Source organism: Quercus suber, unplaced genomic scaffold (assembly GCF_002906115.3).
Source record: "Quercus suber isolate HL8 unplaced genomic scaffold, Cork oak 2.0 scaffold_435, whole genome shotgun sequence".
Taxonomy (NCBI): domain Eukaryota; kingdom Viridiplantae; phylum Streptophyta; class Magnoliopsida; order Fagales; family Fagaceae; genus Quercus; species Quercus suber.
Genome location: NW_027069886.1, coordinates 358239 through 482034, shown reverse-complemented (window position 1 = coordinate 482034; position 123796 = coordinate 358239). Strand labels below are relative to the sequence as shown.

At 33.4% G+C, this 123796-nt stretch overlaps 8 protein-coding genes and 3 long non-coding RNA genes across 13 annotated transcripts; 6 read left to right on the top strand and 5 right to left on the bottom strand.

Annotated features, from left to right (window-relative positions):
• The first annotated feature begins 2978 nt into the window (after positions 1 to 2978).
• On the top strand, positions 2979 to 19092 carry LOC111993994 (cellulose synthase-like protein E6). Of its 3 annotated transcripts, none has more exons than XM_024025848.2 (8): positions 2979 to 3339; positions 5952 to 6270; positions 6762 to 6902; positions 6986 to 7117; positions 7379 to 7591; positions 7694 to 7918; positions 8022 to 8369; positions 8628 to 9380. In XM_024025848.2, the coding sequence occupies exons 1-8, from the start codon at positions 3050 to 3052 to the stop codon at positions 9171 to 9173; spliced, it is 2214 nt and encodes a 737-aa protein (XP_023881616.2). In that variant the 5' UTR covers positions 2979 to 3049; the 3' UTR covers positions 9174 to 9380. The 3 variants fall into 3 exon arrangements, with proteins under 3 accessions (XP_023881616.2, XP_023881624.2, XP_065618023.1); XM_065761951.1 differs by lacking the exons at positions 7379 to 7591; positions 7694 to 7918; positions 8022 to 8369; positions 8628 to 9380 and adding exons at positions 16946 to 17158; positions 17256 to 17480; positions 17585 to 17932; positions 18295 to 19092 and having other exon boundaries at positions 2985 to 3339; XM_024025856.2 differs by lacking the exon at positions 7379 to 7591.
• A 1147-nt stretch (positions 19093 to 20239) lies between these two features.
• LOC111988968 (5'-3' exoribonuclease 4) lies at positions 20240 to 27433 on the top strand. The gene is made up of 12 exons (XM_065761943.1): positions 20240 to 20872; positions 21535 to 21630; positions 21762 to 21832; positions 22405 to 22533; positions 22702 to 22778; positions 22860 to 22900; positions 22996 to 23070; positions 24800 to 24951; positions 25063 to 25167; positions 25241 to 25316; positions 25769 to 25851; positions 26185 to 27433. Exons 1-12 carry the CDS (start codon positions 20537 to 20539, stop codon positions 26873 to 26875), a joined length of 1932 nt encoding a protein of 643 aa, XP_065618015.1. The 5' UTR covers positions 20240 to 20536; the 3' UTR covers positions 26876 to 27433.
• Positions 27434 to 40448: 13015 nt separating this feature from the next.
• On the bottom strand, positions 40449 to 41177 carry LOC136062634 (uncharacterized mitochondrial protein AtMg00810-like). Its single transcript, XM_065761935.1, has 2 exons — positions 40898 to 41177; positions 40449 to 40675 (listed from the first exon to the last, which is right to left on the bottom strand). The coding sequence occupies exons 1-2, from the start codon at positions 41175 to 41177 to the stop codon at positions 40449 to 40451; spliced, it is 507 nt and encodes a 168-aa protein (XP_065618007.1).
• A 1657-nt stretch (positions 41178 to 42834) lies between these two features.
• Positions 42835 to 44293, top strand: LOC111988972 (probable disease resistance protein At5g43740). The gene is given in 6 exon segments (XM_065761934.1): positions 42835 to 43368; positions 43370 to 43438; positions 43440 to 43524; positions 43527 to 43774; positions 43777 to 44049; positions 44051 to 44293. Coding segments are annotated over 6 exon segments (1452 nt in total).
• Positions 44294 to 44810: 517 nt separating this feature from the next.
• Positions 44811 to 46472, bottom strand: LOC136062645 (uncharacterized). The gene is made up of 2 exons (XR_010624375.1): positions 45204 to 46472; positions 44811 to 45076 (listed from the first exon to the last, which is right to left on the bottom strand). It is a non-coding gene; the product is annotated as an uncharacterized LOC136062645 (long non-coding RNA).
• A 16654-nt stretch (positions 46473 to 63126) lies between these two features.
• On the top strand, positions 63127 to 65161 carry LOC112026717 (probable disease resistance protein At1g52660). Its single transcript, XM_065761933.1, is given in 8 exon segments — positions 63127 to 63199; positions 63367 to 63453; positions 63671 to 64227; positions 64229 to 64306; positions 64308 to 64395; positions 64398 to 64642; positions 64645 to 64902; positions 64904 to 65161. Coding segments are annotated over 8 exon segments (1644 nt in total).
• Positions 65162 to 65478: 317 nt separating this feature from the next.
• LOC136062642 (uncharacterized) lies at positions 65479 to 66246 on the bottom strand. The gene is made up of 2 exons (XR_010624371.1): positions 65872 to 66246; positions 65479 to 65744 (listed from the first exon to the last, which is right to left on the bottom strand). It is a non-coding gene; the product is annotated as an uncharacterized LOC136062642 (long non-coding RNA).
• Positions 66247 to 70197: 3951 nt separating this feature from the next.
• Positions 70198 to 72248, bottom strand: LOC136062639 (uncharacterized). The gene is made up of 3 exons (XR_010624366.1): positions 72105 to 72248; positions 71897 to 71979; positions 70198 to 70405 (listed from the first exon to the last, which is right to left on the bottom strand). It is a non-coding gene; the product is annotated as an uncharacterized LOC136062639 (long non-coding RNA).
• Positions 72249 to 83076: 10828 nt separating this feature from the next.
• Positions 83077 to 84142, bottom strand: LOC112026713 (uncharacterized). The gene is given in 2 exon segments (XM_024059396.2): positions 83077 to 83825; positions 83828 to 84142. Coding segments are annotated over 2 exon segments (591 nt in total). The 5' UTR covers positions 83916 to 84142; the 3' UTR covers positions 83077 to 83322.
• A 7085-nt stretch (positions 84143 to 91227) lies between these two features.
• On the top strand, positions 91228 to 92938 carry LOC112026727 (probable transcription factor At3g04930). The gene is given in 5 exon segments (XM_024059408.2): positions 91228 to 91503; positions 91506 to 92261; positions 92264 to 92290; positions 92293 to 92592; positions 92595 to 92938. Coding segments are annotated over 5 exon segments (1266 nt in total). The 5' UTR covers positions 91228 to 91463; the 3' UTR covers positions 92738 to 92938.
• An 11307-nt stretch (positions 92939 to 104245) lies between these two features.
• Positions 104246 to 105545, top strand: LOC112026711 (probable transcription factor At5g28040). Its single transcript, XM_024059395.2, has one exon. The coding sequence runs from the start codon at positions 104264 to 104266 to the stop codon at positions 105407 to 105409; it is 1146 nt and encodes a 381-aa protein (XP_023915163.2). The 5' UTR covers positions 104246 to 104263; the 3' UTR covers positions 105410 to 105545.
• The last annotated feature ends 18251 nt before the right edge of the window (positions 105546 to 123796 follow it).

Here is a 123796-nt window from a genome sequence, read left to right as displayed (position 1 = left end):
TATACTTCTTTTGGTCATTTTTTCTTTTCTTTTTTCTTTTTTTTACATAAATCTAGAGACAAATTGCCATTCAATTATGTGGGCTAATTGAATATTGAGGGAATCTTGGAAAAAAGGTTTTGTTTCCAACAAAGTGTACCTTGTTAGAAATAATTAATGCTGCAAACGAATCGTTCTGATAATTACTAGAAGACCTAGAACCTCAAACCACATTCCACTCCATGACAAAGAAAATCAGATCTGTCAAGCACCAAGCACAAATGGTTCTTTCTCTTAAAAAAAAATAAATAAATAAAAAGGGTCTACATCAAAACTCCTCTATAAAAGGACTGGACCAAGCTTTGGAACATTAAAATCCATGAAAAACTAAAGCTAATGCTATAGAAGTTAGCCTAAGACATACTGCCGCCGGCCAACAAGGGGAATGCTATACATAGATTCCAGGTGCAAGAAGAGTCATACTTGCTATGTCAAGAGAATTTTGGAAACATCTGTGCATGTTTTATTGTTTTTGCTCAATGCCCTGTTACATAATTTTTTTTGTCAAACTCAGATGGTCTTTATAAATAAATATGCTAAATATCAGTTCTATCTTACGGTGGGTTCTAGTGATACTTAATCCATTTAAGTTACGTGTTCATTTGGAACAATTTATTTAACATTTTACTAAAATTTTTTGTTGAAAGTATGCTAAAGTATAACTGTACTTTGAAAAAAATTAAAAATATGAAAAAATGTGGAAAAAAGTAAGGTTTTAAAAATTGTAGATAAAAGTTTTTAAAAAGCTAAAAGTTGTGAGCTTATAAGCCAATGCTTTGAGTATTAGAGAGGTGCGAGATTTTTTTTTTTTTTTTTTTTGTTTGCGGTAGTTTGTGATCAACTTTGGAAGCTTAGGACTCTTAAAAATAAATAAATAAAGAAATAATTGGTAGCGTAGAAACAAGGTGCTTCATGACAACATGTGTGTTAACCCATCTATATATCTATATATATAATAATAGGTGAAGCAGAGAGAAAATTCAATTAGATTTTAATTGGATTCTCAATTTTGCGCCACTTGTCCTAACCAAAACTCAAAAAAAAAATCTAATTAGATTATAAATTTGACTCAATTTTGTGTCATGTATTTTATCTAAATTTTTTAATTTTTGTGCCCAAATAAATGATACATTAACATTTAACACGGAAGCCAAGAAAATCACAATAATAATGCTCATTAACCTAAGCAAGAACATCTTACCTGCACACTTTTATGGAGATTATAAATTGGACTTCAATTTTGTGTCATGTATCTTATCTAAATTTCTAATTTTTGTGCCCAAATAAATGATGCATTAACATTTAATACGGAAGCCAAGAAAACCACAATGATAATACTCATTGGCCTAAGCAAGAACAACTCACCTGCACACTTTTATGGGTAATCTCAATAGAGTCTAGAGCTCTTCTAATTCCACAACCAGAACCAAGGAGTCCAACGAGAAAGACTATAAAAGTAAAACATCATCTCCTCCTAATTCCATATCGCCATCCCATGTCTCCTCCTCTCTCAACCTCTACCAACTAGATCCACACACTACCCTTTCCTCCTCCTTACAGATTTCTCAGAGTAAGGCCGAGTTTAAACACAATTTCAATCCCACTCTTCCTTACTTCACACTCTCATACATTAGCGCTTCATTGGTGTCTCCAAGAAGATTCCAAGCTCAATGATAAGTTTTTATTTTTTAATGTCCTTTATATATTTTAAATAATAAAATGCAATATTCTCTTTTTTTCTTCACTGTAGCATCACTTAAATAATAAAATGCAGTGTTCTATTTTTTTTATTCATTGTTTTATCTAATGCTATCCTATGTATGATAAACCAAAAAAAAAAAAAAAGACCAATAGCATTACTTAAATAATAAAATGCAATATATATTTTTCATTATTTGATTTATTCTATATCCGTGTGATAACAAAAAAATTGGCCAATAGCATCATTACAATTAACCAGTCCCGTGCGGTAGCACAGGGTCGCATACTAGTTGTTTTAGTGAGGGAAACTATAAAGTTGCTGTAAAGCTTGAAAGAGTAGGCTAGCTATTGACTTGAAAAACCGTGCATGTTGCAAAAGAGAGGATGGCTATGACTCTCACGCTTGGACATAGGTCACAGAGGAAGGTAATTCGTTTTGCGCAAAAGGGAAAAGCTTTTGCTGTGGCTGTAGTTATTAAGATGGGCTTCCCTTGAGTTATCTAGGGAGACGTTAAAATATTGGTCTTATCGTCGTTGGTGCCTTTGTGGATCCTAATAGCAAGTCTACTTGGCAAGTGTCCTTAATCTTAGATGATATTCCTCCATGCGAAATAATTAATTTTGTTGATTAGAAATTTTCTGTTGTAAGAAGAAATTTGAACTCTTTGGCTTATTGTGATTGCATGTGGGAGTGTCCAGGCCGTAAACAAACCAAGCTTTGTTAAGTATTGAATATTTAAACTCAGCTCAACAACAAATATGAAACATTCAAGCTTCGCTTGAGCTTGAACCAAGTCTACAAACAACATTTGAGCTTAAGATCATTAGAAACCTATCCTTTCTTTGTTCCTGTTTTAATAGAATTTCTCCGGTTCCAAAAAAAAAAATCATAACACTGATGATTAAACATGAGGTAAATTTGAAAGTTAATTCTATTATTTATAGATTTTACTAACCCTAACGGCATATAATAATAAACCAATTTTAGAAAAAGTTTATCGGGAATTAAAAAAATTTTGACAATTTTTTCAATTCACAATAAAACTTTGTCAAAATATATTTAATTGAACCAACTACAGAAATAGTTTGTCTGTCCCATCAAGAACATGGTCACATGGGAAAGGAAGGTAATGGAGAAGATTATGATTTAAATTTGAAAGTTAATTCTAATATTACTCCATGACAAAAATCTCTTTTGTCTTTCTAGAAGAAATATCATTTCAACTACAAAAATTAGTGGTTTCCTTCTAACTTAATTTCTCGATCGTGAGACAACAAACACATACTCAGAACCACACACACACACACTATGGGAAAAGGAGGCGGCGGAGAAGACGAAGTTATGCTTCCATTGTTTGAGACAAAAGAAGCAAGATTTAGAGGTGCATATAAGGTGTTTGCTTTCACAGTCTTTGTTGGTATATGTTTGATATGGGTTTACAGATTGACTCATATCCCAAGAGCTGGAGAGCAAGGACGGTGGGCTTGGATTGGTATGTTCATGGCTGAGCTATGCTTCGGTTTGTACTGGATACTTACTCAGCCTTGTCGTTTTAAGGTTGTTTACAATCACCCTTTCAAGGAAAGACTCTCAAACAGGTTAGAGCTCTCTCTCTCTCTCTCTCTCTCTCTCTCTCCCATACACTTAGGTGAGAACTGTAGCCATGAATACAGGGAAAGCTTCATCTTGATGCAACTTCCTACTTTATTTATTTATTTATTTTCCTGTTTTTTCTAAGCCTTTTTTTCATAATTTTCTTTAAGTTGGCAACCCATCATCATGGTGACCAACTGATACAATAAGTTTGTGTATATATATCTCTCTGAAACATGATTTTAATCTTAATACAGTCTTGAGTTTTTTCTTTCTCTTTTTTTTTTTTTTAATTGGTTGAAATCCTAGAAAATATATGGAAAAAAAATAGTAATTATTTAGTTATCATGAAATATTTCAGCTTGGGATCTCAAGGAGGAACGAGCCCCATGTTAGGTGATTTTTGAAATGACTAAAATTTCTTCTACTTTTTTTTTTTTTTTTTTTGTGTGTGTGTGGTGTGTGTGTGTGTGTGTGTGTGTGTGTGTGTGTGTGTGTGTGTGTGTGTAAAATGACTAATATTTTCTATAAATAAAATATTGGCTGGAAATTATCTTCTTATGATGCATTTGTGTTTTCAAATGGACTTTTGAAAAGCATTATGTCTACAATATTTTTATAAGATTTCCACAACTAATCATAAGTAATTATTTTTACTAGCTATTACTTATTGGAAAAAAAAAAGTAATTTAAATAATGAATTCAAATTATATGCAGTAAAAAATGTCTCTTAAGATTTGTTGTGAATGTATTATTAAAATATGTGGACATATCCTTACTGAAAAGGTTTACATGAAAAGAAAAAAAAAAAACACACAAAAACACAAAATAGTAAAAATTAGGGAAAATAAATAGTTGATTTTTTTTTTTTTTTTGAAATGGTTAGAAATTAGTCAATTACTACACTAGGGTGGGGGCTTGGATACACATTGCGTTTAATGCATTTTGGTCTTCCTGCTTTTCCCTCTTCTTTTTTTTTTTTTTTTTTCTCCTCTGCTGCAGCACACATTTCAAGGGGACAAACGGCTACTGTTCATGTGCACTATTCATGTGCACATGAACAGTAGCCGTATATTTCTGACTTTTTAGCACTTTTTATGTGCACTATTTATGGGTACTGTGCACTGTTCATGAGACCTACAAAATTCACTTTTCAGTAACTTTTTCATTAAAAATAGATTTTACGGCACTATTCACACATTTAAAAATTATTTTGCTACAGTGTTTTCCATTTTCAATTTTGACAAAATAAGTTCTATCCAAACAGACCTTAGATATACAGCTTATACGTACTGCTCAACATCCCAAACCCAATGCATCTGGTACATGGGGAGGTACCACTTTGGAGGTGCCACTTGGACTTATTGGTTATTACAAGTCCAGTTGAAAAAGAAAAAATTAAAGCTATTAATTCTAGCAATTAATGAATAGCTATGCAATATTCAACTATAACCAATAGAATTTCATTTCAAAGAACTATCACTTGTATTATCGAGGAAAGTATACCATATTTCGGTAATATCAATTTAGCATCTGTTTTGATATTTTTTATCCAATAAATGAGTGACACTTGTTTCAAAAAACCACATCAAATTACTCTAATAAATTAATCACAATCTTCAATACTATCGGGAAGATAAATTAATCATTTATTGGAGTAGTCTGATGTGGTTTTTTGAAACAGGTGTCACTCATTTATTGGATACAAAATACTTAAACAGATGCTGAGTTGGTATTACCAAAATATAGTATACTTTCTCGTATTATCAATAGACCATATTATAGCATGAATGCTACTTAGTTTGTCTCATAAATACTCATTAACTCCAATAGCCCAAATGGAGTAGGATCGAGAGAATCCTATACAAATTTTTTTCTATACATGAAATTCATGAATGGAATTAATATGTGAATTTGAAATGTTCATGTATCCAAGATGTTATTTCAAATTCATTACGCAAGTATTATTTTTGTAGAAGTACAACCCTCAAATCTTATATTTTTTTGTAAAAATTTATATCAAGTAATTATATAATAATTATTTATTAAATCTATTAATTTTAAATCCTTAAATCTAAATAGAATTTGAGGAGGAAAAAGTTTACCTTCAAATTGGTTTAGAGGAAAATTCCTCTAACCTATTACGTGGTGATTGATAAAAATTTTAACATGTATTTTAGTCATAAGACCTATTTAATTAGTAATATCATTTGTTTAAATAACATATACATATAAATTTATAAGCCGTTATATAATGAATTGGAGAAGATTTCTCCAAAAAAAAAAAAAAAAGTCCTTTTAATAAGTTTTGGACGCCATGGTATGACCACTACCCGCAGGGCACTATATATGGAATCATTTGTTATTAGTATTATTTAGGAATCACATATGGTCAAATTAATGATTTTTATCCCAATGGAGTAGGAATCGCATATTGGATTCTTATTAATGCGGAGGGAAGGAAAAAAAAGGACCATTGTTAATGGTGGACTAATAATCTAATATGTTAGATCAAATTCCTCCATCAATTTCCTATAACAATTTTTTTTGGGGGGTAAAATAAAAAAATTTAGTCTCATTTTTTCCCCTCGATTTATACTCTCTTTGCATTTTACAGATACAAAGACAAGTTACCAAGTGTTGACATTTTCGTGTGCACAGCAGATCCTAAGATGGAGCCACCAAATATGGTGATCAACACTGTCCTATCAGTCATGACATACAATTATCCACCTGAGAAGTTGAGTGTTTATCTCTCTGATGATGGCGGGTCAGATTTGACATTCTATGCTCTCATCGAGGCCTCTAATTTCTCTAAGCATTGGATACCCTTTTGTAAAAAATTTAATGTCGAACCAAGATCCCCAGGTGCCTACTTCTCCCAACAAATTGACGTTCATGACATAAAATATGCCCAAGAATGGTTGGCTATCAAGGTAACTTCATGGCAGGTTTAGTTAGGCTAGGTTGATCGAACTAAAAGGTAAAAAGAATGTCATTACCCTAATAGTTCCCTTATGTTGAATCATGAATGGCACATGTCATCTACAAATTATAGTCAGTTTCACGGTTGATCAATTTTTCCTCAAATAATTTCAAAGAACAAAAATTTCAAACCCACTATACATGATTCAAATAACCATCTAAATAGTCGCGCGTAGCTTGTTTGGATGACTTAATATTTAATCTTATGTTAAAAAAATGAATACCGATGGATGTTTGATTTGAATTATTATATAATAAGTTGGAGGAGATTTCAAAATCTGTTGCAATTTACTAGCATGAGCCATGATATGTACACTGTGCCTAGGCGTAAACCATTGCAAGAGGCATGAACTGAACTAACTTATTGCATGATCCTTAACCTAGAATAATTGACTTTTCTTGATGACAAATTGGTTGATCACTTTTTTTATGTTTCTTAAAGAAACTATACAAACAAATGGAAAATCGGATTGATTCGGCTATTGAAATGGGAGAGATTCCAAAAGAAATAAGGGTCCAACACAAAGGATTTTCAGAATGGAACTCCAAAGTAACAAAGCAAGATCACCAATCAGTTGTGAAGGTAACTCTTGCATTCTCCCCAAAAAATTTCATGAAATACCCTTTTAAAAAATCTCTTTATTTATTATCATTTTTTTTTTTAAGATTATGATTGATGGAAGGGACGAAAATGCGGTTGATATATATGGAGGGCGATTGCCAACGCTAGTGTACATGGCACGAGAAAAAAGACCCCAGTGGTCTCACAACTTCAAAGCTGGAGCTATGAATGCACTGGTAAACTTTCAATATTTTTAACATGGTTTGTACATTCTCTCATAAGAACTTTACATTCAAATTATGTTCTTTAATTTCCCTGCAACATATAAATGTTGCTATTTGAAATGAAAAAAAGCATACAAATAAAAGTTTGTTTAGTTTGAAACATTTTCTATTATGATCACCTAAGCATTTGTGACCATGTCCACGTGATAACATAAATGGTTTCCTTTTTCTTTTTCCCTAGTATTTTGATAACATTTTCTTTTAAATGTGTAGATAAGAGTGTCGTCTAAGATAAGCAATGCCCCCTTTATCCTCAACTTGGACTGTGACATGTATGCAAATGATGCAGACATAATACGAGAGACACTATGTTTTTTCATGGATGAAAAGAATGGCCATGAGATCTCTTTTGTGCAATTTCCACAAAATTATGACAATATTACCAAGAATGATATTTATGCGTGTTCTATTTCGGTAGCTAATAACGTGAGTAATCTATGACTACACCCCCGTTTTCAAGAAGAGAAACCGACTTTGTTCCAATTAGTGAACTAATATACTAATTAATATTCATGGTTAAATATGAAGGTTGAGCTTGCTGGTATAGGTGGATATGGTGCAGCCCTGTATTGTGGCACTGGATGTCTCCATAGAAGAGAAAGCCTTTATGGTAAAGTATATTCTAAGGATTATGGAGGAGAATTGAATGTAGAAGCTAAAAAAAGTGCAGATAAAACTGTTAATGAATTAGAAGAAGTTTCAAAATTTCTTGCTAACTGTAGCTATGAGAAAGACACTCAGTGGGGGAAAAAGGTCTCTCTCTCTCTCTCTCTCTCTCTCTCTCCTTGTGTGTGTATGCATGCGCACATGTGCATTTGGAACTTTTATCTTGAAAATTGTAATTATGAATTTGCAGATGGGAGTGATTTATGGGTGCCCGGTCGAAGATGTTGTGACTGGCTTGGCTATCCAATGCAGGGGCTGGAAATCACTTTATTATAATCCGAATAGAAAGGCCTTCTTGGGTGTTGCTCCAACTACCCTAGATGTGGTTCTTATTCAACAAAGGAGGTGGTCTGAAGGCATGTTTCAAATATTTTTCTCCAAATATTGCCCTTTCACATATGGGCATGGCAAGATAAAATTGGGTGCCCAAATGGGATATTGTATGTATCTTTTATGGGCTCCAATTTCCTTCCCAACACTCTATTATGTGATTGTTTCTCCTCTTTGCCTGTTTCATGGAATTTCCTTATTCCCCCAGGTTTATTTCTTTTACCTTTTTCTTTTCTAATAGTATAAATTAATGCATAGTCGACATCATAAAAACAAGATATATGCGTTGTGCACCTTCAATAGCCCTCTGATTATGGATTAAACACAAAAATTTTCATTTTATTAAGTTGGGTGTGCAAACAATTTATGCAACAAGTCAAGCAGAGCGAAGAGTGCATTCTTATGATGTTCCATGTTTCACAATATAAAGCTTATATACACTGATTTCATGGTCTCATCTTTCCAGGTTGAAAGCATATGGTTCTGGCCCTTTGCCTATGTTTTTGTAGCCAGGAATGCTTGTAGCATAACTGAGGCCCTCAGTTGTGGGAATACACTCAAAACTTGGTGGAACGGGCAGCGAATCTGGTTGATCCGAAGAACTACTTCATACTTTTTTGGGTTCATTGACACCATTAGCAGGCAATTAGGCCTATCAGAAACAACATTTGCTATCACAACTAAGGTAGTTATAGAGGATGTGTTGAAGAGGTATGAGGAAGAAGTCATAGAGTTTGGAAGCTCAACCATCATGGTTACGATTATAGCAGTGTTGGCATTACTGCACATCTTCAGCTTAATTGGGGGAATCAAAAAGATTTTTCTTGATTTGGTGTTCATAAAATTAGACCAATTGATCTTGCAAGTTATTCTTAGCTTGCTACTTGTCATGATCAATATACCAGTGTACCAAGCACTCTTCATCCGCAATGATGAGGGTCGTATACCATCCTCAGTTTTGTTCAAATCTGTTGTTTTAGTTTCACTAGCTTGTTTGATACCTATAGTTTAGTAGCCATGCATTTGATGTACGATTATAGCAACATAGACTTTACTACACCTCTTCAACTTAATTGGGGGAATCAATAAGGTTTTTCTTGATTTGGAGTTCATAATATTGGACTAATTGATCTTGCATATTATTCTTAGATTGCTACTTGTAATAATCAATATACCAGTGTACCATTCTCAATTTTTTTCAAATTTGTTATTTTAGTTTCATTAGCTTGTTTGATGCCTATAATTTAGTAGCCATGTGATATATAGGTCTTCCTTTTAAGATAAAGTCTTTGATTTAGCTAGTACTGTTGAAGGCTAGAGGAGATGGTCTAATTTATGCTTGGATCATGTTGGCTCTATCATACACCACCCTTCTATTATATATATATATATATATATTGGTTAAAATAAGTTTAGGTAAGGGGAGGCTACCCGATATCAAGGCCAGGACAAGTCCAAGCCTCAGAGATGACTTACATTGGACTTATAAATAACCTATCAATGAGGATGGCTGTCAGCGAGACTCGAATCTAAACCTTTTATTTTGTAGAATATGGTAATTTCACCTTTTTTTTTTTTGTTAATATTAGCCTAAAAAATAATTATTTAGTATATCCAATTAACTTTATAATAAACACATTTTGGTCAAGAAAATTTACAACATTGAGGTGGTTTTTTGATAATACGAACACTATTTTTAATTAGGAATAACAACACAAACACTTGAATGTGCTTTAGGGATGGGGTGATATTGACATTGTAGGTGACATATATGATTTGGTTCTTTTTTTAGGATAAAATATTGTGATTAGTTCTTAATATCAAAGAAAATAAAAATGGCAAGACGGTAACCATATAATTTCTATCAATCATTGCACCGAAACCCCATCCCAATAATGATACATCCCACCTCTCCACCCATGACTTTTGGTCAATGAGGCCATCTATTTGACTTTTCAATAAGCCCATTATATATATTAGATAGAAAAGGTTGTTTTATATCATATTATTTTAAAGAATTAAAAATTATATATATTTTACACTATGATAATAAATGATGGGATTGGAATGGAAGAGGAGGTAAAAGATAACGATGAGAGTGTATAGAGTTTTTTTTTTTTTTTTTTAATAGCTAAAGAGGGCTGGCGTAGAAAATTGTGATGTGATGGAAAGAAAGAAAAGGAAGAATGATTAAGAGAGAGAGAGAGAGAGGGAGAGAGAATGGTGATGTGATGGAAAAAAAAATAATGATTAAGAGAGAGAGTGAGAGAGAGACTCAAGACAGAAATAAAAAAATAGTTAGAGACAAGAGATTGGCAGTATGTTATTAGTGCAATAGAGCTTGTATCTCATTTGTCGAACGTATGAGGTTAGCATCTCACAAGTAGGTAGGCCCCATATAAGAGAGATATTTAAGACAAAAAAAAATAATATGAGATGAGAGTGATTGGTGGTATGTTATTGGTGCAATAGAGGTGGTATTTCATAGGCCTTGCGCATGAGAGATTTAATCGGTGTAATAATGTTGATAATGATGATTCTAATTAATTCAATTGTTAAAGTCTCTGATGATTAAATAAGAGATTTGAAGTTTAATTTTCGTCTATAATACTGAAAATTTATTGGTATCTTAGTCTGATAATAAAAAATACAATAATCAAAAAAGTAAACGCCATAAATTAAAATTTTATTAAAAAAAATGTTAGAAATGATACCACACATTTTCTCATTTTGAATGCATATCTTTATGGAATTAGAATCAATAACATTTATCAAATTCATTATCCTCAAATAAGTGGTATGGCTTCAAATATATCATATCTAAAAATTAATAATTAGGATAATTATTAGCTTATATTGTATTGTCAATTTAAGATTTATATTTATAAGAAATTTACAATATTGTACACATTTACTTAATTTACAATACAAATATTCTTATATTAATAATACAATACAAATCTTATTAACATTAATAGTAAAATATAAAGCAATAACTTTCCTAAAAATTAAAGTTATGAAATTGAAAATAGAAACAGTAAATGTGAATGGTAGTTAATTCTAATTATAATATTACTACCGGACATCTCAGCAAAAAAATATTACTACCAGACAAAAAGCATTTATGTCTATTAAGCCTGTGTTTGGATTCCATGGTAAGTTGCGGCACGTTTTCCATTTCACGTTTTTTTTTTTTTTTTTTTTTTTTTTTTGAGAGATACATATACGTACACAGATTTACTGTATCAGTTGGTCACCTTGATGGGTTGCCGAAGGAAAATTATGAAAAAAAAAAGGCCTAGAAAATAAATAATTAAATAAAGTAGGAAGTTGCATCAAGATGAAGCTTTCCTGTATTTAACTCAGATTATTGGCTACAGTTCTCACCTAAGTGTATGGGAGAGAGAGAGAGATCAGAGAGAGAGAGAGCTCTAACCTGTATGAGAGTCTTTCCTTAAAAGGGTAATTGTAACAATCTTAAAACGACAAGACTGAGTAAGTATCCAGTACAAACCGAACCATAGCTCAGCCATGACATACCNAAATCTGTGTACGTATATGTATCTCTCTGAAACACGATTTTAATCTTAGTACAGTCATGAGTTTTTTTTTTTTTTTTTTTTTTTAATTATTGGTAGGAATCCTAGAAAATATATGGAAATAAAAAAAGCGAAATTATACTTTTATTCCCTATATATTAGGCCTAATTTCAATTTAGTTCTTAAATTGATTTTGCTTCTACCTCAATTAAGTTAACTAATTGATACTGTAAATTTGATGAGATTGGAGAATTTAAAGGAATAATTAAAAAAAAAAATCTGAAGAATGATTTTAATATTAGCAAAACCTCTTTTTTTGCAATAAAAATCGAGATCATGTTATGAAATATTGATAAAAAAAATATTAATCCAATAAATAAAATAATATTTTTATCAAATAAAAGACTAGAAGGAAAAAAAAGTGTGGAAAATCTAGCTTCAGAACATTTTTTACAATATTTTCACAACAAATCTTAAACTGTAAATTGTTACTAACTATTATCGGTAGTTAAAATAGTAATTTAAGTGGTGAGTTCAAATTAAAACAAGTAACAACTTAATACCTAGAATTTGTTGTAAAAATATTATAAATATAATATTTCTCAAAAAAAAAATACACAAAAAATTTTACAACAATTAAGTTGGCAAACTTTTAGTTTTACTAGTTTTCATCTAAGTTTACCACTAACATTACTTTTTTACTTACCATTATCAATCTGTTTTGACAAATGTTTTGTGTCTATAGAACTTCTCACAAATAAATAAAAATTTATGTGGGTCAAGTTAATTAGTAATCTTGCAACTATAATAAGAAAATAAAATATTTAAAAAAATTAAAATCATATCTAAATATATAAAATGCCTCAATTCAATTTTTGCCTTAAGTCCCTAAATGCATCAAGCCGATCCTAAATGGTAGTCTAGTCACAATTGTGGTTTCTTATAGTTGTTTTTAAAGTTCATATCCTACCAGTATGTGCTCTCTATGAAACTCAATATATATCCACACAACACAAACTCAACTAGTTCAATATCAATTTGAGATGTAACAAAAATATATGTAAAATCTATCCAAAATCTCAAAAATATCAACCTAACATAATTATATAAATGAAAATAAGGAAAGAAAATATTGAAATAATTTGGGTAAGATCATAGTTTTATTGAGATAAATCCTAGAAAATATCTTGATATAAAATAGTAAATATCAATTACTATGAAATATTCTGTATGAAATCTCAATGAGACCAAAGTTAGGAAATTTTAAAATAACTGAGGACAAAATTTAGTTACAAAATTTGTTGTAGCAATCAAATCCTTAAAGTTTGATTCAATTGAGTGCTTAAAATTTGTTCCATTTTACAATTAAATCTTTCAACTTTTAAAAGTTAATAAAATGATTACTCCTTTTTTTTAAATACATCTTTGTATATGCAAAACATTTTCTTATCAACCAAACATTAAATAGAGAATTATTCAGCAAATTCAAATTCAAAGAGTGAAAAATCTTTTTCTAAAAAACAAGCTCAAAAAGAAAATTTTTATTTTATTATTTATTTCACTTCAATTCGATATGGTAATTGTGAACCATCATAGTGGTTATATGACATTCTTGGAATAAAATCTAAAAATATTGTGCCATTTTTTCCCCTCAATTTATACTTTCTTTGCATGTTACAGATACAAAGACAAATTACCAAGTATTGACATTTTCGTGTGCACGGCAGACCCCAAGAAGGAGCCACCAACTATGGTGATCAACACAATCTTATCAGTCATGTCCTACAATTATCCACCTGAAAATTTGAGTATTTATCTTTCAAATGATGGTGGGTCGGAGTTGACATTTTATGCTCTCCTAGAGGCCTCTAGTTTTTCTAAGCATTGGATACCCTTTTGCAAAAAATTCAATATCCAACCAAGGTCCCCGAGTGCCTACTTTGCTCAACAAATTGACATACAAGACATCACATATGCCCAAGAATTGTTGGCTATCAAGGTAAGTTCATGACATGTTTAGTTAGACTAGTTTATCCACTTAAATAATGGGAAAAATTACACTTCACCATCCTGAATTGTACCTCTAATTACATTTTGGACTATAAATTTTTCAAATGGATGTTTTGCATTCTAACCTATGACCCTTGTTATACTCTATACCCGACGTAAAGTTTACTGTTAACTTGGATCGAAATCTAAAGTTTAGGATGCAAAGTGTAATTGAGAGTACAATTTAGTGTAGTGAAATGTAAGTTCTCTTTTATTTTTAAGGGATTGAGAAGATAGACAATTAAGTCTTTTCACGTAATGTCGTATTTTTTCATACAAGGTAACGACATAATGCCAAGTATAACAAGAGTCATAGTTTAGGGAGCAAAATATGCATTCGAAAAGTTTATGGTAAAAAGTGTAATCATGTGTATATTTTACCCTAGAGTGGTAATTAAAGTGTAATTTACCCTAAATGATACAAATTTCATTACTCTAATAGTACCCTTAATTTGAATGGTAGTGAGTTTACGTTGGATTAAATTCTCCTTCAAAAAAATTTAGAGAAAAATTCTTCAAAACAAATGATTCAATTAACAATCTAAATACTCATGAGACTTTTTTGGATGGCTTAATGAATTATATGGTTAGTTCACAAGCAGGGGCGTAGCCAGGAATAAATACTTGGGGGGGCCGGGTTGTAACAGATATATACTAAATATAATTCTTAATTTTATTGAATACAAAATTATCAACTTTCATATATCATCATATACTTGAACATGTTGGGAATTCAACCGAAATTCCAAACCTGTGAGAAACAAAAAAATAGAGAAAACAAAATGCTAAAAGAAAAGCAATCACACGCACATTACAGTATTTACATGGTTTGGTAATATGCCTACGTCCCTGGAGTTGCAGAAATTTCACTATCATCAAAGAAAATTACAATGTGCAGCTACAATATGACTCAAAAATTAACCTGAAAAGAATTTTAAAAAATAAAATTCTAATTAGAAATTTTTTCCTTAATTATATGGATATTATTCATACTCAAGAAAAAATAAAATTTTCACTATAATTTAAACAATCAAACCCATCAATCATCATCATTCCTATTATTAAAATTTTCCTGTATTTTAATTTTTTTTAATACAACTTTAATTAATAATAACCCCTTAAAGGCTTAAACAAAAACAAAAATTAAACAAGCATGGTCCCCACATCTCCTTATTCTTTTCTTTCTGTCTCTGTGATACACTTCCCAGTATTGTCTACCAGCCCTAAAACTCAGCAGCATCAGTCCTCCAGTCCAAAAAAAAAAAAAAATTCTGACCAATTTTTTCTTTCTTCTTGCTTTCTAAAACAAATCACTCAGTATATTTCATTGTCAAATTTTAGGATTTGGAACTTGGTAACTGCCTGGTGAAGTGGTGAGTTTTCTTCTCTTATTTAAGCACTAGACCTACATCTATTTTCAGTGTCTTTTTTTTTTTTTTTCTCAACTATCTACACCTAAATATTCACATGCTTTTTATATTTTCATAAATTTTTAGAGAAATATATGATTGAAGGAATTGGGATGGAGATAATTGATCTCTGAAGCTCCATGTTTTTTGACGACTAGAAACGAAAACGAGAAATGGGTTTTATTGATCAGTTGGTTTAGAACACAGAAGAAAGATTGTGCCTTTCTACGAGCATGAAAATGTTTTTTTTTCCTGCTTTCTGAAAATAAAAATAAAAATAATGTTAGAGAAAGAGAGAGAGAGAAAGAGGGTGTTTTTGTTTCGTTATTGCTATTTTTTTTATTACCAAAATGAAATAGAAAAGGGTGCTTCCATTGCAGTTACGTGTTGCTGTTTTTGTTGGATTCTGTGAGCACTTTGTTTCAAGTAAAGAACTTGGAAAGGCAAGAAAGAAATGTCTATCTATCAAGCCTTGGATGGTCACTAACCAATGATAAGGAGATTGTTTCAATTTGTTTGTGATGACTGATGAGTCTTGAAGGGAAGAATATCTACAGTTGTAGGCAAATAAGCATTGCCACACGGCCCACCCATTTTTGCACTTTGTGATTCTGTGAAGACAGGTAAAATTATTTTGATATATTACATATTTTTGATTAGTTAGATATCATGTGGCGGTAGAAGTTGTTAAATTGTTTGGTTTATGTTGTGTACAAATCNTTTTTTTTTTCCTGGATGCGCGTCTGGCACTGTTCATTGTCCATGAACAGTGATTTTAGGCTTATGAACATGCCAAATGCGTGAACAATAACTTTTTATATTTTTGTTTTTTTTTTTTTGTTTTTAGTTTTAGAAAATAAGTTGTATCCAAACAGACCATAAATGTATGTACATAAGCTGAAAGATTACCAGTGCATTCATAGCTCCAGCTTTGAAGTTGTGAGGCCATTGGGGTCGTTTTTCTCGTGCCATGTACACTAGCATTGGCAATCGCCCTCCATATATATCAAGCACATTTTTGTCCCTTCCATCAATCATAATCTTAAAAAAAAATGATAATAAATAATTTTTTTTTAAAAAAAAGGTGTATTATGAAATTTTTGGGGAGAATATAAGAGTTACCTTCACAATTGACCGGTGATCCTGCTTTGATACTTTGGAGTTCCATTCTGAAATCCTTTGTGTTGGTCCCTTATTTCTTTTGTAATCTCTCCCATTTCAACAGTTGAGTTAATCCGATTTTCCATTTCTTTGTATAGTTTCTTTAAGAAACATTAAAAAAAAAAAAAAAATGATTAGCAGTTTATCATCATGAAAATTCAATCATTTTAGCTCAAGGGTCATGCAAATAGTTAGTTGATGCCCCATGGCATGGATTAAGACTAAGTATTTGCTAGGATTAAGACTAAGTATTTGCTAATTCAAATGACTATGCTTGTGAACATGGGCGGAGCCACGTTCCCCTGGGGGGCCGTGGCCCCTGCAAAAAAAGAAAAATTTCCTAGAGAGTAGGTATAAAATTTTTTTGGGCCCCCCACTCTTGGACATCCAAATGAGCGTCCCCAAAAAAAAAAAAAAACGCAATGCAAGAAACGTAATACCCAAACGCCACCTTACTTTACATTCTCCCAGTAGAACTGTACTTGCAACACATGTTCTCTAAATTTTTTTCAATGTCTTGTAAGCATATGTGTAGTAATGATGTAAGTATTTGTGACCCTGTCCACTAGGTAATGTTATTGATTGCTAGTTTCCTACTATTTTGATATTGTATTTCAAATGTGCAGATAAGAGTGTCATCAGAAATAAGCAATGCCCCTTTCATTCTCAACTTGGACTGTGACATGTATGCAAATGATGCAGATACAATACAAGAAGTACTATGTTTTTTCTTGGATGAAAAGAGAGGCCATGAGATCTCCTTCATGCAATTTCCACAAAATTATGACAATATCACCAAAAATGATTTATATGCATGTACTCTTTCAGTAATTAATAATGTGGGTAATCCAGGATCAATAGCTTTGTTTTCAGAAATATCAAACTATATGGATTATTTGGTGGAGTAACATACTATATTCTTGGTTAAATATGAAGGTTGAGCTTGCTGGAATAGATGGATATGGTGCAACTCCGTATTGTGGTACTGCATGTTTCCATAGAAGAGAAAGTCTTTGTGGAAAAGTGTATTCCAAGGATTATAGAAAAGAATGGAACATAGAAGACAAAAATAATACAAATAAAACTGTTAATGAATTAGAGGCAGCATCAAAAATCCTTGCTAGTTATAGCTTTGAGAAGGAGACTCAGTGGGGGGGAAAGGTCTCTCTCTCTCTCTCTCTCTCTCTCTCTCTCTCTCTCTCTTTGGGTGTGTGTGTATATGTATGAAACTTTTAATCTTGAACACGGTAATTATAAATTTGCAGATGGGGCTAATTTATGGGTGCTCGTCTGAAGACGTTATAACTGGCTTGGCTATCCAATGTAGGGGCTGGAAATCACATTATTATAACCCAAATAGAAAGGCCTTCTTGGGTTTTGCTCCAATTACCTTAAATGATGTTCTTATTCAACAAAAGAGGTGGTCTGAAGGCCTGTTTCAAATATTTATCTCCAAGTATTGCCCTTTCATATATGGTCATGGCAAGATAAAATTGGGTGCCCAAATGGGATATTGTATTTATCTTTTATGGGCTCCATTTTCCCTCCCAACACTTTATTATGTGATTGTCCCTCCCCTCTGCTTGCTCCATGGCATTTCCATATTCCCTCAGGTTTGTCTCTTTACTATTCTTTTCTTATAATATATCAAGGTTTAATTCTAGTCAAGGTCCAAGTTTGTAATATAATTCTAATACATATTCATTATATCTGATCTTATTTAAAGTGTAAGCAAAGTAATCATAATCTTACTTAGAGTGTAAGATAATTAATTATAATCCTACTTGTACTTACTTGTAATGCAAGTATTGTAACCCACAGAACTTTATAGTAAATATGTAGCCATCAAAGATTTTTTCTATGGATGTAGGTCGTTAAGGCCGAATCACATTCCTCATATTAATGTATTAGAATTCTTATTGAATCAATTACAGTAATACGTTTACTTATTGATTTCTTGGCCTCTTCTTTCTAGGTTAAAAGCCTATGGTTCCTACCCTTTGCATATGTGATTGTAGCCAGAAATGCTTGTAGCATAGCTGAGGCTCTAAGCTGTGGGGATACACTTAAAGCTTGGTGGAATTGGCAACGAATGTGGGTGATCCGAAGGACTACTGCACACTTTTTCGCATTCATTAACACCATTGTTAGGCAATTAGGCCTCTCTGAAACAACATTTGCTATCACAGAAAAGGTGATCACAGAGGATGTGTCAAAGAGGTATGAGCAAGAAATCATAGAGTTTGGAAGCTCAACTATCACGTTTACTATTATAGCAACATTGGCAATGCTAAACTTCTTCAGTTCAATTGTGGCAATCAAAAAGATTGTTTTGGATTTGGAGTTCAAGGTATTGGACCAGTTGATCCTGCACCTTAGTCTTAACTTGCTACTTGTCATGCTCAACATACCAGTCTATCAAGCACTCTTCATCCGCAATGATAAAGGTTGTATACCCTCTTCGATTTTGTTCAAGTCTATGGTTTTAGCTTCATTGGCTTGTTTGATGCCAATAATTTGACATATTTTTAATGTAACGTATATCAAATCTTACTAGCCATGTGGTATGTTGCTCTTCCTTTAAATAAGGCCTTGAATTGAAATTCTACTGGTGAAGGTTAGGGGGTGATGGTCTTTTCCATTAAGAAAATTTAAAAAGAAAATTTTTTTTTCTTTATATATGGGAGACTTCATCCCAAATTTGTTTCGAACCCAAGTTCATATGGACTATGAAGTGCTAAGATCTATATGATGTATCTATTTTTCTGCCTAAGTTATGTGTGATTAAGGATCCCTACTAAATTAATACTGATCTTTCTTCTTTTCCTCAACAAAGCAAAGGTGTCTCCTATCGTGAATTATTTAGGTAATGTTATGTTGGCATTTCCAAAATACTTCATTTATTTTGGGGAAAAAAAAAAACTTTTTTCTATCTCTTTAAAAGCACAAAGGATGCTTCCCAAATGCGAACAATACTATTTCTTTATAACAGCTACAACCACAGCCTAGGCATTCAAACAAGATCTGCTAGGGGTAGAGAACGAGTCCTGGATGACAATCATTCAAAATAATTTGGGATGTATTCCATGAAGCTAACTTCACATAAAGTCCCAGCAAAGGACATATATTGCACTTCCATTGCCGTGTGAGTACAGGCAAGTCTCCGAACTTGATCTACACTGCCATTGCTTCACATAGATATGTCATATGTGAGCATAGGTGTTCGATTTGATGGTGTGTATGTGTGTGGAACAGGAGAATTGTATATACTTGAGGGAATAATCAAATACTTGAAAAGGTTTGTACTTTTTTTTTTTTTAAGTGCCAGAAATTTGAATCTATACATACATTATAAAGCATCTCTAGCAGCCTTTTCAAATTTTTATACTGTTTGAAGAATGAACAATTCATTTTACTTTTTGCCTACCTACTTTTCAAATACACTTTTCAACAAATTCTTTATCATTTCTCTATCATTTTTAAATATTCTTTCTTTAATATATATTTTTTTCAATCTTCCTTCATTCATCATAATTTTCAAATTCTCAACAAATATATTTTTTAAATCTCCCAACAGTAATATTTTTAAATTTTCCAATAATGATTTTTTTTTTTTTAACAAATCTAGAGGCGCTAAAAAAAGGAGGGGGGGGGGGGGAATGAAATGGGCATCTAATATTGAGAAATGAAAACGGCTATTGTTTTATTGGCTTATGTGATCATGTTGAGAGTGTCAACATTTCCGACGATCTCTAGAAAATCCCTCTTTTGAGTTCCCTTTGATGTTGTCAATGGTGACCTACTTGGAATTTTGTGGGGTAAATGAATGACTGTAAAACTACCAGTATTATTTTCCTCTCTGGCTGTGTTTGTTTCGTGTAAAACGTTTTCCGGAAAATATGTATTTTCCGGAAATGCTATTTTCCGGAAAAGGAAAATATTTTTAAGTGTTTGGTTGAATTATGAAAATTGTTGTGGAAAATATTTTTATGCGTTTGGTTGTATTAGGAAAATGCTATTTTCCGGCATCAAATTCCGGCAACAACACAACCAAACTCCGGCGACAACAACAACAACAACAACAACAACAATAATCAGTTCATTAAAACAAAAAAACAACAACAACAATCAAATTAAAAAAACAACAACAACAACAATCAAATTAAAAAAAAAAAATAAAAAATCTGAGAGATCGAGGAAGAGAGAGCGTGGAGGCGATGGGTGTGATGGTGCGATCGCGATGGGCTCTGGGCTTGGAGGCGATGGCGCGATCGAGGAGACGACGCGATCGAGGAGACGACGACGTGCGACGGCGCGATCGAGGAGGCGATGGCGCGATCGACTGGTCGACGATGTGCGATGGCGCGATCGAGGAGGGCGATGGCGCGATCGACTGGTCGACGATGTGCGATGGCGCGACTCGTGGACTCGTGGGTCTCGCCGACGCGGTGCGACTGGTGGGTTCGTGGTTCGAAGGTCGCCGGCGATGGGCTCTAGGCTTGGAGCGCCGGTTCGTGCTCTCTCTGGGTCGGTGCTCCTTTCTCTCTTTTCCGGTTCGTGCTCCTTTCTCTCTTTTCTTTCTCTCTTTTCCGGAAAATTTGGTTTGAAGTGAAAATAAGGCCGGAAATCAATTTCACCCGTTTTTGGCCTTATTTTCGGTCAAAGGGAAATCAATTTCCGTTGACCCAATTTTCCCAAGCACCCAAACACAGCAATTTTCCGGAAATTGATTTCCGGAAGTGGTTTGAAGTTGAAACAAACACAGCCTCTATAACCCCTTCCAAGCATATAACCCACCTCTGGGCTGATGTGTGCTTTTGTTTCCTCTCTCTACCATTATCAATTGCATGGAATTTTTTTTTCTTCTCATTTTGGATGATCTGGATAATTTAAATGCTTTAAATCTTTGCCCACTGAGATTCTAAGTTAGCCTGAATGATGGAAGATGCAGGTTTCCTTCATTGAATAGCAATCTTATTCCAATCATTTGACCCTTTTTTCTATACATCGTAAGTGTTTGTTTTGTTCCATTGGTCTGAAATGCATCTGGTGGATTGCTGTTTCACAATAACCTTTGTCTTAATTGGATTCTGCTTGATTGTGGGCTTGCAAGATGGAGGAGAAAATAGCCAAGCACAAACACAAATTAGTGATTAAGAATGGTGTTGTTTAGAGAATTGTAAAATATTTTAATTGTTATTTGCTCTTTCCTCAGGTTAAGCTAGGGGAGCCTGGATACAAGGAAAGGTATTATGCTGAGAAATTTAATGTATCAGAGCCGGAGGAGATTGACGAAGTTAGAAAAGATGTGGTGAGTTTTATCTGCTCACAATTTGCCTTATATTTGTGATCTTTGGCGTAATCATCTTTGTTTTTCACTGCAGCCCACTTAAAGGTTGCATAATCATCTTTGTTTGTCATTGCTGACCACTTTCTTTGCAGGTTTTGAAGTATGTGGAAGGTTTATGTTGGGTCTGCCGTTATTACTACCAAGGTGTTTGCTCCTGGCAATGGTCAGTGCAGGGTTATTTCCCCCTTAAACTGATAATTTGTACATGCCCTTAATTGGTTTTGAACCCACAACCTCATCTTCCATCCTGTTCCTATGAGGGAGTAGGTGCTGTTTGAGCTAATTCTCATTGGCTGTTTAGTTTATATTGATAGTAGAAATTTTGTGCTTTGTTTGGCCTATATTATATCATCCCATTAGAGTAAACTTTATTAGACTGTACATATGTATACACGTACATATTCTTGAATGTATGGTCCTGAGTTTTTTGCGTGAAAGATATATTGAGTCATTCCTGGAAGAAGATGAATATATCTAGAAAGTCATTGCTATTTGTTCTTTTTTAGAATTGAAGAATTATGAGAAAATGTTTGCAATTTATGGATCCTATTGTTATTATGGTTTTGGCCTAGAGCTTGTAGATATTACTTACAGCTATGTTAACTGCAACAGCTAAATAGTCTCTCTCTGTAATACATAAGATATTTTCTTAATTTATTTATTCTAAAAGGTGTATGATATCTTCTTCATCATAGTTTATTGGTTAAAACCTGCATCTATGTACTGTTGTTTCAGGTTTTATCCATACCATTATGCTCCTTTTGCTTCTGATCTCAAAGATCTTGTTGATTTGGAAATAACTTTTTTCTTGGGAGAGCCGTTTAAACCCTTTGATCAGCTCATGGGAACCCTACCTGCAGCAAGGTTTTTGCTTTTGTTTTAATAAATTAATTGTTATTCTGCTATTTGTTTTTGCTTTTGTCTTCTTCTTCTTTTTTTTTTTTTTTTTTTTCCTAGAGAGAGAATTTCTATCTGGTAATTTTTCTTTCTTCTGCCTTTTGTGGTGGTAAGCTTATTTCTTTCTTGTTACAGTTCAAGTGCCCTGCCAGAGAAATACAGAAAGTTGATGACTGACCTGTCATCACCCATCCTTGAATTCTATCCTTCTGGTAAAGATTGATCATTATGCATTTTAACTTGTGAAAAATGTTCCTCTCCTTTGAATATTAAGCAGGTTTCTTTTTGGACAGAATTTGACGTTGACATGAATGGCAAGCGCTTTGCATGGCAGGTAGTGTCTGTAGTTTTACATCTTTTTCTGTTTATTTGATTAAGTGATTGTAAGTTATATTGGGAGTATTTTTTTTTTGTTTGTTGAGAAAACAGGGTGTTGTCAAGTTGCCATTCATTGATGAGAAGAAGTTGGTTGCTGCAACAAAGAAGGTTGAAGGCACTTTAACGGTATGGAAGAGGGGATTACTTATATATAGAAAAAAACATAAAATTATGATTTTTTTTTTAATTTTTTAATTTTTTATCATTTTATGATCCATGCATTTCTGCTGGGTGTTAATAATTAGATTATTGTGCAATTTGGTTTTTTATCTGGTTGCAAGGATAATGGAAAATAAAATTGTTTTCTTGCTTTACTTTATTTTGTTAGGAAATATTCATACTAAATTGTAAAGTTTTGGGGGTTTAACAAATTAAACCTGATAAATTAAACCCCAACCCATTTAAGTGTAGAGGCATTGTGTTTGGGATTTAATATAGGCTGAGTATTTAATTTGTTACCTTGTGAATCTCAGTGTTTGATTTGTTACTTTTGAAACTATAAGTTTTATTTTATTACTTTTGAAATTACTGGTTTAATTTGTTACACTCCATATATTATTATAGGGTTCAAAATGTAATTTTCCTATTTCATTCTTCATGCATTTGATTAGCAAGAAAAGTTAAGATTCTTGTACTTCTAGAAAAGAGTAATGCACCACATGAAAGTTAGACTTTTCACGAACTTCTCTTGTAAACCAAAGGGACAAGGCTTAAATAACTTTCTTTTCCTTTCACTTTTAATAAATTTTCGTGACATTAACTTTCCTGTGAAACTTTCTTGACTGCCTAAAGAAGTGCAACATTTTGTAAACGGGGAAATTTATCATTTCATTTGAGGGAATGAATTAAGAAGTTTGATATGTATGCATGGTACTTATCCAAAAAAAGAAGAAGATATGTTTGTATGTATGTATGCTGACTGACAAGCTCACAGACTAAACTCTTAAAGGACAGAGAAGCAATCCATGAATTTTAAGTCCTTTAGGTCTCTATAATAATTAGACTCTTGACTGAATTGTTAGGAGACACATTATTTAGTTTGGATCTGATGTGTTTGGGGATGAGGAAATTTGTCTCATCAAAGACCTTTTGTAAAATTTATTTGACTTTTTGTACTATTTTTGGACATATGAGTTCTTTCATTTATCTGCTGGTTGTTGAACCTACTTATTTGTTTTTGCTATTCTCAAAATTTATTTTATTCATGCCATACCATTTCTGAAAATATGGAGTACTTTCCTATTTTATTTTTGAACTTCTGATGAACTTCTTGAAATGATTTTGTGCTGTAGTTTTGCTCAAGATTGATCAATGTGATTCTTGAGTTGTCTTAGCAACTTACCTTAAGCCATTTTATGGGGAAAAAATGTTTTTCCATCCTCTTCACTTTGTTAATTTGATTCTTGATATTTGTCCTGGTGATAAACTGAGTATTTTTTACATTTATTTTGATGCTGCTAATTTTCTTAACTGGAATTTGACCATATTGAAACTCAATTTAATTTCTTATGATCCACCCGAAACCCCTTTATATGCTGTGGCTCTGGTTGTGGCAGCATTGTCAGTATAGATTCTTTAGAACCTTACTCTGTACCAACTGTAGTTTCAAGCAAGGAGGATAGCTATAATCTATGGATCATTAGTGCCATCATTAGCAGCCCAAACCTAGATGCTGTCAGATATCATTATTATTATCTTTTTGATAAGCAATGAGAAAATTTTATTAGAATATCAAAAAAGTGTCACCCAAGTATACAGGAAGTATAAACTAGGGACAAGAACAATCATGCTGTCAAATATCATTTATTATGTTTTGAATGTTGAACTGAGCTCATCTTCAATCTGTTATATGCAGGATGAAGAAAAGTTTCGGAATAGCGTGATGCTTGATTTGCTTTATGTCCACCGTGCCCATCCTTTGGCTTCACATATAATTCACTATTACGGAATATATTCTCAGTTGCCTCCACGTGAAAGATATGTTTGGGTAATTGATGCAAATGCTAGGTTGGTTGATCTCATTATAAATCAGTTATTTTGGTTTGAAGAATTATGATCATTTTCCATCATTCACATGCACTGGTTTAAGTACCTTTGTCCTTTGTTGACCTTTTGCAGTGGTGGAATGAATGGATACCTTTGGTTATGTGAGAGAAATGGTGTCAGCTATATTGTCCCTTCCCCTGTCAGTGGATTGGCAGACATTGATAATAACCAAGTCTTGTAAGTATCCCTCATATGTCTGAGAAATTAAAGCTTTGTTACTTTTCTCACATTGGGCATTTTTGCATTGCAGAAATGTAACATATCTTAATCCTCAAGCCCATAAACACATTCCAGAACCTCCAAAGGGTGTGCTCATGCCTGGAAAGGTTTGTAGAATCTTGCAGAAAAATTGCTTGTTAAATTATATTTTAATAGAAAAGTAAAAGGACCAGTAAGTTTCATTTAGCGATCCTTTGGAGGGAGACCCTCCAATGCAAGAAAGAAAATGGAGCATACTGTTGTTGGGTATAAAAAATTTGAATCTTTCTCATCTGTATATCATAGGGATTTAACCCTGACCATTTGCTTAAAAGATATTATTGGAACACTTAGCTTATCTTTTCTTACTGGTCAATAGCATGATGGAAAAAAATTTGAATTAGTTTTTCTTCTTAAAAACTGCTTTGTTTGATTGATGTTATGGGAGACCAATCTCCCTGCTTATATGCTCTTAGCATGTTGCAGGGGTGGTCATTTGATGTTTCAGGTGCTGGATCATCATTTAATGTTTTTGAAAATATTTGCTTCTTATAATTTTTTATATTTGTTATATCTGCAGATTTTAACACCTATAGATCTTAAACCGTTCCCTGTCTTGTGGCATGAAGACAATGGTTTCCGGCGGCACCAAGGGAGGGAAAGGTGAGCAAGTATTTGCTTAAGCAAGCCATGGCAACATTTACATGGTCTTAGTGCAAGTGTTACTGTGTCATTTATCTCATCCTTTGTGGGCTAGGTTAGGATAAGTGAAAATAGAAGAGAGAATATCAGCTTTATATTCATTTTTCTATTTTAATTTCTTTTATTGGGAATCCAAGTGATGCATCTGGATGACCTCTTTGCTTTCATGCATTGCTTCCACTATTTTCCTATTTAATTGCCATTATTAATGCTTTATAGTATAATTATTGCAGCGTTATTGCAAACTACCTTTAAAGAGCTTTGGTTTTTGAATGTAATGCATCTGTTTTACAGGCCACAAGTCCCTGGAGCAATTGCTGGTCCATTACTGGGAGAAGCAGCACATCGTCTTGTGAAGAACACACTTAACATCAAAAATAACAATTCATCCTCTGGATATTTGGAGCAAGGAGCATGGCAAAATTTCCCAGGCAACTATATGGTCAACAGACCGAGGCCAGCTGGACCCTCTGGGTACCAAAGAGGCTTTACTGAAGACCCAAATTATTATCATGGGCATCACAATAATTTCCCAGGCATGATGGCTAGGCCTAGGTTTAACGTTGCATCAAATGGCCTGCAAGGTGAAAGACAGAATTTGAGGACACAAGATAGATTACAATACCCAGATCAGATCCGCAACCTGAGGACTGGGGTGTCTGCTTTGGCAATAGAAGAAAGTGTGAGAACCAGACCACCAGCAGTGACGTCAACTAGGCCAACTGCAATGATGTCATCGAGGATGCCAAATTTAGGAAACTCAACAAACTTACTCAACCAGTTTGTGGAGAACATGGGGGCGCCTCCAACACCACCTCCTAAGTGGATCAATAAAGCACCAGCTGCAAATGGTGGCATGCATATTAGACAACAAGAAACTGCATCTTGGGGAACCAGTGAGAAGCAGGTGAAGAAGGTTTATCAAGTTAAGACACGCAGTCCCCAGGATATGCCAGATTCTGGAGACAATTCCGATAATATGTGAGGTTTTGGAAATCAGCAGTGATCGTTTGGTTTGGGTTAATCTTGCCTATCTTGTTTCTGAGGGCCCCTAACTTGGTACTGCGTTCTCCTTTTATTGTACCATTAGAGAATGTTTCAGCCAGCAGTTTGGGGGCATTACTGAAAGAAGTTTTAGCTTGGAATATGAAGGCACACAGCAGCATGTGCTAATCGATGTACATTTTTCTCTTGCTGCATTAATGATCTGTCCACTAATTCACTGTTGAAATCACAAAAATAACTGAAGATGAAACTCCAGTACAAGCCACAGACTTTGGCACAGAGTGGGTGGCATAGTTTTCTGGATACTGGCTTTACCAATTGGAGATGGACTTGCTGGAGTTATATTTGAGATTTAAGAGGACTGTAAAATAGACATGTTAGTTGCAGTTGATATAGGGCCATAGGAGAGTCATTAGCCTTTCTATTTTGCTGTTCTTAGTTATCGCTTCTGTATGGTGGGAGCAGTCAGCGAAAGAGTGCTGAGTTGTGTTGTTTTGTATGGGAAATGCATCGTATATGAAGCTGTTCATTCTGTGTAGAGCCTTTTTTGATTTTTTGAATTTTTTTTTTTTAAAGTTTTATTTTGACACCCTTAATTTTGTTTACTTTTTATAATTGATTATTACTTAATTTCAAGCCCCGACATAAATTTTAAAACGTAGACCATATCGCAAAAGGGGTTACCCAATGGTGTATTATCTAATATCTCTCGGAAATTTGATTTTCTAATTTATTTTTATGGTTTTAAATTTTGGAGAATGAACTCGGTGCTATTATTTTATTAAAGATAAAATGGTCGAAATGAAATGAACTAACAAAATTCAAGCCAGCAACGTTTATAATTAGAGCGTCTTGTTGGAATTTACAGACTGGAGACCAACAACACTATGGCATTCACATTAAAAATTCAAAATCAAGGATTGTTATTAGATCAAGACCTATGCTTTAAAAAAAAAAAAAAAAAAAGTAAAAATACCGTAGATTTAAATCATTTGATGGAATAATGCATGAATAAAATCTGAGACTTAAGGGTTGTTTGGATTTAGTGTTTTTCATCACCAATCACTTTGTTTTTCTCACTCATAACTCAAAACTGATGGATCTTACGGCTATTTGGTTTATTTGGATTTGTTTTCAGTTTTTGTTTTCATTATTTAATTTTCTGATTTTTGAGTGATAAGTTATGGAAACTAAAAACAACTTTTAGGTGTTTTTGAGTTATAAAAACAGAGTTATGATGACATTTTGATAAATACACACATATTTGAGGGACCTACAGTCAAAGAGTAGTCAAATCCCATTTGTTTGTTTGTTTGTTTGTTTTTTTTTTTTTTTTTTTCTTCACGCTGGGTCTGACCATTCTACTTCTTCTTTTCTTTCCTTTTCACATTGGGTTTCTAGGTTTGGGTTATTTATTTATTTATTAATTTTATTATTTTATTTATTATTTTAATTTTTTTTCCACGTTGGGTTTGGGCTTGGTTCCTTCTTCTTTTTTTTTTTTTTTTTTTATTATTTTATTTATTATTTTAATTTTTTTTCCACGTTGGGTTTGGGCTTGGTTCCTTCTTCTTTTTTTTTTTTTTTTTTCCTCATTGGGTTCAGTGCGTTTGGGTGTTGGGGGTTGAAAAAAAAGGAAAAAAGAAGAAGAAGTAAAAGCTGCACCAAGTCAATCCATGGATCTCACAAAAAGTAAAATTTTTTGAGTTATCAAAATTGGAAACAAGTGCCAAACATGCCACCTTAGGAAGTTGTGGTAATTTCAGTGATAAGTGATGAGTTTAGAGTGATGAGTAATGAGTGACGAGTGAGCATTTTTTGAAATCCAAACAGTCCCTTAGATTTTCAATTTCTTGGAGGCTCAACGGAACTTATTAGTGCACCACTTATATATATAAATATAAATGCAGCTACCTCATTAAACACAAGACAAAAATATTATCAATACTTTGCCATAAAATAAAGAGTATTGCTACGTTTACAACATTTCATAACAAATTTTAAGTGATAAGTTATTATTGATTTTAAATGAACCCACCACTAATATTACTTTTTAACCATCAATAACAACTTGTCACCAGAGATAAATTGTTATGAAAATGTTGTATACATAACATTTCTCTAAAAGAAAAAAAAACTATTATTTTTTGCTTAATAGTCAATTATCAAATGATTACAAATTTTTCTGAAGTGGAATGGATGGCTAAATTAAGATTATTCTATTTACTTGTCAAGAAATGTGCCACATGGCTAAATTAATATAATACAAATTTTTTTCTCCCTTTTATTTTTTGTCTAAATATAAAAGTTGATAATTATCTTAGTTAATAAGTTTATTTATTATGATTCATTATACTATTTAAAGAAAATACAATGTATTCGATTCTAACAGGCTATCAAAAAAGATATATATTTTAATGCAGAACATAAATTCAATTATAAATATATACAAAATAATGATGTGTAAAATTACAAACCCTCAAAAGCTTGTATATATTATGAGGTCAACTAAAAGTCAAATGACTTCAGTTTATACATAATCACATATAGATTAAGGAATATAATGCATTGCACCTAAAGCACTAAAACTAAGTATTGCCCAAACTAAGTATGGTCACTCCACACAAGTGTAAGTGCTTGTGGGGTGTGAGAGGGAGAAGGTGGAGGAGTGGCAAGGACCGGAGTTCAAGTTTTCAGAATAGAATTTTTCACATATACACACTAAGATTAGGCTAGATTAGAATTCTATCTGAGAGCCAAAAAAAAAAAAAAAAAAGTATTGCCCGGAACTATAATATCACTAAAGGTTCAAACAATTATTTCTGTGTACTACCAATTTATAAATAAATGTTTTTTTTTAAAGGTGAAAATGTGCATCCCAATTGATAATTAAATATTTGATATTTTTTAGCGTGCAACTTTAAAGACACCAGTTAACAATTTGTAGAAAAGTTCAATTTTTAAATAGTTATAATAAGTAGAAAATTTTAGTTTTTAAATAGTTATAATAAGGGAAATTAGATTCAAAAAAATTCTACTGATCTTAGAGCATTCACATTAGTTTCACAAATTTAATATTTCAACAAAAATTTATCTAAATTCAACTGAAATAAGCGTGCAATGCACCAGTCTCACTAAATTAACTGAAGTTTTTAAATATGATAGTCTAATCGCTACATGTAGTGAGCCTCTATCCTTACTACATTAAATTTCAATATTAATAAAGTATTGAGGTTAATGTATATATATGAAGATAATAGATAGCTAAACTAGTAAAAGTAGAATTTTTTGGATTAATTTAACTAAATATCTTGAGTATACTGATGTGCATGCTCTTACAAGTTAAAAATTAATTACATTCAAATAGAAATGAGTCGAAAAAAATAACGAAACACCACTTAGAAGTTAGAATTCCGAATTTCATAAGTGGAAGATTTGGAATTTTGAACCTTCAAACATTCATTGACAAAAAATACAAGATAGATCATAGATGAATGAACCCCACCTAATTGGATCAAAGACGTTCTTTAAGTTGTATTTGATGAATGGGTTGCTAAGGAGACTTAATAGGTCTCATACTGTATATTTAAATTTATTTTGTTTAACAATAGTAAGAGCAATAGATAAATACTAATATTTTAGTGAAAATTACCTAACAACGTCTTTTGGTGAATAAACACTTTGAAGTAATTCTCAATTAAACTCCTCGATAGAATGGGTGTTTAGTTAAGGGACTCTGAGTTTAACCTTTAAATAGCTTGTTCTCTCAGTTCGTGGGTCTCAAACATCATCCTATACTCCAGAATTGTTTCTGGGATTGTGCCTCAACAATTAACATTTGGGAGCATTAAGAAGCATTTCACTACAAAGCATATGTATACAGCTACAAAATGATATGGAAATATTTTGTATTCTTTGATGGAATTTATTTGAATAGTACTATTTTTTGCTCCGCTGAGCAAGTTATTTATTTATTTATTTTCTATTTTGATGAGTGGCTCTTCTTGCATATAATGGTAGTAACGTTATGCAAATTGTTGAAACAAAAATAAATATGGAACTATATGTTGCCGAAAGATAAATAAATATGGAACTAGTCATTGTGTGCCAAAAGGGAAAACTTCCTTCAGCTATATATTTTCCATGTTGTAATTGTCAAAAGTTGTAGTAACACATTTAAGTCAATTATATCACATGGTAGATAGTATTAGTAAGCACATAAATGATGAATAAAGAGTTCAATTGCATCACTGTGACATTAACATGTAATTACCCAAAAATAAGTATCATGATCACTGATCAGCATCTTTGATTTGAGTCACGACTGCATCTTACAATTCTTCATGGCTAATATAACTACACAACAAAAACATAAATGAAATGAGAAAATTAATTTCAAAGTAAAAAATAAATTTTAAACTCACAAAAAGAGAAAGAAATCTTATAAAAAAGAAAATGCATTGGTTAGGGAGTCTGTTTACATCCAGGAAATAAATTGTTGGAAACCTATTTCTACCACCATTGTATGCCAAAAGAGAAAACTTCCTTCAGCTATATATTTTCCATGTTGTAATTGTCAAAAGTTGTAGTAACACATTTAAGTCAATTATATCACATGGTAGATAGTATTAGTAAGCTCGCGCGCGGGCACACACACACACACATATATATATATATATATATATTTGAGAACCATATTAGTAAGCACATAAAGGATGAATAAAGGGTTCAATTACATCATTGTGACATTAACATGTAATTACCCAAAAATAAGTATCATGATCATTGATCAACATCTTTGATTTGAGTCACGACTGCATCTTACAATTCTTCACGACTAATATAACTACACAAAAAAAACATAAACAAAATGAGAAAATTAATTCCAAAGTAAAAAATAAATTTTAAACTCACAAAAAGAGAAAGAAATCTCATAAAAAAAAATGCACTGGTTAGGGGTTGTGTTTACATCAGGGAAATAAATTTTTGGAAACCTATTTCTACCACCATAATTGTCAAATCATCCTTTGCAACCTATAGGAATTCCAATGGCGTTGAAGCACTTGTGAACCTCTAATAGTTGAGGAGTACCTTGTCTAAAGTTACACCTCAGCTGCACATTTTGTTAAGATACGGTACTGAATTTACGATTTAATTTATCTCTTGGGTGTCTATTGCGTCTAGCGCGTCCAGTGCGTCCAGTGCGATCTCCTGTATAGGAGGAAACCAAAATTGCCATTAGTAATTTAGGAAAACCTAACTACAACAAATCCAAAACCCAAACATTTAAAAGATAAAACCAAAAAGAAAGAACTTTCAGTTGTAGAGAAAATAAAATCTAAACCAAAGAGAAAGAACTTTCAGCCATAGAGAAAATAAAATCAAACAAAACAAGGAGAGAATTAAAAATGAAAATTACAAATGAAATCAACATCCAAACCAAGGACACATGTCATGTTTTCATGGTGCTACCTAAATAAATAAATAAAAATCATTCTCTTTGCCATACATGATACAACCGATCAACAACCAAATAAAAGGCAAAGCAATAACATGAACATTCAACAACCAAACAAAAGCAACAACAAGAACATCCAACCATGAATAGTAGCTAACTTTTTTAAATAAAAATAAATTCATACTTAATGCTGACTGAGTTGCATCTTTTAGAGGTTGTTGGACTTGAGAAGCTAAATCCAGGGTAAATCGAAAATAATCCTCAACACTTTTTCCACTGCAACTGTCGTGCTTTTCCCATTGAGCAGTCCAAAACTCCATGTCTTTTGCCTGGTAGAAACCAGGCCATTCGAACCTAGGTCATCCTTTATAACATTGACCTACAAAAAATAACATTATAATCAATGAACACACAAAATTTAGTTAATTAAAGTACTTAGTAACTATAAATATAGTTTACTATTTGTTAATACTTTTGTTGTATGGCAATATTCTAGCATTTGTCCAGTTGCATTGAATGGCCAAAGGCCATGGATTGTGAATGAACTTTGAAGATCACGGTTGAACTTCTTGGAGCACAATTGCCTGGCATTGCATAGAGGGATTGGCTAATGTATGGCAAGAAAGAAATAGTTGGGGGAAACTTTGTCATCATCCTTACCCTCTTTGTTACTTGAAACTGAGAATGAGAGTGAGAGGAAGAAGACAGCGACCAAAGGTATTTCATTTTCAACTTACAATGAATTTTGGCTGAGTATTTTCTCTGTGATGTTTAAGTATTGCAATAAAATTTGAGGTAATAGGTTTGTGTTACAAAATATTTCATTGCAATCAAATTTAAATATTTTAATGACAATTTTGATGTAATAATATATTTGTTGTTGCAATAAACAATTTATTATTTCACAAATTTTATTGCAATAGATTGCAAATAATTGACAAAAATAATTTAGATCAAGTTATTGCAATGGTATTTTTATTGTACTAGATAATTGTTTCATATTTTTCATTACAATAGATTGTAAAATAATTGGTATTAGATAATTTTAATAATATATTTGTTGCAGTTTCATGTCTGTCATTTCAATAGATTGTAAAATAATTGATATTTAGTCATTGTAGTAATATTATTGTTGCAATAAGCTGTCACTTTGAAATTTCCATTGTAATAAATTGCAAAATAATTGGTATCAAGTTATTACTATAATTTCTTCAATTTAAGTTATTGCATAAAAATTTCTTATTGCAATTTAGTATTAATTCCTCTATTGCAACTAAAAATTATAAGTTATTGCAGCTAATTATTATTAATGTAATAATTTATTGCTTTTAAGTTATTATTGCAACAATTTTTAATTTGTAGATATGATATTATATTTAATACTACTATATTAATTTTACTGTATTAACACTTGATGTAATAGACTTATTTTGGTGTAGTGACACTCCAGCGTTTTTTCTAATCGTGCTACTAACATAATTTTTTAGTAAAATTTCAAAATAATTGTTGACATCACTATTTTTTATAAGTTGTGTATGTGTGTTACATTTTTTTTTTTTTTGAATGCAAATACTTTGTTACAAATAATTACAAATGCCATTATGAGGAAGTCAAATATTTTAGATGAAAATTTGAAAATTATGTATTAATAATAACTATTCATTTATTTATTGTTGCAAGCCATTACTATCTATTTTGATGCATTTCATAAATTTCCACCCCCAAACCCCCAAAAAAAAAAAAAAAAATTAGCCCTATTACCAAAGTGGTAGGTAAATTAATGAAAAAACAAAAGCAATATATATATATATATATAAAAGAGAAGTTGTACGAAGACATCTCCGGTGTTTCTCCTATTCTGCAGACCAGAAAGTTAAGTATGGCCATTGGCCAGTATGTCCTCAGATTGTCAAGTATGTCCTTCACCTACAAATCGTAGACGTTTCACAAAAGATACCAAAAAATATAACTANATTTTATTCTCACTTCCTATTAAAATATTATTTATTTGTTTTTTTTTTCTTTTGTTTTCCTTTTCTTTATAGTTCAGAACTCTCAACTCTCACCTCTCTCTCTCAACTCTCTTAGCTCTCTCTCAACTTCCTCTCACTATTGCCAGCCCACTCCTACGCTGTTGACCCACGCCGCCAACCCATCTCACCCTTACTTGGTTGCTTTATTTTTATTTTAAAATTTTTTTTCCTGTTGTGAGCTGTGGTGTGGTGATGGTTGTGGTTGTGTGGGTAGATCGACGTCTGTAGGTGGTTGGGTTCGTTAGCATTAGTGGGCTGTGGGCTATGGTGTGGTTGAATAGTCAGCATTGGTTGGGTTCATCGGCATCGGTGGGTTGTGGTGTGGTTGGTGTGTTGTGGTGGGTCAGTGTGGTTCATGAGTGGGTTGTTGGGTTTAATACGGCGTCTGTGTGGGTGGGTTTGTGGGTAGATTGATGTGTTCGTGGTGGTGGCTTGGGTGGGTTTCGTGGTGGTGGCTTGGGTGGGTTTCGTGGTGGTGGGTGTGGGTGTTGCCTGGTGGGTTTGATGGGTGTGGGCTTGGTTGATTTTTTTTTTCTTTGTTGTGGGCTGTGGTGGTGGTGGTGGTGGTTGTGGTTGTGGCTGTGTGTGTGGCTGTGTGTGTGGCTGTGATGGTTGTGTGTAGTGGTCGTGTGTAATAGATATATTATTTTATTGTAATAGATATATTATTTTATTGTGATTTTTATATTATTTTATTGTGTTGAAAGCTAAAATAGATCTATTGTTGTAGCATGTGTGTAGGTAAAATAGATAAAGTAACTTTTTATAGTGTCAAATAGCTAAATTTTTAGCTCCACTACTGTGGATGCTCTAATAACCTTGGAGCAACTTGGCCGAACATTGCAAATGGAAATGGGCCACTGAACTGCTGGAGTGCAAGCTTGTAATAAGCAAACACTTCTTTGAGTGTTGGTTGAGAATGAGGAGCAGCGGAGAAGAAACATGAAAAGAAGGAAATTGGGAAACAAGTATTTTTGGCCTAAAAAGTTTACTACTCAGAGGAGAGACATAGCCAAACACTCACTTTTTAAGCCTCACTGTATGAGAGAAATGTAGGGGGGCTTTGCCTTTTACAAGAACACCAGCTTTGGGTGTTCTAAAAGAATACTATAAAAAAAAATATTAAAATTTTATTTTTACATACAAGACATTAAAATAATATAAAAAAATCTATCTTTCTTCTCTCTTTATCTTTGCCCTCTCTCTCATTTTTGTCTCTCTGTTTCTCTTTCTCAACCACCCACCAACAACCCAAACCCAAAACAACCACCACCAAAACCAATCAGCACCGCCACCAAACCAACCCAAACTCAGAACAACCACTCACCACCAAACCCAATCAATACCCACAACAAAAAACACATACAACACGGCAAAAACCTGAACCCACGGCAAACCCACGTACAATCCATGGTAAACCCACCATACAACCCATGGCAAACCCATATACAATCCACGGCAAACCCACCACCAATCCACGCCAATCTTTGCCGCGATTGGATTGCATTTGTAATTATTGTGATTTCATTAGATTTAACTAAAAAAGTAATAGATTTGAGGTATTTGCGTATTTTCCAAACATAAAATGAGAAATTTGTTAGTTTCAAAAATAGGGGGAAAATTTGTAAACTACACCAAACATAGAGGGAGGAAAGTAATTTTACCCCTATAATCTCTTTACTAGATTAACACTAAAATCATAAGAAATTAAAATAACATAAGAAAATATATACGCTCTATTTTTTTTTTTTTTTTTTTGTGGCTAATTATGTGCATGAAAGAATATATTAAACATCGTCTACTTCATTATAAAAAGGGGGAAAAAAAATCAACTTCTTCATTCACTTAACAGCTAAAATGTGACGAAAAATATGTGTTAAATTTATTAAACTCTAAATTAGTCGATTTTTTTTTTTTTTGAAACCAAATTTGTCAAATTTTTTTTTAGCATCATATAAAATTATATTACATAATATAAGTATACTACTAAATTAAAATATATAATAAAACAGCTTAACATATATTACTGTTCTTTTAATCTCAAAATTTTGCAAGCCCGTTGGGAGGAGTTTAAAACCTTAACCCGGACCCGCGAAACCGGATTAGTCATGGGTTCGGATACCGGTGGGAAACCAAAAAAAAAAAAAAAAAAAAAAAAAAAAAATGTTCTTTTAATCTCAAAATTTTTTCTTCCAATTCGTAACATACGCGTAGATACATCTATTTTCGGCTTTATTTCCATTTCCCTTTTTTATGCCTATTTTACAAAGATTGATTAAATTTTGATCAAAATGAAACAAAACGTATTTCATTCCATACATATTTCGTCCCATACATTACTAACTATGGATCTATCTTGACCCATCCAAAATTTTTATTTCACTTCCTCCATTTCAAGTGGGACAGGTTTGGGTTTATTTTTTATAATTTTATTTATTTATTTTGATCCTAATATTTTCTAAAAATTACTAACTATATCCTAGCTATCATCTACCTAACACAGGTTTGGGTTAATTTTTTAATTTTGTTTTTCATTTTTATCCTTAATGTGGGGGGTGGAAGCCCAAACTTATGTATTGGGCCTAAGACCCTATTTGAAGGTTACTGTATGTCCGAAGAGGTGAAAGCTATTGATAAGAAGTCCGTATGAAAGAAAGATATCTGGAAATGAAGGGGAACAGTCCGAAGAGAACACCAGTGGTCCGAAGAGGTCGTTCTCCTAGGATGCAAAGATTCTTGGTTAAGCAAATATCTGGAGGGTTCGAGTGATCTTCCTAATGATTTCAGTGATAAGGATAAGCTTTGGGCATGCCTGGAGATGAGAAGAATAGAGAAATATCTAAAAGAAAAAGCTGCCATCACCACATTAAATGTACTGCATCTGCTTTTCTGGCCGCATTAATGTGAAGAAGACCCTTGAACAGTGTCATCTTAGCTACTACCACTCACAAAGAGCTAAAGAGGAGATCTGACGTGATATATACTCAAGTGGACACTTAGATGAAGAACAAGTGGACGATGAAGATGATGAGGAATGATGCTATATAAAGGAAAAAAGCCTCTGATAAAGAGGGGGGGAGAAAAAGGAAGAAGAAAATGGAAGTTGACGGTAGCTCTAAGAATTGTACTCATCTTTCATTCAATAATATATCTCCTCGGACATCAATTTGAAAAGCTTGGAAGTGTGTTTTTATGTCAGTTCATTCTTTAATACCATAGTTAACTATTGTTTAGTTTACAATTAGCCTAGTTCTTTCGCCAGCTCTCTACAAATTCATTGTTCTGGGTTCATTGGGCTCATAATCCAAATCTTTTGGGTTTGGGCTACAAAAACAGACCCTACACTTAATATTTTCTAAAAATTACTAACTATATACTATCATCTACCTAACACGACATGGTTTTTTCATTTTTCCTTTTTTACGCCTTTTTTTTTTTTTTACAAAGATTGTTTAAATTTTGATCGGAATGGAGCACAAACGTATTTCATACTATATATTACTAACTATATATGTATCTATCTTACCCCTCCAAAGCTTTTGTGTCACTTCCTCGATTTCAAGTGGGACAGGTTTGGGTTTTTATTATTATTATTATTATTATTATTATTATTATTATTATTTATATTAATTTTAATTCTAATTTTTCATTTTATCCTTAATATTTTTCTAAAAATTACCATCCATCTAACACGATAAAGGGTCCCCTTATTTATTTTTTTAAAATTATCATGTATTTTTAAATATTAGACACCCCAAATTAAGAGTGAATCCCCAAAAATGTAAGAGTTAACTCCTAAAAAAGAAAGACTAGCTAACTCGGTAGCCTCTGAAAAAAATGAAACTTTGAAAAAGTTTAGTTTTTAGAACCCAAAAAAGAAAAACACCGCTAGAATAATGTTTTTCCTTTTAGTTATTTCTTCTTTTATTTGGTGTTTATTGAGTTTAAGTAGTGATTTTTAATAAAAGCAGTCATTTTATTTTTCTACAAAAAGAATACCAAATAAGAGAAGGCGTCAATTTTCCAAAAGTTTCTTTAATATTTTCAGTATTTCCCATAATGTTTCAAATTCAAACAAATAAAATAATTTTCAATTAAAATGTATGTGAAATCCAACTGTTAGATTATACATTTTTATTATTTTAACACCCATGTTTAATTGGATTTAGATCCTCTATATTTTTTAGGGTATTCTACCAAATAGATTTTCTTAAATCTTAACCATTCTTTAATGATTTAATGGTTTGAATTTTGCTATGTCGTCATTCTTCTAACAATAATCTGAATTGTTTTATTTGCAACATTATTTTATTATTTTAAGAATACTGTTAGTAGAATGCTGACATGATAAAATTTAGATTTTTAAATCATAAAAGAGTGGTTAAGATTTAAGGAAATCTATTGTTAGAGTATCCTAGAAAATCTAGAGGATTTGAATCCATGTTTAATTTTATTTTTATTGGATATTATGGCTATTCTATCAATAAATGCATATTTCATTTATAATTTATACAAAAAAATTGAAATCTAAATATTTTAATAGATTAGATACTTATTAATCTCTAATTGTCCTAAAATTTTGCAAGTATGAAGGATATAAAAAAAAAAAAAAAATCAAACAAGAGATTTGTTAAAATATACATCCAAAAAAAAAAAAAATTCAAATAACTCAAACAAATCAAATAAATAAATAGATATAAGAATTACAAGTATTTTGTAATCCTATATTCACAAAAAACTTGTGATCTTATTAAAATTTTGTAAATTTGAATATACTATTGAATGTAATTACCATTGCTTACGTTGCCACTCGGTTAGGGGTTTTCAGTTTTCACGAGCAAGCATATTTACAATTTGGAGGAGAAGCTTGAGTTAAAGATAGAATGTCATTAAATTGCGAATTTGAGTTCAAGTCCAATAAAATATATATTGCATCTCATTCATATATATATATATATGCACATATATGTATAGCACATGTATTTTCACAAAATCATTCTTTTTAGTCTTAATCTTAAGTCAATTTAAACAATTCAGTATAAATTTGTTAACTTCACTTTGACATAAACTGATTTTGATTGGATTTTTTATTTTTATATTTATATTTTAAACGTTATTCTTTTTACTAGGTTCATGGATTTCAAATCATTGGGTCTCTCTATATTTCATCCTCTCTCAGTATTTACAATGTTTTCCCTATTGTGTTATTGTTGATGAAGTGGGCATTTTATTTCCTTTATTCACTCATGATTTAGACTTTAGCGTCTACAATATTGTGAGGGTTGCTTATTGTGAGATCATTTAACCCCGAGTTGGTCTATCTAACATGGAAAATTATCTTTGCATTTTGCAATATGAATGCAATGTTTCTCTCACATGTTCATTTTTTATTTTCGTGGCTATACTTGCTCGTTTGGCTTGCGCATTTTGCGTCCATGTCTGGCGCAAAACGCGGTTCAGCCATTTTTTTTTTTTTTTTTTGGCTTTCAGCCGTAAAGGCTGACTTTTTCAACCGTAAACAGTGTATTCGTGCACTGTTTACAGAGTCACAAATTTCACTTTTTAATAACTTTTTTATTAAAAATGAGTCTCATGGTACTATTTACACATTTAAAAATTATTTTGCTACTGTATTTTTCAGTTTTCAATTTTAGTTTTCAGCTGTATCCAAACGGACATATCACATACGTTGCCTCTTGGTTAGGGAGTTTCACAAGCAAGCATGCAATGTATATGAAAAAAATTAATTTGGTGAAAACTGATTTGCTCAGCTTCATTCATTGAATAAAATCCCAATACATACAAGCTAAGAGGTTAAGCAAATGTTCAACTCTGTAACTAACTTAACAAACTCATACACGTGTGAACAGTAATTAACAAATCTAACAAACTATGACATGTGCTTGACTAAACTAACTCTATTTACAAAAGCTATAGATCGTTTACTACACAAATATCAGTTAAACTACATTGTCAATTAGACAGACTTGGATTCATCTTGGACTCCTTTATCTCTATAGCATCTCTGTAGCTCGAGGCTTGATCCCTTGATGACTTAGCTGTTAACCCTTCATAATAGATCCTTCAAGTTCTGCACCACTTGCTCCTGCACTAGCTGCTGCATTGTGTGACTGTCTGAGCTGGTCTGGTGTAGCAGCTTGACTTGCTGCACTCTTTTGCCTTTGATACTCTCCCTCAAGATGGACTGAGGAAGGATATATATTGATCAGTCCCATTTTGGACATCAATTCAGAAAACTGTTTGTAACTCAAAGCTTTAGTTAACAAGTCTGCCAATTGATAGTGTGTTCTCACATGATCCAATTTGATCACTTTAGTTAGAACTTTATCTCTCACAATGTGGCAATCAATCTCTATATGCTTGGTCCTTTCATGAAACACTGGATTGGATCATATATGCAGAGCTGATTGGCTGTCATAAAATAACAATGCTTCTCTATCATGCCTAACCTGTAAGTCTCCCAACAAGTAAAGAATTCACACAATTTTACAAGTTGACATAGCCATAGCCCTATATTCTGCCTCAATTGAAGATCTTGATATAGTGGACTGCTTCTTTGACTTCCAAGAGACTAATGAATCCCCAATAAAGATGCAGTACCCTATTACTAACCTCCTTGTATCTAGACAAGATGCCCAATTTGAATCACTGAACCCTTTGGCATGAAGTTTTGAGCTTGTAGAGAAGAAAACACCTTTCCCTGGTTCATTCTTAAGGTAATGCAAAACCTTTAGAGCAGTTGTATAATGAGGCTTCCTTGGCTTTGCCATTAATTGGCTCAACCTGTGCACTGCAAAAGTGATGTCAGGTCTGGTGATGGTCAAATAAAGCAATCTCCCTACAAGCCTTCTATACTAAGTTGGATCATCAAGCAACTCACCCTCATACTTGCTGAGTTTCAAGGTATGATCCATAAGAACTTTAGCAGGCTTGCATCCAAGTAAACCAGCATCCTCTAATATCTCTAGAGCATATTTTCTTTGACATAAGGAAATTCCCTTTGCTTTCTAGCCACCTCCAAACCAAGAAAGTATTTCAATTCCCCTAAATCCTTCAACTTAAATTTCTGATCTAATAAGACCTTAAATTCCTCAACCTGCTTCTTATCATTGCTTGCAATTAGGACATCATCAACATAAACTAATAGCACAATGAAAGACTCACCTTGTTATCTAGTGAATAAGGAGTAATCTGCCTTAGACTGAACAAAATCAAAACCAATTAAGGCAGCAGAAAATTTGGGGAACCACATTCTAGATGCCTGTTTAAGACCACAGAGTGACTTGTTGAGCTTGCAAATCACTTGTTGTGACTGCTCCCCCTTGCTGTGAAAGCCTGGTGGAAGAGACATGTAGACTTCCTCATGCAAATCTCCATGGAGAAATGCATTATTGGCATCAAGTTGGTTGAGAAACCAGCCTTTCACAGCAGCAATAGCAAGCACACATTTGACAAAAACCATCTTGGCCACAAGAGAGAAAGTATCAATGTAATCCAACCCCTCCTTCTAGGTAAAACTCTTAGCAACCAATCTGGCCTTATACCTCTTAACTGAGCCATCAGACTTGCACTTCACTTTATACACCCATTTACGACTTATAGGTTTCTTACCAGGTGGGAGGGAAGTGAGTGTCCAAGTATTTTTAACTTCCAATGCTTTGATCTTAGCATCCATGGCCTCTTGCCATTTGGGATTGCCAATTGCTTGGTGATAGTAAGTGGGTTCTGTGATTGAGGAAATGGAACAACAAAAGGTTTTGTATGTAGGAGAAAGGTTATCATAAGAGATATAAGCATGAAGAGGGTGAGATGTACCTGAAGTTGAATTGGAGTGAACTGGAATGGGAGCTGATGTTACCTGGTTACAATGATAGGCCTCAAGGTATGAGGATGGCCTAGAAAGTCTTGTGGACCTCCTAGGGACAACAGAGGGCTGATCAGATGTAGTAGAAAGAGAATTAGGTGCATCAGATGCAGGCAATGGAACATCAGCAGCAGCAGGAAAATACTGAATATCCTAATCAAAATCATGATGAATTTGGACAAAAGTATCATCAGAAAGAGTTGAAGATGATGAAGTAGGAGTGGATAAAGGAAAATCAAGAAAATTTGAGGAAGGGGCAGTTGGAATAACAGGTAAAGGAATTAGATCAGTGGACTGGGGAGATGTACCCGAGGAGAAAGGAAAATTGGTCTCATAAAACACTACATCCCTAGAGATGAAAACGGAATGAGAATCAAGATCAAAGGGCATATATCCTTTGATATTGAAAGGATATCCTAGAAAAATGCATTTTCTTGCTCTAGGTGTGAACTTATGCTTTTGAGGATTGATATTGGTGGCATAACAAAGACAACCAAACAGTTGAACTCAAGAACTTGAGCCTAGAAGTAACGAGAAGAGTGGAATGTGCAGAGCAGCAACGAATGACACCGACAGTCCAAGTGAATGGCTGGCTGCAAAGGGTACATGACTTGTACAGGGAGGTGGAATTTATCCTGCAAAAAGGCGATCTCGAATTACAGAAGAAGGGTTTTCTCAGTCGCTTTCCTAGGAATTGCTACTCCAGCTACAGGCTTGGAAAGAAAATAAGTAAGAGGCTCATTGCAGTGTCACAAGTAGGGGTGGCAATTTTTACCCATATCCATGAAGAGTCACAAGCAATAACAGATGCAAATTTTGACGTTGTTTCTTACCAGTTGCTACGTGCTTCAGTTGATGAGATGCCTATGGAGAATGATAGCGTGGGATTGGACTCATTGCTTGAAGAGGTTTGGAGTTGTCTTGAGGACATAGATGTCAGTAGTATTGGATTATGTGGAATAGGGCGTGTAGGGAAGACTACCCTCTTGAAGAAGATTAATAATGAGCTCCTCATCCGAAGCCACAATTTTGATGTAGTAATTTGGGTGGTAGCTTCCAAGGAAGTGAATATGGAAAAGACCCAAGAAGTCATTCTAAAACAAATTAGAGATTGCTGATCATATATGGGCTCGTAAAAGTGAGGAACAGAGAGCTACAGAGATTTTTAAGGGTATTGAGAACAAAGAAGTTTATGCTGATGATTGATGAAATATGGGAGCGAATTGATCTTGTGAATATTGGTATTCCTCCTCCAGATCATCAAATGAGTCCAAAGTAGTATTTACAAGTCGATCAAGGGACGTGTGTGGCCTAATGGAAGCTCAAAGAAGGATAAAAGTGGCGTGTTTAGCACGAGAGGAAGCAATTAATTTGTTTCAAATGAAGGTGGGTGGAGAAATTCTAAAATCTCATCAAGATATGCCAAAGCTTGCCCAAGTTGTTATGGAAGAGTGTGAAGGTTTGCCCCTTGCACTTATCACTATCGGGCGAGCCATGCGTAGCACTGTAGCAGGAAGAATCCTGAGGAATGGGACCATGCAATAAGTGTATTACAAAGTTATCCATCAGAATTTTCAGGTACAGGGGATCATGTATTTCCTGTTCTCAAATTTAGCTATGATAGCTTGCCTAGTGTCAGGGTCAAAGATTGTTTTCTTTACTGCTCCGTATTCCCAGAAGACTATAATATCAGAAAGGATGAACTGATCAAACTTTGGATTGGAGAAGGGCTTTTAGTATTAGATGAACATGAAGATATACATGGTGCGTCCAAATCTAGGAGAATTTATTATTGGAAGTTTGAAGCTCTCATGTTTGTTGGAGAGTGATGAATCTGAGGAATTTATTAGGATGCACGACGTGATCCGTGACATTCTTGTCAGGGATACTATGTTGAAGACATTCTCAAATGAATTCTTTCATTACATGTGTGCCCTGAAAGTTTTAGATTTGTCAGGTAATCGTTGCATAACAAGTTTACCCAAGTCTATTGGCAAATTATTCAACTTAAACGATCTTTAATCTGTCAGAAACTCTCATAATGGAGTCACAATAAGAGCTCAAGAAACCCAAAAAGTTGAAATTTTTGCTATTAGATTATACAAGACTTCTTTGAGATATCCCTTTGGAAGTGATATCAAGTCTTTCGCGTTTGCAAGTGTTTAGTATGGTAACAGAGGAGTTCAGGCCTTCTGCAGTTGTATATTATCATGAAGGTTTCTTGTTAGAGGAGTTGGGGCGCTTGGAGGACTTGGAAGACATAAGGATCACAATACATTCAGCCATAGGTGCAGAAGCAATATTAAAGTCACCAGCATTGCAGCAAAGCATAAAAAAATTGTCACTCAACCCTTGCTCTAGTTTTGAATTTTTCGAACTAATACATTTTCTTCTATGACAACAATGCAGCATCTAGTGAAGCTGGAAATAATGTTTTGTAACTTGCACAGTTTTGGATATGTTGTAAAAGAGGAGGCACCTGATACAATCCCTTACAAAAGTATTAAAGTCACCAGCATTGCAGCAAAGCATAAAAAAATTGTCACTCAACCCTTGCTCTAGTTTTGAATTTTTCGAACTAATACATTTTCTTCTATGACAACAATGCAGCATCTAGTGAAGCTGGAAATAATGTTTTGTAACTTGCACAGTTTTGGATATGTTGTAAAAGAGGAGGCACCTGATACAATCCCTTACAAAAGGGGTTTTACAATTAGTCCAAATGATTGTTTTCATAGCCTTCTTGAGCTGGTGATTTGGAGGTCTGATTTCTTGTGCGCAACATGGCTTGTTTATGCTCCACGCCTTCAAAAAATTACAATAGCTTCTTCTAAAATGCAAGGGATAATAGGAGATGATTTGTTCAATGAAGAAAATGAAATAAAAGTTGAAATAACTTTTAGTCTAAAAACTCTTCATTTTCACAGTTTACCTGGTCTAAACAGCATCTGCTCAAGAGCCCTGCCCTTTCCTTGTTGGAGCGAGATCCAAGTAAGCCACTGCAGAAAGCAAATTAAAGGAGAGGCAAGATGGTAGAACTGGTTGGTTTGGGAGGACATGGCCAACAAGGATGGTTTTAGCACAAAATTCATAGAAATCTCAACTACGTTTGGAGAGGAGGAAACTTCAGATCCATTGGTGAGTCAGAATCTAGTTTTTTCTTTAAAGAAATTTGTTGGTAATTTTTCTTTCAGATATTTGAATGATTGCAGCTATAGGGGGGAAAATGAAGTCTCAGTTTTAGAAATTTTATTTCAAAACCTTTCAATAAAAAATGGAAAACTTATCTATACTTTTTTACTCTTCGTAACAGTGATACTCTCCATCTGCAGTCTGTGTAATAAGGAGATGGAATCGGTGGAGCACCTTGTGAGGGGTTGCGAAGTGGCGAAAGAATTCTGGCAGAAGCTGAAAGTGCCCTACAGTATGAAGCACACATTTAACTTACATATGGGAAAGTGGATTGAATCCAACTGTAGAAGTGAGATCTGCTCCTTGGTGATGGGAATTCCATGGAAAATTTTGTTTCCATTGGGGGTTTGGCATCTGTGGCTGCATCGGAACAACTATGTCTTCAAATCAGGTAAGGTGGAGCCCTTATGGTTCAAGAAATGTATTAAGGAGAGTGCCGAATTCTATGCCATGAGTTTTAATGCTAAAGTGAGAAGGAATAAAGCTGTGATACCGGTTGGTTGGTTGAAGCCACCTGAGGGTTGGGCTAAACTTAATACTGATGGATCAGTTTTGGGGAACCCAGCGAGGGCTGGAGGTGGAGGCGTGATCAGGGGCAAAGAAGGTGAATGGCTTGCTGGATTTGCTAGACCTCTAGGACAAACAAACAGCTGCAAGGCTGAGTTATGGGCATTAAGGGATGGGCTGCTGCTGGCTAAGGAGTTGAACCTTACTAGTCTCATAGTTGAGCTTGATGCTTTAAGTGTGGTTCTCCTATTAAAAAACAACACTTGCAACTTGCTAATGGAGCCCCTTCTAACTGATTGCAGGAACCTATTGAAGGCGTTCACTAATACTCAGGTGGTCCATGCCTATCGCGAGGCCAACCAATGCGCTGATGCATTGGCAAAAATGGGAGCTACTTCCCTTCACTCTTTTGTTGTCTTTTGGACTCCTCCGCCTGTGGTGGATGGTATTTTAGCTCATGATAGAGCAAATGTTGTTTGTAACAGACTAGTTTCTCTTTAATCTAATATTAGTTCATGGTTTACCAAAAAAAAAAAAAAAAACAGTGATACTCTTGGACACAGTAATTTTTTTGTTCCGCTTTAGTCAACTCAGAAAATTGTTCCTACTCTGAAATCTATATATTCCTATGGTTATAATAGAAAGTGTAGGAGAGACATAATGCAGGCTAAACAAAATTTTCAGTTTTTTCTGTTACAGGCTTACAGGTTACAACGCAAATAATTGAGGAAGATATATAAGTAACTTGGGTCTCACAAAGGTTGATGAGAGAATTGTAGTCCATAATTTTAGGAACTCAAGTCAACTACATGATCATTATCAATTGCCACGTAAAATCGTAATCAGGTTTACCCCATAGGGGCATAAATAATGTATTATCTAGCCTTCATTTGTTTCGATGGAAAATCTTGTGTAAATATAGTTTTCCGTGTTTTTCAGTATTTGATAGCATAAAAAAAGATAAGTTAAAGGAAAATTATCTTTGGTCAATATAAAAAATATGACTTATTTTTAGAGATTGTTTTTTATTAAATTTTTTTAAAAAACAATTTTATCTCATAGCAAACTAAATAAGAAAAGTTAGGAGGCTGTTTTTCAACTCATTTAAAGTTACTACCAAATATTAAAAAATGAGATAGTTTTATAGAAAATGTTTTTTGGTGCTATTATTTTATTAAGATAAAAAGTTCGAAATCAACATTTAGAATTGGAGCGTCTTGTTGGAAACTATAGACTACAGTCCAACAACACTACATGGGCATTCACATTAAAAATCCAAAATCAACGATTGTTATTGGATCAAGACCTATGCTTAAAAAAATGTAAACACAAGTCCAAGAGTGGTACAATTGTGGCGCCTCCAGGGGTTGTGTACTATTCCAATTATTCACCAGCAATGCAAGGTTTTGAAGGTTGCAGCGTGAGGAATATGATGGTTGGTGGATTCTCCTTTATCAGCTGGAGTATTGGCTGCTGATAGTGTCGTTCATTATGGTAATTCTAATGGAGAATAATCTTATTTAATGCATTCTGAAAATACTAATTGGGTACAACAACGATAGCCTAGTTTGCCTGGATGGTTGGAGCTGTTGAGTGAGCCTTCGCTGCCCAACTCTCAAGGTATGATGTTCCTTTTTATTTTTAACGGAAATATTTTAGATATTGAATTCAACTTGCATTCATACTCAATAACTTTAGAGTCACAATATTTTTCGCAACTGTTAAGGTGACTAATTGCAAATGGTTGACAAAAAGATGATGTTTAATAAGCGTGCATGAGAATCAATAATAACAACTTAAAAGTTATGAAATTTGTTCTAAAAAAATGTTGTGAGCCTATATTAGGCTAAACTAGTATAGTTACACAAGACAAACGCCTAGTTACAGCTTACAATACAAATGTTGTGACTTGTGAGGGTAGATCAATAACAAATGCCTTAAACTGTTCATATAGATAAAAGTAGTAATAGTTCGAAAAAATTTTATATTGTATTTATAAGATAGTACTAGTTTAGTTGTGCGGCTTTACACAGTTTGTGCCTTTATTAAAAATACCTAGTTATCTAATAATATGTATATATACACACACTTTTAACCCCAAAAAAAAGAGCATCAAATGAATATATAGTTAATTACTACTAAATAAATTTATAATCAAAATTAAGTCAGGAAAAATAAAATTTCCATATAATTTTGTAGTATTTGATTTCTTAATAGTGTTATTTGTTATTCCTTCTTGTTGTATTGCCTTGTTTAATCCAATTTATTGAGTAAATTAGCCATATTATATATCGATAAAGAGATGTAAGAGGATACAAAAATTTAATAATAAGTAATTTTTTATCTAAAAAAGAGAGAATAATAGATTTAAAGTTAAAAAATTATTTAAGTAATATTTAAATATATAAAAAATCTCATTTCAATTTTTGCCTTAGGCCCTAAAATGCATAGAGCCACAATTGGGGGATTTAAGTTATAAAACACGTTTTTCTCAAAAAAAGAAAAAATGAAAAAAAAAAAAAAGATGTTAGAGAAACTTGAATACAAAAATTTAGTAATAAGTAATTTTGCATTTAAAAAAGCGAGAATAATAGATTTTAAGTAAAAAAAATATTTAAGTAATATTTAAAATATTTAAATATATTAAACATCTCATTTTAATTTTCGCATTAGGTCCCAAAATGGCTGAGCTACACATGGGAGATTTAAGTTATAAAACATGTTTTGTTTTGTTTTTGTTTTTGATTTTGGTTTTTGCATTGCTGCTAAATTGACAAGTTGTCAATATCAATGGTAGACAATAAAATAATATTAGTGATACACCCATAACAATTTATCATTCCAAGAAGTTGTGAAAAAATGTTTATTTGGGTCTTTGCGGTATTACTCGAATATAAATCAAAGGAGGTAATAGATGTACCTGATGATAAGGCACATTCCTCCTTCTCCTTCGTGCTGATTGGGAAATTAATGCCATTAGGCATTAGCTAACATCGAAAATAGTCATCCGGGCTTCAATTCTTGACTCTCTATCAAGGCTTCAATTGCGCAGCCCACAATCTTGCAAAATGGTCTTCCTTTGCCCAACTCCATGGGCTCTTTACTCCTGAACTTCTGCCCAATTCCTAGTTTATCTCTATGTTTGTTCGTGTAAAAATAAAGAAATAATGTATGGGTATGACTCTCCTCCATTGAAATTAGAGTCCAACTCGAAAATTTATTGAGGCATGTAAGAGCCCAGCCCATTAAATTCATTCAGGAAGACCCAAACCTCGAACCAACAAAAGATTACAGATATGGAAGGCCTGTAACTAGGCCCAAAAGACATGCCTTTTTCCTAGACATGGCAAGCAGTGGCAAACGGTTGGGTCAGGTTGTATTTTCACATAAAAATGAATAAAAATATAAAAATAAATGTCACATTTTTAGATAGAACGAATCAAATCAATCAAGGAATGAAATTGCAATTAGGATCCTCTTTTTTTTTTTTTTTTTTTTGGTTCATTGAAATAAAACAAACAAACCAAAAAAACATAAAACTTTTATACTTTTCCAATTTCAATAGTTTTGAGCATGACTAAAATTCTTTATAGTCATGATAACAAAATTTTCCATATTAATAACACACAGCTAGGATGCTTTTAATTACAAATTTACAACTTGAGAGAGAGATAAACTATAAGGGGCACAAAACTTAAAATATATATATATATATATTTTAAGTTTACACACTTCAAATTCAAAGTTTACTAATGATATGGTTTTTTGGATTTTTTCCATTACTTTAGTTTTGTTTTGTGCTAGTTAGACTTAATGTTAGTAACTTAGTCTTAGTAGTTAACCCTACTACTTAGTGTTTAACTTAGTGTTAGATGTTTAGTAATGTAGATATGTAGTTGTAGATGCTTTTTTCCTTTTGTATTTTTTCTTTTTCTTTTAAATAGCTCTTTAAAAATAAATAAATAAATAAATGGGGGCATGGCCACTGCCACTGATGACTACCAAATGGTTAGATAGTGCCGGCATAGTTACTGAAGTGCTTTGTGCCTTTATGTCTATGCACCTAGAACCTTGGCAGGTAGTCTAAATATTTTTTAGGAAAAAAAAAAATTGAAAAAAACGGGTCGGGTTGGATTGTCTTGCAAAAACAGGTGGGCTGCGGGTTGGCTTATTTTTATTCGGGTAAAAAAAAAAAAATTCTGGATCAGGTTCGGATTCGGGTTTTACTATGTCTACTTTTCCTTACTATTTGCAAAAGCTTCATAATAAACCCTCTTTGAGTGCCTTCTTTACCATACCTCTTTACAAGATCTGAGATCGAGTTGCAAAATACAAGTACATAACAATCTAAAAAAGAAGTTATTTTATATAAACTTAAAATCAATCAATTTTGTGTCCCCTATTTTGATGAAATCAGGGAGAAATCCTTGTAGCTTAATAGCCAAAGAAAGATCAAGGATTCAAACCTATTCCATTTAGTGATTCAAGGAGCTCTCTGGCTTTGATAGTGGCTCTAATGGCCAACTTGAAGTATGGTAGTGGATCTAAACCAGAGCATGTGCCATGTTTTAGCCACTGTTCAGACCAGAAGTCAAAATCATCTTGAACGATAAAGCTTGGCCAGTACACCCATAGATCTTTCATACTATCCTTCACCTACAAACCAAATTCAACCAAAAAAAAAAAAAATCAAATAAATTATAGAACACTTTCTTAGACATAGAAGTTAATTTTCAACTAATTAACTTACCTTGCTCTTTGTCAGTTCAACTTTAGGATAGTATGTTACTATAGAATTATATTACACCAAAATAAGTCTATTACATCAAATATTAATACAACAAAATTAGTATAGTGGAATTAGACATAATATCATATCTACAAATTAAAATTCATTGCAATAATAACTTAAAAATGTTAAATTATTACATTAGTAATAATTAGTTACAATGACTTATAATTTTTTGTTGCAATAGAGGCTTTAATACAAAATTGTATTAAGAATATATATATATATATATATTGCAACAACTTAAATTGAAAAAATCATTGTAATAGCTTGATAATAATTATTTTGCAATCTTTTACAATGAAAATTTCAAAGTGACAGCTTATTGCAACAAATATATATATATATATATATATATTATTGCAATAAGTAAATATCAATTATTTTACAATCTATTGCAATGACAATCATGAAGTTGTAACGAAAATATTATTACAATAATCTAATATCAATTATTTTACAATCCATTGTAATGAAAAATTTAAACAATTATTCATTACAATGAAAAATATTGTTGCAATAACTTGACCCAAATTATTTTTGTTAATTATTTGCAATATATTGCAATAAAATTCGTGAAATAATAGCCTATTGCTACAAGATATTCAAAGTAGTAAATTGTTTATTGCAAGAACAAATATATTATTACATCAAAATTGTTATTAAAATATTTAAAGCTTATTGCAACAAAATTTTTTGTAGTACAATCCTATTACCCCAAATTTTATTACAACACTTCGGTTAAACTATTGTAATGACTCTGATGTTATTGCAACGATTTTTTTTCGAAGTACTAAATAATTTTTTTTTTTGTAGTGTTGGGAGCGAAAAATGGCTATAGGCCATGCACAATGAATTCTAAAGAAGGTTGTAAACAGCTATGCCTCACATTGCAAACAGAAATTGGCCACTGAAGGACAAGCTTGTAGTAGTTAAACTTCTCTTCACTGTTTGAATCAGGGAAGCAAATAATAAATAGGAAAAATACAAACATCTTTGCAATCATTTTTACTTCATCGATGTTTTCTGCTACAAAGTTTTAAACACTGAGGTCTATATAGACATATTGGTATAGACCATGGTTGTCAAAATCGTCGTCGCCCATGGATGTAGGCTATTGTAGAACCATGTAAGTCTTGGTGTTTTGTGTCTATTTTCTTTTGGATTAATTTTCTTCATTCCTATTGTTAGTTTGGAGATCTTTCACAAGCCTAAAATATTTTCACAATGAATCTTGGTAATTTGAGCTTCCACTATTTTACAACACACACATATATATATATATATTTATTTATTTATATTTTTGAGAACCATATTAGTAATCACATAAAAAACGAATAAAGGGTTCAATTACATCACTGTGACATTAACATGTAATTACCCAAAAATAAGTATCATGAGTCACGGCTGCATCTTACAATTCTTCATGGCTAATATAACTACACAACAAAAACATAAACAAAATGAGAAAATTAATTCCAAACAAAATGAGAAAATTAATTACAAAGTAAAAAATAAATTTTAAACTCACAAAAAGAGAAAGAAATCTCATAAAAAAGAAAACGCACTGGTTAGGGAATGTGTTTACATCCGGGAAGTAAGTTGTCGGAAACCTATTTCTACCACCACAGTTGTCAAATCGTCATTTGCAACCTATAGGAATTCCAACGGCGTTGAAGCACATGTGAACCTCTAATAGTTGAGGTGTACCTTGTCTAAAGTTACACCTCAACTGCACATTTTGTTGAGATACGATACTGAATTTACGGTTTAATTTATCTCTTGGGTGTCCATTGCGTCCAGTGCGATCTCTTGTATAGGAGGAAACCAAAATTGCCATTAGTAATTTAGGAAAACTTAACCACAACGAATCCAAACCCCAAATTATTTTTGGGAATGTGCCTCAACAATTAATATTTGGGAGCATTAAGAAGCATGTGACTTTTTCACTACAAAGCATATGTATCCAGTTACAAAATGATATGAGAATATTTTGTATTCTTTGATGGGATTTATTTGAAATGTACTATTTTTTGCTCCACTGAGCAAGTTATTTATTTATTTATTTATTTTTTATTTTGATGAGTGGCTCTTCTTGCATATAATGGTAGTCAAATTATGCAAATTGCTAAAACATAAATAAATATGGAACTATATGTTGCGGAAACATAAATAAATATGGAACTAGTCATTATGTGCCAAAAGGGAAAACTTCCTTTAGCTATATATCTTCCATGTTGTAATTGTCAAAAGTTGTAGTAACACATTTAAGTCAATTATATCACATGGTAGATAGTAATAGTAAGCGCGCGCGCGTGCACACACACACACACACATATATATATATATATATATATTTTTTTTTTGAGAACCATATTAGTAAGCACATAAAGGATGAATAAAGGGTTCAATTACCTCACTGTGACATTCACATGTAATTACCCAAAAATAAGTATCATGATCATTGATCAGAATCTTTGCTTTGAGTCATGCTTGCATCTTACAATTCTTCATGGCTAATATAACTACACAACAAAAACATAAACAAAATGAGAAAATTAATTCCAAAGTAAAAAATAAATTTTAAACTCACAAAAAGAGAAATAAATCTCATAAAAAAGAAAAGCACTGGTTAGGGAGTGTGTTTACATCCGGAAAATAAATTGTCGGAAACCTATTTCTACCACCACAGTTGTCAAATCGTCCTTTGCAACCTATAGGAATTCCAACGGCGTTGAGGCACGTGTAAACCTCTAATAGTTGAGGTGTACCTTGTCTAAAGTTACACCTCAGTTGCACATTTTGTTGAGATACAGTACTGAATTTACAGTTTAATTTATCTCTTAGGTGTCCATTGTGTCCAGTGTGTCTAGTGCATCTAGCGCGTCCAGTGCGATCTCCTGTATAGGAGGAAACAAAAATTGCCATTAGTAATTTAGGAAAACCTAACCACAGCAAATCCAAACTCCAAATTGTTTCTGGGATTGTGCCTCAACAATTAATATTTGGGAGCATTAAAAAGCATGTGACTTTTTCACTACAAAGCATATGTCTCCAGTTACAAAATGATATGGGAATATTTTGTATTCATTGATGGGATTTATTTGAATAGTACTATTTTTTGCTCTACTGAGCAAGTTATTTATTTATTATTTTGATGAGTGGCTCTTCTTGCATATAGTGGTAGTAAAATTATGCAAATTGCTGAAACATAAATAAATATGGAACTATATGTTGCTGAAACATAAATAAATATGGAACTAGTCATTATGTGCCAAAAGGGAAAACTTCCTTCAACTATATATTTTCCATGTTGTAATTGTCAAAAGTTGTAGTAACACATTTAAGTCAATTATATTACATGGTAGATAGTATTAGTAAGCAGATATATATATATATATATATATTTTTTTTTTGAGAACCATATTTGTAAGCACATAAAGGATGAATAAAGAGTTCAATTACATCACTGTGACATTAACATGTAATTACCCAAAAATAAGTATCATGATCACTGATCAGCATCTTTGATTTGAGTCACGATTGCATCTTACAATTCTTCATGGCTAATATAACTACACAACAAAAACATAAATGAAATGAGAAAATATATTTCCAAAGTAAAAAAATAAATTTTAAACTCACAAAAGGAGAAAGAAATCTTATAAAAAAGAAAACGCATTGGTTAGGAAGTGTGTTTACATCCGGGAAATAAATTGTCGAAACTTATTTCTACCACCACAGTTGTCAAATCGTCCTTTGCAACCTATAGGAATTCCAACGGCGTTGAAGACGTGTGAACCTTTAATAGTTGAGGTGTACCTTGTCTAAAGTTACACCTCAACTGCACATTTTGTTGAGATACGGTACTAAATTTGCAGTTTAATTTATCTCTTGGGTGTCCATTGAGTCTAGTGCGTCCAGTCCGTCCAATGCGATCTCCTATATAGAAGGAAACCAAAATTGCCATTAGCAATTTAGGAAAACCTAACCACAGCAAATCCAAACCCCAAATTGTTTATGGGAAGAAGCATGTGACTTTTTTTACTACAAAGCATAAGTATCCAGTTACAAAATGATATGAGAATATTTTGTATTCTTTGATGGGATTTATTTGAATAGTACTATTTTTTGCTCCACTGAGCAAGTTATTTATTATTTATTTATTATTTTGATGAGTGGCTCTTCTTGCATATAATGGTAGTAAAGTTATGCAAATTGTTGAAACATAAATAAATATGGAACTATATGTTGCTGAAACATAAATAAATATGGAACTAGTCATTGTGTGCCAAAAGGGAAAACTTCGTTCAGCTATATATTTTCCATGTTGTAATTGTCAAAAGTTGTAGTAACACATTTAAGTCAATTATATCAAATGGTAGATAGTATTAGTAAGCGCGCGCGCGCACACACACACACACACACACATATATATATATATTTATATATATATTTTTTTGAGAACCATATTAGTAATCACATAAAGGATGAATAAAGGGTTCAATTACATCACTGTGACATTAACATGTAATTACCCAATATAAGTATCATGATAACTGATTAACATCTTTGATTTGAGTCATGACTGCACCTTACAATTCTTCATGGCTAATATAACTACACAACAAAAACATAAACAAAATGAGAAAATTAATTCCAAAGTAAAAAATAAATTTTAAACTCACAAAAAGAGAAAGAAATCTCATAAAAAAGAAAATGCATTGGTTAGGGTGTGTGTTTACATCCGGGAAATAAATTGTTGGAAACCTATTTCTACCACCATAGTTGTCAAATCGTCCTTTGCAACCTATAGGAATTCCAACGGCGTTGAAGCACATGTGAACCTCTAATAGTTGAGGTGTACCTTGTCTAAAGTTACACCTCAGCTGCACATTTTGTTAAGATACGCTATTGAATTTACGATTTAATTTATCTCTTGGGTGTCCATTGTGTCCAGCGCGTCCAGTGCGTCCAGTGTGATCTCCTGTATAGGAGGAAACCAAAATTGCCATTAGTAATTTAGGAAAACCTAACCACAGCAAATCCAAACCCCAAACATTCAAAAGATAAAACCAAAAAGAAAGAACTTTCAGTCGTAGAGAAAATAAAATCTAAACCAAAGAGAAAAAACTTTTAGCCATAGAGAAAATAAAATCAAACAGAACAAGGAGAGAATTAAAAATGAAATCAACATCCAAACCAAGGACACATGTCATGTTTTTATGGTGCTACCTAAATAAATAAATAAAAATAATTCTCTCTGCCATACATGATACAACCGATCAACAACCAAATAAAAGGCAAAGCAATAACATGAACATTCAACAACCAAACAAAAGCAACAACAAGAACATCCAACCATGAATAGTAGCTAACTTTTTTAAATAAAAATAAATTCATATTTAATGTTGACTGAGCTGCATCTTTTAGAGGTTGTTGGACTTGAGAAGCTAAATCCAAGGTATATCGAAAATAATCCTCAACACTTTTTCCACTGCAACTGTCGTGCTTTTCCCATTGAGCAGTCCAAAACTCCATATCTTTTGTCTGGTAGAAACCAAGCCATTTCGACCTAGGTCATCCTTTATAACATTGACCTACAAAAAATAACATTATAATCAGTGAACACACAAAATTTAGTTAATTAAAGTACTTAGTAACTATAAATATACCTTACTATTTGTTAATACTTTTGTTGTACGACAATATTCTAGCATTTGTCCAGTTGCATTGAATGGCCAAAGGCCATGGATTGTGAATGAACTTTGAAGATCACGGTTGAACTTCTTGGAGTATAATTGCTTGGCATTGCATAGAGGGATTGGCTAATGTATGGCAAGAGAGAAATAGTTGGGGGAAACTTTGTCATCATCCTTACCCTCTTTGTTACTTGAAACTGAGAATGAGAGTGAGAGGAAGAAGACAACGACCAAAGGTATTTCATTTTCAACTTAGAGTGAATTTTGGCTGAGTATTTTCTCTGTGATGTTTAAGTATTGCAATAAAATTTGATGTAATAGGTTTGTGTTACAAAATATTTCGTTGCAATCAAATTTAAATATTTTAATGACAATTTTGATGTAATAATATATTTTTTGTTGCAATAAACAATTTATTATTTAACAAATTTTATTGCAATAGATTGCAAATAATTGACAAAAATAATTTAGGTCAAGTTATTGCAATGATATTTTTATTGTAATAGATAATTGTTTCATATTTTTCATTACAATAGATTGTAAAATAATTGGTATTAGATTATTGTAATAATATATTCATTGCAGTTTCATGTCTTTCATTTCAATAGATTGTAAAATAATTGATATTTAGTTATTGTAGTAATATTATTGTTGCAGTAAGCTGTCACTTTGAAATTTCTATTGTAATAAATTGCAAAATAATTGGTATCAAGTTATTACAATGATTTCTTCAATTTAAGTTATTGCAAAAAAATTTCTTATTGCAATTTAGTATTAATTCCTCTATTACAACTAAAAATTATAAGTTATTGCAGCTAATTATTATTAATGTAATAATTTATCGCTTTTAAGTTATTATTGCAACGACTTTTAATTTGTAGATGTGATATTATATCTAATACTACTATACTAATTTTGTTGTATTAATACTTGATGTAATAGACTTATTTTGGTGTAGTGACACTCCAACGTTTCTTCTAATCATGCTACTAACATAATTTTTTTACTAAAATTTCAAAATAATTGTTGACATCACTATTTTTTATAAGTTGTGTATGTGTGTTACATTTTTTTTGTTTTTTTTTTTTAATGCAAATACTTTGTTACAAATAATTACAAATGCCATTATGAGGAACTCAAATATTTTAGATGAAAATTTGAAAATTATGTATTAATAATAACTGTACGGCACCAATACCCGAGCCCACTTGGGCCATTATTTCTTATGCGAAGATACAGCCCATACTCATATTCTCTCTCTCTCTCTCTCTCTCTCTGCAGGCCCATCCCAAATCTACACAAGTCGCTGGCCCAAAGTTCGCCTCCTATTTATGCTCGGTAAGTTCTTACCGATCAATGTTGTGAACGACGTCCGAACATGGCGTCCAGTGGACGCCCGACATCGCCTTGGGTGCACCACTGCTGAGCATATCTGCAAAAGTGGAAACCAAGTTCCAAAGCCATCCTCACCGTTTCCCACTCCCACCTAACCACCCACTTATGTTCGATGATACTGGACCACCCGCTGCACTAACTAGAAAGTGATCATAACCTCTCCGCTAACTTAGAACTATAAATATGAGAAGTTTGGGGAGAAGAGGGGTTGGAAAATTTACTAAAAAGAAAGAGATATGGGAAGAAAGCAAAGGTAGTAGAAGGTGATTTAGGCAATTGAGAAGAGAAAAGTGATCTCATTGAGTCTCCGTGCCGAGGACAACCCAGTGTAGGAAACCCAAACCCACCATACAAATAAGTTGTGAGTCCGAGTGAGCCCAAGCCCATTAGCCTCATTTTCGGTGCGCACAATAACTATTCATTTATTTATTGTTGCAAGCCATTACTATCTATTTTGATGCATTTCATAAATTTCCCCAAAAAAATAAAAATAAAAAACTTAACCCTATTACCAAAGTGGTGTGTAAGTTAAGTATGGACATTGGCCAGTACGCCCTCAGATTGCCAAGTATGTCCTTCACCTAAAACATAGACGTTTCACGAAAGATATCAAAAAATAAACTACTTTCTCAACATAGAATTAAGTTAAACTTGACTGACCTGACTCTTTGTCAGTGCAAGCCCAGAATAAGGACAAGGTTTGAGCATCGTATGATTAGCCCAAAATGGCCAAAGTCCATTCAGTAAAAAAAAAAAAAAAAAAAAAATGCCAAAGTCCATGCACAGTAAATTTTTGATAACTTGTAATAACCTTGGAGCAACTTGGCCTGACACTGCAGATGGAAATGGGCCACTGAACTGCTGGAGTGCAAGCTTGTAATAAGCAAACACTTCTTTGAGTGTTGGTTGTGAATGGGGAGCAGAGGAGAAGAAACATGAAAAGAAGGAAATTGGGAAACAAGTATTTTTGGCCTAAAAAGTTTACTACTAAGAGGAGAGACAGCCAAACACTCACTTTTTAAGCCTCACTGTATGAGAAAAATGTAAGGGGGCTTCGCCTTTTACAAGAGCACTAGCATCAGGCGTTCTAAAAGAATACTATAAAAAAAACATTAAAATTTTATTTTTACATACAACACATTAAAATAATATAAATTACACAATAAAATAATAATAAAAAAAAATCTATCTTTCTTCTCTCTTTGTCTTTGCTCTCTCTCTCTCTCTCGTTTCTGTCTCTCCGTTTGTCTTTCTCAAACACCCACCAACAACCCAAACCCAAAACAACCACCACCAAACCCAATCAGCACCGCCACCAAACCAACCCAAACCCAAAACAACCAATCACCACCAAACCCAATCAATACCCACGACAAAAACACATACAACACGGCAAAAACCTGAACCCACGGCAAACCCACGTACAATCCATGGTAAACCCACCATACAACCCAAGGAAAACCCATATACAATCCACGACAAACCCACCACCAATCCACGCCGATCTTTGCCGTGATTGGATTGCATTTGTAATTATTGTGATTTCATTAGATTTAACTAAATTGTAATAGATTTGAGGTATTTGCGTATTTTCCAAACATAAAATGAGAAATTTGTTAGTTTCAAAAATTGGGGGAAAATTTGTAAACTACACCAAACATAGAGGGAGGAAAGTAATTTTACCCCTATAATCTCTTTACTAGATTAACTATAAAATCATAAGAAATTAAAATAACATAAGAAAATATATACGCTCTTTTTGTGTGTGTGTGTGTATGGGGCTAATTATGTGCATGAAAGAATATATTAAACATCGTCTAATTCATTATAAAAAGGAAAAAAAAAAAAATCAACTTCTTCATTCACTTAACGGCTAAAATGTGAAGAAAAATATATGTTAAATTTATTAAACTCTAAATTAGTCGATTTTTTTTTTTGAAACAAAATTAGTCGAATTTTTTATGGCGTCATATAAAATTATATTACATAATATAAGTATACTACTAAATTAAAATATAATAATAAAACAGCTTAACATATATAAGTATAACTGTTCTTTTAATCTCAAAATTTTTTCTTCCAATTCGTAACATACGCGTAGATACATCTATTTTCGGCTTTAATTTTCATTTCCCTTTTTTATGCCTATTTTACAAAGATTGATTAAATTTTGATCAAAATGAAACAAAACGTATTTCATTCCATACATATTTCGGCCCATATATTACTAACTATGGATCTATCTTAACCCATCCAAAAAATTAATCAAACAAGAGATTTGTTAAAATATACATCCAAAAAAAAAAAAAAAATTCAAATAACTCAAACAAATCAAATAAATAAATAGATATAAGATTACAAGTATTTTGTAATCCTATATTCACAAAAAACTTGTAATCTTATTAAAATTTTGTAAATTTGAATATACTATTGAATGTAATTAATTACCATTGCTTACGTTGCCACTCGGTTAGGGGTTTTCAGTTTTCACGAGCAAGCATATTTACAATTTGGAGGAGAAGCTTGAGTTAAAGATAGAATGTCATTAAATTGCGAATTTGAGTACAAGTCCAATAAAATATATATTGCATCTCATTCATATATATATATATATATGCACATATATGTATAGCACATGTATTTTCACAAAATTATTCTTTTTAGTCTTAATCTTAGGTCAATTTAAACAATTCAGTATAAATTTGTTAACTTCACTTTGACATAAACTGATTTTGATTGGATTTTTTTTTTAAAAATTTTTAAATTTTTAAATTTTAAACTTTATTCATTTCTCATGGATTTCAAATCATTGGGTCTCTCTATATTTCATCCTCTCTCAGTATTTACAATGTTTTCCCTATTGTGTTATTGTTGATGAAGTGGGCATTTTATTTCCTTATTCACTCATGATTTAGACTTTATTGTCTACAATATTGTGAGGGTTGCTTATTGTGAGATCATTTAACCACGAGTTGGTCTATCTAACATGGAAAATTATCTTTGCATTTAGCAATATGAATGCAATGTTTCTCTCACATGTTCATTTTTTTATTTTCGTGGCTATACATAGGAAGGGACATGTTATTTGTGAGGCCAATCACGTACGTTGCCTCTTGGATAGGGAGTTTCACAAGCAAGCATGCAATGTATATGAAAAAAATTAATTTGGTGAAAACTGATTTGCTCAGCTTCATTCATTGAATAAAATCCCCATATATACAAGCTAAGAGGTTAAGCAAATGTTCAACTCTGTAACTAACTTAACAAACTCATACACGAGTGAACAGTAATTAACAAATCTAACAAACTATGACATGTACTTGACTAAACAAGCTAACTCTATTTAAAAAAGCTACAGATCGTTTACTACACAAATATCAGTTAAACTACATTGTCGATTAGACAGACTTGGATTCATCTTGGACTCCTTTATCTCTATAGCATCTCTGTAGCTCGAGGCTTGGTCCCTTGATGACTTAGCTGTTAATCCTTCGTAATAGATCCTTCAAGTTCTGCACCATTTGCTCCTGCACTAGCTGCTGCATTGTGTGACTGTCTGAGCTGCCCTGGTGTAACAGCTTGACTTGCTGCGCTAACTTGACTTGCTGCACTCTTTTGCCTTTGATACTCCCCCTCAAGATGGACTGAGGAAGGATATAAATTGATCAGTCCCATCTTGGACATCAGTTCAGAAAACTGTTTGTAACTCAAAGCTTTAGTTAACAAGTCTGCCAATTGATAGTGTGTTCTCACATGATTCAATTCGATCACTTTAGTTAGAACTTTATCTCTCACAATGTGGCAATCAATCTCTATATGCTTGGTCCTTTCATGAAACAATGGATTGGATCATATATGCAGAGCTGATTGGCTGTCACAAAATAACAATGCTTCTCTATCATGCCTAACCTGCAAGTCTCCCAACAAGTAAAGAATTCACACAATGTTACTAGTTGACACAGCCATAGCCCTATATTCTGCCTCAACTGAAGATCTTGATACAGTGGACTGCTTCTTTGACTTCCAAGAGACTAATGAATCCCCAATAAAGATGCAGTACCCTGTTACTAACCTCCTTGTATCTAGACAAGATGCCCAATTTGAATCACTGAACCCTTTGGCATGAAGTTTTGAGCTTGTAGAGAAGAAAACACCTTTCCCTGGTTCATTCTTAAGGTAATGCAAAACCTTTAGAGCAGTTGTATAATGAGGCTTCCTTGGCTTTGCCATGAATTGGCTCAACCTGTGCAGTGCAAAAGTGATGTCAGGTCTGGTGATGGTCAAATAAAGCAATCTCCTTACAAGCCTTCTATACTGAGTTGGATCATCAAGCAACTCACTCTCATACTTGCTGAGTTTCAAGGTATGATCCATAGGAACTTTAGCAGGCTTGCATCCAAGTAAACCAGCATCCTCTAATATCTCTAGAGCATATTTTCTTTGACATAAGGAAATTCCCTTTGCTTTCTAGCCACCTCCAAACCAAGAAAGTATTTCAATTCCCCTAAATCCTTCAACTTAAATTTCTGATCTAATAAGACCTTAAATTCCTCAACCTACTTCTTATCATTGCTTGCAATTAGGACATCATCAACATAAACTAATAGCACAATGAAAGACTCACCTTGTTATCTAGTGAATAAGGAGTAATCTGCCTTAGACTAAACAAAATCAAAACCAATTAAGGCAGCAGAAAATTTGGAGAACCACATTCTAGATGCCTGTTTAAGACCATAGAGTGACTTGTTGAGCTTGCAATTCACTTGCTGTGACTGCTCCCTCTTGCTGTGAAAGCCTGGTGGAAGTGACATGTAGACTTCCTCATGCAAATCTCCATGGAGAAATGCATTATTGACATCAAGTTGGTTGAGAAACCAGCCTTTCACAGCAGCAATAGTAAGCACACATTTAACAAAAACCATCTTGGCCACAAGAGAGAAAGTATCAATGTAATCCAACCCCTCCTTCTAGGTAAAACTCTTAGCAACCAATCTGGCCTTATACCTCTTAACTGAGCCATCAGACTTGTACTTCACTTTATACACCCATTTACAACTTATAGGTTTCTTACCAGGTGGGAGGGAAGTGAGTGTCCAAGTATTTTTTTGCTTCCAATGCTTTGATCTTAGCATCCATGGCCTCTTGCCATTTGGGATTACCAACTGCTTGGTGATAGTAAGTGGGTTCTGTGATTGAGGAAATGGAACAACAGAAGGTTTTGTATATAGGAGAAAGGTTATCATAAGAGATATAAGCATGAAGAGGGTGAGATGTACCTGAAGTTGAATTGGAGTGAACTGGAATGGGAGCTGATGTTACCTGGTTACAATGATAGGCCTCAAGGTATGAGGATGGCCTAGAAAGTCTTGTGGACCTCCTAGGGACAACTGAGGGCTGATCAGATGTAGTAGATAGAGAATTAGGTGCATCAGATGCAGGCAATGGAACATCAGTAGCATCAGGAAAATCCTGAATATCCTAATCAAAATCGTGATGAATTTGGACAATAGTATCATCAGAAAGAGTTGAAGATGATGAAGTAGGAGTGGATAAAGGAAAATCAAGAAAATTTGAGAAAGGGGCAGTTGGAATAACAGGCAAAGGAATTAGATCAGTGGACTGGGGAGATGTACCCGAGGAGAATGGAAAATTGGTCTCATAAAACACTACATCCCTAGAGATGAAAACAGAATGAGAATCAAGATCAAAGAGCATATATCCTTTGATATTGAAAGGATATCCTAGAAAAATGCATTTTCTTGCTCTAGGTGTGAACTTATGCTTTTGAGGATTGATATTGGTGGCATAACAAAGACAACCAAACAGTTGAACTCAAGAACTTGAGCCTAGAAGTAACGAGAAGAGTGGAATGTGCAGAGCAGCAACGAATGACACCGACAGTCCAAGTGAATGGCTGGCTGCAAAGGGTACATGACTTGTACAGGGAGGTGGAATTTATCCTGCAAAAAGGCGATCTCGAATTACAGAAGAAGTGTTTTCTCAGTCGCTTTCCTAGGAATTGCTACTCCAGCTACAGGCTTGGAAAGAAAATAAGTCAGAGGCTCATTGCAGTGTCACAAGCAATAACAGATGCAAATTTTGACGTTGTTGCTTACCAGTTGCTACGTGCTTCAGTTGATGAGATGCCTGTGGAGAATGATACCGTGGGATTGGACTCATTGCTTGAAGAGGTTTGGAGTTGTCTTGAGGAAATAGATGTCAGTAGTATTGGATTATGTGGAATAGGGCGTGTAGGGAAGACTACCCTCTTGAAGAAGATTAATAATGAGCTCCTCATCCGAAGCCACAATTTTGATGTAGTAATTTGGGTCGTAGCTTCCAAGGAAGTGAATATGGAAAAGACCCAAGAAGTCATTCTAAAACAAATTAGAGATTGCCGATCATATATGGGCTCGTAAAAGTGAGGAACAGAGAGCTACAGAGATTTTTAAGGGTATTGAGAACAAAGAAGTTTATGCTGATGATTGATGAAATATGGGAGCGAATTGATCTTGTGAATATTGGTATTCCTCCTCCAGATCATCAAATGAGTCCAAAGTAGTATTTACAAGTCGATCAAGGGACGTGTGTGGCCTAATGGAAGCTCAAAGAAGGATAAAAGTGGCGTGTTTAGCACGAGAGGAAGCAATTAATTTGTTTCAAATGAAGGTGGGTGGAGAAATTCTAAAATCTCATCCAGATATACCAAAGCTTGCCAAAGTTGTTATGGAAGAGTATGAAGGTCTGCCCCTTGCACTTATCACTATCGGGCGAGCCATGCGTAGCACTGTAGCAGGAAGAATCCTGAGGAATGGGACCATGCAATAAGTGTATTACAAAGTTATCCATCAGAATTTTCAGGTACAGGGGATCATGTATTTCGTGTTCTCAAATTTAGCTATGATAGCTTGCCTAGTGTCAGGGTCAAAGATTGTTTTCTTTACTGCTCCGTATTCCCAGAAGACTATAATATCAGAAAGGATGAACTGATCAAACTTTGGATTGGAGAAGGGCTTTTAGTATTAGATGAACATGAAGATATACCTGGTGCGTCCAAATCTAGGAGAATTTATTATTGGAAGTTTGAAGCTCTCATGTTTGTTGGAGAGTGATGAATCTGAGGAATTTATTAGGATGCACGACGTGATCCGTGACATTCTCGTCAGGGATACTATGTTGAAGACATTCTCAAATGAATTCTTTCATTACATGTGTGCCTTGAAAGTTTTAGATTTGTCAGGTAATCGTGGCATAACAAGTTTACCCAAGTCTATTGGCAAATTATTCAACTTGAACGATCTTTAATCTGTCAGAAACTCTCATAATGGAGTCACAATAAGAGCTCAAGAAACCCAAAAAGTTGAAATTTTTGCTATTAGATTATACAAAGACTTCTTCGAGATATCCCATTGGAAGTGATATCAAGTCTTTCGCGTTTGCAAGTGTTTAGTATGGTAACAGAGGAGTTCAGGCCTTCTGCAGTTGTATATTATCATGAAGGTTTCTTGTTAGAGGAGTTGGGGCGCTTGGAGGACTTGGAAGACATAAGGATCACAATACATTCAGCCATAGGTGCAGAAGCAATATTAAAGTCACCAGCATTGCAGCAAAGCATAAAAAAATTGTCACTCAACCCTTGCTCTAGTTTTGAATTTTTCGAACTAATACATTTTCTTCTATGACAACAATGCAGCATCTAGTGAAGCTGGAAATAATGTTTTGTAACTTGCACAGTTTTGGATATGTTGTAAAAGAGGAGGCACCTGATACAATCCCTTACAAAAGGGGTTTTACAATTAGTCCAAATGATTGTTTTCATAGCCTTCTTGAGCTGGTGATTTGGAGGTCTGATTTCTTGTGCGCAACATGGCTTGTTTATGCTCCACGCCTTCAAAAACTTACAATAGCTTCTTGTAAAATGCAAGGGATAATAGGAGATGATTTGTTCAATGAAGAAAATGAAATAAAAGTTGAAATTACTTTTAGTCTAAAAACTCTTCATTTTCACAGTTTACCTGGTCTAAACAGCATCTGCTCAAGAGCCCTGCCCTTTCCTTGTTGGAGCGAGATCCAAGTAAGCCACTGCAGAAAGCAAATTAAAGGAGAGACAAGATGGTGGAACTGGTTGGTTTGGGAGGACATGGCCAACAAGGATGGTTTTAGCACAAAATTCATAGAAATCTCAACTACGTTTGAAGAGGAGGAAACTTCAGATCCATTGGTGAGTCAGAATCTAGTTTTTTCTTTAAAGAAATTTGTTGGTAATTTTTCTTTCAGATATTTGAATGATTGCAGCTGTAGGGGGGAAAATGAAGTCTCAGTTTTAGAAATTTTATTTCAAAACCTTTCAATAAAAAATGGAAAACTTATCTATACTTTTTTACTCTTCGTAACAGTGATACTCTTGGACTCAGTAATTTTTTTGTTCCGCTTTAGTCAACTCCGAAAATTGTTCCTACTCTGAAATCTATATATTCCTATGGTTATAATAGAAAGTGTAGGAGAGACATAATGCAGGCTAAACAAAATTTTCAGTTTTTTCTGTTACAGTCTTACAGGTTACAACGCAAATAATTGAGGAAGATATATAAGTAACTTGGGTCTCAGAATGGTCGATGAGAGAATTGTAGTCCATAATTTTAGGAACTCAAGTCAACTACATGATCATTATCAATTGCCACGTAAAATCTTAATCAGGTTTACCCCATAGGGGCATAAATAATGTATTATCTACGCTTTATTTGTTTCGATGAAAAACCTTGTGTAAATATAGTTTTCCGTGTTTTTCAGTGTTTGATAGCATAAAAAAAGATAAGTCAAAGGAAAATTATCTTTGGTCAACATAAAAAATATGACTTATTTTTAGAGATTGTTTTCTATTAAATTTTTTTAGAAAACAATTTTATCTCGTGGCAAACTAAATAAGAAAAGTTAGGAGGCTGTTTTTTAACTCATTTAAAGTTACTACCAAAGCAAACTAAATAAGAAAAGTTAGGAGGCTGTTTTTCAACTCATTTAAAGTTACTACCAAATATTAAAAAATGAGATAGTTTTATAGAAAATGTTTTTTGGTGCTATTATTTTATTAAGATAAAATGTTCGAAATCAACATTTAGAATTGGAGCGTCTTGTTGGAAACTATAGACTATAGTCCAACAACACTACATGGGCATTCACATTAAAAATCCAAAATCAACGATTGTTATTGGATCAACCTATGCTTAAAAAAATGTAAACACAAGTCCAAGAGTGGTACAATTGTGGCGCCTCCAGGGGTTGTGTACTATTCCAATTATTCACCAGCAATGCAAGGTTTTGAAGGTTGCAGCGTGAGGAATATGATGGTTGGTGGATTCTCCTTTATCAGCCGGAGTATTGGCTGCTGATAGTGTCGTTCATTATGGTAATTCTAATGGAGAATAGTCTTATTTAATGCATTCTGAAAATACTAATTGGGTACAACAACGACAGCCTAGTTTGCCTGGATGGTTGGAGCTGTTGAGTGAGCCTTCGTTGCCCAACTCTCAAGGTATGATGTTCCTTTTTATTTTTAACAGAAATATTTTAGATATTGAATTCAACCTGCATTCATACTCAATAACTTTAGAGTCACAATATTTTTCGCAACTGTTAAGGTGGCTAATTGCAAATGGTTGACAAAAAGATGATGTTTAATAAGCGTGCATGAGAATCAATAATAACAACTTAAAAGTTAAGAAATTTGTTCTAAAAAAATGTTGTGAGCCTATATTAGGCTAAACTAGTATAGTTTACACAAGACAAACGCCTAGTTACAACTTACAATACAAATGTTGTGACTTGTGAGGGTAGATCAATAACAAATGCCTTAAACTGTTCATATAAATAAAAGTAGTAATAGTTTCAAAAAAATTTATATTGTATTTATAAGATAGTACTAGTTTAGTTGTGCGGCTTTACACAGTTTGTGCCTTTATTAAAAATACCTAGTTATCTAATAATATGTATATATACACACACTTTTAACCCAAAAAAAAAAAAGCATCAAATAAATATATAGTTAATTACTACTAAATAAATTTATAATCAAAGTTAAGTTAAGAAAAATAAAATTTCCATATAATTTTGTAGTATTTGATTTCTTAATAGTGTTATTTGTTATTCCTTCTTGTTGTATTGTCTTGTTTAATCCAATTTATTGAGTAAATTAGCCATATTATATATTGATAAAGAGATGTAAGAGGATACAAAAATTTAATAATAAGCAATTTTTTATCTAAAAAAGAGAGAATAATAGATTTAAAGTTAAAAAATTATTTAAGTAATATTTAAATATATAAAAAATCTCATTTCAATTTTTGCCTTAGGCCCTAAAATGCATAGAGCCACAATTGGGGGATTTAAGTTATAAAACACGTTTTTCTCAAAAAAAGAAAAAATGAAAAAAAAAAAAAAGATGTTAGAGAAACTTGAATACAAAATTTAGTAATAAGTAATTTTGCATTTAAAAAACGAGAATAATAGATTTTAAGTAAAAAAATATTTAAGTAATATTTAAAATATTTAAATATATTAAACGTCTCATTTTACTTTTCGCATTAGGCCCCAAAATGTGCTGAGCTACACATGGGAGATTTAAGTTATAAAACATGTTCTGTTTTGTTTTGGTTTTTGCATTGCTGCTAAATTGACAAGTTGTCAATATCAATGGTAGACAATAAAATAATATTAGTGATACACCCATAACAATTTATCATTCCAAGAAGTTGTGAAAAAATGTGTATTTGGGTCTTTGCGGTATTACTCAAATATAAATCAAAGGAGGTAATAGATGCACCTGATGATAAGGCACATTCCTCCTTCTCCTTCGTGCCGATTGAGAAATTAATGCCATTAGGCATTAGCTAACATCGAAAATAGTCATCCGGGCTTCAATTCTTGACTATCTATCAAGGCTTCAATTGCGCAGCCCACAATCTTGCAAAATGGTCTTCCTTTGCCCAACTCCATGGGCTCTTTACTCCTGAACTTCTGCCCAATTCTTAGTTTATCTCTATGTTTGTTCGTGTAAAGATAAAGAAATAATGTATGGGTATGACTCTCCTCCATTGAAAATAGAGTCCAACTCCAAAATTTATTGAGGCATGTAAGAGCCCAGCCCATTAAATTCATTCAGGAAGACCCAAACCTCGAACCAACAAAATTACAGATATGGAAGGCCTGTAACTAGGCCCAAAAGACATGCCTTTTTCCTAGACATGGCAAGCGGTGGCAAACGGTTGGGTCAGGTTGTATTTTCACATAAAAATAATAAAAATATAAAAATAAATGTCACATTTTTAGATAGAGCGAATCAAATCAATCAAGGAATGAAATTGCACTTAGGATCTTTTTTTTTTTTTTTTTTTTTTGGTTCATTGAAAAAAAACAAACAAACCAAAAAAACATAAAACTTTTATACTTTTCCCATTTCAATAGTTTTGAGCATGACTAAAATTCTTTATAGTCATGATAACAAAATTTTCCATATTAATAACACACAGCTAGAATGCTTTTAATTATGAATTTACAACTTGAGAGAGAGATAAACTATAAGGGGCACAAAACTTAAAATATATATATATATATATATTTTAAATTTACACACTTCAAATTCAAAGTTTACTAATGATATGGTTTTTTGGATTTTTTCCATTACTTTAGTTTTGTTTTGTGCTAGTTAGACTTAATGTTAGTAACTTAGTCTTAGTAGTTAACCCTACTACTTAGTGTTTAACTTAGTCTTAGATGTTTAGTAATGTAGATATGTAGTTGTAGATGCTTTTTTCCTTTTGTATTTTTTCTTTTTCTTTTAAATAACTCTTTAAAAATAAATAAATAAATGGGGGCATGGCCACTGCCACTGATGACCACTAAATGGTTAGATAGTGCCGGTATAGTTACTGAAGTGCTTTGTGCCTTTATGTCTATGCACCTAGAACCTTGGCAGGTAGTCTAAATATTTTTTAGGAAAAAAAAAAAATTGAAAAAAACGGGTCGGGTTGGATTGTCTTGCAAAAACAGGTGGGCTGCGGGTTGGCTTATTTTTATTCGGGTAAAAAAAAAAAAATTTCTGGATTAGGTTCGGATTCGGGTTTTACTATGTCTACTTTTCCCTACTATTTGCAAAAGGCTTCATAATAAACCCTCTTTGAGTGCCTTCTTTACCATACCTCTTTACAGGATCTGAGATTGAGTTGCAAAATACAAGTACATAACAATCTGAAAAAGAAGTTATTTTATATAAACTTAAAATCAATCAATTTTGTGTCCCCTATTTTGATGAGCTCAGGGAGAAATCCTTGTAGCTTAATAGCCAAAGAAAGATCAAGGATTCAAACCTATTCCATTTAGTGATTCAAGGAGCTCTTTGGCTTTGATAGTGGTTCTAATGGCCAACTTGAAGTATGGTAGTGGATCTAAACCAGAGCATGTGCCATGTTTTAGCCACTGTTCAGAACAGAAGTCAAAATCATCTTGAACGATAAAGCTTGGCTAGTACACCCACAGATCTTTCATAGTATCCTTCACCTACAAACCAAAATCAACCAAAAAAAAAAAAAATCAAATAAATTATAGAACACTTTCTCAGACATAGAAGTTAATTTTCAACTAATTAACTAACCTTGCTCTTTGTCAGTTCAACTTTAGGACAGTATGTTACTATAGAATTATATTACACCAAAATAAGTCTATTACATCAAATATTAATACAACAAAATTAGTATAGTGGAATTAGACATAATATCATGTCTACAAATTAAAATTCATTGCAATAATAACTTAAAAGTGGTAAATTATTACATTAATAATAATTAGTTGCAATGACTTATAATTTTTTGTTGCAATAGAGGCTTTAATACAAAATTGTATTAAGAATATATATATATATATTGCAACAACTTAAATTGAAAAAATCATTGTAATAGCTTGATAATAATTATTTTGCAATCTTTTACAATGAAAATTTCAAAGTGACAGCTTATTGCAACAAATATATATATATATATATATTATTGCAATAAGTAAATATCAATTATTTTACAATCTATTGCAATGACAAACATGAAGTTGTAACGAAAATATTATTACAATAATCTAATATCAATTATTTTATAATCCATTGTAATGAAAAATATTAAACAATTATTCATTACAATGAAAAATATCGTTGCAATAACTTGACCCAAATTATTTTTGTTAATTATTTGCAATCTATTGCAATAAAATTCGTGAAATAATAGCCTTTTGCTACAAGATATTAAAAGTAGTAAATTGTTTATTGCAAGAACAAATATATTATTACATCAAAATTGTTATTAAAATATTTAAAGCTTATTGGAACAAAATTTTTTGTAGTACAATCCTATTACCTCAAATTTTATTACAACACTTCGGTTAAACTATTGTAATGACTCTGATGTTATTGCAACGATTTTTTTTCGAAGTAATAAATAATTTTTTTTTTTTTTGTAGTGTTGGGAGCCAAAAATGGCTATAGGCCATGCACAATGAATTCTAAAGAAAGTTGTAAACAGCTATGCCTCACATTGCAAACAGAAATTGGCCACTGAAGGACAAGCTTATAGTATTTAAACTTCTCTTCACTGTTTGAATCAGGGAAGCAAATAATAAATAGGAAAAATTCAAACATCTTTGCAATCATTTTTACCTCACCGATGTTTTTTGCTACAAAGTTTTAAACATTGAGGTCTATATAGACATATTGGTATAGACCATGGTTGTCAAAATCCCGATTTGGATCCTACGATCCTACGATTTTATGATCCCACCTGCCCAAAATGATCTAGATCTTTCAAAGATTTTTGCAATTGTTCAGGATTGGTCGGATCGTATGATTCTGACGATCCTAAACGACTTTTGTTTTTCGTAATCTTCTTTAACTTGACAGAGAACAATTCATAAATCATTAATTAAAATACTACTCACTGATACAAATTTACTCACCTACCATAGCTTAAAGGGTTCAATTACATCACTGTGACATTAACATATAATTACCCAAAAATAAGCATCATGATCACTGATCAGCATCTTTGATTTGAGTCACGACTGCATCTTACAATTCTTCGTAGCTAATACACCTGCATAACAAAAACAAAAACAAAATGAGAAAAATAATTCCAAAGTAAAAAATAAAATTTAAACTCACAAAAAGAGAAAGAAATCTCATAAAAAAGAAAATGCATTGGTTAAGGAGTGTGTTTACATCTGGGAAATAAATTCTCGGAAACCTATTTCTACTACCACAACTGTCAAATCGTCCTTTGCAACCTATAAGAATTCCAACGGCGTCGAAGCACGTGTGAACCTCTAATAGTTGAGGTGCACCTTCTTTAAAGTTACACCTCAACTACACATTTTGTTGAGATATAGTACTGAATTTACGGTATAATTCATCTCTTAGGTGTCCATTGCGTTCAATGCGATCTCCTATATAGGAGGAAACCAAAATTGCCATTAGTAATTTAGGAATACCTAACCACAACAAATCCAAACCCCAAACCTTCAAAAGATAAAACCAAAAAGAAAGAACTTTCAGCCAAAGAGAAAATAAAATCAAAACCAAAGAGATAGAGAAAGAACTTTTAGCCATAGAGAAAATAAAATCAAATAGAACAAGGAGAGAATTAAAAATGAAAATTACAAGTGAACCCAACATCTAAACCAAGGACACATGTCATGTTTTTATGGGGCTACCTAAATAAATAAATAAAAAACATTCTCTTTGCCATTCATGATACAACCTATCAACAACCAAACAAAAGACAAATCAATAACATGAACATTCAACAACCAAACAAAAGCAACAACATGAACATCCAACCATGAACAGTAGCTAACTTTTTAAAATAAAAATAAATTCATACTTAATGCTAATTGAGCCACATCTCTTAGAGGTTGTTGGACTTGAGAAGCTAAATCTAGGGTAAATCGAAAATAATCCTCAACATTTTTTCCGCTACAATTGCCTTGCTTTTCCCATTGAGTAGTCCAAAACTCCATGTCTTTGGTCTAGTAGAAACTAGGCCATTTCGAACCTAGTTCACTCTTTATAACATTGACCTACAAAAAACAACATTATAATAAGTGAACACACAAAATTTAGTTAATTAAAGTACTCAGTAACTATAAATATACCTTACTATTTGTTAATATTTAGTTGTATGACAATATTTTAGCATTTGTCCAGTTGCATTGAATGGCCAGAGGCCTTGGATTGTGAATGAACTTTGAAGATCATGGTTGAACTTCTTGGAGCAGAATCGTCTAACATTGCACAGAGAGATTGGCCAATGTATGGCAAGAGAGAAATAGCTGGGGGAAACTTTGTCATCATCCTTACCCTCTTTATTACTTAAAACTGAGAATAAGAGTGAGAGGAATACAGGTTCCTCTGCAACCTATAGGCCTTCCAGTAGCGTTGAAGCATTTGTGAGCCTCTCTAGATGCACCTTGTCTAAAGTTGCGTATAATTCATCTCTTAGGTGTCCATTACGTCCATAGAAGGAAATCAAAATTGCCATTAGCAATTACTGTTATGTTTGTACTTATTTTTCTTTATTTTATTTTATTCATTTCTCCCACGGCGCACCCGCGTTGGGCTTGTTGGGGACCAATATGGCCTCGATACGGACCAATTCTGTCCGATACAACCCAATAATACTATACTTTTTTAGAGAGTTTTTTTTTTTTTTTTTGAAAGAGTCCTATACTATTAAATACTATACTTCTTATTAGTGAGTTTTAATTTATGGCGAAAAATACTATATTTTCAATTTATGGCGTAAAATACTATACTCAACATTTTTTCCGTTGCAACTATCGTGCTTTTCCCATTGAGCAGTACAAAACTTCATGTTTTTGGTCTAGTATAAACTAGGCCATTTCGAATCTAGTTCACTCTTTATAACATTGACCTACAAAAAACAACATTATAATAAGTGAACACACAAAATTTAGTTAATTTAAGTACTCAGTAACTATAAATATACTTTACTATTTGTTAATACTTTAATTGTATGACAATATTCTAGCATTTGTCCAGTTGCATTGAACGGCCAGAGGCCTTGGATTGTGAATGAACTTTGAAGATCATGGTTGAACTTCTTGGAGCACAATTGTCTGGCATTGCACAGAGAGATTGGCCAATGTGTGGCAAGAGAGAAATAGCTGGGGGAAACTTTATCATCATCCTTACCCTCTTTATTACTTCAAACTGAGAATGAGAGTGAGAGGAAGACAGGTTCCTCTGCAACCTATAAGCCTTCCAATAGTGTTGAAGCATGTGTGAGACTCTCTAGGTGCACTTTGTCTAAAGTTGTGTATAATTCATCTCTTCAGTGTCCATTACGTCCATTGTGATTGATTGTATAGAAGGAAATCAAATTTGCCATTAGGAATTATTGTTATGTTTGTACTTATTTTTCTTTATTTTATTCATTTCTCCCACGGCGCACTCGCATTGGGCTTGTTAGGGATTGATATGGCCCGATACAGACCAATTCCATCCGATACAACCCAATAATACTATACTTTATTAATTCTATACTTTTTTAGAGATTACTATACTTTAAAATAATATACTTTTTTTTAGAGAGTTATTTATTTATTTTTTTAGAGAATCCTATACTTTAAAATACTATACTTTTTTTTTAGTGAGTTTCAATTTATGGCGTAAAATACTATACTCAACATTTTTTCCTGTTGCAACTGCTGTGCTTTTCCCATTGAGCAGTCCATAACTCCATGTCTTTGGTCTGGTAGAAACCACAGGCCATTTCAAACCTAGTTCACTCTTTATAACATTGACCAACAAAAAACAACATTATAATAAATGAACACTTAAGATTTAGTTAATTATAGTACTCAGTAATTATAAATATACCTTACTATTTGTTAATAGTTTAGTTGTATGACAATATTCTAGCATTTGTCCAATTGCATTGAACAGCCAGAGGCCTTGGATTATGAATGAACTTTGAAGATCATGGTTGAACTTCTTGGAGCAGAATTGTCCAGCATTGCACATAGAGATTGGCCAATGTATGGCAAGAGAGAAATAACTGGGAGAAACTTTGTCATCATCCTTACCCTCTTTGTTACTTAAAATTGAGAATGAGAGTGAGAGGAAGACGGGTTCCTTTGCAACCTATAGGCCTTCCAGTAGCGTTGAAGCATGTGTGAGCCTCTCTAGGTGCACCTTGTCTAAAGTTGCGTATAATTCATCTCTTAGGTGTCCATTACATCCATTGCGATTGATTGTATAGAAGGAAATCAAAATTGCCATTAGGAATTACTGTTATGTTTGTACTTATTTTTCTTTATTTTATTTTATTCATCTTTCCCATGGCGCACCCCCATTGGGCTTGTTGGGGACTGATATGGCTCGATACGGACCAATTTCGTCCTATACAACCCAATATGACCCAATAATACTGTACTTTAAAATACTATACTTTTTTTTAGAGAGTTTTTGTTTGTTTGTTTGTTTGTTTGGTTGAGAGAATCCTATAGTTTAAAATACTATACTTTTTTTTAGTGACTTTCAATTTATGGCGTAAAATACTATACTCAATATTTTTTCTGCTGCCACTGCTGTGCTTTTCCCATTGAGAAGTCCAAAACTCTATGTCTTTGGTTTGGTAGAAATAAGGCCATTTCGTACCTAGTTCACTCTTTATTACATTGACCAACAAAAAACAACATTATAATAAGTGAACACACAAAATTTAGTTAATTAAAGTACTCAGTAACTATAAATATACCTTACTATTTGTTAACACTTTAGTTGTATTACAATATTCTAGCATTTGTCCAGTTGCATTGAACGGCCAGAGGCCTTGGATTGTGAATGAACTTTGAAGATCATGGTTGAACTTCTTGGAGCACAATTGTCCGACATTGCAGAGAGAGATTGACCAATGTATGGCAATAGAGAAATAGTTGGAGGAAACTTTGTCATCATCCTTACCCTTTTGTTACTTGAAAATGAGAATGAAAGTGAGAGGAAGACGGGTTCCTCTACAACCTATAGGCCTTCCAGTAGTGTTGAAGCATTTGTGAGCCTCTCTAGGTGCACCTTGTTTAAAGTTGCGTATAATTCATCTCCATTATGTTCATTGCGATTGACTGTATAGAAGGAAATCAAAATTGCCATTAGGAATTACCGTTATGTGTATTTATTTTTCTATATTTTATTTTATTCATTTCTCACATGGCGCACCTGCGTTGGGCTTGTTGGGGACCAATATGGCCCGTTATGAACCTATTCCATCCGATACAACTCAATATGACCCAATAATACTATACTTTTTTAAAGAGTTTTTATTTTTTATTTTTTATTTTTTGAGAGAGTTCTATACTTTAAAATACTATACTTTTTTTAGTGAGTTTCAATTTATGGCATAAAATACTATACTTTCAATTTATGGCATAAAATACTATATTCAACACTTTTTCTGTTGCAACTGCCATGCTTTTCCCATTGAGCAATCCAAAACTCCATGTCTTTGGTCTGGTAGAAACTAGGCCATTTCGAACCTAGTTCGTTCTTTATAACATTGACCTACAAAAAACAACATTATAATAAGTGAACACACATAATTTAATTAAAGTACTCAGTAACTATAAATATACCTTATTATTTGTTAATACTTTAATTGTATGACAATATTCTAGCATTTGTCCAGTTGCATTGAACGGCAAAAGGCTTTAGATTGTGAATGAACTTTGAAGATCATGGTTGAACTTCTTGGAGCACAATTGTCTGGCATTGCACAGACAGATTGGCCAATGTATGACAAGAGAGAAATAACTGGGGGAAACTTTGTCATCATCCTTACCCTTTTTGTTACTTGAAATTGATAATGAGATTGAGAGGAAGACGGGTTCCTTTACAACCTATAGGCCTTCCAGTAGTGTCGAAGCATGTGTGAGCCTCCTCTTTAGGTGCACCTTGTTTAAAGTTGCGTATAATTCATCTCTTAGGTGTCCATTACATCCATTGCGATTGACTGTATAAAAGGGAATCAAAATTGCCATTAGGAATTACTGTTATGTTTTTACTTATTTTTCTTTATTTTATTTTATTTTATTTTATTTGATTCATCTCTCCCACAACGCACCCGCGTTTGGTTATTTGGGGACAGATATGGCTCGTTACAGACCAATTCCGTTTGATACAACCCAATATGACCCAATAATACTATACTTTATTAATACTATAGTTTAAAATACTATTCATTTTTTTTAGTACTATATTTTAAAATACTATACTTTTTTTAGAGATTTTTTTTTTTGAAAGACAGTCCTACACTTTAAAATACTATATATATATATATATATATTTTTTTTTAGTGAGTTTCAATTTATGGCGTAAAATGCTATATACCATGAAGAGAAATCAAGAACAATACAAGAAAGAAGAAAAGCACAGAGAGAAAAGAGGTAGAAGAAAAGAGAATTTGTGGAGAAATTTGAGTTCTGATTTCAATACTGCAATATCTGTTACAGACCCCAATATATAGGGATTAACCACTTCCGTATAATGTGGAATACACTAACTAACATAGCTCAGATGTTGACTCGTGGACAAGAGCATAGGATGCTGACACTTGGACTCTAAACGGTAACAAACTTATACTACATGTAGTTTCATAGTTTCATAGCTAAGCTACAGGTCGTGTAGACTTTGCCTTGAACTTAGTCTCTGGCTTTGCATCCCCCTCAAACTAAGGGGAGGAACTCCCATTAGGTTGGAAACAAGAGCTTGAAACTTAGGAGAAGAAAGAGCCTTAGTGAAGATATCAGCTAATTGATCATGAGTAGAAATGAAATGAACCTGCAACTCTTGGACTCTATACTGTAACAAACTTATACTACATGTAGTTTCATAGTTTCATAGCTAAGTTACAGGTCANTCTGGGGACCTGTTTTAGTCCATAAATGGCCTTATGAAGAAGGTAGACATGAGAAGGATGGGCAGGATCAACATATCCAGGAGGTTGAGATGTAAAAACCTCTTCATGAGCACCCCATGAAGAAAAGCATTAGAGACATCTAATTGCTTCAAAGACCAATTGTGTTGCACAGCCAAAGCCAAGATGATTCTCACAGTAGCTGGTTCACCACAGGACTAAAAGTATCCTTATAGTCCAATCCATATTGCTGTTAAAACCCTTTGGCCACAAGTCTGGCCTTGTACCTAGCAATAGCTCCATCACAACCCCTCTTAACCTTATAAACCCATTTACAAGAAACCACATTTTTACTAGCTGGAAGAGGGACCAAAGTCCAAGTTTTCTGTTTTAACAAAGAAGCATACTCAAAGTCCATAGCTGCAACCCATTGTGGATGTAAAGAAGCAACACTGAAAGTAGGAGTTTCAACTTATGGTGTCTGCTCTTGATGATGCTCTTTATTATCAGACCAAGTCACCAATCAATTTTTAGTGTAGGCGGGATTAAACCCTAGATCTCTTATTCAACCATCAGAGATTTTACTAGTTGAGCTAGCTGGAACCCACTTTAAAAATACTATACTTCATTTTATTAATACATTACTACGTTACCATAAAAAAAAAAAAATACATTACTATGTTTGTGGTTGTCTAAGAGTGTAAAATTTACCGAGTTTCCAAAATTTTTTTTCTTAATTTTTCACTTTAAACCGTCCAAGTTTGTTTTATTTTTTGAAATTCAATTGTTTTGATATACTATGCATATTATTGCTATTTTGCTTTTGGGGTTTATTTTTTATTTTTATTTTTATTTTTGGTAATTCTTGGTTTTGTTTTTGTTTCTTTGGATGTTTGTGTCTTTGTGAGAGTGAAATTTTCATAATGTATTTGGGTGTTTGGTTTTATACATAACACATGTAATGGATTGGATTTGGTTAGGTTGAAAATTCCTCAACTTGAATAGGTCGGGTTGGGTTGAACAAACCCTCCAACCTAACTTGATGCATATACACTTATGATATGTTTGGTTGAGATGGTAGAAAAATGAGAAATGGAAAATATAGAGAGGATAAAATAGGCAGTTGTGAAAAGAAATATTTTAATTTTCGCGGTAAGAAGGATGACAAACTAGAAAGATAGAAAATTAGTGTAGTTTGAGACAATGGAGATAATATGGAAAGTGTAAAGGGTTGAAAAATGGAAGGATAGAAATTAAATTACCACTATAACTTTATTGTATTTTGAAACAATGGAGATAATAGGGGTAGCTTGTAATTTCATTGCTCATGGCTATTTTCTCCCTAATTTCTCTCAATTTGGAAGGAATTCAATTGGTAGGCTCATATGGAAAATCCTCATCCCTACCATTTGCTTCCTCTCTCTTTTCTTTTCAACCAAATGGTGGAAAATTTTAGAGCACGTTTGGTAGCCAGTTTTTAAAAAGGTTTTCTTGATCTAAAAAAAAAAATTGATGAGTCCCACACAAAAAATCTTTTTTGGTAACATGTTTTCAGAAAACCTATATGTGGAACAGGCAATCCTATACTTCAACCAAAAATTCCCTTGCAACGGTCCAATCTCTACCTGTAAGACTGTTTCTGGTGCATTATGGCAGAATGCACAAATCAAATTTACCTGGACGCCTATTTCAGCTAGCTAGCAAGGTTTTGACTGGTAAGTAGTGGATACAAAACAATACTTCCAAAGGAATACCTTTAACTTACCAAATATATCCAAAGCCCAGATCTAATTTCCCTTTTAAGTCTTCAAAGCAAGTGTTTCCCCCGCATGCACATTGTTGGAAGCTTAAAATATCAAAGAGTTCATCCTGATTGTAAAGGTATTTTGGATGCAAGAAAAGTCATTTAAGAGTTTTTTTTTTTGGGGGGGGGGGGGCGGGGGGTGGGGGTGGGGAATTGCTAGATGAGGCTAAGAAACAATTAAATGAATACCCTTGAGCTCTCATGTACCTGAGGACAAACTGATTTGAACAGGTAATTCAACTGGCATGCATATTGTCTATAGAGTGTTTACTGTGTGGTAAATGAAGGACAAATAAACATAAGCATAGGAGAGTGCTCTAACATGTCAAACGCCACAGAAAAACCTTTTGGAAGAAACTTTGGAAGTAAAAAGTACTGAATAATGTTGACAATTTTTCCAGGAGGGCAAGTAGAGGGAGGGATCCGTTCCATGCAGATGCAGATTTGGATAGAATGGTTGGTAGATGACAGGACATGCAGGTTGTGTGGGGGCAACAAAGAAAAACCATACTTCATACTTTAAGTGAATGCACATATGCAGATACGTTATGGAATCCTGTTCATCTCCAATGTGAAGAACATAGCTTTTTCCAACCACAACCAAGTTCTATGGCCTTGGTTTGGGACATTATGGATCAAGCACTAGAATCCAAATTGGAGCTGTTTCTGGTAATAGTGTGGAACATATGAAATCAGAGGAATGCTATCATGGAGACAAAAGAAAAGATCCCCAACTGATAGCAACTAGCAAGTATGGCTGTAGAGTATAAGCAATTTTTTTACAAGAAACAGACATCCAAAACACTATTAACAACGGAAAAGACATGAAGTGGGAGGCACTGACAAAAGGAGCACACAAAGTGAAAATGGATGAAACATTGTTTGAGAAGTTAAACATGGTAGGGATTGGAGCGGTCACTAGAGATGAAGATGATAGAGTTATACAGCCTGTTGGAAGAAAGTTTGGATGGCCCACAACATAGAAGAAATAGAAGCACTGGCAACGATCGAGACCATTCAAATGGCAGGAAACATGAGAATACAAAACCTCATACTGGAAGGAAACACGCTGACCATCATGCAAGCATTAAATTTTAAAATCAAAGGAAGCAAGTCCTTCCAAATTTGGATACCTAATAGATGAGGCAAGAGACACACTTGATAGGTTCAGGCAGAGGAGTATAAAACATATTAACTGGAGTGGAAATATGGTAGGACATCTCTTAGGCATACCCAGTAGATTTGATGAATGTAACATCTGGCTGAATGAAATTCCAGACTTCATTGCAAGAAATATTCGTATGGATGACAATTACATCAATAAAAAATATATAGTTTGTTCTTAAATAAAATAAATAAATAATAATAATTCAAGATGCAATACAATGTGCGTGGTGAAATATTTAAGGAATAAAAATTAATATGGTACAGATCAAAATCAAGCATATCTTATGAGGAGCTTGTTTTAGTACACAAGCAACAGCAGAAAACCATTTCAAGAACTAAAAAAAGATGGTTCTGCATTATGCTCTCTTTGTAAGAAACATGTAGAGACAATCAAACATGAACCATTACCTTGCAGATGGGTGCAGCTGTCTGGTTTAGATATAATTTTGGACACACTATGAATGCTACTGTGTGTTCAGCCATGTCTGAAACTCTGTTTCTACTGTTAAATTCAGAAAGTTCAAGCTTAAAGATTAAAATGGCATTCAGACTCTAGCATTTCTAAAGAGCCAGGAATGAAGTGAAGTATAGAATAGAATATTTATCTGATCAGAATAATTTACCATATCCGAGGCAGCAACAGGATATTGGTCAGCTTGAGTGGAAAAATAACAACCTCATATATCTTGGCCTACATTCACAGGTCAGCCTACTCTACAAAGTTGGCTGCCACCAGCTCTTGGAACTCTAAAATACAATGATGTGCTTTTTCAAAGAATGAAAAGCCCTTTGAAAAAGCAAGCTAGTACAGGAGTAAGTAGTCAAAGACCACAGTAATTCTTATGGATGGGAAAGCTAAAACTGAGGCATTAGAATTTAGAAGTTAACTAGGCATGCTTGATGGCTAAAGGAAGCAACTACTTTTTGTTGAAACTAACTCCAAACAACTATTTGTTATGAATAGAAGCTATTTGGAGGCGAAATGGGGATTGAGCTCCATCATCAGAGATAATAACATTGGCACAGATTGAGACTCAAAATGCACATTGGCTTTCAGGAAATTGAGCAGCAGATTGGGCCAAGGAAGCTGGAAAGAGAATTCCTAAACCTGGGTGGGCATTATCACCTCTAAAGCTAGAATTTGTATAGAAGTCTGACTGTTCTTTTGTTATTTATTAAATACTTTTTGGCTTTCCTGATGTTTCCACCAAATGAAAAGGTCACGATGGGGCATTAGAGGGTCAAATATTAGAAGTTGTGGATGTTCCAACACAAGGTATCAATGTTTAGCCTAAAATAGACATGAATTGAAGCTGAACAGAAAATTCCAATGATTTGACACAATTTGTGTTACCAGAAACAAAAAAGAGAAAGTTAATCACATAACAAGGAAACAGAGTCAACCAAAATCCAGAAGCCCAACCAATTCTAGACTTCAAAACACTACACATTGAATAGTAGAAATTCAGCGAATTCAGCTGGAGAACCTTCCAATCCTTTTCTCTATAATTTTAGCTCAAGTTACTTGTAACTCAGCCAACCAGTGGAGCAAATATCACCAAATAATCAATTCGATTGCTACCAATTGACAATATGCTTTTATTGATAAATTTGAAACCTGAATAGATAGTGGTAGGTGCGCTGTTAAAGATGTGGACAGATATTGAGTTTTAGAATTGATAAGCTTTAAGAATAGGGAACAAGACTCCAACATAGAAAATATAATGTTTATAAAAGTAGAGAAATTAAGAACAAAAGGCAAGAAATTCTACCAAGGAGATATAATTATAATGTGTTTTATCCTTATTTGATTATTTGTAACAATTGAGACCTTGAAGAACTTGTCATTAGTTCAGGATGTTAGGGATAAAATAAATGAGTACTTTTGACGAATGTGATTTACTTACTCAAATTAAATCCTACAAACATCTTAAAAGCAGGAATATACTTCTAGCCATGAGGATGTTTGCTACAAGTACACTCTCATTCTCATATAGAAAGGGGCTAGGATAAATTTATACCAATTAAATTACAGAATCCTTGTTGATTTCTTCTTCTTCCTTAACTTCTTCTTATTCTCTGCTCACCAAAGATATAAGAGAACGATCTCACTCCTCAATTCTTGCATGCCATCAGTTCAATCTTAGAATTCCCTGCATTCTAGGGATGCTAAGTAGCCATTACAAATTTACAACCAAAGTCCTTCCACAATTATAGTTTATAAAATAACAATGGTTCAAAATCTTGCTTCAATTACTCAATAAAACTGACATACTTTCCAGACAGTTGGATTGCAGTTCTTCAAATGCTACTATGTTTACACATTCATAATTCATTTGGACAGAGAACTAGTAAAAACAAAATATACCATTTATAAATCACTCAAGTAACCCGAATTATAACATTTCCCCATATCATAAATACACATTGATATCACATGAACATAACACCACCAATAATTACTTCAAAGGAAAAAGAAAGAGAGCTACAAAAACTATTACCTATTACTCCATTTCTTTCCTTCCCCAGCTCTTAAACTATTGTAGCCAGTAACCAGACAAAAAGAGCACAAAGAAAAGCAACAAGCTTCCATATATAAGTATAGCCTTCTGCCCAGAAGTCAGTGCATTCCCACCAAGCCCAAACTGTTGGTTCTGTGCAAACCCAGCAATCTCCACACTCTTACTCTCAAAGAAGCTCTTAGCTGCCCCACATGTTGGGCACCTCCAATCCTCAGGCAGCTTTTCAAATTGCAATCCTGGAGCTATGGGATATGAAGGGTCTCCCACAGCTTCATCAAACTTGTGCCCACAAGACCTGCACTCATAGATACCAGTGTTTAACACTGCAAACTTCTCTTCTAAGCGGCGCTTGTCAATATTTTCTTGAGGCTCTTCTAGAGGCTCTTGAGGAGGAGGTGTAGTGGTTTGTTGGCTTGAGGTGGGGGTGTCTTCTTTAGATATGTCAATGGAGTGTGAAGTAGTGAGTTTGTATGGTTTGTGTAGAAGTGAGAGTTTGGGGAAGAGAGGTGGGGTGGTAGTGAAATGGGGTTTGAGTTTTGGAGCTGAGGTTTGGGGAAAGAGGTTGAGAGGTGGAAAGAGAAGGTGGGTCTTGTTGTTGCACAAGCCATGATAAGTAATGTCTTTAGTGTGTGTGTGTACTTGTGTTTGTGTTTGTGTTTGTGTGGCTCCTGTTTCTCTCTCTCCTTTTGCTGAAAGTGTATGAGAGAGAGTAATGAATTACTGGGATTGTATGTGTTTTTTAGTTGCTTTTGTTAATCTGGGTGGAGGAGAATTGAAGGGGATCCATGGAAGAGCATATGCTCACTTGAAAGAGACGCAGTTGGATAAGGTGGGGAGGTGTATAAGATTTGATTGCAAAGTAGATTTTGGTTAATGGGCTGGCTTGGGCTGAGTCAAACTCGAGGAGTTGAACCTAATTAGCCAGTGCAATCAGCCCAAAAGAGGAAAAGCCCAAGAAACTCTTCATTTCTGGAAAAATAATGTAATTAAAATATTATTGCATTTTTATAATGTTGTGTTTATTTATTTAGAATATTTTTTATTCAAATCCAGGTGGGAGAATTCTTTCTTCAGATAGATTTTTTTTTTTTTCAGATATATTTTCTTTATAAAAAAAAAAGGGTAAATGACCCTTTCTCCCTTTTATTTATGAGATAGTTTGCAATTCTCCATTACTAGATAACTATTGAAAATGAGCCAATACCTCGTATTATTAGTTAACTTGTAAAGCATAGTAAATAAATAGATAATGGAATCTTTTGATATATTTTTAAATAAAATTACTAAAACACCCTTTTTTTAGTTGCAAAATACTTTTCTAGGTCGTCCAGAAAAATTATTTGTATTGCTCGATCTTCTTAGCAAGTTGGATCTTTGGTTTGGTGTTTGGTATTTTTTTACCAACCCTCATAGTTGGCAAATATAGTAATTGTAGGTTTTTTATTTTTATTTATTTTTAATCACTTTAACTTTATTGTATTGGGAGGATTATCTGATTGAAAATGAGAAACAGAATCATATGAAGAGATCGGTGGTTGGTAGTCTTTTGATGACCCCATAATGATCAATTGGAAGAATATCTATATGAATGGAAAGATGATGTTTATTACTAAACTGTTTAGTTAGATGGATAGTAGAAATGTTTCTCAAAAAAAAAAAAAGAAAAAAAAAGATGGATAGTAGAAATGTAGAATTTGCAGTTAGGCTATACATACATTCTTGTCCGGTTATAAAGAGCAATCTCATCAAGTTATATATAACCCATAAAAATGCAAAATAGATAAAACTATTTACTAAAAATGCCCAAAAAATACCCAGATCGCATTTTGCAAATTTTTTTTTTTTTTGGCTAGAGCAAAAATTACAAATTACAAACAACCATGGAGCATTCACAGCAGTGGAACTATAATGCTATAATGCTAAAATTTAGCTTCAAAATCACAAAAAAGAGCTTACAGCAGTGGAGCCATACTTATAAATTATAGATGAATTGCTACAGTGCACATCTATAAATAGATGTGCACTGTAGCACACAGCTAAAAAAAAAATTATTTTTTTATTATCTTCTCTCTCTTCTTCCATTAATAAAACATTTCCTTCTCTCTCTCTCTCTCTGTCTCTCCGGCTTCTCCTTTCTTCTTTCTTCCTCAAAATTTTTTTTCCCCTCTGGTATGCTCAGGCCAAAATCCAGTCGGTGGAGCTTGAAGAGCTCATCGCCGGCTTCTCCTTTCTTCTTTCTTCCCCTGCCCAGCGCCGAAAACGCCGACCCAAGCCCCCACCCAGCGCCGGCCCAAGCCCCTACCCAGCGCCGACCCAACGCCGCCCCAAGCCTCTACCCAGCGCTGACAACGCCGACCCAAGCCCCTGCCCAGCGCCGGCCCAAGCCCCTGCCCACGCCGTCGATCCACCGGCTATGGAAGTGGAATGATGTTTGATTTTTTTTTTTTTTTTCTATGGGTTTGATGGCTGTAGTGGTGGGATGATGTTAGATTTTTTTTCTTCTGTGGGTTTGATGGCTGTGGTGGTGGAATGATGTTTGATTTTTTTTTTCTTCTGCGAGTTTGGTGGCTGTGGTGGTGGCGATGGTGGTTGTTGTGGCTATGGTTTGGTGGTACAGTGTTTGATTTTTTTTTTTTCTGTGGGCTTGGTGGCTGTGGTGGTGGATTGGTGACTATGATGGTTGTTTGGTTTTTTATTTTGTTTGTGGGTTTGGTTGTGTCTGTGTTGGTGGTGGTGTGGTGGTGGTAGTGGTGGCTGTGGCTGATCGTAGAGGTGGCCGGTTGTGGTCGGTGCTGGGAAGTTTATTGGTTTGAAGGATATATTATTTTATTGTAGGGTATATTATTTTATTGTGATGTTTATATTATTTTATTGTGTTGATAGTTAAAATAGATCCACTGCTGCAGCAAGTGTGTAGTTATAATAGATAAAGTAACTTTTGGTGGAGCTAAAAAGCTAAATTTTTAGCTCCACTGCTGTGAATGACCATTAGCATTAACGGCTGAAGGAAGGAATTCTTGTATGTGAAAGTGAATATAAAAGTAGAACTAAAGGCTTCAACTATCTTCAATGAGTTTAGAGTTGGGACTGACAAATTTCGTTACTATTCGGCTACTCTAACCTCACCGTACCATTTCTAGTATGAGAAACTCCACATATTAATTAGTTTGTGTGTTGATTTATTTTGCATTTTCTTGCTTCTCTTCTCTGGTATTGCTCTCCTTAGGTCTCTGAGTGGCCTTCTTTTATACGACCTCTCTTTCTAGCGAGCAATGAAAGCTTCGAAAAATGGTTTGTTATCCTTATTTGATTATTTGTAACAGTTGAGACCTTCAGGAAATTGTAAACGCTTTGTTCAATCTTTTTTTATTTTATTTTATTTTATTTTTTTAATTGCTATATATTGGGACTTTAAGATTTGTTATTAAACCAATAAAAATCAATTTAGAAAATTAAGTTAGTTCCTAAACATGGTGAGGTCAGTTAGTCATTTTTCTTAACTGTCTTAAGGATTAAATTGACTTTAGGTTNGCTACTCTAACCTCACCGTACCATTTCTAGTATGAGAAACTCCACATATTAATTAGTTTGTGTGTTGATTTATTTTGCATTTTCTTGCTTCTCTTCTCTGGTATTGCTCTCCTTAGGTCTCTGAGTGGCCTTCTTTTATACGACCTCTCTTTCTAGCGAGCAATGAAAGCTTCGAAAAATGGTTTGTTATCCTTATTTGATTATTTGTAACAGTTGAGACCTTCAGGAAATTGTAAACGCTTTGTTCAATCTTTTTTTATTTTATTTTATTTTATTTTTTTAATTGCTATATATTGGGACTTTAAGATTTGTTATTAAACCAATAAAAATCAATTTAGAAAATTAAGTTAGTTCCTAAACATGGTGAGGTCAGTTAGTCATTTTTCTTAACTGTCTTAAGGATTAAATTGACTTTAGGGTTCAAATTAGTTAGTTTTAAAAAGTTTTATACTTAGTTGCCAGCTCAAACCTCAGGCTATGTTAATAGAATTTACCCTTATTTGTTTGTCGAAAGTTTGTTAAAATGTAATTTAGTAATTGTCCATTAAAAATGAAGTTTTAAGAGATTGTAAATAAACAAATAAATTAGAAAACTATTAAAAAAATATTGCCAAAGAGACCAATCAGCTTTTTGTGCTACTTAGCAGCAACCGCTTGAACTTTTTTTTTTTTTTTTTTTTGGTATGGAATGCATAAATTTTAATTTTTTTATAACTATTATTATTATTATTATTATTTCAAAAAAGAGGCTATTAAGTTTTTTTTTTTTTTTTTTGTGAGAATCAAGAGGCTATTAAGTTAAGAGTAAGGAATGCTGATTGTTTTAAGGGGCAAGAATATAATTTTGTGTGGTGTAGATAAAATTCTAATTAAAAAGTCATTATATGAATGGACTTTGATATCTCCTACATCTTTTGTCATAAGTCTCCTAGAATTTTTGAATTCCTTGAGCTTGCACTAATTTTCTATTATACTTTTCATTCTTATTCTTTTAACTTTTCTTTCTTTTCTATTTGTGGTATGCTCTTTGTACACATCTTGTCATACGTTTCTTTTTAAGATATGTCTAAACGTTTAAAAAAAAAAAAAAAACGTTCTAAAAAAAAAAGAAATGTTTTCCAAGATAAATATGCTTTACCACGTTGGAGTTTTCCTCTAAAAAAAAGTGTTTGTTTTTAAAATAAGAAATGTGCTTTTCTAAAATAATCAAGTTAACGTCGTAATTTTTATTTCCAAGCTTTTCTTAGGATAGGTGTAGTTTGTGGATTGTATTCAAGGCTCATTCCCTTGAATCTTTGAAAATCCCATAAGCTTACATTGTCCCTAACAATTGTTGGCACTAACAAATTTCATTTTTGTCATCTTTTTGCATGGGTAAAAATGAGAAAATGGTAGATTACAACAATGTATTATTCTTCCAACCCTCTCCTTGTATTACGTTGTGTTTGTTTTTGTATAGTTTTTAGTATTCGCATGCTAGCTGCATAATAAATAGATACTCACATGTTATTGTATAGTATACTTGTATACTCTCTCTCACATGATACGTATGTATATATCTCACATGTTTTGATTGTATATATTGTTAGAGTTATTGGGTCCATTTGGATTGAACTTATTGTTGCTGAAACTGAAAACTGAAAACACTGTAGCAAAATAATTTTTAAATGTGTGAATAGTACTGTGAGACCCATTTTTAATATTTTTTAGTGCGTGAACAGTGCTGTGAACAATGATGAACAGTGCGTGAACAATGATTTTTGTCATCTACACAGTGAACCCATGTGATGTTATTGTTCACACGCAGGGGGAAAAAAAAAGAGGAAAACGCAAACTTATAAACGCAAATGCCCAATCCAAACCCCACCATTATTCACATGATAGTTATATGTAAATATTTACTCACATGTATCTATGTTAGGGTCATATTTCTTATGTAATTGGTTAATTCTTTGACAAAACGCACTTTACTTGTAATTAGGTAAATATAAGTTGAGTTTAATATATCAAGAAGTATATTGTTCAAACATATCAAGAGGTATCATTAAAGACAAGAAGGTTGATTCAAGAATCAAGTGAAGAAAAGTTGTTTCATTAAAACTTGACATAAGCTAAAATATCAAGGATTAATGGACAAACTCGACACAAATTCGATCTATCAAGATTTACGATTTTAGAAATCTTAAATCTGAAATTGCCCATTATGACTTGAATTATTAGGGTTTCTCTTCTTACAACCTTAGTCATATATAAAGATTATTTTAAAAGTCGTCAAATATGGAAACAGAAATCTAGAATTCATATACTCTGATCTTCATCGTTTATGAAGTGGAGAACTTTGTAGCCAACAACAATCAAACAAGTTGCTGGAGTTAGTCCTGTACTGAGATCCGTGCAAATAAGTTAGTTACAGATTGGAGATTTGTGCAAAAAAGAAAAAAAAAAAAAAAAAAAAAAGGAAAGAAGTCTGTTATAAGATCAACTCTAATTGGGTATTAAAGTAAATGTTCAACTGTATGTTGGTTTTTTGGGATAGGCTAGTGTAATGATAAGATTCTTCATACTTGTAACCACTTGATTATTGATTAATGGATTCTTGGGAATTGTGACCTTAAATTCATTCTATAGAGTTTTTGCCTTGCGAGGGGTTTTCCTCATTTGTCAACAAATTATTGTGTCAATTTAATTTCCACTGCACTTAATTTGTTTGGTGATTTGTTGGTGCCTCAAGGATTTGCATGTAATTTAACCTAATTAATTAACTTAGATAATTGAATTAATTAATCGAGGTTAATCTATTTTAACCTAACAACATATGTATATTATTTGCAAAAACCTTTTCAAAAAAAAAAAAATCAAAATGACAAGTTTTCTATTTGTTTATTAAAAGTTAATGTTTTAAAATAAATTAAAATGAGATACTATCTTTGGATAGACGTTGTTGGGTGTCTAACACCTTTCCCACACATAACCAAACTCCTTAGTCCAAGATCTTTGGTTCAACAACTTTTGGTTTACCTTAATTAATGAACCTTTCAAATTTGGTTTAGTCAATTAGGTAACTAAAATGAATTAGACATCTATGTGACTAATCACACCTAATACAAAACTAATGATTGGTGGCGACTCCTAAAATAAAAGTAAGAAAAAGCGACACACACACACACACCCCACCCTAGAGACACAAGTGCACGAGTCACGTCACCAAGGACCTAATGTGTGATGAAACCCAAAATTTTTCTTTTCAAAATTTTTTGGGGGGCATCCATAGATTGACGGCAAGAACCAAAACGGTCATGGTTTTCATTTTCAGATACTAAAGTAGGCACAAAATCAAGTTAGAGACCAAAATGAGAATAGGCTCAAAATGTAGAGACCAAAAATACATTTTCAGCTTGCTTATTTTGATCTAAAGTTCGGATTCCATTTTAATGAATAGTTTAAATAAGCAATTCAATCAATCAAGTGAAGAATAATGTGTGAATTAAGGTTTCTTAGTTCCTATTAGCTACTTCATAAATTAAAGAGTACAAAATCATTCTTGACAAGGGTGAAATAAAGTACACAAGGGTGCATTGAGCAATGGAAGCCCTTGCAAGCTGTTCTGCTTCTCCTTCAAAAAATTACTCTGTATGTGATTGTTACCATTATGCATTGTCATCCTTCTATAGGCCCAACAATACTGATGGTAGCTTTTGTTGTGTTACCACTTGATTGGTAGCTTCACCTCAGACGGAAGTAACCTTACTCGGCTTAAAGTTTTTTATTAAGTAAGAATATATTGTAATTTACTCGACTCAATGTAAATTTCGTTATTTGTGTTTTGATGCGTTTTTCTTCTTCTCGTATGTTTTCTTTGTGACGTACTTGAATGAATTGAATGTGATTTGTAAAACACTTTTTGGAAAAAAAAAAAAAAAAAAGGTTAGAAAGTATGTTGTTATTATTATTATGAGAATTTGAGGATCTTAACCCATATATTAAAATATAGAACATTTTAATAATATTGTTAAAAAATATAAATGGGATTCATTTAATTTGATCAAAAAATGTGCTCGTACCCTCCGTTCATTCCTCATCAAGAATGTTGAATTCTGCACTCCTCCACTTCTTAAAATTCTGAAACGTTCGATCTAAAAGTTGACTTTTGATATTTCATTTTACACCAATAAATTATAACATTTAATAAAAAAAGGTAAACGAGATACAGTGATAGTACGTTGTCATTCTCATCATCATCAATCATCAACTAGCGTTAAAAAAAAAAAAAATGTTTTGTTACAAGTGTTTTTATTATTAAACAAAGTACAGAGTTCGCTTTGAAAACTCTCCCATAATAGTTAGTCATAGTCACCCATCCAATCCGTTCCACACGTATACGCGTGTGTGACTTCATTGGTCTGGTCCCAACCCAATTCTCCACTCCTGAAATTAACCCATTACCTAGTCCACCACGCAACCGTAACCTTAGCAAATACAACGAAGCCACTTCTCTCACTCTCGCCCCCTAACCCAACCACTCTCGCCCAACCTTAGCCCCACAAGTCCAAACTCTAAACCCACTAAAAAAAAAAAAAAAAAATCGAAGCCCCTCTCTCTCTCTCTCTAAAAAAAAAAGTTTTATAATGGCCTCGGAGGAAAACGACACCGTCTTCGCCGATGAGACTTCGATGACGACGACGACGAATTATCAGAAGAAGAAGACGAAGAAGAATTAGACGACGACGAAAACGACGACGTTCTCCCCGATCCAGAGGACGATGACGTCATCAACTCCGCTTCTCCCTCCACGTCATCCCCTACCGTCACCGTCGCCGTTCCTTCCTCCTCCGTCTCCAACGCCATCGTCGCCGTCGAACCGCCAATTTCCACGTCAGCAATCACCACGACGGTCATAACAACCTCCTCCGCTGCCGCCGCGGCCGCCGCAGCCGCAGCTGCTACAGCAACCACCACGCCTTCCCCGAAACGACAGCGTATCACTATCGAGCCACACGTCGAGGAGAAGAAGCCGCAGCCAATTCCTATCGACGATTCGCGGAGACTTTTTCAGAGGCTGTGGACCGACGAGGACGAGATCGAGCTTCTCCAGGGGTTTTTGGACTACACGACGTCGCGCGGCTCGACTCACCACAACGACACCGCTTTGTTCTACGATCAGATTAAGTCGAAGCTCCAGCTCGATTTCAACAAGAACCAGCTCGTCGAGAAACTGCGCCGTTTGAAGAAGAAGTACCGAAACGTTGTCGGCAAAATCAGCACCGGCAAAGAATTCTCCTTCAAGAGCCCTCACGATCAAGCTACCTTCGAAATCTCGCGCAAGATCTGGAGCAATAGTAATATCAATAACAATTCGAATAATCGCTTCGCTGTGGTGGTGGATGATTCGGTTTTCGACGACGAAGATTCGAAAAACCCTAATTTGATGGAGAGAATGCGAATTACAACAATAGCGCGAGAAGAAGCCGAATTCGTCGCGAAAAAGGTCAAGATCGCGGGTTCGGAGCGAGGAGAAGGCGAATAAGGGAATGAAATGTTGTTGGGAGTGGCGGCAGCGGTGGCGGCGGCGGCGGCGGCGGCGGTGGTGGTGTGAATTTGGGGGAATGATAGAGGAGACGGTGAAGAGTTGCTTGTCGCCGTTGTTTAAGGAGTTGTTGAGCAATGCAATGGGGAGTAGTGGATTTGGAGGGAGGGGGATTGGGTTTGGAGGGATGGGAATGAATGCAATGGCGATGAACGCTATGCCGTTGAATTTCGGGGAGGGGAGAGTGGCGGTGTGGTGGATGAGAAGTGGAGGAAACAGCAGATATTGGAGCTGGAGGTGTACTCGAAGCGGTTGGATTTGGTGCAGGATCAGATTCGGGCCGCCTTGGACGAGTTGCGGTCGATGGGAGGGTGATTGATTGGTTGATTTGATGATTCTATTTGGGAGGAGGAATTGGATGTAAGTGGGTTGATTTTACTGTTTTTAGTTGATGAATATTTATTGGTGTTTATTGGTAGTGTAGCTGAGTTAATTGCTTTTGGATTCCTATACTTTTTTGTTTTGTTTTTGATAGAACAGTTGTTGAATAATGAATTCTAATTGTTTAGTGTCTCCCATATTTTGTTCATAATCTTTGGATAGTTGTAGATATTAGATAATGGTTCGTTTTGTAGATTGAAATGAATGAATTGGTAGCATAATGACACGGTTTTATGTTGTTTCTGTTTTTTTTTTTTTTTTTTTCAATAGTGTTAGAGAATCTGATGCAATCTTGTGTGAATAGTTGTAACTTGAAATTTTATTGTGTTCTTCATGTTTTTGGGCGTGATAGCGGCCGTGAGGCGAAATTAGGGGATTTTGGGATGTGGGGTTTGTTGGTTTGTTATATTTATTGAGATGATGAAGGTTGCATTGGTTTCATTTTCAATCTGAAAGATGAGTAGCAATGATGTATTCAGGCCGTGGCTGTACTTTCATTTTTCAAAGCTGTATATAATTTCATTGATTTTTAGCTTCACATGAGCATGAATTTTTGTTCTAAATGTTTTTGCATTAGGCTAGCTTGTTAACCTCTGTACTGTTTGAGAACCCATTCCTTTTTTATTCTTTATGTCCAAATGAAGGGTTTATGTTTCGTGGTTATAGGTGGGTGAAGAAAACCAAGGGAAATTGATTGTGCNATTAGCTTAATTGTGTCACGTATGGAATTTATATTTTATTTATTTTAATTTTACAAGAATAATATTTTTGCATTTAATTTTATTACTCTTTACTTAATAGTATTTGCTAAATTTAGTTGTGTTCTAGAATTTTGCTTTTTTACATCATTACATGTGAATATGAAATTTGTAAAATTATGTGAAAAATGATTTTATTTTTAATCAAAATGCTTTTTATTTGAAAGATTAATAAACACAAAATTTTAATTTTTTTTTTTAATATTTGAAAGTTGTTTAAATTTCTTTATATTTTTTGGGGGGTAAATTTCCATATTTTTGTACATTTGATAAATTTATTTATATTTTAACTAATATTAAATTAATTTTGATGTCATCACAATTCGATCTTAGTTAAATTTTGGTCCATTTTTAAAACCTTGAATTTCTTTCTTTTTCAGTTCTTTGAACCGTATGTGTCTAAAAATAATGAATGTTGCCTCACTAGTTATGTTACATGCAACTGGATTAGCTAAGCCATTTACACGAGTAATGAAAGAATTGTCTAGCAGGAACCTTCTATGGGACTAAACTTTGCACAAATGTTTGTGAAAAGTTTTAGCTTTTCTAAATTCTAATCCCCTTGTAATCTACTTTTTTAAAAAAAGGACTATTGCATTGTTACATTAGCTAGACAGTGTGCATGATGCTGAGTAGTGGTTCGGGCTGGTGACTGCTTTCATCATAGTTCTTTTAGTGCAAATGCTCAGTTGAGAGTAGGTGGTGATGCATGTTTGAACTTTGCGCTACTGGTTCCCAAACTGTGCACAACATACCCTTCCACTTGCCACCAAATATGTTTTTGGCGTGCTTGGTATGTGTTTCGTAAAGGGTTGCACTTAATTTGTCATTTTCCTGTTCTCATGAGTTAAGAAGACTTTGAATGGGGGACATTTGTGGTGGGTCTGTCTGCTGGTCTCTGCCTGCGTACATGAGCCCCCAAGCCCCTCTTTTTTTTCCTTTTCTTTTTTCTGTAGCAAAGGGTTCTCAAAAACAAAACAAATTAAATAGGCCTCTAAGTTTGTATTCGTTTTTCAATATTATTGATATTAATAAAAATTCAAATTTTTGTCTATTTTTCTTCTGGTGAATTCTATATAAGATATAAAACTTAAAATAAAAAGAATCTAAAATAAAAAGAAAAAGAAAATAGTGATGATGTGAAAAATTGTGAGAGTTTCAGAAACTTCGGTTTTATATATATATATATAGATAAAGAAAAAACTCAAAAAAGTCATGAGGTTGGAGCATTAGACAGCACTACTGCTTCTACTAAGATGCGAATCAAACTATGGAGGAACTGCTCCTGCAAAGGTGTTCAGAACCCCGTAAGCACTATGAGAAGTTCTAGGAGATTGTCTCACTGATTGGAGGATTAGCCACCACCCGTTTGCATCACTCGGCAACGATAGCAAATTGTTTGTATTAAAACTCGAACTGAATGAATGTTCATTCTCCATCAATTATCATGTCATCCCAACCTGATTGTTAACTTGTAAGGCTGGTGGGGATGGAGCTAGTCTTAAGAGCCATGGCTTAACTACTTATGGTTCATTGGAGAGAAACAAATTGGAGGCATGAGTACCCTTGTATATTAATTTTGATGCTAGTGTCTTGTACTATGCATATTGCTAATAAATCCAATTATTTGGGTCTGGTTGATATAGACCCATTTTGGAATGGGCACTGAACCCTGCCCACCCATTTTAAACAAATCAAATGGTTCTGTCGAACTAAAAAAATATTGATTTATCCTAAATCTTAATTGTGTGAATAGACAAACCCAAATGAGGATTAAAATACATGAAGATGTTTGGACGGAGACAATAAAATCAAGTAGTATGGCATGGAGGAGGTATCTAATGTTTCAGATACATTTAACATTAAATTTACTATATGCGGGTCTCACAGGTGAGTGTTGTGAGTTTTACAAATTATTAGTGTGATGTTGTATATATTTGAAACATCAGATACATTTTTCTTGTGATGATAGTAGAACAGATTTTCTATGAAGATCAAGACCAAGAAGTCCTTTTCAACTTCTCTGGCAGGGTTTCCACTAAGTATTTTTTCCCCTTTTCCTTTTGAAAATAGTTTACATTAAAGTCTTAATCATAGTTCATTTGGTACTTCGGTTATGTTTGGTCTGCACGGGTTCTTGGACTTTGGTCATGACAAACCTCAAATAATATAATCCTGGTATATAGGTTTGATCAATTGGTTTTCCAGTTAGTCTTGGTCAAATTAGATTCTAATCAAAAACTTGTTAGACTAAAATCGATTCCTTTAGCTTTTACCCGGTCTTTGACAGGTTGGGTTAACTTAAAATTACTCATATTTCTTTTTAAAATACCCACATAATACTAACATTATAAATTCTTTTTTTTTTTTTTTGGGGTAAAAGACTATGCATTAAAACAGCTAAACAATTACATCAAGAACAGGACACATTGAAATGAAATTGATGCCCTGACTCTCAAAATAAGAATGGTTGGGCGTTCAAGGTTCAACCGTGAAGTGCCATAAATTTCCTAACCAATAGAAATTAGTTCAGATCTATGTGGAAACACCAAAAAAAAGTAACAAGCTAGTTTACACATTCCAGTTTAGCTATGAAGTCATAAATTTTCAGCACAAACCTGTGATCTGCTGGTTTGTTAAGGCCCCAATAATAAAACTGCAACGGCCCTTACTGTTTTCACAAACCAACTCAGACTTTCCATTTATATGTGACTTTCCAAATCCTGCTCTATTTATATATATAATATTCAGAGCATTCTCAACTTTGGATCAACTATAGCAGGTTGATCATGTCTAGGTGAAAAGAGCCTGAAAATGGAGGGGATATTCCTCCTTGTCTCTCTGTTGTTAAGAAAAGCAGGATTTCCCTCCTTGTCTTCAGCAGTAGAAGTTGTTTGTCCCTTCTACACGAAGGAGTGTTTTGTTTTGAGGTTGTCCTTTTGTCTCTCTAGGGATATCAAGAGTATCCATGGAGCTTGTGGGGTTTTTTTTGTTGTGGGGTTGGGGAAACACTTTTTTGTTTATTCGGGTTAGAGTTTCTACGTCATGCAAATCAATTATCTCGATCTTTGGCTTTTACAAGTTGAAAGTAAGGCCATCAATGCAGTCAAACAAACAAGATTTTTTTGATGTTCATTTGAATCCATATGCGCAGGGTACTAGAGCTGCCCAAACGAAACAAGACTCAGGGGAGCCTCCGCTGAAGGAGGGTCCAATAAAAGCGCAATCAAGGGATATTAACGAGGTGCAAGTAACGCCAGTTTCCTTGCAAGGATCACGGAGTGAGTTATTACCCAATACAGCTGGCCAACGGACAGAAAGTGAAAGCAAATCTTTGTTTTCAGAGGGTGTTGTCGTGATTCCAGGAAACCCTATTCAGTGGGTTAATGCAATTAATGAGCCACAAAGAAAAACGGATCCTGGTCCACTTAATTCTGCCCCACCATCAATGCCAAGCCCGATTTGTGTCCATTCAGAGGTCAATTAACCAACACGTGCATACTCAACTTGGATGGTGTGGAATCAAAGAAATAAAACCCAACTGAACTTACAAGCTGCTTCGTTTCATCAAGTGGCAGAACAAGAAAAGGAAATGTTGGCACAATACCGAGCGAATTTGCAGGTTCCAAATGTCCAAGTAATAAACAGTGATAGTGGAGGGACGAGGTGGAGATGCCCGCAAGCTGAGTTGGTGAAAATAAATTTTGATCTTGCTGTATTTAGTGCATCAAATATGTCCGGTATTGGAGTGGTGATACGGGATAGTAATGGTGCTGTTTTGGCTTCTTGCTCACAAAAAATCCCTTAAGCATACAAGGCTGAAGTGATTGAGGCGCTGGCAGTCCTCAAGGCATTGTCTTCCGCGTTTAAGCTGGGATTTTGTAGTGCTATCCTTGAAGGTGATTCTCTTGGACTGATTCAAGCTTTGACGTCAGAGGAGTGTAGCTTATCACCAACGGGTTTACTGATTGAAGATATGAAAATGTTTTTTAACAATTTTGTAAAATTGTTGTATTCTCATGTTAAAAGAAACAGCAATAGGGTTGCTCATAGTTTGGATAAAAATGCATTATACATACCAGATTTTCAAGTATGGATGAAAGATGTCCCATCACATATTGTTTCGATTTGACAATTAGATGTAGTTAAATTACATTAATAAAATCCATCAATTTCTTTCTCAAAAAAAAAAAAAAAAAAAAAAAAAAAAAAGAACAGGACACATCCTGTTGAATAACACACCATTATAGTCATCCTCAAAAGCATTACAAATGTCCACAGGTGGACTACTAAAGCAAATAAAATCTACATCCTGGATAGCACTCATCCTAGCCAACAAATCTACACACTGATTGGCTTGGCGGTAACAATGGTTAAAGCGAATTTGATGAAAGCGAGCTGTCAAGCGCCTACAATCATCCAACAAAGGAGAAATGACATTGTTAACATAAGCAGCATTCTTAAAAACCTCTACCACAGCTTCAGCATCCAATTCAACAACAAGAGAATCAATGTTTAAGTTGCAGCAGAGCAACAACCCCTTTCTAAGCCCCTATAGTTTTGCAATGAAACTATTTGTTGAGCCAATATGTCTAGTAAAACCCCTAACCCAATTGCCGTGCTCATCCCTTACCAAACCTCCACATCCAGCTTTGTCCAATCCACCCAAGCAAGATCCATCAGTATTGAGCTTCTTCCAACTTGCTGGGGGTCTCTCCCATCGAATAGCCCTTAAGACTTTGTGACTTGGGTTTCTAGGAGAATGAACACAGTAGAAGAATTCCAAAGTTTGGTTCATAATCTCCTTTGACAGATTTTGGTTCTGCCCTTTCCTATTGAAGACAACCATGTTTCGACTTTTCCAAATACACCATACAGCAAAAGAAAAGATAGATTTCCAAGGAATGTTACCCCAATCACAACTGCTATTGGTTTTCCCACTGAGATTGATCCATTCTTGGAGATTGCACATCCAAAAAGCCTAATTGGATATGCTCACTCCCAGTTGTATCCACACAGCTTTGACCCAAGCACAATCTCTAATGGCATGAATGATCGACTCAGGCTCTCTTTGACATGCTCATCAACCACTATCCCTCTTTTAGCAAGGCACACCTTTACACTCATGCTATTGTGTGTACACAACCACAGGAAGGTTTTAATTCTAGGCAGCATTTGAAGCTTCCAAATCCATCCATAGTTGAAGGGAGGGGCAAAATCCTCCTTCGTAGCAATAGAGTAGGCACTCCTAAGATTAAAAGTTCCCCTCGGACTGCCTGACCATGCTAGCTTGTCTTGACCTCTACTCATGAAGGGGATGGGGGTTACTTGAATTATGGACTTGACCTAAGAGGGGAGCTCAAAAGGTATCTGATCCCAATCCCAGCACATATCTGAAAGAATATCACCCACCTTCCACTTATCAACTCCTTGGGTTAAAGGTCCTTGGATCATGTAGCGAAATGCACCTTTAACTGTCTAATTTTCCCACCAAAAGCTAACCTTACTGTCTCTTCCAATTGTCGACATACTGCCCTCATTGAAAGTAGCCCTTCCCTTCTTCATTCCTTTCCAAATCTGCGAACATGAAAGCCTATCCGCATTGGTAGAATTTATCCTTCTGTCATTGCAATATTTCTACCTTAGAACTTTAGCCCATACGGCTTCTTTCTCAACATGCAGCCTCCAATTGAGCTTGGTAAGCAAGGCAGTGTTTCTACCCTTGGCAGTTTGTAAACCAAGCCCACCTTCATCCTTCAATTTCGCTACCTTTTGCCACCCAACCCAATGGATTTTTTTGGATGATTCCAACGACCCCCAAAGAAAGTTTCTATTCACCCAATCTATTCCCTCAAGGATTTTGTTTGGAATGTGAGTGCATTACATAACATACGCAGGAATAGCTGCCAAAGAAGCTTGAATTAAAATTGCCCGACTAGCCTAAAAGAGTAAGTTAGCTTTCTACCCAGCTAACTTGGTCTTCACCCTATCGAGAAACAATTTATTTTAAGTATTCTTGTTCAACCAAGTGGCTTTTAACTTAATTGGTTGGTACTTCATAATATGTTCATACTATTTCGGGTTTAAATTTATTTTCCTGTTATAAATATTGAATTATCAAACAAAAGAAAAGTATATAAACTATTATCAAACTAAATAATCTTAAGCAACGGACAACCTCCTAATTGAGGGAGGCATAGGTCAAGCAAAAATGTGGGCTAAGTCTTTGGAAGAAAATGGACTACACTTAGGTATATGCTAAATTGTGGTACAAGTTCCCATGAATCATACCCATAAACAGACATGTCTCACTCAATGTAGTCGATACCATACTGGTACTAGTTGTATCAGCCGGTATGTACCATACCGGAACGTATACCAGTATTAAAATACCAATATTTCATATTGGTTTAAATACCAGCCATACTAGTCAATTTCAAGCAATATCGGCCTAGTACCGGTCGATATAGAAAAAGTTTTTTTTTTTTTTTTTTTTTTTTTAAGTTTTGTAATTTTTGAATTTTTGTAAGGGTAGAATGGTAACTTATTTGTATTAACTTATAAGTATTATTTGTTTTCTTAGTATGCAATAAACAATTAAGTTTTCTATTTACTATATATATATTTTTTTCTTTTAATTGATGCTAAAGTCTAAAACAATGAATAATTTGTTCTGAATTGAGGTAATGTTTTATGGTAAATTTTTTATATTTATTATGACACGCGCGCGCGCACATACATATATATTTATAAATTTAAAAAAAAAAATAGTAAACCCAAAATGGTACAACGGTATTGACCGATACTGAAATATATCGTTTCACTGGTCAAACCGGTACAACTTCCGGTACGAGATTGACTTCCTTGGTCTCACTACCTCAATCATGGAAGTTATTGAAATTGTGAAGCAAGCAAATTGCATGAATATATGGTCTTTCTTAGGAGCTTGAGAGGTAAGAAAAATTACAACAGACACCCCTTTTGTTATCCATAAACTTTACTGTCATTAACTTAATCATTGGAAAAGCTTAGTATTTCATTTAAGTGGATTGTCCTAAGCCCGAGTTGAACATGTGGTCATTGATCTCTCATGCATCGTCACAAATAATGTCCCTTTTGAAGTTTAAAAAGTGATAACCTCCATAAAGAAACAAAGTTAGTGTAATATATAACACTAATTTAGACCATTGGTGACATTTTAGTTGATTGAAGAGGAAAAGAGCTTTAAAAAAATTAATATAAGACAGATTTCAACCTTACATGTTTCTATTGAATATACTAGGTTGTGCCAATTGAGCCCTAAACATCTCTTGCCTCTTAGCTCTTTCTAACCAAACACTCTAGCCAAAACAATAAATCAATAAATTTATTTAGAAGTCTATAATAGCTCATAACATTCATTAAAAAAATAGGAAAATTTTGCTATATAATAGGTTATGTGGCAACAAAAAAAAAAAACATATATCCAAGAGTCGATCGTGTGCAATTGCTTTCTTTTTGCTGCATATAAAAACCTCATTTAAAGCAGTTTGCTTTTTAGATTATGTGAAGAGTTATTACTATTATTATTATGGGAAATGCTAATGAGTACTTTTAGAGCATTGGTTAATAATCTATTTTAGGAAAGTTTTGATACCACTTTTATGGAAAATGATAAAAGCTGTCAAAATATTAATTACTTTTTTTTTTTCATTTCTTATAAATTTTTTTTTTAAATGGATTATTAACCAGTGCCTACCAAAAAAGACATGGGTAGAGTTGGCTTGACAAATGTTCAACCCAACAAGGTAGGATTAGGTCACTAGGTTGGCTTTTTGAATTATGTCAAGAGTTATTAGTTGGAGGGCATGGGTAGAGTTAGATTAAGAAATCTTCAACCGAACAAAGTAAGATTGGATCACTGAGTTGAGGCTAATTTTGTCATATCCAATAAGAAATTTGGGTTTTCATCCAATTATTTTAGTCTATTATTCAATAAATTATTTATAATTTATGAAATTTATCCTAATATTTCAATTTTTTCAAATTATATCCTAAAAATAAAAATAAATTAAACTAACAAATTTAAACTAAATCTAAACTTCAAAATTAATATTCTAGGTTAGATCAGGTTACTTGGGTTGGAAATTTGTCTACCCAATCCAATTATCAAAATAATTTGGGAACTCAATACTCAATCCATGACAACAAATCCAAGACTTTAGATTGGATGGATTGGGTTAGATTTGTTGTATTTTTTGATTAATTCACACTCCTATTCTCAAATTTCTGTAGGATGAATATTTTCATTTTACACTAAAAAGTAGTAATAAGAGTGTGAATTACTCAATTCTGTTTTGATTTTTTTATACTTTTTTTATTGCTGCCCTCAAAGAATACGAGTTTAAAGGCGTGTAGGACGTAGGTTTCTATTTTTTTTTATTTTTCTTTTTTTGGTTGAGAAGAAGGCAAGTAAGTGAGCATGTAGCCTAAATCTGTATAATTTCAGTTAAATTTTATTGAGAGATATAAGAAAAGACGCTAAAGAAAGAGCCATCTCATCTAAAATATAATAAATAGGCTAGATTTAGAAATTTCAGTGCCTGATATAGTGAGACTTTGGAGACTATTATTTCCCACATGCACTTTCTGCATATCATTCTACATATTAATTTTCTTATATATTAGCATGCATTTAGATATTTGGTTTCAGTTCTAACATTTTATAATTAAAAAAAGATATTTGGTTTTATTGTAATAAATGTTTAGCATGTGAGTTGTTCCATGACATTTTTAATTATACTTTTTTTTATTTTTATACTGAGAGTTGGCAAAGCAAATTGCTTTCAACTTTCAAGTGTTTCCATTATATACTTACATGGAATTTAATATGTAGAATGATGTGCTATATATATTTAAACCGATGTGCAATATACTTGTTGGACTCTCCAAGGCGATATGGTTCGAAGCTTTGTACTAATTCTCAAAAGAAAAACTATAAAGACACGTCCAAACTCATACCCAAATCCACAATACGTTTAACTGTAGAAATGGTTTCCTTTTCCCATCCCTAGAAAAGAAAGAGTTCCGTTGATTTTATTTAAAAATAATAATAATAAAATAACAACAATTGAAAAAGTCTCCTTCAAGAGTTTTGTAGTAAAATTTGTTGGTATCTCTTAGTATTTCTAATAGAAATATCTAGGATTCAAACCCCCCTTCCCAATAATAATAACAATTGAAATGATCTTCTTAGCCAAAAGTCTTGGAGTACAATTTGTTAACATCTCTTAGTATTTCAAATGGAGACATCCAGGATTCGAACCCCCCTTTTCGTTATAACTATCGAATTATCAACCAAAAAAAAAAAAAATTCTAGAAGTTTTCTCTAGATACCTCATACAGTCATACTAGTCAACTAACATATGAAAGTTGCTTATGCATGCCATGCCATGTGAAAAGCTCCAAAGTTATTAAAAATTATACAGATATGGATTTTTATTTTCTTCAAGGAAGCACTATCGTTTGCATAAGTCCAAGCCGACCAATCAAACAACATTCCAAATCAGTGTCCTAACTACCCTGTTAGAAATTCTTATAGTAGGTTTAGGTATAAGCTCCTGTCATTCTTTTTCTTTGATGCTAATCAAATGCCAAGTCTAAGGTCAACCAAAAAATTGGACACGGATTTGTTGTATTTAGTAATGGACTTGGCTTGAGTTTAATGTTCAGTCGCATTTGACTCATCCAAATGATAATATGGGTCTACTTTCAGACATGTGTCATCATCTTGATAGGTTTAGTGCAACTAGTTAAAAACTAAACCAAATCTTATCATTTAGTATTTGCCGCAAGAAAAGAAAAATAGAAAAAAGAAAAAGTCATTTCAGGCTTATATAGCTCGGTATCTCCCAATGGAAAAGTTGTTTCTGTTATCATTTCCATTTACAGTACTGGTTTGACAATCAGACCAACATAAAACTATGGCTCCAAATCTCCACGCTACACTTGAGCCGAAATAGGAGGTCCAAACTGTTCTTTACCTTCACCTTAACGCTAATAAAATCACAGAGCAAAAGAAAGCAAAGATGAATTACGTGTTAGCTATGTTGAATGTTTTGACCATTTTATTTTTATTTTTTATGTGAATCTCTTTTGACCAGATTCATATCATTGTTCTAAAATCGTCACAATCCACTTATAATAATTAAATGCCATGTTAATTAGTTCACATAGTACTTCCACATCATTGTCTCTATGGGACATGTAGTTAAAATTGTGTTTACATTAATTAAAATTGTAAAATTACACATTTACGTTGCACATAATTTTACAATTTCATATTGTAACTAAAATCTTGTTTTTAAAACATAATTTTAACCATAATATGTATGATAACGTATAACATGACGTGTATAACAATAATTAACTAGTAGTATATAAAGCCATTTTTATGCGAATCTCACGTGGACCACAAACAAATAGTAGCTAACAAGTGTCCGATTCCTTTGTTTTGTAACCAATGGTGTGCAATGTTTTGTGGCCGGAATTCTAGTCTTGTTTAAATAGAAAATTCCAACTGACTTTTATTTTTGTCTGGTTCCAAATCACAATACCTTTTAGAAGTTTGCTGAACCGTCCATACCAACTCTTTTTCTTTTTTTTTGTAGATAAGCACCAACCCTTATTCATAAAAACAATTCATATCTTTTCATTAAAATGTATGAAAATGCTTTCTTCATTGGTTGGCTGGATTATACCCTCTTCTTCTTCCTCTTCCTCTTCTTCCTCCCAATACGACGAAAAAGAAGATGACGACACAAAAAACGACAGCATTTCAGCTAAACCTATCGATAGCATTGATGAATCCATTGAAAATCCCAAAATTCCAGTTGGAATCGCCGTCCGCTCCACCCCTATAGTCACAATTGCACTTCCAGCTGCCACCGCGGCCGCCCCTATGGGCAAACCTCCAATCACAGCCACCACCACCACCACTACTATAATTGTGAATTCAAAACGACAGCGTGTTGAGAATGAGAACAAGAACGATGCATGGGCCATGCAGGAAGAGAAAAGGCATGTGGACTATTCTCGGAGACTGATTCAACGGATTTGGACTAACGAGGATGAGATTGAGCTCCTACGAGGCTACCTTGACTTCACAACACAGCGTGGCTCCACAAATCACAATGTCACCAAAGAATTCTACGACCAAATCAGGTCCAAACTTCAGGTTGAGTTCAACAAGAACCAGCTCTCTGATAAGCTCCGCAAGTTAAAGAGAAAGTACAAAAGAATTCTTGAAAAAATCAACCCAGACAAAGAGTTTTCTTTCAAGACCGCACATGAGCAAGCCAGGTTTGAAATTTCTCGTAAGATCTGGGGTGATATTGTTGGCCGAATTGGCGTCGAAGATAACATGTTGGATGAGGATGAACCGAGTTCTAGCCTTAATGACATTAATCTTGTCAATGTTAAGGTGGAGGATGAGGAAGTTATGGGTGGTTTTAGGCCATGGAAGCGACCAAAGTCTGTGTCTGGTTTGAAAATCAATGAGAAGCATGTTTCGAACAATGGTACTTTGCCAGATGATATTGAAAATGGGAATAATGACGTAGCGAGCTTGATTGAGGATACGGTGAAGAGTTTATCACCATTGTTTCAAGAGCTGTTGAGCAATGCATTGAGTCCAACGCAATTGAGTCCTGATGGGGTGTCGACGACGAACATGCAGAGTGGAGAAGGGGTGGATGAGAAGTGGAAGGAGCAAAAGATTAAGGAGTTGGAGGTGTATTCAAAGCGTTTGGAGTTGGTGCAGGATCAGATTAAAGCAACATTGGAGGAATTGAAGTCTATGGGAGGTTGATGGAGGATATATTCGGGTTTGAATCCGTACATATTCAGACTTTTTGGGTCTTAAGCTTTTACCTTTTTCACAAATTTTTCTTGGTGATTGATCACTAGTTGATAGTGTAGCAAGAAATAATTGAGTTTTTGGTTTATATATCTTTTACTGGGGGTTTATTAAAATAGTTTTTTAACAATAATTTCTGAAATTTGATAGTATGGTCATATTAATATTGTTTGGATACAATTTGCCCAATGAATTATCATCCCGTGCATAGGTTGTTTTTGTTTTCATGCATTAGCTAGACTCGTTGAATTCAAGTATTCATCTAAAGATCATGTCCAAGTTACAATTTAGGGCTAATTTGAAGCAGGTTGTTTTTGTATATATTCACGCATTAGCTAACGCAGATTTTTCCTGCCCTTACCGCAACAAGAGATCCCATACACACGGTTTTAGATGCGGTTCATGGAGTGAAGCCACTAGCACTGATCCCCCTACTCGTAGCATTGCCGATGCAATGACTCCATGCACCGGCGAGAGGGACCCATAGAAGGCGGTGTTGGATTTCATGGACGAAATATTGAAGCTCTATGTTACGCTCACTATCCCAATGTCCCAGTCCTCCTTGTCTCATAGTCTCTCTCGGAGGTTTTGTAGAATGTTAAAGATATATTAGCCCATTAGTATAGGCCCAAACTTAATTCTACTTTGTGTGCAATCCAAATCTCTTATTTGTTCTAGAAGTCTATTAGTTTAGGTTTTAATATACTATATATACACATGTTATGATTCATTGTAACACAGAATTTGTACTATACTATAATATATTATTGATGTAGCCATTTACGGTTTCCTCCGTGAGTGTAGGTCATTAGGCTGAACCACGTAACCCTTGTGTGTTATTGTATCTATACTTTATACTTTCGCTTCCGCATCTATACTAGCATATTCAATATGGTGTATCAATTCTAATATTTAACATGATGTCAGAACCACCTTTTTGTGGCCATGGTTTTTTGTTCTTGCGGTATATTTAAGAGCAATCTTTGTCTTCCTTGGTATTTTTTTCTTTGCGTTTATCTTCTTTAGCTTCCTACTACTGCCGTCAAAACTCTCCGATATGGTCATGCCACTGTTAGAAGTCGCATTAACACTGCAAAACCATTGCCTTCCTCAAACTACCGTCATAAAACCAAATTTCATTCAAGGGATCTTCTCAACCTTATCAAATTTCAAGATTTCATCAAGTGTCCATCTTAAGTTTGAGAGGGGATGTCAGAGATATATTAGCCCATTAGCATAGGTCCAAGCCTAATTCTACTTTGTGTGCAAGCCAAGTCTCCTACTTGTATTAGAAATCTATTAGTCTAGGATTTAGTCTACTATATATATACATGTTATAATTCATTGTAACATAGGATTTTTTCGCTGCGTTCATCTTCTTTGGCTTCCTACTACTACCATCGAAATTTTCCGATATAATCATGCTACTGTTAGAAGTCGCATCAACACTGCAAGACTATTTCCTTCCTCAAACTACCGTCACAGAGCCAAACTTCATTTAATGGATCTTCTCAATTTTATCAAATCTTAATATTTCATCAAACTTCCTGTAAGGTTGAATTTAATCAACCATTTAATTGGCTTTATTCCGTGACCAATTTGCTTGTAATTTAGCACTTAGTAACCCTGTATTTAGGTGGGAAAATTGTAAGGGTAGTGTGTGAGAAGATGTGAAGAAAAGCTCAAGAGTGTGCAAGAAAAACAGAGTCTCGCGACTAGGACTCGCGGGTGGTTCGCGATTGGCAAGCCGCGAAAGGCAGTCACGTGAGAAGCATACTGGGGAGCTGAAGGGTCGCGCCAGCTGTCACGCTACAGGACAAAAGTTCCAGTCTGGCCAAGCCGTTACGTCGCGACTTGATTTCGCGACTTGGCCAAGCCGCGAGATCAAGTCGCCAACTTGCCCTGTTTGGCAAAAACTGACGTTTTGCATTCCCTTCTCACCCTACTATATATACACCCTTATACCCATCATATTGAGAGAGCTTCCAGAGAGAATTTTGTGAGAGAAACCCTAGAGAAAAACAAGATTGCCTCATCCCCAATCTTTACCTTAGAGACTCTACAAATTCCTCTACTCTCTTCCTCTCCATTGATATACCCTTGAGAGGTCTTTTGACCAAATCCTTTTCTCACCATACCCACATCCGTGAGAAGGTTTATTTGGTGTTGTTGGGAAGCAGTTAGGAAGGAACCAATCTATATTGGTTGATGCTATGGGTTATAGCGGAATCTGGTAAGCTAGAAAAGAAAAAAGTTCAACGCAACCTCGTTGGAGCAAGAAGCTTGGAGGGCTTAGGTACCTGGGAAGATTAGGCTTGGAGGGTCTATTGTTGTTCATGTATCCCAACTACATTTTCTAGTGGATTATTTGACCGCTTGGAGGGCGGCAGAGAGGTTTTACGCCAAGGGCTTCGGTTTTTTTTCCTCTTCGATAACACATCGTGTGTTGTCCGTGTGTTTGCATCTTCCTTTCCTTTATCTTTGCCTTATATTTACTGCTGTGGATGTGTTTATATTTGGCTTAGATTTGTTATCAATTCTGTTATAGCTTGTTATCATATTCCGCACATTAATTGTTTGATATAAAGCTTGATTTGATAATTTTGTATTTGGGGTCTAAACGTTCAAGGGTGTTTCATACTCATATTGAACTTTCAATTGGTATCAAAGCGGGTACACTTATTATGGTTTAAATACCTAAGTGTGATCCTTGACCCCTTGTGTTTTTGCCATGAATTGTGCTTTGTATACCTCTTTATATGATTTGGTTTGTGATGAATGTAACATGCCACGTGTTTGTGAAAATGCCTCTATGAGTGATAATCCTCATGATTGTGATGCTATGTTATATGAATCTTTGGATGTTATGGATATTCCAAATGACAAACTCTTCAAGAAAAAGGTTAAGAAATTTCAAAAGAATTTAAGCAAGTTATTTTGTGAAAAGGATGAGTTGATTGCTAAGCTCAATGAATCCAACAAATTAGTTGAGAAATATAAAAAACTTGCTGAAATTTCTCTTGAAAAGCTGAAAGAGTTTGAATGTATGAATATGGACTTGGATGCTAAACTTGTTTTGTCTAACAAACTTGTTGATGATCTTAAATGTGAAAATGAATCTCTCATGCCAAGTGTTTGATTGCTGAACCTATTGCTAAAATGGATGATAATATATGTTGTAATCATGTTGTGGTATCCGATTTTGTGCCTAATGTGTGTTCTACCTCTAAGGACAAATCGGTGTACATTCCTCCACATAAAAGAAACCAAAAGGTAGAGAGAAAGGCTATTAAATCAAAGCCTCCATTTAGATCTCAACCCAAGGCTTTGGATGGATCAAAGTTTGTTCCAACTTGCCACCATTGTAGTGTGATTGGTCATATAAAACCTCAATGTTACAAGTTGAAGAGAGAACAAAACCATGTTGCTAGATCCCTTCCCAAAAAGCCTAGTGGACCTAAACACAATGTTTGTCACCATTGTGGTGCCTTTGGTCATCTAAGACCTCAATGCTCTAAGTTTCATGCTTTTAAAAGAATCAAAAGAAAAGAGAAACTTGAGCTTCTTGGAAGTTATGATATGAAAGCTAAACCGGATTTGAGTGAAAATAGCATGTTGATTAAGAAAATGTTTAATGCTCTTAACTCCTTGACTATGTGCATCTCCGGTTCTCATTCTTCCAACCCTCGTCTCACTTTTCTTGAGACACTCATTCCAAACAATCATTCTGTTTGGATGAGGAAGGGTTCTTATGATTGAGCTTTTGCTTTTTTGGTCCTTGATCTAATTCTTTCGATCTTTGTAGGACCCTTCATGCATTAGATGCTTCATTGTCATGCATTTGTGCATCTTGCATTTTTTTTCTGCATTTGTTTGTTTAGTTTTTTATCTTACTTTTATGTCTTTGTTTTGTGTGAGTAAAAAATCCAAAACCACATAAAAAGTGAAAAATTCAAAAAGTTTGATCGTATATGTTTGAGCACATATCTCATGTAAGTTTTGCCTTGTACCTTCGTACAAATGGCTTTATGCATTTACGAGCTTAGCTTGTTCTTAATGCACTTATATCTCTGTGGGAAAAATCTTGACATCTTTGTGTGATTATTGTAAATCGATCTTCAAGCTTGTCATGAATGATTAGTCAATAGTCTTGTTGGTTTTGAGACATGCATAGACTTGTTCCTATATATCTTCCCACTTTTTATTTTGTTGTTTTTGCTTAAAGAGCTCATCAAATGTAAATCTCCAAATGAAAAGAGATATTGAGCTGCAAAAGCCTGTCGCACATACTAGTATTTGACTAGGAAAAAGGGAAAGCGACCAAAAATAAAATGTATGATGCCCCAAAAAGCCAAAGGCTTGTTCATCAAATTGAAATATCAAAAATTTCAGGCATCAATCTCTAAAATGAGATGTATTGATTCAAAAAGATCAAATGATATGAATTGTAAAGAAGCTAAATGAAAAGTTTCAAAGATATGTAATCATTTTCTTGTGAGAGGTCATATATGTTCATTTCTATAATTGAGATAGACTACTTGACTTAGTACTAGTTGTGTATGACTTGATTGAATTGATCATTGAAGCTTCATTCTAGACTAAGGACTATTTCACGCTTGATACACACACACAACACACATGCCTAATGTTCAATGAATGCCTTATTCATTTGTTCGATTGTACTTGTTTAAATGTGATGTGTGTGTACTCATCTCTATATGGATCAATCCAAAAAGATTTTTGATCATTTTATATACTTTTGGAAGTGATTTGTATCACTCTTTGTGTTCATGTTTAGTACATACATTGTTTTTCAGTGTTTAAACATGTTCTGGGTTAAAAAACAAGTGTCAGAATTTTTGGCCACTTGATTTGGCGACTTGCAACCAGCCAAATACTGTAGCAAGTTCACACAGAAGGTTTGGCGACTTACTGGCGACTCACTGGCGACTTGCCCAGTCGCCAAATGCCCAGAATCAGTCTTTTTAAGAGCTTTTTCATGGGAAACTTGTTTTAAACCTCTCCCATCCTCTCTTAAACCCTTATTTCAATATTTTTACATCAAAACCCAACCAATTTGAATGGTTTTTCATTCCATTAACATCTCTAAGATAATTTTAAACTCTTTCCATCATTTTGGATCCTTAGATTATGTTTTGGAGAGTTTTGTGCTCTTGGTTGGGATTTTCAGAATTTATGTTCCTTCTATAATTGATAATGTACACCTCCATTCTTTTACACCCCACTAAAATCTTATTAAGGACAGGATTATTCCCATTTCCCAGATTTCTAACAAGAAGCCAAGAATTTATGAATTGAAACAACTCACACAACATCACTTTTAAATCATTTGTCCTTCTTTATTAAGTTTTTGGATTCAGTTCGGGTCCATATGGACTACCTACAAACGTGTTAAGCTGCACCTCTCCCATTTTTTCTAAGGCAATACAATTTCAATAAAGCTATTGACATAATAAAAATTCACAATAATATCACAAAATTTTCAAATTAACATACCACCTCATACATGCTACCACAAGTTTCAATTTAATTTTTTTAAAGTTCAAGTGTGAATTGGTAAACAATTTGGAAATTGTGAATTTGCTGCATCTTTAAAGACTCATTCATTTAATATTGAAATTTATTTTTATTCAGTGATTTCAATATTCTATATTAATTTCTTATTCTTACATCTTTTTAAATATGAGATATTAAAATCAACTATCTCTGAAGATGTCATTCATTCTCATACCGAATCTTTTTAGTATATATCATACCTATAATCTCTACAGAATTATTCATATATTATTATAAAATATATAATAAATAAGGCAATAACATGAGTTAACAATNATAGTGTAGCAAGAAATAATTGAGTTTTTGGTTTATATATCTTTTACTGGGGGTTTATTAAAATAGTTTTTTAACAATAATTTCTGAAATTTGATAGTATGGTCATATTAATATTGTTTGGATACAGTTTGCCCAATGAATTATCATCCCGTGCATAGGTTGTTTTTGTTTTCATGCATTAGCTAAACTCGTTGAATTCAAGTATTCATCTAAAGATCATGTCCAAGTTACAATTTAGGGCTAATTTGAAGCAGGTTGTTTTTGTATATATTCACGCATTAGCTAACGCAGATTTTTCCTACCCTTACCGCAACAAGAGATCCCATACACACGGTTTTAGATGCGGTTCATGGAGTGAAGCCACTAGCACTGATCCCCCTACTTGTAACATTGCCGACGCAATGACTCCATGCACCGGCGAGAGGGACCCATAGAAGGCGGTGTTGGACTTCATGGACGAAATATTGAAGCTCTATGTTACGCTCACTATCCCAATGTCCCAGTCCTCCTTGTCTCATAGTCTCTCTCAGAGGTTTTGTAGAATGTTAAAGATATATTAGCCCATTAGTATAGGCCCAAACTTAATTCTACTTTGTGTGCAAGTCAAATCTCTTATTTGTTCTAGAAGTCTATTAGTTTAAGGTTTAATCTACTATATATACACATGTTATGATTCATTGTAACACAGGATTTGTACTATACTATAATATATTATTGATGTAGCCATTTAGGGTTTCCTCCGTGAATGTAGGTCATTCGGCTGAACCATGTAACCCTTGTGTGTTATTGTATCTATACTTTATACTTTCGCTTCCGCATCTATACTAGCATATTCAATATAGTGTATCAATTCTAATATTTAACATGATGTCAGAACCACCTTTTTGTGGCCATGATTTTTTGTTCTTACGGTATATTTAAGAGCAATCTTTGTCTTCTTCGGTATTTTTTTCTTTGCGTTTATCTTCTTCGGCTTCCTACTACTGCCGTCAAAACTCTCCGATATGGTCATGCCACTGTTAGAAGTCAGATTAACACTGCAAAACCATTGCCTTCCTCAAACTACCGTCATAAAACCAAATTTCATTCAAGAGATCTTCTCAACCTTATCAAATTTTAAGATTTCATCAAGTTTCCATCTTAAGTTTGAGAGGGGATGTCAGAGATATATTAGCCCATTAGCATAGGTCCAAGCCTAATTCTACTTTGTGTGCAAGCCAAGTCTCCTACTTGTACTAGAAATCTATTAGTCTAGGATTTAGTCTACTATATATATATACATGTTATAATTCATTGTAACATAGGATTTTTTCGCTGCGTTCATCTTCTTTGGCTTCCAACTACTACCGTCGAAATTTTCCGATATAATCATGCTACTGTTAGAAGTCGCATCAACACTGCAAGACTATTGCCTTCCTCAAACTACCGTCACAGAGCCAGACTTCATTTAATGGATCTTCTCAATTTTATCAAATCTCAATATTTCATCAAACTTCCATCTTGAGTTTAAGAGGGAGTGTTAGAGATATATTAGCCCATTAGCATAGGTCCAAGTCTAATTCTACTTTGTGTGCAAGCCAAGTCTCCTACTTGTACTAGAAGTCTATTAGTCTAGGGTTTAGTCTACTATATATACACATATTATGATTCATTGTAATATAGGATTTGTACTACACTATAATATATCATTGATGTAGCCCTTTAGGGTCTCCTTCGTGGATGTAGGCTGTTAGGCTGAACCACGTAACCCCTGTATGTTATTGTATTCTATATTTTATGCTTTCGCTTCCGTATCCATACTAGTATATTCAACATGGTGTATCAATACTAATATTTAACATAGAAGATGTTACATATGAAAGACAGCTAATGATATCATTAGTGGGGGGTTTCTGGTTCAAAACCTGAGGGTAGATTTAGGTAGGGGTGTTCACCAAACCGCACAAACCGTAAAAACCTCATCAAAACTGTCCGCAAAATGGCATAACCGCACTGCATCACAAGTAACAGTGCACCGCACTGCATGGTGCAATGCTGTTTGCAATTTTAGAATAAGAAAACCACACAAACTGCACCGCACCGTACCCTCTCTATATATTAATATATTTATTTATTTTTAATATTAAATATATTATTAATAGTTTAATAACTCCAGTTTTCAAAAAAAAAAAAATAGTCTAATAATCCTATCAAGTGTTGACTAGGAAAACCAACTCAAAATAAAGAAAAACTAGATCAATAGTTTAAACCTTAGCCAAAAACAAAGGAAAAAAATTAGTTTCTGGCTGAGTAAGAAAAGCCCAAAATTTGAAAAATATACTAACTTTATACTGTTCAAACTGCATTTTATACCGGTTATGTATTTCCAACCATGATTAAAAAAAGAAAAAAGAAAAAGAAAGTAAAGTAGAGGAAGAGAGGGTTTTTAGGTTCTGTTAATTTATTGTTGAGTTGGTTAATTGAGTTGGAAAGCACTAATTGGGCTTGTTGAGTTGATTAATTGAGTTGGCCAGCACTAATTGGGCAAATTGGGCTAGCTAAGTCAGCAATTTTAGCTTCACACATTTTTATTTATAAAAAATAATTGTGAGTGATATACTGATATGGTCCCTGACCCCAATCTGCCAAAATTAAAAATTAAAAAAGAAGGAGAAACTATTTAAAATGTCGGGAAGCTAAGCTAATACCTTGAAGAGATTCCAGTTGAGTATCCAATATAAGACTTAGCTTCTATACTAATCACATCATTTACACCTGAATATTACAGCATAAAAGTGATTAGCTTGTTTCAAGGTTCAACTCATAAGTTTCTTGACTTCTATTCAAAGATTTTGGCACAATCCTACCCTTAATAAGATTTTAGTAGGGTCTAAAAGAATGAGTTGTACCTGATGAATTATTGAAAGAACATTTACTCTATAAATAACATAAATTCACCTTCTCTTGCACATGGTATTTAATGATTTTTTTTTTAAAAGGACATGGTATGACCCAAAAAAAAAAAAATGCGTGGAAGTCATGCTTGGTAACACAATAAAATAATTGTAAAAAAATGTCAAAACAATAAAATGCCTTTTCTGTTTTGAATTCAAATAGCAATAAACCATTGAAATTGTCTATGATGCACATTGTTGGCATAAAAATTGCATTTAAGATCATAGTTCTCACAAGATAAGAACTAGTCTTTGTTCCTTTTATTGACCTAAAAATAATTAATAAAAAAAAATACACCATTAAATTACGAATATATCATACTTAGAATTTAAATGCACCTAACATTTATGTCAAGAAATCAAATTTGCCATTATCCATCAATCGACTTTATGTCCATTTATGCCAGAGCCGGCGTGCAGTATACACTTGCTATAGCTGTCAAAAGCTTTGATCATGAAAAAATTCTTATTATTATAAATAGATTTGTAGCACCTTCTTTGTACCATACAGTTTTCATCCATGTTAGCTTCTCTCCTTCTAGATTTCTCAGAAATTATATTTATCATCCATTCAGGTCACAGTATCGGATCAATGATTTACCAGAATAGAGCTCCATGTTTAATTTGAAGTTAAACAGGGTAATGCATGAATATAGCCCTGGAGCTTTCAAGTTCGGTGAGTTATTAATATTGCTTTTAGTAATAATCCAATTGCTAGTATGAATGCTAGTCTTAAAAACTCACATTTATATTTTTTGGGTCCTTGTTACAGGTTGGAGTTCTTATATGAAACCATCACATAATGCGCTTGGGATGATTCAACAGTTGCAGCAAACAAGAGCATCATGCACAGAAATCTTCCACCAATGGAAGATTTCTACTTCACAAATAATTAAATATTGAATAGCTTTTACTTCTCACCCAATGGTCCGGTTGAGATGTATCTTTTATTTTCATAAAGATTTTTTTTTTTTTTAAATGTCAAGATGTACTATCACATATATCAAAATCTCAAAGAAGAGAGAGTGTCTGTTTATGAAATGATGTTTTATTGATTTTTCGAAACTTCATGGAAGGTTATTGTAATTTTGTTAATTTTGAAATTAGTTGTACTCTTAGAGAATGAGAGATGTAAATTGAGTTGCTGAAAAATATTTTTTTTAATTAAAAAATTTCATTCTTCGTCTATTATTGCATATAAAGTCATGGAATTCAATGTATGAGAGGGTAGAAAATCTTGCATCCCCTTGTTTCCTAAGAAAATGAACTTTTTTTGGTGTATGATGTATATGTTAGGAGTTATGTCTATTATTATTATTATTATTATTGTTATTATAATTATAAAAAAAAAGGGGGGGGGGGGGTGTGGGGGGGAGATTTTGAGACAAAATTTTGATTTGCGTGGAGTGGAATGCATTTTAAGAAATTAAATAAACTTTCCCATGGCTTCCTCAAGGAGCTTTGCGTGGAATTGAAATCCTGAAGGGCTTGCTCAAGCATGTGCTTTTGATTGCTTGAGCAAGCAAAAGCAGGCCTCAATTGCTTGAGCAGCCCATGGGCAGCGCTTATGTTTATTACTGCTCATTGTTACATAGCTTGCCTGAGCAGCTTCATTTCTTGCTCGAACAAGATTCTACGTATTGGATTCAACCAACCAAAATCCTAACAAATCGGATATTATTTATAATCGAATCCATAAATTTATGTTTTTGTGCTTAACTCGAAACCTTTTATAGATGAGATGAAAATTCTAGAGTACACACTTTTTTTTAATGGACTTTATGGACCTCATCCTTTTCTTTTATTTATTTACTTTTTTTGTTTTTTTTGTTTTTTCATATATATCCTACCTAATATTAATTGTTAACTCATGTTATTGCCTTATTTAATATATATTTTATAATAATATATGTCTGTAGAGATTAGGTAGGTATGATATATCCCTAAAAGAAAATTCGTGTATTAGAATGAATGATCATTCTTGAGATAGTTTTTGATCTTTAATTATCTTGATATTTTACAAAAATGTAAGATATAAGGAAATTATGTAATCTAATGATAGAATTATTGAAAAATGCATCTAATAAAAAAAATTAAATTAAATGATATGAGTCTTTTTAAAGATGCAGCAAAAATTCACAATATTCCCAAATTAGTTTACCAATTCACACTTGAACTTTAAAAAAATTAAATTGAAACTTGTGGTAGACATGTATGAGGTGGTATGTTAATTTGAAAATTTTGTGATATTATTGTGAATTTTTATTATGTCAATAGCTTTATTGAAATTGTATTGCCTTAGAAAAAATGGGAGAGGTGCAGCTTAACACGTTTGTAGGTAGTCCATATGGACCCGAACTGAATCCAAAAACTTAATAAAGGAAGGACAAATGATTTAAAAGTGTGTGAGTTGTTTCAATTCATAAATTTCTTGGCTTCTTGTTAGAAATCTGGGAAATGGGAATAATCCTGTCCTTAATAAGATTTTAGTGGGGTGTAAAAGAATGGAGGTGTACATTATCAATTATAGAAGGAACATAAATTCACCTTCTTACACTTTTTTTTTTTTTTTTAATTTATAGAGTTTCAACCTATGACATCTAGCTCTAATGATTATATTTTTTATCATTAAACCAAAATATTCATCGATTTTTGCTGTAGGAGATTGAATTCTAAATTTCTTATGCTTTCTTGCAAATGGTACATTATGTTAAAGAAAGTAATATAACAAAAAATGTGTGGAAGTCTTTTTTTTATATATATTTTTTTAATGGAAGTGTGGAAGTCATGCTTAGTAATACCATAAAATAGTTATTATTTAGAAACAAATAGTTATAAAAATGGTAACACAATAATTTTTTTTTTCCTAGTAAGAATTCAAATAGCAATAAAACGTTGAATTTATCCACGATGCACATTGTTGGCATAAAAATTGCATTTAAGATCATGCTTGTCATTTACTCAAAAAGAAGAAGAAAATATCATACTTGTCACAAAATAAGAGCTATTCCTTTTGTTTCTTGCACAAATAGGTATAAAATGCATCATACTTCACAATATTCACAAGTACAAGGACAAGAGCTTACAAGCAAAAGATTGAGAAATTATTTACACGCCTGAGAGCACTAGCATTGGGGAGTGTAAACACCCATTAATTGCTATTTTATAACCCAAGACAGTAAAAACCCACTCCATCCAAGTTTGTATACTTAAAAAATTTGCAACCTATGAATATTAAGGTTGCATATATACAACCTTACTATTCATAGGTTGTAAAAAAATAATATTTAATCTAGTGGTTGTGTGTGAAGAGAAAAAGATAGTGGGAGGAAAGAGAGAGAGAATAATACTTTTTATTATTTTATTAGGTAGTTTATATTATTTTATTGGGTTGTATGTAAAAATAAAAACTAAGATGAAGGGTGAGTTGTAAAATGAGTTGGTAAAATAGATAAAGTAGTATTTGAGGAAGCAAAATAGGTTTTTTTTTGCGTCCCTGGATGCTAGTGCTCTAAGGATCTAAAAGGCTAAACCTAAGAAACAGCACTACTGGTCCCTATAAAGTGCAGTTGAATGTGCTATGGTTTAGTGCTTAGATATGTATTGTGATTTGTGCTTTGTGTTGAAGGGCCTTCTTGCATGGTTGTCAAAATCATGATCTGGATTATAAGATAGCACGATTTTACGATCCCACCTCAACAAAACGTTTAGAATCGCACTAGGATCGTAAAAATGGTAGGATTGTATATAGGATCATATCGGATCGTAGGATCGTATGGGATCCTACCAAAAACATAATTTTTTTTTTTTATGGGATCAATTTTTTGTTTTGATGAAACTTTAAGGGTTTTTATTTTTTCATGTTTTGATGGTATGACTTTTTATTTTTTATTTTTTATTTTATAAAATTATGTCAACCTAAGCAAATGTTTTCTAGTTTCTAGTTCACTTGTAATTAAAATGAATGAATGCTTCATCATTTCTAAATGAAGAATTTGACGTTGGCTTTGCTACCTTTTAAGCTATAATATTGTTATATTTGTTTGATCAATATACTAATTTGTGTTCTAATATTACTAAAATATTCTTTTATATATAATTTTAACAATTATGTTTGTATATTGATTGATTGATTTTTTTTGAGCATGCTCTTTAATTGTTGCTGAGTGGTATAACTTGAATAGTTAAATGTGAAATTGTATCTTGATGTATTTTACAACTCTAGTATACAAATATATAATGTTTACATAGATGATGAAATGGATGATGATGATTAGGAATTTAGGATGGCGGTTATAAGAACTTTAGAATGTGAATAATTAAATGTTCATTTCACCTTAATATTCATCTTACTTTTGGATTTCATATTGTAGTTAGCTAGTTTCCATTTGCTAACTTATTTTGAATTTCAAACTTGAAACTTAGAACTTAGAAAATATTTTCCATATGGTTTGATAAATATTTTGGTATTTGGTTGCTAATTAAACATTTATTGAATTTTTTAGATATATTGAATTAAAATTTAAATATATTTGTTTCATTAATATAAATTTAGCGATGTATGACATGCAAATTACATCATATGATGCAAATCTAAGTTTTTTTATGGATGAATTTATAATTTACGTGATTATTCAACATACAAAGCCCTTATCGATGTGTTTTTTAAATTAAATCTGAAAATATGTAGAATCTTATGATTCACGATCCGATCCTACAATTTACGATCCCACCTATCTTCAACGATCTTATGTAGGATCCCGATTTTGACAACTTTGTCTTCTTGTATTGTCTAGTCTTCTATTTTATAGAAAAGGATGGTGATTTTTTCCAACCCATAAATACCCCACTAGCAAGTGAGGGGCGATTAATCGCAGAAAAATAACTTCTAAGATAGGCGAGATCTACGATCGCACCTATCTTCAACAATCCTACGTAGTATCTCGATTTTGACAACCTTACCTTCTTGTATTATCAAGTCTTCTATTTTATAGGTAAGGATGTTGATTTTTTCCAACCCATAAATACCCCACTAGCAAGTGAGGGGCGGTTAATTGCAGAAAAATAACTTCTAAATTTCCATTGTGATGAATCATAGAAATGTAGTAAGGAGTTGAACTTAAAAGGGGGTGAATATATTAAAATAATAATAATAATAATAATTATAAAATTATAAAATTATAAATAAGCATCTATTTGAACTATTTACATGCCTAATGATCTAAGAGACTAAACCTAAGAAACTACACTACTGGTCCCTATAAAGTGTGGTTGAATGTGCTATGATTTAGTGCTTAGATATGTATTATGATTTGTGCTTTGTGTTGAAGGGGCCTTCTTGTAGTATCAAGTCTTCTATTTTATATTTATCCCCAAAAAAAAAAAAAAAAAAGTCTTCTATTTTATAGGTAAGGATGGTGATTTTTTCCAACCCATAATTACCCCCACTAGCAAGTGAGGGGCGGTTAATTGCAGAAAAATAACTTCTAAATTTCCATTGTGATGAAACAAAGGGATGTAGTCAGGAGTTGACCTTAAAGGGGGTGAAAATATAAACAAAAAAAAAAAAAAAAATTATCATTATGAAATTCTAAATAAGCATCCATTTAGTATTAACAAGTTGCCAACAAAGACAAAGACACAAATTCATTATTTCTTAACACTTTAAAGTGTAATCACTTATTAAAAAGGGGAACTTGACATGTATCTATTGTCGAATAAGGGTAAAATTATTTTGTTTAAATTTTTTTAATGGGTAAAATTTTTTGTTTTGATTAAAATTTCTAGATAATTTTTTTTTTTTTTAATTTTGGAGTTGGTACTTAAAATGATCAAAGATATTGTTTGGGGTGGTAAAAGTTCATTCTTCTCAAAGAAAAAAAAAAGTGAAAGTTCATTAATTTTTTAAAAAAGAAAATAATAATAATAATAATAATAATAAATGACAAAGGAGAAAGGGTTATAAATGAAAAAACCTATTATTATCTATCGCGGCGGAACGAAATACCTAGCAAAACAAAAGTTCCCCTTCGTCCTTTCGTGTGTGACTCTTTATTTATCTCCCCCATCAATACCTTCACCTAAAATCTCTTGGAATTAAAAACAAAAGACAAAAGAAAAACCCACTGATTTTATTTATTTCCAGTTGCTCTTTCGCCAAAGTAGTAAGCAGAACAGCAATCGGGAAGCCTTAAAATTAAAAACCCATCACATATATGCTTGGTCACACAATAAAATAATTATAATTATAAAAAATTGCAACATAATAAATGTTTTTTTCTGGTAAGAATTCAAATAATAATAAACCATTGAATTTGTCTCTGATGCACATTGTTTGCATAGAAACTGTATTTAAAATCACAATTGCCACAAAATAAGAGCTAACCTTTATTCATTTTATTGGCCTAAAAATAATTAGTAAAAAATTACACCATTAAATTACGAATATATCATACTTAGAAAGAATTTAAATGCACCTAATATTTATGTTAGGAAATCAAATTTGCCATTATCCATCAATTGATTGCATGTCCATTTATGCCAAACCCGAGCGCGGTATACTTGGATTTAGATCCTTAGAAAATCGGAGGATCTGAATTCATTTGGTAGAATTATTAAGAAATTTAGAAAAATTTGAACCGTTTGAAATTTCAATTCCAAGCAAAGCTTCTAAGGAAGCTGTGGGAAGTTAATATCATTTCAAAATTTTGTCTCAAAATTCCCCCCCCCCCGCCCCCTCCTTTTGATAATAATAATAAAAGGGAAATGCTAACGAGTATTCTTAGAAATTAGTTAATAATCCATTTAAAAAAAATTCATTTTCTTAGGAAACAAGGGGATGCATTATTTTTTACCCTCTCATACATAAATATTTTCTTTTACTAAAAAAATTCATTCTTCGTCTATTAAAAAAAGTTCATTAAAAAAAATATTTTTCAGCAACTCATTTACATCTCTCATTCTCGAAGAGTACAACTAATTTCACCCAATGTGCATTCTAGCTTGGTAATTAAATTTCACTAAAAGCAAGGTGAAAAAACTCACAAATGTAAGCCTCCAGGGCTATATTCATGCATTACCCTGTTTAACTTCAGATTAAACTTGAAGCTCAACTCTGGTAAATCATTGATCTGATATAGTGATTTGAATAAATGATACATACTCATAATTTTTTAGAAATTTAGCAGGACAGAAGCTCATGGAGAAAATCTGTACAATAAAAGAATGTGTTACTATGTGGGTTCCAGTTAGCTTAAACTTATTTGATTGTTGTATAAGAAAATCTCTCAAAAAAGAAAAAAAAGAAAAAAAAAAGAAGGTGTACAAAACTATTTATAATAATTATTGCTTTATGATCAAGTTTTTGACAGTATATGCTAGTNAAAGAAAAATAAAGAGGAGGGTGGGGGGGGGGGGGTGTTGGATTCAAGATTTTCTACCCTCTCATAGAATGACTCCCGGGCTCATGGCTTTATATGCAATCGTAGCCAAGAAAGAATCATTTTTATAGAAAAATATATTTGATAGCAACTCAATTTACATCTAATAGAAATAATTTTGAAATTGAGTAACTTACATTAACCTCTTTTTTGAGTTTTGAGAAAATGATCTAAATATCCTCTTATTTTCATATCTCTAAATATAGACCATAGGTAAGAAAAAGGCTTTGCAAATCTCTATTTGCAGGATAATACATGATTTATTAATTATTGAAAAATGTGAATTCTTTGGTGGAAGATTTTCATGCAAGGTTCTCTCCTTTGCTGCAATTGTTAAATCATCCCAAGGGCATAACGGGATGAGTTGATATAAGAACTCCAATCTATAACAAAAAAGCCCGGAAAAATAAATGTGAAAATAGCCTAACATGCATTCTAGCTTGGTAATTAAATTCACTAAAAGCAAGGTGAAAACTCACAATGAAGCCTCCAGGGCTATATTCATGCATTACCCTGTTTAACTTCAGATTAAACTTGAAGCTCACTCTGGTAAATCATTGATCTGATATAGTGATTTGAATAAATGATACATACTCAATAATTTTTAGAAATTTAGCAGGACAGAAGCTACATGGAGAAAATCTGTATCAGATAAAAGAAGGTGTTACTTGGGGTTCCAGTTAGCTTAAAGCTGGTAATCTTGATGTGTTGTATAAAAAATCTCTCAAAAAAAGAAAAAAAAGAAAAAAAAAGAATGTACAAACTATTTATAATAATTATGCTTTATGACAAGTTTTTGAACAGCTATATGCTCCCCCCCCTCCTCTTTATTTTTCTTTTAGCTGTAGAAGTCATGTATCTACGTGGCTACGTCTATTTATTCTTTTCTTAATCGAATAAAATGGGGGTTGAAGGCAATCTGCCATGATTTTCCTACATGAACATAATCATAATAACTACTTTATTAGTTACGCAACTTGAAACTAAAACTAAATTTGAGAGGTATAGCTTATACACGCCCAAGAGTTGGATTAGGTGAATTGAATTACAGCCTGATTAATCTCAAATTCTCAATTTTGTCTTGAACACCAATAGTTTAGGCAATAAAAGTTTGGGCTTTTATTCTCACATCCATTTTGCTTTAAATGTGGATTTTTTATTTTTTATTTTTTTATTATTTTTTATTTTTTTTGCTTTTAAAATTTTTACATCAATTGTAAATATTTACATAAAATAGTGGATATAAACGACTGTAAGAGAATATAAGTTGCCTAAAAAATAATAGCCCTTAGTCAAACAAATATCACATCATCTCTGTTATGGTCTGTTTGGATTAAGGGAGAGGGAGGGAGAAGTAGAGTAGAGTAGAGTGAAATTAGCCCAAAATTAGCCTATTTTCAGCCAACTCTACTCTACCTCCCATCCACTCCCCCTCCCTCCCCCTTAATCCAAACAGACCCTTAAAGTTTCAAACTAATGACTTACCAAATACAAAGCCAAAACAATCTCCATCCAAAAAAAAAAAAAACCAAAACAATCAAGCCACAACAGTCGAGGGTTGCATCATATTATTCATGAACGTGCATGATCTATAAGAGTTAATTTCCAATACATTATACAATTTAATAATTTTATATTTGATTAATATTTTAAAATAGTATTATTTGATAACATATATGTTCTCTCTATTTTTTCTTCTTTAACATACATCAAATATCACGTTTGTAAGGACACGTTTTGTAGCCCAAGCCCAAGATGTATTGGATCTTGGCCCAGTGAACTTAGTATAATAAATTTGTAGAGAGTGGGTTGGAGAATTAGGCCCTAATAAATTTGACAACGGCTAGTATAAATTTAAAAGATGATCAAGCAAGAATAAGGAAAATAGAGTTGAATGAATTCACTGTCTGAGGAGGTATTTTGTTATATAAATTGATAACAGTTTGGTACAAGTACAATTTTGATTACTACAGTATTCTTTCTCTATTTTTCCGATCCCTTCCCCATGAATGGTCTCTTGCATTATATATCTCCATTTGGACCATCTTGACCCTACACTTGTTGATCACTTGTGCCCTTACTCAAGTATCTGTCCCATCAGACACCCTTTCTTT

Excerpts from the sequence above, each read along its gene's own strand:
- LOC111993994 (XM_065761951.1), top strand. The coding sequence starts at position 3,050 with ATGGGAAAAGGAGGCGGCGGAGAAGACGAAGTTATGCTTCCATTGTTT. Across the intron at positions 3,340-5,951 it reads AAGGAAAGACTCTCAAACAG|ATACAAAGACAAGTTACCAA; the intron begins GTTAGAGCTCTC and ends TGCATTTTACAG. Across the intron at positions 17,933-18,294 it reads GCATTTCCATATTCCCTCAG|GTTAAAAGCCTATGGTTCCT; the intron begins GTTTGTCTCTTT and ends TCTTCTTTCTAG.
- LOC111988968 (XM_065761943.1), top strand. The coding sequence starts at position 20,537 with ATGGGTGTGATGGTGCGATCGCGATGGGCTCTGGGCTTGGAGGCGATG. Across the intron at positions 22,779-22,859 it reads CCTTGAATTCTATCCTTCTG|AATTTGACGTTGACATGAAT; the intron begins GTAAAGATTGAT and ends CTTTTTGGACAG. Across the intron at positions 25,852-26,184 it reads CGGCACCAAGGGAGGGAAAG|GCCACAAGTCCCTGGAGCAA; the intron begins GTGAGCAAGTAT and ends TCTGTTTTACAG.
- LOC136062634 (XM_065761935.1), bottom strand. The coding sequence starts at position 41,177 with ATGGCAAAGCCAAGGAAGCCTCATTATACAACTGCTCTAAAGGTTTTG. Across the intron at positions 40,676-40,897 it reads GGCTATGGCTATGTCAACTT|ACTTGTTAACTAAAGCTTTG; the intron begins GTAAAATTGTGT and ends ATCAATTGGCAG.
- LOC112026711 (XM_024059395.2), top strand. The coding sequence starts at position 104,264 with ATGAAAATGCTTTCTTCATTGGTTGGCTGGATTATACCCTCTTCTTCT.